The following is a 144,179-nucleotide window of genomic DNA, read 5'->3' as shown; positions in this document are numbered from 1 at the left end:
TCCTGTGCTGAGGGTCAGGGATGTCGAGGTGTAGTCAAGTCAAGTCAAGTTTATTTGTCACATACACATACGAGATGTGCTGTGAAATGAAGGTGGCAATGCTCGCGGACTTTTGTGCAAAAGACAAACAACCAAACAAACTATAAACACAATCATAACACACATATTCTTTTACATAATAAATAATGGAAGGAAAAACGTTCAGTAGAGTTAGTCCCTGGTGAGATAGGCGTTTACAGTCCGAATGGCCTCTGGGAAGAAACTCCTTCTCAACCTCTCCGTTCTCACCACGTGGCAACGGAGGCGTTTGCCTGACCGTAGCAGCTGGAACAGTCCGTTGCAGGGGTGGAAGGGGTCTCTCATGATATTGTTGGCTCTGGAGTTGCACCTCCTGATGTATAGTTCCTGCAGGGGGGCAAGTGAAGTTCCCATAGTGCGTTCGGCCGAACGCACTACTCTCTGCAGAGCCTTCTTGTCCTTGGCAGAGCAATTCCCAAACCAGATGGTAATGTTCCCAGACAAGATGCTTTCCACCGCCGCTGCGTAGAAGCACTGGAGGATCCTCGGAGACACTCTGAATTTCCTCAATTGCCTGAGGTGGTAAAGGCGCTGACTTGCCTTACTCACGAGTGCTGAGGCGTGTGATGCCCATGTCATATCCTCGGCGATGTGGACTCCCAGATATTTAAAACAGTTTACCCTATCCACAGGATCCCCATTTATCCTCAATGGAGTGTACGTCCTCGGATGATGTGCCCTCCTAAAGTCCATGATCAGCTCCTTCGTTTTTTTGATGTTCAAGAGGAGGCTGTTATCCTGGCACCAGAGTGCTAGAGTAGGGTCCAAGTCTCACCGTCTGTGGGCATTCACTGAGAAAGTCCAATATCCACCGACACAGTTGACTGCTGAGGCCAAGGTCTAGCATTTTTGTGATCAGCTTGCTGGGTATGATTGTATTAAAAGCTGAGCTGTAATCAACAAAAAGCATCCTGACATATGACCCCTTCTCCTCTAGGTGTTGTAGTGCAGCATAGAGGACAGTGTTTATGGCATCCTCTGTAGATCTATTAGCCCTATATGCATACTGGTGTGGGTCGAGTGAGGGGAGGAGAGATAATTTAAGGTGACCTAGGACCAGCCTTTCAAAGCACTTGGAGACTACAGATGTAAGAGCAACAGGCCTGTAGTCGTTGAGGGAGTTGATGATTGTCTGCTTGGGCACCGGGATGATAGTGGTGGTTTTCAGGCACGCTGGCACGGAGGAGTGTGCTAGGGAAAGGTTAAAAATGTCTGTGAATACCCCAGCGAGCTGGTGAGCACAGTCCCGGAGCACCCTGCCTGGGATCTCATCCGGGCCAGCAGTCTTACTAGCATTAACAGTTCTCAGGGCCCGCTTTACCTCCTCTAACTGGAGGGTAAGTGGCTGGTCAGCAGGGTCCAGTTGGAGAGGTTCTTTCATTCGGACCTCTCTCGAAACGGGCAAAAAAGTGGTTGAGCTCCTCTGCCAGCGATGTATTTGCAGCTGTCGGTTGGTCCCTGCTGCCCCTGAGGTTTGTTAGGTGATGTATTCCCTGTCACATGCGTGCTGTATCCCTGGAGGTGAAATGGTCCTCGATCTTCTCCTTGTAGGACATTTTAGCTGATTTAATGCCCCGCTTAAGGTTGTGTCTGGCAGCGCTGTACAGTTCTTTGTTGCCAGATTTGTGGGCCAAGTCCCGCTCCTTCAGAAGACGCTGGATCTCCGTAGTCATCCATGGTTTCCTGTTCGGAAAGACACGGATGCACTTGTTGATGGTGACACACACGGATGCACTTGTTGATGGTGACACATGGTATACTAAGATTTTATATGTATTTTATGATATTTTTAAATATGCAATGCATTTTTATGTAATGTTGCCCCTTGTCTGGACCTCGAGTCCGTAATAAAGTTTTTAAATTGGAAGGTAAAGCCAGCCAAGTCCGATCAAGGCTAGTCCCAGGGTGACAGAGAGATAACATGAGGCACAGAGATAAGGACGGGCAAGATGTGAAAACGAAACATCAAAGGGGAAGGTGTTGAGGGAAACTGGATCATTGTTACAGTTGGAGACAGTTATATTCAAGTTGAAGCGCGAGATCACGGGGCGTTCAGCTCAACGACCGTGACGTCACCCGGCAGGCCCGCGAGGCAGCCTGGGTAACCGACCTCAACAAGATGGCGGCGAAAGGAGGCCGCGCCCTCGCTTTCTAAACAGGTCGTAATTTACACATTCACACTGCAATGGATTCCCAAAGCGCGAAGGTATTTTCATTCGTTTTTTTGTTAATTAACGTGCAATTGCTGAGAAAGCGAGACCGTGTACATTGCAATTCTACTTTAAAAACTTTATTTCAGCGGTATTTTTTGTTACTCGAAGAGCTCCCGCCCACTTGATGGTTATTGGCTGCACGGGGTTTCCGGCGGTTGGGGTGTATTCTGATTGGTCGGTCCAGTTGTCAGTCAACGTCCCAGTCATTAGTTCTGGCGGGAAACTGCTGCAAAGACTCAGCTGATGAGGCGCCAACCAAAGATCCAACAGCTATGGGATCTAACTGGGCGCCGAGCAACGGAGTGGACGCCTCAAACCCGTGGCCCTTCTGCAGACTGTTTAGTTTAGTGATATGTGTCGGAAGGAACTGCAGATGTAGCAATGTTACAAAATTTTGAGATTTAAAAAATCAAGTCTGCAATTTATCTCACCAGATAAAACATCAAAATAAATTTAAATTGACACATAATTCACTTTCATATCTTCAGTATTAAAAAAGATACGGCCATTTTCATACTCTGAAATTAGCATCTTGTTCCCTATTGCTTTTCCATTGACTTAACTCAAAAACTCAAGGACAGTCAAAAGCCCATAACTTTCTTAAAAATTAAGAGAACTGAATGAAATTAAGAGAACTGATTGAAGCATTCTGAAACAAATATGAAACAATCTTACTTGGATGACCTGAAATTAAAGCATATAATTAGTTAGTTACCTAATTGTAGCTAATTACAAAATTCATTTACTAGATCTAAACATCTATCCATTTCTTAAGAAAAGGTTAACACTTTTAAATAGCCTAAGTGTCCAAATAACATTCACACAAGAATTCACAATATAACATGATTTTTAAATCTCATTGTCATAAATTTATAGGCCAAATGGAAGGAATTTAGTGTTTAATTCCCGTAAATTAATGGCCATTTAAATCATGGCGAGTGGGATTTTGTGGAATGTGATCGATTGGAACGTTGCGGTGAATTTAAACCCCATATCGGCAGGAAAAACACTGCCGGTTCGTATAATTAAATAATCATATTTTCGCTGGTGAAATTTTGATTAAAGTAATCCTAAGAAGCAAGTTTATATGTGAAATATACGACTTACCGTTGTCGTTGTTGATGGCGTTAGAAGAAACTTTTTATTTTACTCCAGCGCTTAAATTGTCCCGCGGTTTAAAAAATAAAATTCCAAAACGGCAGTCGGAAAGAATTTTCAGCGTCAGGTAGTAGCCCGAGAAAATATATGTTGGACAGGCAGGAGAAAACGGCATTTTAATCCCGCCACTCCCCTCAAAGGCGCCAAAGTCGCGCACACGGCCAGTGGCAGAACTGCAGCGCCGCTGAAGGTAAGTTTTGTAACATATCTAGCAGATGCTGGTTTAAACCGAAGATAGACACAAAAAGCTTGAGTAACTCAACGGGACAGGCAACATCTCTGGAGAGAAGAAAAAGAAGGATCTCAACCTGAAACGTCACCCATTCCTTCTCTCCAGAAATGCTGCCTGTCCCGTTGAGTTACTCCAGCTTTTTGTGTCTCTCTTTAATGTAGTGACATAGCATGGAAACAGGCCCTTATGCCCACCGAATTCACGCTGACCATGGATCACACTAAACTTTAGTGACTAACTTTAGTAACTCCAGAACCAGGGGCCACAGTTTAAGAATAAGGAGTAAGCCATTTAGAACTGAGACGAGGAAACACTTTTTCTCACAGAGAGTTGTGAGTCTGTGGAATTCTCTGCCTCAGAGAGCGGTGGAGACAGATTCTCTGGATGCTTTCAAGAGAGCTAGATAGGGCTCTAGCGGAGTTAGGGGATATGGGGAGAAGGCAGGAACGGGGTACTGATTGGGCATGATCAGCCATGATCACATTGAATGGCAGTGCTGGCTTGAAGGGCCGAATGGCCTACTCCTGCACCTATTGTCTATTGTTTATAAAGACATATAAAAATATGGAGTAACTCAGCAGGGACAGGCAGCATCTCTGGAGAAAAGGAATAGGTGATGTTTCGGATCGAGACCCTTCATCAGATAGGATATACTATAGATTGCACAAGTTCTATATTATCCCACTTCCTCATCCACTCCCGACACATGAGGGACTGTCACTGACATTTCCTGCTTTTACAACAGCCGAGGAACATAGAAAAATCAATGTGGAATGTAAAACTAGACTTAGCAATAAAGGTTAAAGAGTACTTTTAGCTATAGATTTAGAGATATAGCACGGAAACAGGCCCTTAGGCCCACTGAGTCCGCGCCAACCAGCGATCCCCGCACATCAACATTCCTACACCCACTAGGGACAATTTTTACCAAGCCAATCAACCTACAAACCTGTACGTCTTTGGAGTGTGGGAGGAAACCGAAGATCTCGGCGAAAACCCATGCAGGTCACGGGGAGAATGTACAAACTCCATATAGACCAAAGATACTAGAGGAGCCTCTAGTATCTTTGATACAGACAGCACCCGTAGTCGGGATTGAACCCAGGTCTGCATGCGCTGTACGGCAGCAACTCTACCGCTGCGCCACTGTGACCGTACCCCTGGGCTGGGATAACTCGGCATCTCTGGAGACCATGGACAGGGACATTTTGAGTCGAGAACCTTCTTCAGACTTAGTTGATGCAGTTAACCAGTTTTATTCTCCTCAACTGCTTCCATTAGCCCATCGTCCTCACATCTGTCAGCAGAAAGGTCGCAACCTGAAACATCACCTATCTTTGTTCTCCAGATATACTGCCAGACCTGCTGAGTTACTCCAGTACTTTGTGTAGTTTTATATGAACCAGCATCTGCAGTTCCTTGTGTCTTACCTTCTTTACCTATTAGATTCCAGCATCTGCAGCCTCTAATCACCTTGCGCTTTTTATATATCTCCACTCACCCCACTCCATGCCATACCACGCCATACCATGCCTGGCTCCATCTACCCTTTTTAGTTCTCCAATCAACCATCACACATTGTCTCTGAAATCCAACCCTCCCCCTTCAGGCTTCCTCGCTTTACTCACTTGGTTCCACTGATAACCTATCACCTCTGCCTCAGCCCTCCCTCTCATGTCTGAGTTGATTTTAGTTTATTGTCATGTGTACCGAGGTACAGTGGGAAGCTTCTGTTGCGTAGTAACCAGTCAGCGGAAAGACAGTACATGACTACAATTGAGCAATCCACAGTGCACAAGTCAAGTCAAGTTTATTCGTCACATACACATACGAGATGTGCAGTGAAATGAAAAGTGGCAATGCTAGCGGACTTTGTGCAAAAAGACAAACAAACAACCAAACAAACTACAAATACATGATAATGTGAATAACATTTAGTGCAAGATAAAGTCCAATCAAAGTTAGTCCGAGGGTCTCCAATGAGGTAGATAGTAGCTCAGGACTGCTTTCTAGGATGGTTCAGTTGCCTGATAACAGCTGGGAAGAAATTATCCCTGAATCTGGACGTGTTTTTCTGCATTTTCACACTTCTATATCTCTTGCCTGATGGGAGAGGGAAGAGGGAGTGATACCTTGAAACAGATGATGCCTGATCTGCTGAGTTTCTCCAGTGGTTTGTTTTATACTTTTGAAAAGCACTTTGGGCAGTTTTCATATGTTAAATGTGGTATACAATGCTCGACTGCGCAATGGTTCAATGATTCTTTTATTGTCACATGCGAAGTGCAAACACAGTGATATTCTTTTTCTTACAAACAGTCCAGTAGAGGACTGCCATACCCCCGATCCTTCATTAGCAAGTGTACCGAAATAGTCTACTGAGCCCGCGTGCAAGAGGCGCCATTTTACAAGTCCATGCTCCAGTTCTTATGAGCGCTGCCTGTTCCAGGCAAGTCCCAGGCTGTTGCGGGCCTCCAGTCATCTCTTTCCATGTACACCTCGCTCTTCTTGCCCGTCCACCTTTGTTCCCTGGGGGTGTCTCCTGCAGCACACCACAAGGGCGCAGTAGGCCGGACCTCAGTTCCCTCTCCTCTTCACTGTTGTTGCATTTCCATTTACCTTTGCTTTAGATCAGTTTAATTGTTTCATGTTTAATCTAGGTTTAAAGAAGAATGATATGTATGAATGTTGTCTACATTTGTCACTTCAGAGGATAATGTGACATTGCGATTGCAGAACATTTGAATTGAGTACAATGTAACTCATGTAATGGCATTGACAATAGATGAAGAAAGATCTAAAGGGCGGTAGATTTAAAAAAGATTTGAAGCCTGGGGAAAAGGTGCAAGAAACTTCATTAAAATGTTGTAGAAAGTGAAGATGCAGCAATTAAGCCACTGCTTTACATAGGTAAAGGAATAAAAGTCTGGAAAATGACGCTGCAATTTAATCAGAAGCACCAATCAGAAGATATTTTACTGTATTGTGAGGTTGCAAAGAAATTCTGAGATCATTTCAATATCTTTTCTCAACTGCCATATTTAATTAGAATGTAAATTAAGATAATTTTGTATTTCCTATGAATTATGGGAGGGTTGGGGGTTACATGCCAATGCAAGATCCACATTTACAATTCATAGCATATCCGAAGGCCTCAATGATAGATTCGGGCACAAAATGGATAGACAATGATTGGCCATTCAAGTGCCCATGGATGAAATACAATAATTGTTTAATCCTGATGAACCAAAATGCTGGAGGAACACAGTGGGTCAAGCAGCGTCTGGGGAGGGAATGGGCAGACGGTTTCCATTTATGGAAGAGTCTGTATTTCCCAGATGTGCCAGATCTGATGCCATAGTCTTCAAGTGGCCTTTTCCTCAATCAATCAAAGGTCGTGCTGGTGCATTGAAGGTGGTAGTGAATGTCATCACTGATACTTGCAGTGCACCATTGCAAAAACATTGATAGAAGTGTTGATACTAGTCATCCCTGAGATTGGCAATGTGTGACACCCATTGCTGGTATCATGGCTTGCATGTTGTCATACAGTAGATATAAGGTGGAGATAAATATCTATCGATGGCGAAGTTTAAGACCCTCCTGATCAAAGTCTTTGGTGTGGTTGGAAGGGGCCATGTGTAGGTGCTGTTTTTCTGTTGCTTGTCACATGGTGAAGATCCTTTCCACAATGTCTCCTTCTCATTGATCAAAGCTGTGAGTTTAGCCCCCTGCTCTGCTCTCCATATACCCATGACTGTGTAGCTGAGCACATTTGCAATTCCATCTATACATTTGCTGGCAACGCTATTGTAGTTGGTTGAATCACCAATGGTGATAAGTCAGCGTGTTGGCAGAAGATAGAACACCTGGTTGAATGGTGCTGCAACACCAACCTCTCGCTTAACATCAACAAGAACAAGGAACTGCAGATGCTGGTTTACAAAAAAAGGAACAAAGTGCTCGAATAACTCAGAGCAGCAGGTGACATCTCTGGAGAACATGGATAGGTGACAATTTGGGTCAGGCTGTTTCAGTCTGAAGATGGGTCCTGACCTGAAACATCACCGATCCATGTTCTCCAAACCAGTTGCCTGACCTTCTGTGTTACTCCAGCACATTGTATCTTTTTTTTCCAAGGAATTGATTGGCTTCAGTTTCACTCATAGAGAACAGTTTTTACTTTATTGAAATGGCAATTTCCGTCTTTTCCAATATCTAACTTTTCATTGCCATTAATACACAGGCAGGGAGGAGTAGAATTTACGCAGACAACAACAAAAACAAGTTCTCAAAAGGTTAAATGATTTTAAATATATAAAAGATACATGGTGGAATACTTGACTGTAGGTTGTAGCTTGTATTCCAAGAGAGAGAGACAAGCCCAGGTTTGTCTCAGGTTCATGTATATTGAGACAATGACCAGTGCCGTTGAAATGTGTCTACCAATTGATAAGAGGGACAATCTCAAACTCATCCTGTGGTGATGTATATCAAGTCAAGTCAAGTCAAGTTTATTCGTCACATACACATACGAGATGTGCAGTGAAATGAGAAGTGGCTGCATCTTGTGACCATGACTAACATCTTTGGAATGTGATTGTGACACACAGTATAAAACACCGTGCAAATCGCTGTTCTTTGAAGTGGTGGCGCGGGGACGTCAAGAGTCTGTTGCTTACTTAACTGGGGTATCCACGTCACTGATCAGTAAAGCTTGAGTTGGTTTACCTAACGTTTTTTGTGAGTTGTCTGTTTTTAAAGTAGTGAACCAAATCAGTTCTTTCCAGTTTAATTAATTATTTACTGAAGTAGGTGTACAGACAAAGAAGTACACATACCAGATCTTCTTTATCCATATACAAATTGTAGCTTTCCATTCTCACTATCTGATCTGGTAAAAACTGTATTCTTTCTCCCGTGCCTGCTCCAGTCTGATCTGGCCACTCCCTAAGATCACGCTGTATGTAACGTTCATCTACGCATCAATAACTCACCCCAAGTGTTCAAAATAATTATGTAAGAAATATCTAGACAATATAATAAAATATGCTAACAGTAATTAGCCTAAGCATAAATGACTCCTACCGTTACAGTTAAGGTGGCCTTTGATGGATGGTCAGTGGAACATGGATGGACTGCGCCTCTGTCTCTGACAAATTCACTCCCATTCTTGGTTCTTGTTGGTGAGGCAACAAAGTGCAGTGCAAGCTATGAAGCAATAACTCTGTGACTAAGGCTCAGTAACATTTTATTTTTAATGCAGGTTTCCATGTGGCTATCAAAGATGTTTGGAGACCAGCAAGTTCCTTCCTATGAAGTAAATCCATGGACAACGGATATTCTCTGCCGTCTAATGGAATGGAATGAAACTCGAGATCATGATGTTGAACTACTGATTGAGGATGTTAAACAAAAAACTGAGGAATACAAGTCTGACAGTGAGTTACCTGCTGAATATTACTCTTAAGTTTGATTATGGAATGTGCCTTCTTGTAGATGACTTTTGGAATTAGGTTTAGAGTTCTTTCCTCTGTTCCAACTTTTCCATTTGTCTTGTAAAATTGTTAGTGCCACCCTATATTTAGTGATATCTTGAGGTAAAATGACGCAACTCAATTGTTACCCCTCCAGCATATTGTTGTACAGTCCAAAGTAGTAGGTCCAGTCAGTCTGAAGAAGGGTCTCGACCCGAAATGTCGCCTATTGCTTCTCTCCATAGATGCAGCCTCACCCGCTGAGTTTCTTCAGAGTTTTTGGCTACCTTTTAAAGTGGTAAGTAGTGTATTTTAACCATAGAAAAACATTTTCAATGCCAACAATAGTGCTTTAAATAGAAATAGAAATTTATTTTAAATAAATAAAACAATTCTTAATCATTTTGATTAGATTGAAGTGTCTGCCATGATGAAATATGCATGATTTATTTTTAAGAATGTTTTGGGATCTTGGTGCCGTGACAATTTGGTCACTCGTGGTTCAAACCATGGATCTTGTGCTAGGATAAAGAATGGATTGTCTGTAAATAGACACACAATGCTGGCGTAACTCAGCGGGACAGGCAGCATCCCATTCCTTCTCTCCAGAGATGCTGCCTGTCCCGCTGAGTTACTCCAGCATTTTGTGTCTATCTTCGATTTAAACCAGTATCCACATGGATTGTCAATATCTAGGCTAAGGCTAACACCAATTTTAATCTGATGTGATAATATGATAATTGTTCTTGAATCTGCTAACTCCTGTCCAACATTCTCTATCTGTACAGCTAGCTACTTAGAGGATTTCCTTATGGCCAGTGTTGGACTATCTGCTTCTAGCCTTTCCAGTAATGGATCTGGCTTCCTGAAAATGTTGGTGGATAGCAGTCTTGCTTTGCAGCTGAAAGATACATCCCAAACCAGGTAATCATTTGATGTGAACAACCAGTAAATGTCTTACAGAACATTGTTTAAAAAAACTAATATAAGTTGGCACTTTCTACCTCTTACCCTTCTGAATGGAATTCTTATTATTTCATCAAAGATCACAAGGGAAAGTGGAAATGCATTAGACATGATATAACATGTGTGGTTGACATACACAAGAGTCAAGAGTGTTTTATTGTCATGTGTCCCGAAAGAGACCAATAAAATTCTTATTTGCAGCAGCACAACAGGTATGTAAACGTAATACTCAGTAGTTAGCTTAATAAACCAAAAAAAACACAAAAAGAAGTTCATTGCTTATTTCTACCCTCACTAGATTGTGGTATCAGGAGTTATCCGGAGATGACTACCCTTGTTCTGCTTTTAAATCTGCCTAAATCCCTATATTTATTTCGTCAGACAACATATTTTTCCTGTTTATGTCATTTGTGCCATCCTGGACCCAGGCAACAGGAAGGCAACACACCATCCTGAAGTCTTCAGTCTGAAGAAGGGTTTCGGCCCGAAACGTTACCTATTTCCTTCGCTCCATAGATGCTGCTGCACCCGCTGAGTTTCTCCAGCATTTTTGTGTACCATCCTGAAGTCTTGTTTGCTGTCCCAGAATCTGTTGTCCGTCCCCTTACCTAACGAGTCTCGTATCATGATGACTCAGTCTGACTTTTCCCTTCTCGTCTGTGGCTCCGAGCCACGCTTGTCACTGCTGCCATTGTTCGCCCCTGACTGGTCCTCCCCAAAAACGGTTTCCAAAGCAACATACCTGTTGTTGATGAAATGGCGCCAGGGGATTCCTGCCCTCTCTGCCTACTCTTGACTCTTGGGACCATCATTGTTCATATAAATGACTTGGATGTAAATGTGTTGGTTAGTAAGTTTGCAGACGACTGCAGAATTGGTGGCGGTACGAACAGTGAGGAAGGTTGTCCAAATAGATAATGGGATATAGTTTAATCCGAACAAGTATGAGGTGTTGCAATTAGGGATGTCGAATGAACGGGGAGAGTAAACAGTTAATGACAAGACTCTTTTTAAGAGCTTTGCTGTGCGGAGGGATCTTGTGATCCAAGTGATAAAGAAGGCGCATGGTAAGCCTGCCTTCATGGTTCAGGGCATGGAGTGTAAAAGTCAGGAAGTCATGTATTAGCCAGAAGGAGCGATTAGACAAGCTTGGGTTGTTTCATCCAGAGCATCAGAGGTTGAGGAGAGATTTGATAGAAGTGTATATAATTCTGAGAGGCATTAACAGAGAGGACAGTGAGAACCTTTTTCCCAGGGTGAAGATGTCAAAGTCCAGAGGGCATAGCTTGAAAGTGAGAGCAGCAACATTTAAAGGAGTTGTGAGGGGCAATTTTTTTTTTTTACACACAGTGATGGGTTCCTGGAACACTGCCAGGGATGATGGTGGAAGCAGATACAGTCGTGGCATTTAGGACACTTTTGTATTGCAACGTGGATATGCAGGGAATGGAGGGATATGGATCACATGCAGGCAAAGGAGATTAGTTTAACTTGGCATCATGTTTGACACTGACATTGTGGGTCAAAAGGCTTGTTCCAGTGCTGTACTGTTCTATGTCCTTTCTGCCTTTTTGAACAGAGGAGTCAATTTAGCTCTAGTTTTTCTGCAACCATGCATTATTAATCTTGGAAGTTTACTGAACTGTTAAAATTGTTTTGTGCCAGCTATGTCACATGCTGTAAAGAGGTTGAATGTGTAATCCTGCTGTAGCCATTCCCATGTGACTGCTTTTATGCGAATTCGAGAAGTAATGGAATTTATTTCATGCACTGTAAAATAGTTAAAGCGCCATCTCATGGTTGGTAGGTAGAAATGCTGGAGAAACTCAGCCAGTGAGGCAGCATCGATGGAGCAAAGGAGTAGGCGACGTTTCGGGTCGAGACCCTTCTTCAGACATCTCTTAAACATCTCATGATTGGGCTGCTTTTTCAAATTAGAATCAATGGCCAACATCTGAAGCCTGAACCATTCTAAAGAGCAAAGAATTAAAAGAAAATATGATTTGGGAAATACAGAAAACATTCATTTTAACAGACCTCTTTATAACGGATTTCAGTTACAGCGGACCAAATCTGTTGAAGACAGTTCGTTTTTTCACGGAATGAACACCGTTATCCGGATGGAGAGAATGGTGTTTTTGAACCATTATAGCTTAGTTTAGTTTGGCGACACAACGTGGCAACATCAAGTCCATGCTGACCAACGATCACCCGTGCACTAGTTCTATCATAGTTATAGTCATAGAGTGATACAGTGTGGAAACAGGTCCTTCGCCCCAACGTGTCCACACGGGCCAACAATGTCCCAGCTACACTAGTCCCACCTGCCTGCGCTTGGTCCATATCCCTCCAAACCTGTCATATCGATGTACCTGTCTAACTGATTCTCAAATGAGGAGATAGTCTCAGCCTCAATTACCTCTGGCAGCCTGTTCCATACACACACCGCCCTTTGTGTTAAAAGGTTACCCCTCAGATTCCCCTCAGGTCTCTAACTGAGACAATGACAATAAATTTGAATACAATACAATACAAAAGGTTACCAGTCAGATCTTTTCCCCTTCACCTTAAACCTATATCCCCTGGTCCTTGATTGCCCTACTCTGGGCAAGAGACTCTGTGCTTCTACCCGATCTATTCCTCTCATGATTTTGTACCCCTCTTTAAGATGACCCCTCATCCTCCTGTGCTCCATGAAATGGAGACCCAGCCTACTCAACCTCTCCCTATAGCTCACACCCACAGTCCTGGCAACATCCTAGTAAATCTTTTCTGAACCCTTTCAAGCTTGCAATATCTTTCCTATAATATGGTGCCCAGAACTGAACACAATATTCTGAATGCGGTCTCATTAATGTCTTATACAACTGCAACATGACCTCCCAACTTCTAAACTCAATGCTCTGATTGATGAAGGCCAAAGTGCCAAAAGCCTTTTTGACCACCTTATCTACCTGTGACTCGACCTTCAAGGAACCATGCACCTGCACTCCTAGATCCCTCTGCTCTATATCACTTCTCAGAGACCTACCATGTACTGTATAGGTCTTGCCCTTTTAAGACCTCCCAAAATGCAACATCTCACACTTCTCTGCATAAAATTCCATCAGCCATTCATCAGCCCACCTGGCCAATCGATCCAGATCCTGCTGCAATCGTTCACAACCATCTTCATTATCTGCAACACCACTCACTTTTGTATCATCAGCATACTTGCAAATCTTGCCCTGTATGTTCTCATCCAAATCATTGATGTAGATGACAAACAGTACGGGCCCAGCACCGAACCCTGAGGCACACCAGTCGCAGGCCTCCAGTCCAAGAAGCAACCTTCCACCATCACCCTCTGCTTCCTTCCATGGAGCCAATTTGCTATCCATTCAGCTATCTCTCCTTGGATCCCATGTGATCTAACCTTCCAGAGCAGCCTACTATACGGAATACCTTCCTGAAATCCATGTATGCAACATCCATGTACAGCTCTGCCCTCATCGACCTTTTTGGTCACGTCTTCAAAAAAATCAAATCAGATTTGTGAGACACGACCTCTCACGTACAAATCCATGCTGACTATCCCTAATCAGCCTTTGTCCATCCAAATGCGTGTATAATGTATCCCTCAGAATACTCTAGTAACTACAGATGTTAAGCTCACTGGCCTATAGTTCCCAGCATTTTCCCTGCAGCCCTTCTTGCAAAGATGCACAATATTTGCCACCCTCCAATCTTCCGGCACCTCTCCTGTATTTAAGGACAACTCGGAAATTTCTACCAGGGCTCCGGCAATTTCCTCTCTAGTTTCCCGCAGTGTCCTCGGATATATCTGATACATGTTAGGGATAATCCACTGTGAGTAGGAAAAAACTACTGCATGCCAAAGACAAAGACATTGTGAGGGCATGTTTTTTTTTTCCGGGTGTTGACATGCAAGCCTGCAGCCCAACTGGCCTCTGAACTACGCAAACTGCAGGCAAAGCCTGCAGCCCCACAGTGCTAGAGAGCCTGGCCTACCTCTTTTGAGACTGACCTGCAGTCGAGACTCTTAAGATAAGGGAAACATCCTACATCTACTTATTAATCATGTAGCGGCTTTAACTATTTCTTAAACGTCTTGTGCTTTTAATCTCTTCTCAGTGAATATCACTATGTTCTGAAAAGGTAATCTCGCATATTTATTCAAGGTCAGGTCGTAGGGAGTTCCCCCCCGCCACAGGTACCATGTAATCCTGTGCTACCTGCTCCATGGTCGGATAGTCGGCGACTAAACCGTCTCCCCCACCTGGTTTGCCAGGTGAAGAGGGGGCTGTTCACCCCCAGCAGGACCAAAAACAAGATCTGTCAAAGGGCGAGTGAGCTACTAGCGAGCCAACGGCCATCCACACTTCAGTAGAAGTTGCGATCACTGTCGTACATGACATTGTAAGAAATGATGATAAAGCACACACACCAAAATCCTATACTTCCAGCGGCGGATGTCCGCAGGAACTGGAGGACAGAGATGTGTGGTTGCTAATGTTTTTCGACGATGATGAATGAATGAATGAATTTATTCAAAGATTACTCACTAATGGTTTCTTACTCGTCCTCGTATAAAAATCTCCCCAAAAATCTCTGGTTGTCATGGTGAGTCAGCATAACTGACACAGATTTTCCACTGATCAAGTGTATCTGCTTTATGCGCAATAATATGTAGTTTTGTGTATTTAGTCATGTCCCATCTGGATTTCCATTGTAAAATATGCCATTTCCTAGTTTGTTTAGCTTGCAAGATTTACTTTAAACCAACTCAAAACTACGACAAACCACAATGGGTACTTTGGTTATAACTGCAACAGATTTAATGAACGTTATATACAGTACAAAGCAATGCTTTACACTGAATAAGTACAGTATGTTCCTCAATCCCTGTATGACATCTATACAACCTCTTTTCCCTCTGATGTATCTCATTCACTGCAGATTATTTTCCTCCTTGTCCTGCTGCCACTCACTCCCATACTTGGGACCCTCACCAATTGTTTAGAGTTCTTAACAAATGTTGCTTACTTCTCTTTGGATATTTCAACCCCATCTTTTCATCAGGATTCTGGCTCCTCTTTTCCTGTTTCAAGTACCATATTTATTTAGCACCATCTTAGTAGATTTGTGTGTGCGCCAGGCACTCTGCTTCCAACATAACACCCACAGGCTAAATTGGTCTCCTGACTCTCACATACAGCCAGTATAAAAGGTAATTCTGTTATGCCCTTCAGTTATTTTTTTACTTGACTGTTATCAGATCAGATTATACCTTTAATAATCCTTTACAGGAAATTACAGTGCCACGACAGCTTCAAGACAGACATAACACCACACATTTCCTCAAATAGCTTCCATACTTAACAAGTTAAAATACAAGTTAAAATACAAGTTAAAATACAATTAATTAAAAAAAGTGCAGTTATTTATGCGCATTATATAACCTTATAGCAGCTGGTAAACAGGACTTCCTATGTCTCTCAGTTTTGCACATTGGTGCAATCAGTCTCTGACTGAAGATGCTGCTCTTGATCACCTTCAGGGCATGGAGTGGGTGAGTGGGGTTGGTCATTATTGAACCCAGTTTGTTCAGAGTTCTGGCCTCTGCCACCTGCTGGACCGTTCGTTGCACAGCCCCGACCACTGAGCCGGCCTTCCTGATTAGCTTGTCCAGTCTGTTTTTGTCCGCTATGCGGGCGCCATCTCCCCAACAGGCCACAGCAAAAAACAGAGCACTTAATAAGTAACATAATAAGTAACTTTGTGGAGTGGAGTGCACACAATAACCTCCATCTTAACACCAAAAAAACCAAGGAGATAGTTGTGGACTTCAGGAGGGGGAGGAGGAGGACTCAAGCAACACCAATCACCATTAAGGGCACTGAGGTGGAGGTGGTCGCTAACCACAGGTACCTTGGGGTGCAGCTTGACAGTGAGCTGAACTGGAAGTGTCATATGGAGGCGGTGTACAGGAAGGGACAAAGCCGACTGTATTTTTTAAGGAGGCTGAGGTCATTTAACATCTGCCAACCCCTACTGTGCAGTGTCTACCATTCAGTGGTGACCAGTGCTCTGTTTTTTGCTGTGGCCTGTTGGGGAGATGGCGCCCGCATAGCGGACAAAAACAGACTGGACAAGCTAATCAGGAAGGCCGGCTCAGTGGTCGGGGCTGAGCAACGAACGGTCCAGCAGGTGGCAGAGGCCAGAACTCTGAACAAACTGGGTTCAATAATGACCAACCCCACTCACCCACTCCATGCCCTGAAGGTGATCAAGAGCAGCATCTTCAGTCAGAGTCTGATTGCACCAATGTGCAAAACTGAGAGACATAGGAAGTCCTGTTTACCAGCTGCTATAAGGTTATATAATGCGCATAAATAACTGCACTTTTTTTTAATTAATTGTATTTTAACTTGTATTTTAACTTGTATTTTAACTTGTTAAGTATGGAAGCCATTTGAGGAAATGTGTGGTGTTATGTCTGTCTTGAAGCTGTCGTGGCACTGTAATTTCCTGTAAAGGATTATTAAAGGTATAATCTAATCTAATCTAATCTACTTATTATGTCTCTATACTCCTCCTCATTGCCCCCTTTAATGAGGCCGACAACAGCTGTGTCATCCGAAAACTTCTGCAAAAAGCAGCTGTTGGTGTTATATTGGAGATCCGCTGTGTAGATGGTAAACAGGAACGGAGCCAGCACAGTTCCTTGTGGAGCCCCTGTGCTGCTCAAGATGGTGCCCGAGACACTGTTCTGTAGGCGCACATACTGTGGTCTGAGGGAAAGGTAATCCAAACACCACAGTACCAGTGATGGATCCACTTTCATCTTCTCCATCTTCTCCCCTAGCAGTCGGGGCTGAATTGTGTTGAAGGCGCTTGAGAAGTCAAAAAATGTAATCCTTACAGATGCATCAGTAGTGTCCAAATGTGTGTACACCCTCTGCAGCATGTAAATGAGGGCATCATCGACACTGATGTTGGGCTGATATGCAAACTGTAAAGGATCCATTTGATTTGACACACTAGTCCTGATGTAGGAAAGGACAAGTCTCTCAAATGTCTTCATTATATGTGAAGTGAGCGCTACTGGTCTGTAGTCATTGTGGAGAGTGGGATGGGTCTTCTTTGGGACAGGTACCAGGCAAGATGTTTTCCACAGCCTTGGAACCTTCTGTAGACGCAAGCTCAGGTTGAACAGGTGTGTTAGAATACCACACAGCTCTGAAGAGCAAGTCTTCAGTAGCCTTGGGCTGGTGTCATCAGGCCCCACTGCTTTCCCTGGCTTCAGTCTGTCCAGCATCACCTTGACCTGAGCAGTATGAAGAGTCATAGGTGGGGCTGCTGGTGGAGTAGGAGGTGGGAAGAGGGGACTCCGTGCAGGTGACATCTCAGGAGTGATGGAGATGATGGAGAGAGGGAGGGGAGGTGGAGAGGAAGCAGCAATGGTCAGCAGACCAGGTGGGGGAGGCTGGGGTGGTGTGGGGCAGTCAAATCTGTTGAAAAATCTGTTCAGATCATCAGCCAGACTCTGTTCACCATCAGGCAGTGTACCACCCTTCTGCTTCATGCCCGTGATCTTTCTCATTCCAGCCCATACCTGCTTCACACCATCTTGCTGCAGCTGTCGTTCTAATTTGAACCTATAAGCTTCTTTCCCCTCCTTAATCCTCACCTTCAGTTCCTTTTGAAGTTCTTTGATTTTATTCCTGTCGCCCTCCCTGAAAGCCTTTTTCTTCTCATTTAGTAAGGCCTTCAGGCTGCTGGTAATCCAAGGTTTGTTATTAGGGTAGCAACGAATTACCCTGGATGGCATGATGTCATCATAACAGAAATTGATGTAATGGGTAATGCATTCTGTTAGTCCGTCAATGTCTTCCCCATACTCCTCACAGAACGCATCCCAATCTGTTGTCTCAAAACAATACCTCAGGGTTTCATCTGCCTCAGGATACCAGTCTCTTGATGTTCTGGTGGTGACAGGCAGCCTCTTGGCAGCTGGGGTGTAGGAGGGAGAGAGATGTAGCATGTCGTGGTCTGATCGACCAAGAGGGGGCAGTGCAGTACATTTGTATGCATTTTTCACATTTGCATACAAAAGATCCAGCGTTTTATCACCTCTGGTTGTACAGTCAACAAACTGTTTAAAAGTGGGCAAAGTCTTAGAGAGACAGACATGGTTGTAATCTCCAGACACAACAATGAACGCCTCTGGGTACTTGGACTGGAGTCCCGCTGTAGTGGTGTGCAGCACGTCACACGCGACTTCCGCCTTGGCAGATGGAGGAATATAAACAACAATGGCTACCACCACAGTGAACTCCCTGGGTAGGTAATATGGTCTTAAACTAACCGCTAAAAGTTCAATGTCCTTGTTGCATATCCGTTCTTTGATAGTAGCGTGATTAGGGTTACACCACTTGTTGTTGACGAGCAGTAAAAGCCCCCCACCTTTCTGCTTACCGCTCGCTCCGGTGTCCCTGTCCGCTCGTATCGTCCTGAAGCCGGTGAAACTGATCAAAGAATCGGGCGTTTAATCGTTATGCTTTGCTTTTTAATCAGTCTCATTTTGTATTACCTTTACAATATTAATCTTAATGTTATCAACTTTGTTCCACTGCAGCAAAATAGTAAAACACTAAGGCAAATCAGTAACATTTTAAAGTAGGCTTATAATGTAGTGCGACCATAATCCCGAAATGAAGGCGAGGAGCCAAATGTTTCGGGAGGTATTTTAATCGTTGTCCTTCTCCTGACCAGACGAGTCTTCAAGAGGAAGATTGCACCTAAACCCCTGCCCTTTATCCCTTTAGCTAAGGGCCGCCTCCGGACTCATCCATTCCCGTGCCGAGAGGTTTGATAGAGGAAATGGCCCGACCCGTGGGAGCCATCACAGGATTCCCCCCCCCCCCCCAGAACCGGAGGCACGAAACGCACCGCCGGGCGTACAACACGACCAGACGGAAGTCGGCCGACCGAGGGGCTGGCGGAGGCACAGGTCGAGGGACAGGTGGAAGGACAGGTGGAGTGACAGGCAGAGGGTGTCGCGAAGGGGGGCAACCTCGCGGCCGAGGCTGGGCAACCAGCACCGGCTGGTCAATGTCCAAATGTGCCGGCTTCACCCTGTCAATCTATACGGCCTCTGGCCGGCCCCCCATGTCCAACACAAAGGTCGTCAGTCCGTGCTCCAGCACCCGGAATGGGCCTTCATACGGCCTCTGGAGCAGCGTCCGTTGGGCATCATGGCGCAGGAACACATAGGGGCAGTCCCGGAGAGCCGATGGCACGTGCGGGCGGAATGTCCCATGGCGGGACGTCAGCACGGGCTGTTTGCCTGCGGGTGATAGGCCGTGGTGTGGTGCAGCCGCACACCCAACAAGTGAGCCATGGCCGATCACAGCTCAGAGGTGAACTGTGACCCCCGGTCCTAGGAGATGTCCACCGGCACCCCAAAGCGAGCAATCCAGTGCGCGGACAACGCACGAGCGCACGTAGCCGTTGAAGTATCGGCCAGCGGTATGGTCTCCGGCCACCGCGTGAAGTGGTCCACCATCGTGAGAAGGTGGGTGATGCCCCACAATGTCCACGTGGAGATGGTCAAAACACCGGTGTGGTAGACCGAACTCCTGGAGGGGCACCCGGACATGGCGCTGGATTTTCGCGGTCTAGCACGGAATGCAGGTGCGGGCCCAGTGGCCAACATGCTTGCGCAGACCATGCCACATGAACCGAGCGGCCACTAGTGCCGTCGTCGCACGGATGGATGGGCGAGCCGGCCCATGGATCACATCCAAAACCCTCCGGCGCCAGGCGGCAGGGACGATGGGGCGCGGCTGACCGGACGACACATCGCACAGTATTGTTGCTCCTCCAGGGCTGAGAGGGACATCCTCGAGGCGAAGGCCGGAGATGCCAGGGCAGAATAGTCAATTCCGGGCGCCACCTCGAACACGGCGTCGACGGTGGGGCAGGACAATGCGTCGGCCACCCGGTTCTCTTTCCCCTCGATGTAGCGGATGGAGGTGGTGTACGGCAACTGCCGCTGCTGTCGTGCGGACCAGGGTTCGGAAACCTTTGTCAGAGCGAATGTGAGTGGCTTGTGATCTGTGTAGGCGGTGAACGGGCGGCCCTCCAGGAAATAACGGGCGTGGTGCACCGCCAGGTACAGAGCCAGGAGCTCGCTGTTATTCGTCTGGGCGTGGTTGAGGTGCCGGCTGAAGAAGACCAGCGGCCGCCAACCCCCGTCCGTCAGTTGTTCCAGCACGGCACCAACCGCCGACTCCGAGGTGTCCACTGTAAGGGCAGTCGGGGAATCTACCTGCGGGTGTACCAGCAGTGCAGCCCGAGCAAGGGCCTCCTTCTCGCCATCAAATGCCGCCACCGCCTCATGATGTGGGCCGCGGATGGCACAAAATGGTGATAAAAAGCCACCATCCCGACAAACTCCTGCAGGCCGCGCACAGTGTATGGACAGGGAAACCGGCGGATTGCTCGACCCTGTCCGGCAGGGGAACCACACCTTACGAAGTCACGCGGTGGCTGAGGAAGTCGATGGTGATCACCCCAAAACGGCACTTGGCGAGGTTGACAGCCAAACCATGCTCACTGAGCCGCTGACAGAGCTGCCGGAGGTGGGCACAATGCTCCTGCCGCGAGCGGCTGGCCACCAGGATGTCGTCGAGGTGGACAAAGCAAACTCGAGGCCGCGACACACCCCGTCCATTAACCGTTGGAATGCCTGCGCGCCGTTCTTAAGGCCGAACGGCATCCGCATGAACTCGTACAGCCCAAACGGCATAATGATTGCCGTCTTGGGCACATCCTCCGGGTGGACCGGGATCTGGTTATAACCCCGTACCAAATCCACTTTGGAGAAAATAGTAGCCCTGGCCAAATGGGCGTTGAAGTCCTGGATGTGGGGTATGGGGTATCGATCTGCGGTGGTGGCGGCATTCAGCTGCCGATAACCCTCACAAGGTCGCCAGCCCCCGCTTGCCTAAGGGCCATGTGGAGTGGGGATGCCCATGGGCTGTTTGAAGGGCGGATGATCCCCAAGGACTCCATCATGCGGAACTCCTGCCGTGCCAGACGTAGCTTATCCGGCGGCAGTCGGCGTGCTCGTGCGTGGAGAGGTGGTCCCGTAGTCTGTATGAAATGAACCACCCCGTGCCTGGGGGTCGACGACCGGAACCGTGGTGTCAGGATATCCGGGAACACGGCCAAGACCCGAGCAAAGCAGGAATCCACGGACGACAGGGGGCGTCCAACCGGCTCATCCAAACGCAGCGTAATCGGCTCCATCGTGGCAGCCTGACGTCCACCAGGAGGGAGTGAGCCCGGAGGAAGTCGGCGCCGAGCAATGGCTGCGAGACATCAGCGATGGTAAACCTCCACGAGAAATGACAGGAGCCGAACACGATCGGTACCGTGCAAACCCCATACGTACGGATGGGGCTGCCATTAGCCGCAGTGAGCTTACCGGAATTAATGTCTGCCGGCAAAGGGGGCAGGACGCTCAGCTCTGCCCCGGTATCCACAAGGAAACGGCTCCCGGAACGCCGATCCCAGGCGAAGAAGCGGTGAATCTGGCCGGCCGCCACGGAGACTATTGGCAGACGGCCCTGGCATTTCCCGGGAACGTGCATGGCTGACGGCATTGCCATGCTGGTAGCGCTTGGAGCCTGCTAGTGCTGGCCTGCAGGTGCAGTACCCGCCACGGCCGCAGGGGGCGATCGCACAGGCCTCCGGGATGCAGCTGTCACTCCTTCCACAGCTCCCCCGCCCAACCGGAGGAAATCGGGCGCTGCCAGAGTGACGGGCAGCGCGCTGACGTCATCCGGGCACACCGTCCACAGCACGTCGGCATGCCTGCCGAGGGCCCTGATATCTGCGTAGAGGCATTGGTAACTTGCAGGCGGATGTAGGCCGGCAGCAGATGCAGGTAGGTGTATTCGAACATTACGCACGGCGTGTGCCCATCCAGGAGCGCGACCATCTCATTGAGGAGGCTTGATGGCCGCCAGTCGCCTAGGCCCTCCATATGAAGGAGCCTGGCAGCACACTCCATCCTGCTGAGCCCATAAACCTGGAGCAGGAGCTCCTTAAGGCCGAGGTATTTCTCGGTGGCTGGGGGGTCTGCGAGGAACTGTTTGACCTCTCCGGCCGTGTCCTGGTCGAGGGCCCCCACCCGATAGTAGTAGCGTGCATCATCCGCTGTAATGCCCCGCAGCTGAAATTGGGCCACCACCTGCTGAAACCAGATGTGCGGCCGGGCGGTCCAGAAGGTTGGCAATTTCACGGAGACCGCGTCGAGAGACAGGGCCCGGTCGGCCTGTGAGGTGGACGGACGGGCGGCTCTGTCTTCTGCCTCCATCATGACAACAGTGGAGCGTCAGGGTCACCAATGTAGCGCGACGATAATCCCAAAATGAAGGCGAGGAGCCAGGTGTTTCGGGAGGTATTTTAATCTTTGTCCTTCTCCTGACCAAACGAGTCTGCAAGAGGAAGAATGCACCTAAACCCCTGCCCTTTATCCCTTTAGCTAAGGGCCGCCTCCGGACTCATCCATTCCCGTGCCGAGGGGTTCGATAGTGGAAATGGCCTGACCCTTGGGAGCCGCCACAATACGTTTAAAACACTTTGCTGAGAAAACCAGCCTACTAAATCTCTTCAATTTTCCAACATCTGCAGTTCCTTCTTAAACAGCCTACTAAATCTCTTCTTGTATGACAGGCACTTTCCTGTTAACAGTTGGCCCTGCTAGTGAAGGCCAGATTCTGGAAATTAATAAATATAAACAATCTCAAAATCAGTTGGATCAATCTTTTCTGCACTCCTTCCAATGGCAAGTACATTTTCCTTTAGACAAGTAGAACAAAATTGTACACATTATTCCCGGTCACACTAAGGCCCTGCTTAGCAAATTGTCTTCCACAAATTCAGTAAGGATTAATAAATAATTTTCTTTTTTTAATTGTCTGCTGCATGTACAAGTTAACTTTCACTGGCTTGTGTACAGGGACAACAGGTCCTACCGAAAATCGATATTTCCCAATCTTTCAGTATTGCAACAGAAATATCGAAGTGGTTAATTTCTACATCTGTTTTGCTTTCCTGTCCTTGCCTCTGTCCTTGAATGTCGTCTTAATGTTCAAACCTGACTGTGCACAGTATTTGAAGGCCTTTGGTATGGAGAATTACAAATATTTATATATGAATGAAGTAATTTATCCTTATTTCAACTGTAAATGGCCAAGAACTATGCTGCCATGTTGTTGTCTACTCACTGAGCTTGCCCATAACTTCTCAAAGACAATTTGCTTTCTCATCTCTACCAACATTGCCCATTATTTTCACATTCCCAATCGGACTTTCGTATAGTGGAGGAACTAACTGCAGATGCTGGTTTTCATATTAATGTTTAATTTGAAATATTGGCATGTTTAATTTCACTTATCCATTTCAATCCTATTCTTTGAATGACAGAAAAGGTCAGGAGACTTTATATAACAGTAGCAGTGGTAGGACAAATTGTTCTTTAAGGCTGCTCTGTCATTCAATAAGTCCATAGCTGATTCTTTTTATTAACACTATAGTCCTGCTTGATCTCTTTAGTATATAAAAGTATATCGATCTACACTTTGAATATAATATACGTTGCAACCCCTCAGTATTTAGAAACATAGAAAATAGGTGCAGGAGTAGGCCATTCGGCCCTTCGAGCTTGCACCGCCATTCAATATGATCATGGCTGATCATCCAACTCGGTATCCTGTACCTGCCTTCTCTCCATACCCCCTGATCCCTTTAGCCACAAGGGCCACATCTAACCCCCTCTTAAATATAGCCAATGAACTGGCCTCAACTACTTTCTGTGGCAGAGAATTCCACAGATTCCACACTCTCTGAGTGAAAAATGTTTTTCTCATCTCGGTCCCAAAAGACTTCCCCCTTATCTTTAAACTGTGTGGCCCCTTGTTCTGGACTTCCCCAACATCGGGAATAATCTTCCTGCATCTAGCCTGTCCAACCTCTTAAGAGTTTTGTAAGTTTCTATAAGATCCCCCCTCAATCTTCTAAATTCTAGCGAGTACAAGCCGAGTCTATCCAGTCTTTCTTCATATGAAAGTCCTGCCATCCCAGGAATCAGTCTGGTGAACCTTCTCTGTACTCCCTCTATGGCAAGAATGTCTTTCCTCAGATTAGGAGACCAAAACTGTACGCAATATTCCAGGTGTGGTCTCACCAAGACCCTGTACAACTGCAGTAGAACCTCGCTGCTCCTATACTCAAATCCTTTTGCTATGAATGCTAACATACCATTCGCTTTCTTCACTGCCTGCTGCACCTGCATGCCTACTTTCAATGACTGGTGTACCATGACACCCAGGTCTCGTTGCATCTCCCCTTTTCCTAATCAGCCGCAATTCAGATAATAGTCTACTTTCCTGTTCTTGCCACCAAAGTGGATAACCTCACATTTATCCACATTATACTGCATCTGCCATGCATTTGCCCACTCACCCAACCTATCCAAGTCACCTTGCAGCCTCCTAGCATCCTCCTCACAGCTAACACTGCCCCCCAGTTTCGTGTCATCCGCAAACTTGGAGATGTTGCATTCAATTCCCTCATCCAGATCATTAATATATATTGTAAATAGCTGGGGTCCCAGCACTGAGCCTTGCGGTACCCCACTAGTCACTGCCTGCCATTCTGAAAAGGACCCGTTTACTCCTACTCTTTGCTTCCTGTCTGCCAGCCAGTTCTCTATCCACATCAATACTGATCCCCAATACCGTGTGCTTTAAGTTTGCATACTAATCTCTTATGTGGGACCTTGTCGAAAGCCTTCTGAAAGTCTAGTTCATTATATAGTTCATTATATAGTGATTTGCAACAGGAAATTAACCCAAATCTGTGACTGACAAAGTGCATGAACAACTTAGTGACCAAGGGTATTTACACCGACTGCAGTGTACATTAAAATTTAACTGTGCAATAGATTTTAAATCCAAGTTCTTCAAAGATTTTTAGATGAATGTAGGGCAGGATAAGATGTCTATCTTAATGCTATTAAGTTTAGTTTATTATTGTGCGAACCAAAGTGTGCTATTTTTTCCCTGATTTTTCAATTTAAAATACAGACTGTTGGAGAGAAATGGTTCTGTCAGTATTTCAGTTTTGTACAAATTAGAATAGGAGCATCATACAGCACAGAGAAAGGCCATTCAGCCCCCTCGTATATGTGTTGACTGTTTGAAAAAACTATCCAGTTAATGGTGAGTGCTGAGGAGCTGGTTTGTTGTTGGGTATAATAGAGCAATCCAATCTATTCTCTGATTTTTTTGCTATGCACGTACATATTTCCAGCAGGATAGATTTGACTAGCATTGGTCTGAATCAGAGACTGCCTTGCATTATTTAGCTGTTTTATAACATTTTTTTTTTTTTTAAGCTTTATGCTTGCAATAGACGACTTGACATCTGACCGTTTAACATCAGAAAACAGAAGTCAAAGAGAAATTCTTAGTGAACTGTCAAAGAAACTGACTGAAAGCATCATGCTGGAAAAGTCTCTGCAGGCGTGAGTATCAAGGAGCTGATGTTTGTTTATTTCCATTGCCCTTCCCACACCCTCACTGGCCCTATGTATCACCTTCATGACAAGTGACGTTTGGCATGACACATCAATTAAAACCATGCTTCTGCAGTATAAATCATTAGCAAACCCACTGGCTTACGTTTTTTCTGATTGAAGAATGGATTGAATTGTAAAAAATGTTGCACGAATCTCACATCGTGAATAGATTTGATTTAATTGATCACTGTAAATTTGCAAAAGTGATGCTCAAAAGTAGATGTTTCCAAATATACTTTAAAAAACATTGAATATGACTTCAGTCACTATAACCTTATTTGCTGATCAACTAGTTCATTATATAGTGATTTGCAACAGTAATTTAGGAGTATATAAGAGTACACTTATTTTATATTTGCACTGTCAGGCTGTTCCAAAGCACTTCACTCAAATAATACAGTTGAAGACAGAAACGGTTGATGTCTTAGACTGATGACTTCATCAGTGAAAGGCTTCCTCTGTGGCAGACAAATCATATCATGTTGGAATTTTGTATTCAGTCTGAGTGTGACGTGGTTAAGTCTAAAACTGGGATCTCAAATTTAAACAAATTAAATTATGGCGGTGTGAAAAAGTAATCGATGGAAGTAGTTTAAAAAGATTTTCTGGACAAAAATCTGGGTAGGCTTTCATAGTTGGATCCTGAGGGACGGTGGAAGAGCAGAGGGTAAATGTTTGATTGTTTGGGATTGAGATTGTATTATTGCAATGAAAATATCTCTCCACTAGAAGTAGTGGCACCTCTTACCCCGGAACTAAGTCTCTTGCATCAATCAGACCACAGCCATTTGCAGAGCTACTGTATTCATAACACAATTGAAAGTGCCTCATCATGACCAATTAGTGTGAAGATGTTCTATTTCCCAATTATTTTATTATGTGAGTGTCTCTTGGGGATGTAGACTAAAATGCTGGAGAAACTCAGCGGGTGAGGCAGCATCTATGGAGCGAAGGAAATAGGCGACGTTTCGGGTCGAGACCCTTCTTCAGACCCTTGGGGATAGTGTTCAGTGATAGCTTAATGACAATGTTGAAATTGTCATCCTAAGCGCTTCATAGGCTTCATTTCAAATTAAAGAAAATTTAACATCGTGCTACAAATAAATATATTAAACATGACTTGGAAAAGTAGGGAAGATTTAAAGAAAAACTGATTAAAGCGAAAGTGGAGATATTTAAGTTGGACTTTGTTCACATGTCCAATCTGGGTTCCACAGAATAAAGGTCAGTGATGTTAAAGATTGTAGAACTGATGGAGGTTATAGGATGAATGAAATTGAGCCCAATGCACTAATTAAAAAAGATGAGAATTTGAAAACTGAATCAATCTACATATTACTAAAACTCTCATCTTGTCTCTGTGTGTGTGTGCGCGTGCGCGTCTCTACGATTCATGCCCTGAATTACGGAAAAACGGTGTTGTATCAAAGTTACGTTCAGATTTATGGTATGTTTTACAAGTTATTCACATTTAAAACTTTAAAATTTTAACTTTTCACTTAACTTCTCACTACAAAAAATCCAAATCCAATTGCCGCCCTACATGCTACAGTGTTGCAAATCACAGGACAATGAGTCCTGGCAACAAGCGTAATTGGATTTTTTTTCCTGGCAGCAAGTGCGATTGGATTTTCTTTTAAGTTTAAAAAGAGGGAGGGTGAATAAGGGGAAATGAGCAGTTGGGGGCTATGTTTAAGAAGGAACTGCAGATGCTGGAAAATTGAATGTAGACAAAAATGCTGGTGAAACTCAGCGGGTGAGGCAGCATCTATGGAGAGAAGGAAATAGGCAACGTTTCAGGTCGAGACCCTTTTTCAGACTGATGTGAGGGTGGGGGGGGGGGGGGGCGGGAAGAAGAAAGGAAGAGGTGGAGACAGTGGGCTGAGGGAGAGCTGAGAAGGGGAGGAGAAAGCAGGGACTACCTAAAATTAGAGAGGTCAATGTTCATACCGCTGGGGTGCAAACTGCCCAAGTGAAATATGAGGTGCTGCTCCTCCAATTTATGGTGGTCCTCACTCTGGCCATGGAGGAGGCCCAGGACAGAAAGGTCGGATTCGGAATGGGAGTGGGAGTTGAAGTGCTGAGCCACCGGGAGATCAGGTAGGTTAATGCGAACCGATCGCCAAATCTACGCTTGGTCTCACCGATGTAGAGCAGCTGACATCTAGAGCAGTGGGGGGGGGGGGGGGGGCTTTTATATATTTGAATATATATATGTAGTTGGGGGCTATGGGTGAGTGGTGGAATATTGCATTGGGGAATGGGTTCCATTGGGGGACCAGGCCTCCTGTGTGACAGGGACCCAACGGGTCCCACTTGGTCTAGTGTTTTACTAAAGCCAGTGCAGTTCAGTGAATGCAGATTACAAATGAATGGAAATGACGTGTGTTACAGTTCAGAAGGCAGTTTGCTTTCAAGATAGTATAAAGTTGGATCTATTGGAGCTTTTATATATTTGAATGTGGAGATTATAAATGTGAATGTGGATTTTAGGGGGAAGGCGACTTGAGTGGAGTTGGATGGTACTGAGGTAGATAAGAGGGAGCTGCAATTGGAGACATTCGCGACAATTAGGTTCACTCCACCAGGGGCGCCGGGGTGATGGCTGCCCTGCCGGCAGTCTGTTTGTTTTTTCATTCCTTTTGTTATTTTTTAGTGTGTTAAAAGTTTGTTTTAATGTTCTTTCCGTTTGTTTTATGTCGGGGAGGGGGGAGGGGATCGAGGGAAACTTTTTTTCAAGTTCTTACCTTGCCGGAAATGTGATTAATTTTCGGATCACATTCTCCGGGCGCTCTGCGGCCTTCCATCGATGGAGCTGGAAGTCTCCTCGGACTGACTTTGAGCCCTATCGCAGGGTGCAGACTTAACATCGGAGCTGATCCCTTGCCTGGGATCGCTCCCACCGCAGCCACCGCAGACTTTACCATCAAGCTCGCAGTCGGGAGAGGCTAGTCGGGAAGCTCCAACGTCGCAGAAGGTTCGACCAGCCCCGACGTGAGGTTCGATCGCCCGCCGCGGGGGGAGCTGACACCCCCCGATGCAGGAGCTGATCGCCTCAACGCGGAGGGCCCGGGAGTCAAGATCCTCCCGACAATGGGGGCTTGAGGCCCATGACCTAGGAAGAACTAAGGGAAGGACTTGAACTTTATTTCGCCTTCCATCACAGTGAGGAATGTGTAGGAGTCACTGTGGTGGATGTTCATGTTAAAATGTGTTTTTGAGTAATCTGTTGCTTTTAATTGTATGACTGTAAATTGTATTGTATTGTTGTATGACTGACCTGGCCAATTACATTTCTCGTATGTTGCAAAATATCTGGCGAATAAAGTGTGATTCTGATTCTGATTCTCTTTGATTGGCAAAGGAAAGTAATAAGGTTATTGATAGCACTTTCTCCAGAATTTAACTGGAGGAAATCCCTGTCCATTCAGTACTGGATCTTGGACTAGTAGCGAAACAGATCAGAAGCAGCAGGTTAAGGAGAGAGTGATGGATGTTATGTTTCAGATGTACTTGAAGGAGAGCCTGTTAATTAAAATAGTAATTAATGAGATCACTGGTGGTAAGGGAGTGGGAGGAGGAGTAATTAGAGCTACGGCTCTTGTGCTAATTGCCTAGTGAGGAATGGAATTAGGTGAATGGCAGTGCAAGAGAGACTCTGTCTCAGTCCCACACGCAAGAAGTAGTTCGGCCTCCGCCCCAAAACCAAAAGGAAGAGTGCAGTATATACCCAAGCAACCAGACCACTGTTTACTGAACCACTGGCCTGTTGTAAATTAGTCTAAAACTGTAAAATAACATGTTTTTAAGCATAAAAATCTTGTGACAATAGGCTTTGTAATTAAGTTAAAGATGTACCACTATACAGGTGCACAACCTTTTATCCGAAAGCCTTGGGACCAGACACTTTTCGTAATTCAGAATTTGTCGGTCTTCGGAATGGAAATTTTTTAGCGTAGATTTTAATGGCTGGCTCAGTGGTAGAGTGCTCGGCTCATATCCGCAAGGTCGCGAGTTTGCGCCTTGATCGCGGCAGTAAACTCGGTCGCGAGTTTGAGTCTTCAATGTAGTTTTTTCTTGCAGAATAAATGTTTGTATGAAATGCAGTGTAGGAGAGGTGTACTGACTGTGTGGGCAGAACTTTGGAAGTGATTGCCCACCAGTCTAAAAAGCCGCTGTGTCTCCCTGTCCCTGGGATAGCAGGGGGCGATCAAACAGCACAATAACCCCCCCCCCCCCCCCCCTCCAACTCCAGAGGAATCCGCTCCCCAATGGGCCGCTACGGCGACAAGTGGCAGTTTGCCCACAGCCCGAGCTGCGCCCCCTCATCCGCCACCCCAAGAACAAGACGTACCTTGCACACCATCAGCTTCTGCCCCTACGTGTTCCTCTGGAGTTGGAGCGGGGCTGGGCTGGAGTTGCTGCTGGCTGTGGGTCTCTGGGATCTCCGTGCTCGCAGTGGGCCTGGGGGTCGGTGTCCCGTTGGTCCTGACGTCTCCGGCCACCCCCCTGGACTGGAGCTGAGACTGGGAACTGTACCGCCCTTGCCCCCTCCCTCTGCAACTGCAAACAACCCCACTCTCCTGCAAGGGCGGTACAGCTCCCGGAGGATGGCAGGTGGCCGGAGACGTCAGGACCAACAGGAACCCGCTCCCCGATGGGCCCCTACGACGCCCCGAGCTGCGCCCCGTCATCCGCAACCCAGGTCCCTCTGTAGTTGGAGCGGGGCTGGGCTGGGCTGCTGTTGGCTGTGGGTCTCTGGGATCTCCGTGCTTGCAGTGGGCCTGGGGGTCGGTGTCCCGTTGGTCCTGACGTCTCCGGTGACTGGCACTGTCCTGCTGGCATCACCGACGTGAAGACAGTGCAAAGCCCCCGCGCCGGTGCAATGGGCGGGGAGCTGGAGAGGGGAGGGAAGGGGTCACACACATGGCCGGGAAGCAGATGGGTGTAGGTGGGGTGAAACTGAAGCGAGCGACAATCTGCTGCTGCCTGCCCGCTGAGTTAAAAAGTTCCCACGCAAGACTCACGAAACACTGTGTTTCGTGAGTCTACCGTGGGAACTTTTTAACTCAGCGGGCAGGCAGCAGCATATTGTCAATTATTAACCCTCCCGCACAATATACCCTCACCTTCTCTTTTATGAATGGGGATTTAGTTCCCCTTTCTTCGAGGACCGACCGGAGGTTCCGCTGTCACCTCTGCGGGCCGCCCTCGGTGAACGTTTTCAAGGACCTTTCTTCAAGGACCGAAAAAATGGCCGCTATTCGGAGGTTTTCGTTATTTGGATCTTCGGATAAAAGGTTGTGCACCTGTACTAATTTAGCATGTAGTCATAGAATTGTACAGCACAGAAACAGGCTTTTTACCCTTCTACACTGATCTAATTTGCCTACACTAGGTCTGCATCCTTTTATACGTTGTATACTCAATTGCTTGTGTAAATACTTTTTAAACGTAACAATTATATCTTGGTGCACCTCCTCCTCAGGCCAGAAAACAATGACACACTGATATTTTTCCCACAAAAAAGTTATTTTAAAGTCCCTTTAAAACTTCCTTTCACTTAAACCTATGGCCGCTTGTTTTTGATACCAAATGATGGCAAAAAGATTCTATTTATGCCTCTTAGATACACATACGATTCACCCCCTCAGCCTCCCTTTACTCCAGGGAAAATGAGCTCCACCTATCTAACCCAATGTCGGCCACATCTCAGTGAAAATCTCCTGAAATCTCTCCAGTGTAACCAAATCCTTCCTATGATGTGGCAACCAGAACGGCACAGAATACGGCATGTACGGTCTAACCAGTGTTGTGATGTTGCCACACAATGACCAACTTGTGTATCTTATGACCTGACCTTTGGAAGGCAAGCATGATATATGCCACCTTCACCTACCTACCTGCTCATGCTGCCATTTTCATGGAACTATGGACTTGGTCCCCAAAGTCCCTCTTCATCAACCTTCCTTCATGTCCTACCAAATGTATCCTCTCCCTGTTTGACAACACAAGATGCATAATTTTGCACTTGTCAGAATTAAATTAATTGCCAATGTTTTGCTCAAATTTCTATCTGATCTATATCCTGCTGTAGATTTGGAAAAGTTTCCTCGCTAACCACAACACCAATGGTCACCCTAAAGCGAACATGTGAAAAGTGTTCCTTTCATTAGAGCTGATGGGGGTGAAAGATGTAGAATTACAATCATCTTTCTTGTTTTAAGGGATTTACAGAAGATAGATCATGATGTCATGGAACAGAACACAAAGGCAGAGAATAAAAAACAGAATATGGATTTCTTTGTAAAAAAGATGAAAGAATGGAGCCAATTGAGCAAAAATTTAGAGGTTGGTGCCATAGTTTTAAGAGTGACTAGACCAAGGGGGACTTGGTCTAGTCAGTTGGACGTTGGTCTCCTCAACGTGGAGGGGGGGGGGGTGGGAGGCGGCCTTCGGTGTCACACACACACTAACCACCCCCTACACACACTAACCCCACCTTGATATTCAATTAATACTATTCATTTGCTCCTACCCCATCCCCCGCCCTATCCACTCACGCATAACCCCCAACTGCGCAGGCATGGCTAGAGAGTGGGGGGATAGAGATTGAGGGGTGGGGGGGCACGATATCACAGGTGAGGGCTGGTTCCCGAACGCAATACTCCACCACTCACCCACAGGTCCCAATATTCACCACTCCCTAGAGGGGGGGGGGTGGGGGTGGCAGGGAGGGAGGGGGGACAGAGAGGGAGGGGGGCAGAGAGGGAGGGACCCATCCGCCCTCTCCCCCCCTCTCCATCCCAACCACCCTCCACCCCCCCCCCCCCTCACTAGGGAGTGGTGAATATTGGGACCTATGGGTGAGTGGTGGAGTATTGCGTTCGGGAACCAGCCCTCACCTGTGATATCGTGCCCCCCCACCCCTCAATCTCTAATCGCCCCCACACACACACTAACTACCCCCCTTGATATTATATTAATATTATTAATTTGCTCCTTTCACCCCATAACCGCCCAATCCACTGACGCATAGCCCCCAACAAGCAGGCGCGTCTAGAGAGGGGGGGTTGGGGGGTGGAGAATGAGGGCAGAGAGAGAATGGGGAGAGAGAGAGAGGCAGAGACAGAAGGGCAAGAGACAGGAGGAGAGGAGGAGGGGATAGAGAGATGGGAGTAGAGAGAGGAGGAGAGAGAGGGGGACTGAGGGAAGGGAAGGGTGGGGGTGGGGTGGTAGGGGAGGGGGTGGAGGGAAGGGTGGAGGGGAGGGGGAAGGGGGTTTAGGGGAGGGAGGGTGGGGGAGGGCAGGGGGGTGGGTGAGAGGAAGGGGAGAGAGAGAGAAGGAGGAGGGAGTGAGGGAGGGGAGATAGAGGGAATAGAGAGAGGGAGAGGGAGAGAGGAGAAGGGGGAAAGAGAGAGGGGGGGAGAGAGAGAGAGGAGAGGGGCGGGACGGGACGGCAGCTCGGTGGAAGGACGGTGAAAAGCAGCGGGGGGACCAGCCGATCGTTGCTTCCGCTAAGGGAAGCGCACCCACCAGCGTGACAGAGCCGGGCCGGGGGGGACAGACGATCGGGCCTCCACAGAGAGAAGGTCGTCCCCTGTGACGGGTAGGGAGGAGAGGGGGGGAGGAGGTGAGAAGGTGAGGGGGGGGGGGGGGGGGGAGGGGGGCCGGGCACGGGAGTGCGCTGCGAAATGCGGAGAGACAGAAGCGGCCTCTGACTGTAAACCCACAGCTGCAATGGGGGCAGGCGTGGGAAGGGCGGGGCTTCAAGAGCTGCACAGGCAGCGTGGAGAAGTTTCAGCGCGTGAGGTGACCCTGAGATCAAAGCTCCTATAGCGGAGCTGAGCAGTAGAATCTTTGTTCTGCAGAACTTTCTTGATCTTTCTGCGCTTTTTGAAGAATGGGGGGGTGGGGGTGGGCGAACGTACCTCGTGTAAAACTGCGCATGTGCGTTGACAGCAGCTGCATTAATCCACAGCGGCGGGGCCAGGAGGCAGGTGGGCCTCGATTGGTGGGCATTGTGACGTCAGCAGCTGGCAAGCGCCGATAATTTTTTTTAAATTGAGTTTCGTGAACAACTTTATTCAAAATCTGGGGAAATAATTGAGCAAATTTAGAGAGGAGTGGATTTCTGAAATCATAAGTTAAATGCCTACAGAAAGATGAAAAAATCGCCGCGTTTTTGGGTCTGGTTTTCGAGGAGATATGTTTCACAGGCAAAATGACACACACACACTTTTTTTCAAGTGAGAAAGGGTTAATGAATCTGGGAATTTTTGCGACTCAAGAGGCCCAGAATTTTACTTCACATTAGACTGCCAATCATGCTCCAGATCCCTGCTGAAATACTCTGTTTAGAATCGGTGTAGTTTGAGTTTTATTTTCACTTCAAGAGGAAATACAAAACTTGTTTGTGTTGCATTTAAAGTGCTAAAATCAGGGAGGACAAATGTTATCAATACATTTGCTACAATGCTTTTATTCCTGAGTTTTAAAATGGAGCCTTCCCGTTGATGTATTATAGTGATGTTGGGCTGGGCCAAGGTTCTGTTGTCTTCTCCGAGTAGATATCACTATCACTATTCTGGAATAAAAAAATAACCTGGGACCTCACCAAACACATTATCAATTTTTGGATGTTTGCAGATGGTCGTCAAAAGCCACCAGGCTACGAGGGAGAGCATTAATGTCGTCCCCCACCTCTCCCTTCACGGTATATCTTTGTTGTTTCTTATGCATTAAATGGCTGAGGTTAGGATTGCAAGCAAGTAAAAAATGCTTACAGGATCCTGCGTTTCATACACAGCATAAAAGCAAAAAGGTCATGTCGATTGTTTATAAAACACTGGCTGAGCCAATTCTGCTCACTGCAGCTTTGAGACATTGTGAAAGTATACAAAAAGTGTAGCAGAATGGTCCTGGCCATGAGAGGTGTTTTTTTTCCCCCACATGTGTATCGGAATAAAGATGTCCCATCCATAAAAACCAGAACAAGTTGAACCAAGCCATTTAAAACCCATGATCTTGCTGTCAACTATGTCCATTGTGTGTTTTGTTGCTTTTTTTCAGTCATGACTGCATGGCACGAAATCTTGTTCAAACTTGTTTTGAATGATAATAAAGGAAATTCAAATTCAATTTAATTAGGATAGGTTGTCAACAATGTGACTAAGTTGTGCTAACCCATGCACAGTTCCACGACAGCCAAGAGCATTTATGAAATTGAAAATTAAATAAAATTGAGGACAATGGAACAAAGACAGAATGCAGCACTCAGCAGCTTACACAGCTTGTGTTGAAATAGAAGCAGAATTAATGTTTAAGGCCAAAGATCCTTTATTAGAGGACAGTGTAAATGGACAAAACTCTTAATGATGGAAAGTGTCTAACTATTGTCCTTAGCTACCTCATACATGTTTATTTTCCAAATTCTGTTCCACCAACACCCCTCTGAACCTTCTCATGAGATCATGATTTTTGATTATTTCATTTTTATTGGATCCAGTCTAATGAAGCAGCCCATTGCCAGCTTCAATCAAAACGTGGTCAACATTCAGGCTTGTGGTGATAAATGGCAAGCCATATTATGTCACGCAAGTGCCAGACAATGATTATCTTCAACAAGAGCGAATCAAACACAGCCTTTCAGCCGTACTGCCACGATTAATATCTTGGGAGGTCACCAGAAACAACTAAATATATTAGCTATTTGAATATAGTGACTGCTGGAGGAGGTCAGAGGCTGGCTATTCTGTGACAAGTAACTTGTGTCCTGACTTCTTAAAGTTTTACGACTACTTGCACAGCATTAGTCAGGAAAGTGATGGAATGCTGTCAATTCTTTCCAGTCAAAGCAACCTGTTTTATTGCAATACAATCATGTCATTTTAAGCATTTATCAGACAATAGACAATAGGAGTAGGAGTCGGCCATTTGCCCTCGAGCCAGCACCGCCATTCACTGTGATCATGGCTGATCATCCACAATCAGTACCCTGTTCATGCCTTCTCCTCATATACTTTGACTCCACTATCTTTAAGAACTCTATCTAACTCTCAAAGGTCAAAGGCTGATTTATTGTCACATACCCTAGATGTAGTGAAATTCCTTTTGCCAATGCAGCACATAAAAAAGAATACGAACATAACAATAATAAATAGCTTTAACATAAAAACATCCCCCCACAATGGTTCCCATTATGGGGGAAGGCACAAAGTCCAGTCCCATCCCCAATGTCCACCCATAGTCGGGCCTATTGAGGCCTCCACAGTTGCCTCTACGGAGGCCCGATGTTCCAGGCCGTCCTCGCCGGGTGATGATGTTCCGGCGTCGGGAGAGTCCTCTCAGCGGCATGGGAACCCTGGAACGGCCGCCTCCCTACTCGAGACCGTGGCTTCCGGAGCCGACAAGGCCGCGCCGAATGGAGCTCAACTGGCGATCTCGTCGCGAGATCCCAGGCTCCCGATGTAAAGTTCAGCGCCGCCGCCCGCACTCCGCAATGTTTTTAACGCTGGTCCCAGCTCACCGGAGTTCCAGCGCAGCGACCCAGGCAAGGCACCGCCCGCCCCGCAATGGCGCTCCAGCGCTGCACCGCCGTCCTCACACCCGCAGCTCCGCCGCCGATGCCGATGCCGAGGCTCCGGGCGGTCCCCTCGCTCCTCGGACCCGCAGCCGCCGCCGCCGCCGATGCTCCGGGCGGTCCCCTCAGGAAATACCGCTCCAGGCTCTTGAAAGCATCCAGAGAATTGTGTTGAAACTGTTGTATTTATTCATTGTTCCATTGTCGGTACATATGACAATTAAACACTCTTGACTCCCACTTGACTCAACAAAATGCATTGCATTTCTTCAACAGTACATCTTAAATTCAGATAAACATGACCAAGGATCTAAAAAACCTAAAAAAACTAATACGGTGCAAACAAAATCCAAAACAAAGCCTGAAGTCCTAGTACAATCAAGACAGTTCATAGTTGAGAGTTTAGTTGTAGTTTGTAGTGGTGGTTGGGAAGAAGCTGTTCCTTAACGTGGACGTTATAGGTTTCAGTCTCCTATACCTTCTTCCTGACGGCTGGAGTGAAATAAGAGCATGGCCAAGATGGTGTGGGTCCTTGATGATGCTGGCTGCCTTTCTGAGACAGCGCCTTTTATAGATCCCTTCAGTCGTGGGATGATCAGTACCCTTGATGGACCAGGCAGTGTTAATCACTTTTGGTAATTGTTACTGAGCATTTTGATTTGCTGAATCAACCAGTCACTATGCTGTACACATGGAGAAATTCAAGAAAGAAGATACAGGGTCACACCATCGTGCAATTGGGAGTAGACATTACATTTACAACCTTGATTGTGATGTCCACACCCTGTGAATAAAGTAAGAGGAAAACATCCATCAAAGCTCATCTGTTCCAAAGAAAGTAATCTCAGCTTCTCCAGTCTATCCATGTAAAAGTTATTCATCATCCTTGGAACCATTTTACCAAATCTTTGCCATTTTTCTCTCTCAATTGCAGCGGTTTTGGCAAGTAAGGTAAAAGTAAATCCGAAGGGTTTCTACCGCTATATTAATAGCAAAAAGATAACGAGGGATAAAATTGGTCCATTAGAGAGTCAGAGTGGCCAACTATCTGCAGAGCCAAAAGAGATGGGGGAGATATTGAACAGTTTCTTTTCTTCGGTATTCACCAAGGAGAAGGATATTGAATTATGTGAGGTAAGGGAAACAAGTAGAGTAGCTATGGAAACTATGAGGATCAAAGAAGAGGAAGTACTGACACTTTTGAGAAATATAAAAGTGGATAAGTCTCCAGGTCCGGACAGGATATTCCCTAGGACATTGAGGGAAGTTAGTGTAGAAATAGCAGGGGCTATGGCAGAAACATTTCAAATGTCATTAGAAACGGGAATAGGGCCGGCGGATTGGCGTACTGCGCATGTTGTTCCATTGTTTAAAAAGGGGTCTAAGAGTAAACCTAGCAATTATAGACCTGTTAGTTTGACGTCAGATTAACAGGTGGGCAAATTAATGGAAAGAATACTTAGATATAATATATATAAGCATCTGGATAAACGGTCTGATTAGGAACAGTCAACATGGATTTGTGCCTGGAAGGTCATGTTTAACTAATCTTCTTGAATTTTTTGAAGATGTTACTCGGGAAATTGATGAGGGTAAAGCAGTGGATGTTGTGTATATGGACTTCAGTAAGGCCTTTGACAAGGTTCCTCATGGAAGGTTGGTTAAGAAGGTTCAATGGTTGGGTATTAATGGTGGAATAGCAAGATGGATTCAACAGTGGCTGAATGGGAGATGCCAGAGAGTAATGGTGGATGGTTGTTTGTCAGGTTGGAGGCCAGTGACGAGTGGGGTGCCACAGGGATCTGTGTTGGGTCCACTGTTGTTTGTCATGTACATCAATGATCTGGACGATGGTGTGGTAAATTGGATTAGTAAGTATGCAGATGATACTAAGATAGGTGGGGTTGCGGGTAATGAAGTAGAGTTTCAAAGTCTACAGAGAGATTTATGCCAGTTGGAAGAGTGGGCTGAAAGATGGCAGATGGAGTTTAATGCTGATAAGTGTGAGGTGCTACATCTTGGCAGGACAAATCAAAATAGGACGTACATGGTAAATGGTAGGGAATTGAAGAATGTAGGTGAACAGAGGGATCTGGGAATAACTGTGCACAGTTCCCTGAAAGTGGAATCTCATGTAGATAGGGTGGTAAAGAAAGCTTTTGGTGTTCTGGCCTTTATAAATCAGAGCATTGAGTATAGAAGTTGGGATGTAATGTTAAAATTGTACAAGGCATTGGTGAGGCCAATTCTGGAGTATGGTGTACAATTTTGGTCGCCTAATTATAGGAAGGATGTCAACAAAATAGAGAGAGTACAGAGGAGATTTACTAGAATGTTGCCTGGGTTTCAGCAACTAAGTTACAGAGAAAGGTTGAACAAGTTAGGGCTTTATTCTTTGGAGCGCAGAAGGTTAAGGGGGGACTTGATAGAGGTTTTTAAAATGATGAGAGGGATAGACAGAGTTGACGTGGAGAAGCTTTTCCCACTGAGAGTAGGGAAGATTCAAACAAGGGGACATGACTTGAGAATTAAGGGACTGAAGTTTAGGGGTAACATGAGGGCGAACTTCTTTACTCAGAGAGTGGTAGCTGTGTGGAATGAGCTTCCAGTGAAGGTGGTGGAGGCAGGTTCGTTTTTATCATTTAAAAATAAATTGGATAGTTATATGGATGAGAAAGGAATGGAGGGTTATGGTCTGAGCGCAGGTATATGGGACTAGGGGAGATTATGTGTTCGGCACGGACTAGAAGGGTCGAGATGGCCTGTTTCCGTGTTGTAATTGTTATATGGTTATATGGTATGACAATGGCATGTATTATAACTGCTCTGGCTGATTTACATTTACTTAAGGTCAGTGTAACCTGTTGACTTCTCAACTCCAAATTAGAGCCCATGGTCCTGTAAGTTTTTTGAGCAGTTGATTAATACGTTGTATTATCATCAAAGATTTATGCACAAATACCTCCATATTTTTCTCTTCTTGCTTTCCTCTAACATTGTAATAACCCTGGAACCATTTTTTGCAATTGTTTCTGGAGGCTGCAGAAAGTGGTGACGTTGCCTGGACCATTACGGTATTGACCTCACCGTCGAAGGGATCTACAGGAGGAGCTGCCTCAAAATGGTGGCTAATATCATCAAATACCCACATCACCAGGCGTTGCTCTTATCTCTCTGCCATTATCAGGAAGAAAGTAGAGGAACCTGACAACTGGCCTCCAGATTCAAGAAGAGCTTTTTGACCCCGCCCGTGCCACAGACCATTCCTTGTGGCTATCAAACTGTACAACTCCTCCCCCTTCTGTCATGGGGTAGACTAAAACAGACTCCCCTCCCCAATCTTTGCACATCCCCAATCCTTTCCACTCGTCACTTTAATTTCATGTATTTTGTGTTTTAGGGCTGTTGGTAGATCAATTTCCCTCCTGGGATAAATAAAGTTCTATCGTATCGTATATTTATTCCATTTGGATAAGTATATGGTACTTTCAACTCTGCAGTCCTGAATTTTCACGTTATTTATTGTTTCCCCCCACTACCCATGCAGTTTTTTTGTTTTTATTGCCAGTGATTCCTGGAACTTATTTTGAATTATTACTTCTCTTCAGTTTTGAATTCTTCATTTTCTTTTAACAGAATGAGCTGAAGAAGGTTGGGTTTGACCCAAGTTTGAATCATCGATCATTGGTGGAACTCTCTGAGGTAGGTATAAGAATGTACATAATTTGAAATAATTAAATGTGACCTGTGTAGGTTTTATAGTTATGGTGTAATTCAGCAAGGAAGCAGGCTCACTATGTCAGCTATCAAGAACCTACCTATTTTAATTCCATTTCCCAGCAATTGACTTCTATTGCTTGCAATAGGATTAAAATAGACAGATGAAGTAATTTTACCATGGTATTGTGGCCCGTGAGGAATCATTTGTTTTCTGTGTATTGAACTTAGGGACCAGGAGCTGTATTTCAGCTAAATGATTTTATGATAAAGAATTAAGAATTCAACCAGTTGTTTGTCCATCTTTTTCTTGGACCTTTAGTGTGTTGGCTGGCAGTAAGATGGTTGAAACCTAAAAGGACACAAAGTGCTGGAGTAACTCAGCTGGTCAGGATGCATCTCTGGAGAACATGGACAGCTGATGTTTCTAGTTGAAACCTATTTGGAACTAAATTTGCTGGATGTCCATGGTGCATGATAAGTCAGTGCTGAGGAAACTTCAGATTGGTTTCTGTCCCAAACATTGATAGGAAATGGGTTTCTAATGTAAAAGAAGCTTAGATCGAACTGTTAGCGAGTGAAAGCCTTTGAAACTGATTGTTCAGTGTTTTCTTTATAGAAACTGGAAAATGTAAAGAAGGAAGTGGCATCTTTAAATGCAAAACTGAAATCCTACCTTGATCTGACACCTGTAAGTGCCTTGGATTGTACCTGTATTTGTTTCTGCCTGCAAGATAAGGAATGCAGTTGACATTTTTTCATCAATACATCTCTTGATCTGCTTTTGTACTCTTTGATGAAATCTCAGTTCTAACGGGGGTTTGTGTAATTTGTTATTTTGCAGAATCTTTATGCTGCCAAAGTGAAAGTTGAAGAAACAAAATTGGAGCTGGTGAGTGGTTATCTTATCTAAAACTTAAATTAGAAATCAATCTGAAAAATGTTCTTCAGGTCAGGCAGCATCTGTGGAGAGGGAAACAATGTTGCAGGGCAGAATACTTTCATTAGAACCAAAAGCTATGAAAGTAATTTATTTTATGACACGAAAGAAAGAGAAAGAATAAAGCACATGTTTCTTTTAATCGAATAACGGGTAAATGCTAAAAGATATGGCACTTGGCAAGATAAAGCCATATTGCAACAAATAAATAAATGTGATAAGTATAGAGAGAACTATTAAAACCAATGTACTAGGTTTAATGAAGCTAGCAGCCAAGATAGTTTAACCAAACATGGAATAGATAGGGTAAATGTTCGAAGAGTCTTTTACCCAGACAGGGAGATTCAAGAATCAGAGGAAATAGGTTTGTGAGTGGGAAAAGATGTAATAGGAACCTGAGGAGAAACTTTTTCCACACAAAGGGTGGTGGTATATGTAACGAGCAGCCAGAGGAGGTAGTTGAGGCAGGTACTATAACAACATTTAAAATACATTTGGAGAGGTACATGGATAGGAAAGGTTTAGAGGGATATGGGGCAAATGTGAGCAGTTGGACCCAACGTAGATGGGTAATTTTGGTCATTGTGTGCTTGTTGAGCCAAAAAGCCTGTTTTCATGCTGAATGACTGAGAACGCATGCCTCGAGTGAAAGGGAAGGAAAAGCAGATAAGTAAGTGTAAGGTAATTAATAGAGAATCAGGAATTATATTCATGCCCATTTGAAAGTTACCCAGTTGGTTCTGTTTCATTGCTCTTCACGCAGATATAGGTTTTTTTGCCCCCTATCTAAATACTTAATCAGATTTCTCCTCTCAATTGTTATTGAATTCCACCACCCTTCATTAGCGAACCCAAGGTACTCTTGTTGTGAAGCAATGGCATTAACCCCAGCAAATCGTACAATATTTATCCATCCAACCTAAATCAGTGTAACAGATTATCAGAACATTTTAGCTTGATATTTGTGGGAGCGTAGTGTCTGTAAATTTGCTATCATTTGTCCAATGTTGCACTACACTTCAAAAGTATTTCAATGGCCATAAAGTGATTTGAGATATCCTGAAGTTCTGAAAGGCATTTAATATATATGAAAGTTTGGATTTCACCTTTCAGTGCATTCTAAACCTCAACAACTTGCATGTAACTTTTTTGTTCTTCCACCTAGTGCCTCTGGTCCTTTTGACCAATCATACATTCTGGTTGTCAACCCTTCTGCCACTAGAAACACTTTCTCCTTATAAATTATGGCAAATCCCACTTGGCTTCAAACATCTCTATGATATATCCCCAAACTTTTGTTTTGATCTATACCAAACAATTTCAACCTCGCAAGGACCATGTCCAAATTTACTTACAATTGCCTCTTTGCTGCTCAATACCAATAAATACTTTGCACTGGTTTGAAAACAGTCCATTCTGACTTGTGAATGGTCATTCATTGTTCCTGGGTTTAAATCCTGGAACTCTTTACCCAGGACTACTGTCAGAGAACCTTCAGAATCAGAATTGTTTATTTTCATTTGAACATTTAATTTCAAACGAAATTGCGTTCCTGCAGTCATCATCAAACAAAAAAAACAAAACACACAATTAACACGATTCCACACAAAACATCCATCACAGTGAATCCCGAGCTCCGAAGTCGGGTTGCAGCCGCGCGCCACCTCAGCGCTCCGCACTCCGAAGTCGGCCAGCTCCACGATGGTGAGTCTGCAGGCTCCGCGACTGGAGCCCCAGGTCGATTCCGGTTGGAGGCCGCCGGCTCCACGATGTTAGGCCCACAATGTTAGGCTCACCTCCAGTTTAAATTCCATTTGGAATATTTTGGAGGACCAAGAAACCAATAAACTAAGACAATGGCAACGGAGACTCAACAAGGAAAAAGTCGGGTCCCTGTACAGGGAGGAGATTAAAAAGTTTCCCCCCCCTCCCTCACTCCCGCCCCCCACATATACTTAGCTACAAATAATATAAAAACTAAAACCAAAACATCCACTTAACAGGACAAAAAGAAAAAAAAGACAGACAGACTGCAGAGGCCGCTGCCGACAGGCACCGCCATCCTTCTTCACTTGAAGGATTGCAACAGTTTAAGAAAGTAACTCTCTATCACCTCGAAAACAATTGGAAATGCACAATAATTGTTTGCTAGCAATGCCTGCATCCTGAAAATTACATAAAAAACAAAATAAATTGCACCATTGGAAACCAGAGGTTAAACTGTTTGATTACTGACTTGACTGACAAAATACTTGATTACTGACAAAATAACATTGAATAATTTTATAATGTTGAATTATTTTTTAGAAAAAAATTGATCTTCTTCTTGCTGAGAAGATGGAGAATCTGGAAAGTTTGATGTCCGAAGGGAATTTATTCAAATGAAGTGTTAACTGGCAACGTAACAAGAGGCATCTCTGACTTCACACTATAAGCCTATAACTTTGCTGAGAAGACTAAAACAGTGGAGTTTATCTATTTTTTTAATGCAATGTTGATTTGTCTCATTGGGTTGATTAGGTTTATATCAAGGTTAACAAGAATTGTCTATTTGTAAGTGGACATTGTGGATGACATTTAAGTGTGCCATAGCTTCTTAAATAGCTCATCAACTGCTGACTCTTGTGAAAATGTCATTGTTATACCAGCCAACAATGAACCCTCGGTCGTGTCATGAGGTTTGTGCAATTAGTTAATTCCTTGTTTGATCCATAGTACTGCATGTGAGTTACAATGACTGTTGATGCCAATAACATTTCAGAAATTTAACTTTTTTGTAGAGTTATTGTTTTGCATTATTGACTCTAAATAAAGTATATTTTTTCTTACCCATATCCCCACGTCATTTATCTGTTGGATTTTTTTCCCTTGCGTTGGGTATCGTCCCTATGTATCATTTATGAATTTATACTGTGTGTTTTCTTCAAAAGGGAGAAAGGATGTCAACCAAGTTATGTTATGATTTCATACATATTTCTCCCAGCAGCAATTACTATCTAAAATGTGGGGAAATCATTTTTATATCTCCAGAGAGTATTATCATTAACCTTGGCTTAGGTCAGCTGACTTGGCATGTTAACTGAATTTGGCACCTTCCTGCTGCATTGTGCTGCTACCGGTAGGGCTATTGGACAAATGTGTCTTAATGTCATGTCTATATTACATTATTTTTTCTCTTCTGAACATTGGTATGAATGATTCCTTGTTTTCTAACATGCTAATGGAATGGTGTCTACTGCATTGTCCAAAAGCAAATAATATTACTCCACGTGTAAATGCATAATAACAGAGTTTGAATAAATATTTTGTATATTTTGGAGCCGTGTCTTCATTAAAGCATGTGAATGGGAAAATATCATTTGATCTGTTGTAGTTCATCATTTGTAGCTCATCTGAACTATTCCAATTTGCTTTGTTCCATACATTTTGAACAAAGCTTTCCTTCCTACTCACTGTTTCAACCAACATAGAAAAATAGATCAAGGATCTGTAGATGTTTGAATCTTGAGCAAAACACAAAGTACTGGGGTAACTAGCAGGTTAGGCGGCACCTGTGGAAGGAATGAACAGGTGATGTTTCAGGTCAAGAACCTTCATCAGGCTCAAGCAAAAAAAAAAATGTTTGAACCTACCAAATGTGTCCGGAGCTTCAGTTGCCTGTTGGGACTAGGCTGCCTTTATAATTAGATTTAAATTAATTTAAACAAATGTAAAATGCTGAAATTGTTCATCAGGTTGAGCAACAGTGTGACACATGAAACACAGTTATGTTTCGGGCTAATCAGTCTCCAGAGATGCTGCCTCATCTGCTTCATTGTGCCCTATTTCACCAATTTAGGGCCAATTACAAACTTACTAACCAACCAATGTTTGGGTCACTATAAGTGATCCAATTGTTAGTTGAGGAATCAATTTACTGAAACAACTAAATTGTCTGTTGATGTGAATGCTGAAAATATTTTCCATTAGTTATTTCTAATCGATGGCAAAAACTCACCAAATTAGCCAGGAATGTAAAGTGCATACATACATATCTTACTAGACTAAGTGGGACCCGTTGGGTCCCAGCATCACACGGGAGGGCTGGTCACCAACGCAATATTCCACCTCTCCACCAATTCCAATACTGCTCGCCGGGGGGGGGGGGGGGGGGGGGGGGGGCTGTCTGTTGCGCTAGTATGGGTGTTGCGGGCTGAAGGTACTGGTTTCCAGAGGGCTAGTATAGACATTGTGGGCCGTATGGATGCTTGGGCAGGCATCCAACTATTGCAACGATTTTAAAAGCCAAGCCAAGGCAAACAATTGGGCTGCAGCCACCCGACAACCAAAATTCATTTTGTGAACACAAACTTGTTAAAAAGGCGAGGCAAACAATTGGGCTGCAGACACCCGACAACCAAAATTCATTTTGTGAACACAAACTTGTTAAAAATGGCGAGGCAAACAATTGGGCTGCAGACACCCGACAATCAAAATTCATTTTGTGAACACAAACTTGTTAAAAAAGGCGAGGCAAACAATTGGGCTGCAGACACCCGACAATCCAAAATTCATTTTGTGAACATTTTGTTAAAAAGGGCTGCAGCCACTTTACAGCCGCATCGAGGGGACTCACCGTGGAGTAGACGTGCGTTCAGTGTTATTCGCAGCTCAGAGAGTCGTGACCCTCTCGCTTCCTGGTCTGGCAGAGACTGAGTGAGGCACGACACTTCCTGGTTTTATAGTCCCTCCCCCTGCCGCCAGCGGGGGCAGCAGAGAGAATGGGGAATTTTGTAAAAACATTAATATCTCTCATTTTTCATCGACAGAAAAAATCCTCCACACTCATACGGCGGAGCGAGGCTCTGAGCGAGGTGGATAAAAATGACGGCCGTAGGTGGCGGCGTTCTCTCGGAAATCGCAGCACAGTCGGCCAAAAGTGGTCAAGATCAGAGATTTAGTAATATACTAGACCAAGTGCAGACCCGTTGGGTCTGTTCCCCCAACGTGCGGTTGTGGGGGGGGGAGGCGGCATTCAGCGTCACACACACTAACTATCCCCCCCCCCCGCACTCACGCTAATTACCCCCCTTGATATATTAATATTATTAATTTGCTCCTTTTACCCCATAACCACCCTATCTACTGACACATAGCCCCCAACTTGCAGTCACATCTAGAGAGGGGGGGGGGGGTTAGAGAGAGAGGGCAGAGAGAGAAGGGGCAGAGACAGAGAGAGGGGAGGAGAGAGAGAGGGTAAGTGAGGGGGTGCTGAGAGAGGGGTGGGGAGCAGGGAGGGGGAGGGAAGAGGGTAGGAGGTGTGATGGGGAGGGAGGGGGGGGGAGGGGATGGAGGGGACAGAGAGAGGGGGGAGGGGGAGGTGTGGCTGAGGGGAGGGGAGCAGGGAGGGAAGGGGGTAGGGTGTGTGGAAGGGAGGGGGGTTTAGGGGAGGGACGGTGGGGAAGGGGATGGAGGGGGAGAAAAAGAGGAGAGAGGCGGGGAGGGGGGGGGGAGAGGAGAGAGGGGGGCAGGAGGAGAGGAGGGGGAGGAGAGGAGAGGGGGGGAGAGGGGGTGAGAGGAGAGGGGGAGGGGGGAGAGGAGAGGGGGGGAGAGGAGTGGGGGGGAGAGGAGAGGGGGGGGGAGAGGAAAGTGTGCCTTTTTACTTCAATCCAAACCCCCAAACAACCAAACAGTGCTTTTTTCCTTCAAATTAACCATAACCATATTTTCATTTTCAAACCAAATTAAGGGTACTTACTCACAGCTGTGTAGACATTTGTTCAGTCATTCACAGCTCAGACCTCCATCTTGTAGAGACTGATTGGGGCACACCACTTCCTGGTGTTATAGTCCCTCCCCCTCCCACCAGCAGGAGCAGCAGAGAGAATGGGGAATTTTGTAAAAACATTAATATCTCTGTCATTTTTCATCGACGGGAAAAATCCTCGGCACACATAAGGCGGAGGGGGCCTCTGAGCGAGGTGGCCAAAAATGACGGCCGTAGGTGGCGGTGCTCTCTCGGAAATCGCAGCACAGATGGCCAAAACCGGTCAAGAACAGACTTAGTAATATATAGATAGAAGATAGATAGATAGATGCATGCAAGTATTATCTACAGGGTTAAGTATCACCACTATAATCTTAACTTGCCTTGTGAAATAGGAACTGCTGGTGTTAGCAGGATTAATGCATAAATGAATAATATAGTGCTGCACAGTATTTGTAACACTACCATGAATCTGAACGTTTATGTTAATGTAGTTGAAATCTGATGATAAACATGGTTCTCCTGTGACGTGCAATATTTTGCAAAGGGTTAATAATATTGGGCATTTGGGTGCCTGACAAAATGGAGGATTTCTGCTTTTGTAAAGCCTGCTTGACATCTTTTGCCAAAGCTGCAAAGACCATGAGGATCATGGCTCCAGAGTGTCTGTGGCCTGGGAAGATGTTGAATACAGGTTAATGTCCAGATGACCTTTAATTGTTAATATGTATGAGGGTTTTGCAGAGGGAGCTAGGTCCTGCTGCAAATGCATGCTCAGGATTGTTTGGGAGATGATGGGTTATAATAATGTTGATAACTATGTTGCATGGTCTTCGCGCCGTTACTCGTGATTGGTCAAGGAGAGGGTCCTTGCCCAAATTGTTTACTTTACCTGGTAGAATGTTTCTTTACTTAATGGAACTGTTTCCCACTAAATGCTTTCTATCGAAAATGTTATGTGATATTTTGTGATTGGGTTAGGGAACTGCCAATTAATGTATTTTGTAACCCTTATTGATGATTGGCTTGTAGGGGTTGCCCCCACCACATGTATTTTGCGCCAAGGGTCCGTGAAGGTATAAAAGAGGAGAGAGCACATGAGAGTGTGCCGATCTTCTGGGATAGCACATGGGACTGTGCTGATCTGCTGGAGTTGTTCTATTCGCACGAGGCTGAAGGGCTTGAATGAGTAGAGACAAGGATCGGACCCGCGGTGTTGGACTAGGTATCGTATTGGTGTTGGATACCAAAGAGAGTTGATTACCAGTGCTTGTATTCGGTGTTTGACTGAACCGGTTGAAGGGGGTAAGATTAGGACCAGAATTACATTGGGGGCTCGTCCGGGATCTCAACGGTGTGCCAAACATAAATTTGCAGTCAGCGAATTGAGTCGTTTCAGATTGCGAGAGGTGAAATTGGCGCCACGGTGCGACTTTTGCATCGGTTTTCCCCGCTCCGCTGATCGAGGACGAATCGATCCTTCGCGTGCTTGTGTTTGGATTCCTGGCGAGATCAATAAGAGTAGTAGTCTGGCGTGCACTGAGGGCGAGGGTTTGAGTCCGTAGAGAGTTGAAGTCCCCACCTGGGAGAAGTGGTTGGTGGGAGTTGGGCTCACAAGGCTTTTCTCTAGTGGATCTATTTGAGTCCCCGCACTTTTGTTAGACAACAGATGTTGCATTCAGGTATCATTGAGTTGGCCCGCTATATTTGTGGGTTTATAAATCCTGGGGTTTGAGGCTCCGCTCAGACTGCGATACAAATTTCGAGGTGTCTTCATAGACAGGACTGATCGGAGACAGTACTAAGAGGGGGAAGTACTGTAAACGGTGCTGGGAGTGCGATTGGAAAGAGACATTTAAAAAATCAGCATCGAAGACCAGCACGAAGCGGAGACGTGCTGAGGACCAGTATTTAGCAGGTGGAACGGAGTTGCCAAGGGGTTTGAGGCCCCGCCTGTGTGTGGTTTAAGAACTTCAGAACAGGTTTAAGAACTTCGGAACAGTACTGGGGACTCAGTGTTGGAGTATAGATTAACTGAAAAATATCTTAAAGCAACACTGAGAGGGATTGGGAGACGGGTCTATTATCTGGAACAATGATTTAAATTCTAAATTTTCCAATTCAAATTTCACCAAATTCAGAGCTTCATATTGAAGGACACTGCTTATTGTATAGAGATCCATTTTGATCTATTCTGGGCTTTCATATTTAGGGCATTGGCTATTGTATATTAATAAAATTGTAAAATAAATTTGTAAATAACAGTATAAATAGATAATATATTGTTAATTTAGATAGTGTTTGCGTGTTAGATACTGCCGTTGTAATCGTATGTGGACCCGCAAGTGTGGGCAGAAGACGCAACTCATGTAGGATGTGTTCGCATTGATCCCATCCAGGTAGCTATCCAGAAAGGGGTAACACTACCTTCGATACAACAGTACCCATTAAAACAACAGGCAATTCCTGGTATAGACAAGCTGATTCGGGGATTGCTGGAACAAGACATCTTAGTGAAGTGCCTGTCTGTTTGCAACACAGCAATCCTTGCAGTGCCCAAGGCAGGGAAAGAGGGCCAGTACAGGCTGGTCCAGGACATAAGATCTGTCAATGTAGTATTAGAACCGCTGCATGCCTTGATGCCAAACCCACCTCATATTCTAGCTTTGATTCCAGCGGAAGCTAAGATTTTTTCAATTGTACACCTGCAACATGCCTTCTTCTCATTACCTCTACACAAGAACAGCCAGTTTCTATTTGCCTTTACTTACAGGGGACAACAATATACGCGGACAAGATTACCTCAATGATTCATTAATTTGCCCACCTTGTTTTCTCGATGTCTTCAAGAACAAGTAAACACTTTGAGTTTGAAAAGGAAATCCACTTTAGTACAGTATGTGGACGACTTGTTGGTGGCTAGTATAGATGAGCAGAGCAATCGTGAGGGCACTGCTCAATTATTGAATCAGCTGGCAAATTTAGGATATGTGGCCTCAGTCCAAAGTATTGATGGCTCAACAAAAAGTAAAGTTTCTGGGAGTAATAATTTCAGCTACAGAAAGAAGTTTAGAAAAGAGCAGACTGGAACCAATTTACGAATTTCCTATTCCAAAAGAGGCGACACAGATGATACAGTGGCTTGATATGGTTAACTACTGCCGACCCCGGATCCCTAATATTGCACTAGACACCAAGGAATTGACTCCTTATACTAGCCGAGAGGGTGAATTTCAGTTGTCCAAAGAAGCTCAGGGAGCTTTCGAGAATTTGAAGAGATCTTTAATGCAGGCCCCAGCACTAGGAAGGCCACTCTACGATAGACCCTTCCAACTTTACTGTACCATCCTTTCAGAGTGCTCAATTGCAGTCCTCACCCAAAAACACGGGTATAAGTGGCTTATTATTCATCAAAGCTCGACCCAATAGCAAGGGGACACCCACTGTGCACCCAGATCCTAACAGCAATCCTAATAGTCAACAGTCTGCTGCAAACCTGACCTTACAGCAGGAAATAGTGGTGTACAGTTCCCATTCAGTGGCAGGCTTTTTGGACAACTTCAAACTCAGCATCTGTCAATGGCTCGTCAAAACAAATATGAATTTTATCTATTGAACAATCCAAAACTCCAATTTAGACACTGTACTAATATTAATCCAGCATCTTTCCTCATTTCACCTCCAGAGGAACAGTCAGAAGCAGGACATGTCTGAAGAAGGGTTTCGGCCCGAAATGTTGCCTTTTTCCTTCGCTCCATAGATGCTGCTGCATCCGCTGAGTTTCTCCAGCTTTTTTGTGTACCCAGGACATGACTGTTTGTTCATAATTGAAGAAAAAACATCTGTAAGGGCGGATCTAAAAGACGCTCCTATAGAAGACCCTGACATGACGCTATAGGTAGACGGGAGTGTATCCATTGGGCCCCAGGGAGAGAAATGTTCTGGGTATGCTATAGTAGATCTGGATGGGAACAGTGTAGAGGCTGCTGCCTTTGAATCAACCTTTTCAGCACAACAGGCTGAACTGTTTGCTTTGATTAGACCTTGTATTGTTGGAAAAGATTTAAGGGTGAACATATATACAGATTCTAGATATGCATTCGGAGTGGTACATGACTTTGAACAACTATGGAGGAATAGAGAATTCCTAACCTCGGCAGGAACTCAAATATCTCATAAGCAATTAGTGACTGATTTATTAAAGGCTCTGATGCTACCTAGGCAAATTTGCTACCTAGTGCTGAAGTATAGCGCTCACACAAGGGGACAGACCCCGATGGACAAAGGTAATCGTTTTGCTGACCAAGCAGCAAAGGAAGTATCTCGGGAACGCAAGGTGGTGGTGCCAAGAATGATGAGGCAGATAAAAAGTTCAGGTAACAATTCTCCCTCGGAAAAGCCAATGCCAACCATCCAGGAAATTATTCAGTTGCAGGAAGAAGCTTCTGAAGGGGATATAAGATTATGGAAACAGCTTGGATGGACAATAGATTGCATGTCGGGATTGTGGGTTACTCCGGCAGGTCAGACTTGTATGACAGATCCTCTTGCAGTTTGGGTTGTGGAGTGTATGCATTTTGCAACTCACTGTGGTGCGAGAGCAATTGGTGATGCTCTTTCGGCCACTTGGTGGCATCAAGATACAAACTTTGGCCCAGAAAGTGAGTAGCTGTTGTATTATTTGCCAGAAGTATAATCCTAGGAAAGGAGTAGGTTGTAAAGATGGGAAAACACCTTTGCCCATGGGTCCTTTTGAAACACTTTAAATGGATTATATCGAGCTAGAGAAATGCCAGGGATATAGATATGTACTTGTGATTGTTGATGTATTCAGCAGATGGATCGAGGCCTATGCAACACTTGATAACAAAGCGGCTCCTGTTGTCAAGGTGCTTATGTGAGAAATTATCCCTAGATTCGGTATCCCAATTCGGCTTGGTTCTGACAATGGTCCTCATTTTATCGGCCAAATTAATAAAGAATTCTGCGAACAGCTGGTTATCCAACAGCAACTGCACTGTGCTTATCGACCACAGGCTGCTGGACTTGTCGAAAGGGCAAACCAGACCCTGAAAACTAACTTAGCTAAATTGAAGGCGGAGATAGGAGTTGGTTGGATCAAATTAATCCCTATAGCTTTGTTTCAGAGGCGTGTCACGCCTGCAGGGAAATCTAGACTGAACCCAGCTGAAATTGTTTATGGACAACCTTGAAAACCCCTTGAAACCGAAATGCCATAAAAGTCGTAAGCTTCCATCACATGACTACGGAGATGACCGATTACGTTCTGGCATTGACTCTGACACTAAGGGATTTGCATTCTATGGTGTGAGCAGCATATAGTGAATTACCTCTTTTGGTTTTTCCATTAAAGTCAAACCTGGTGATTATGCACTGGTGAAAAATTGGGTAAGGAAAGGTTTGGAGGTTCAGTGGGAGGGACCTTACCAGGTTCCCCCCTGACAATTCCAACAGCGGTTCAGGTAGAAGGAAAGAATGCGTGGGTTCATCTTCGCCATTGTAAGCAAAGATCTTATAGCAGAGCTCCTCTATAATCTTTGATTGTAAGTATTAGTGGGAGAATAGGCTGCTAATTTTTTTTCGTCAAGGAATTTCTTAGGTAACATCGTACCCATCGAGAGTCAAGAGTATGTTCAGCTAACGAGATGGACAAAGAGGATTCGTGCCCATGCAAACTCGGGAGATGGAGACTCGTCAGTCAGAAATTGTGAAACTATGCCCTCGGGAAGTTACTTAGAGTTCTGATAAATTACATCGCCATTGTTGTTAAGTTGTATAACAGGAACCGTGTCATATTATTATTATTTGTTATCATGTATGATAAAAGAGGGGAATGATAATATTGGGCATTTTGGGTGCCTAGAAAATGGAGGATTTCTGCTTTTGTAATAGGCTGTGGGCCGAGCATCAAAAATATGTCTAGAAATCAGTTTTCGTGACCCAAGTCACCAAACTACATGAAATTTTCCACAGATTTAGATGAAATATAATTGAGAAGGAAGTCATAACTCGTCATTGCCGAAAGATGCACATTAATTAATTAAACTAATTAGAAAATGAGATCGGGAAAGTAAGCGCCATCTAGTGGCCAATGCCCATATTACACGATGGGCAGCCTATTTCCGTATTGCAGTCCATTTAAACTATATATCATTATACCTATATATATTCCAGATAGTAATATGGGTATAATAATATAATATATTATTATACCTATATATATTCCAGATTTTAATTGAGACCCGGCTTCACTATGTTAAATCGGAGCACCTTTTCCCGGTAAGTTAATAATAATAATAATGGATGGGATTTATATAGCGCCTTTCTAATACTCAAGGCGCTTTACATCGCATTATTCATTCACTCCTCAGTCACACTCGGTGGTGGTAAGCTACTTCTATAGCCACAGCTGCCCTGGGGCAGACTGACGGAAGCGTGGCTGCCAATCTGCGCCTACGGCCCCTCCGACCACCACCAATCACTCACATACATTCACACACAGGCAAAGGTGGGTGAAGTGTCTTGCCCAAGGACACAACGACAGTATGCACTCCAAGCGGGATTCGAACCGGCTACCTTCCGGTTGCCAGCCGAACACTTACCCCATTGCGCCATCTGTCGTCCAAGTTATTGCAGGCAGCTCCGAGATTAGATGATTAAGACATTACTCTACAACAAGCTGGCATTAGTGAAAATGTTTAATTTACCTTGTTATTGATACATATAGCTTAGGCCCTCAACTTCATGAATGAATGAATGAATGAGTGAATGAATGAGTGAATGAATGAGTGAGTGAGTGAATGAGTGAGTGAGTGAATGAATGAATGAAGGAATGAATGAGTGAGTGAATGAATGAAGGAATGAATGAGTGAGTGAATGAATGAGTGAATGTACAGCCTCCAAATCTCATTTTTTCACATTATAAAGGGTGCAATTAAATTAATTAAAGTTCATACAGATTAATTTTCATAAATTCAGACTTTAGATCTTACCTTTCAGTTTGAGTTGATTCACAAAGTTTCACAACTTTGTGCTCAGCAGGGACTTTGCTTCCAAGACTTTCTTCCACTTCTATCCACTTAGCTGCACATTTTTCAGACTTCTTAATACTTTTCTTACTAAATTCAATTATCCTGCTGCAAGTTTCCACGACAAAGAACCTTCATCGGAATCTTCAGTAAAACAGGCATCAGTGAAGCCCTCTCAGCTGTGATCTGTGCTAGCCTGAAACAAAACGCGTGATTGGCCAACTGGTAGACAACTCAATGTTAAACGTGCTTTGGACTAAAAATACCTGAAATATTTCCGGTTTTTCTCTAATTTAATAAAAATGTGCAAGTCATGTTCATGACGAGTTTCAGGGGTGATTTATATAATTTTTTTACACAATATGTGGAAATTACATGTAGTTCTGTGACTAGGGTCACGAAACACTGGAATAAAGCTCCTCGGCCCACAGCCTATAAAGCCTGCTTGACATATTTTGCAAAAGCTGCAAAGACCATGAGGATCATGGCTCCAGAGTGTCTGTGGCCTGGGAAGAGGTTGAATACAGGTTGATGTCCAGATGTCCTTTAATTGTTAATATGTATGAGTGTTTTGCAGAGGGAGCTGGGTCCTGCTGCAAATGCATGCTCAGGATTGTTTGGGAGATGATGGGTTATAATAATGTTGATAACTATGTTGCATGGTCTTCGCCCCGTTACTTGTGATTGGTCAAGGAGAGGGGCCTTGCTCAAATTCGTTACTTTACCTGGTAGAATGTTTCTTTGCTTAATGGAACTGTTTCCCACTATGTGCTTTCTATCGAAAATGTTATGTAATTGGGTTAGGGAATTGTCAATTAATGTATTTTGTAACCCTTATTGATGATTGGCTTGTAGGGGTTGCCACCCCCCCACCACCACCCCCACCCACACCCCCACCCCCACCCCCACCACAACCCCCACCCCCACCCCCACCACAACCCCCACCCCCACCACAACCACAATAATGTATTTCGTGCTAAGGGCCCATGAAGGTATAAAAGGGGTGAGCACATGAGAGTGTGTTGATCTTCTGGGATAGCACATGGGACTGTGCTGATCTGCTGGAGTTGCTCTATTCGCACAAGGCTGAAGGGCTTGAACGAGTAGAGACAAGGATCGGACCTGTGGTGTTGGATTAGGTATTGTGTTGGATAATAAAGAGAGTTGATTATCAGTGCTTGTATTTGGTGTTTGACTGAGGGGGTAAGATTAGGACCGGAATTACAGGGTCTGGGATTTCTGTAACGCACTTGATGAAAATAAAAGGTTCCAAATCTTGGGAGATAAGGCAGCATCTATGGAGGTAAAGGAATGGTCAAAGATTCGCCTTGAAAATCAGTCTCTTGCCTTTCCAAATCATGGTGCTTGCAGTCTGTTTCCAGCAACTATTGTCTGTACCCACGAGATGTTTGGATGAATTTTATGAGGGATCAGTTTTTCCTAAGGCACAAAAACTGGAAAGAAGCATTAATCTAAAGAAAGAATTGACCCTGGAAAAGTCACAAGAGTTGGAATTCGTTAAGATGTGCAGTTGAAATGGGGCTGGAGGCTAGCTGTGGTTGCACGTCCATTACCATTGTAGATCAAAACAGCTGCGGTCCTTCGAACAGCGTGTCCTGTTATTTTATCATTAAGTTGCACTGTATGCTCTTTCCACCATGATTTTAAAAACATGTGGTGGGGATGTTTATTGGGCTGTTGCTACGTATACAGTGGAAATTAGTTCTTATGTTTTGGCCCAAATACTTTACAGAACAATGTTAATTAAAGTGTAGAGGAGGGAACTTCAGATACTGGTTTATACCGAAGACTGACACAACATGCTGGAGTAACTCAGCGGGACCAGGCAGCATCTCCGGTGTGTAGAAGGGTCTCGACCTGAAATGTCACCCATTCCATCTCTCCAGAGATGCTGCCTGTCCCGCTGAGTTACTCCAGCTTGTTGTGTCTGTCTTCAGTATTAAATGTCACCCATTCCATCTCTCCAGAGATGCTGCCTGTCCCGCTGAGTTACTCCAGTATTTTGTGTCGACCTTTAATTAAAGTGCTTGTCCTAAAATGGAGGCTGCACCTGAAGAGGCCTGAGCTAGACGGTGACTATGGCAACGCAGGCAGGCAGTGAAGGAAGGAGGAAACGCTTCCGGGTCGCGGGCGGCTGACCTTTCCAGCGGAGAAGCCGGTGCAGCGTCTGCCATTTTGTGAGGAGCCGCAGCCGCAGCCGCTGCCCAGAACCATGTTGCCGCTTCGCCCGCCAGCGGCCTTCACGCGAACTCTGTTCGGACATCGCGCTCCAGCAAGCAAAGCCGAGAATTGAAATCGCAGGTTGGAAGGAACTAGGGTACGGTTTTAAATGCTGTGCTTGCCGCCATTTTGGGAAGCGCGGCTGCTTGGGGGGGGGGGGGGGGGGGGGGGGGGGGGGGGAAGCGGCGTGCGAAGTGACTTTGTTTGCAAAAACCGGGTTAGGTGGGAGTGGTGGCTGATCCGATCCCGTCGGTGGCAAGTCCGCCCTCCTCCTCGCAATGGGCGGCCGCGCAGCAGCCCGGTGAAGCCGGAGTGCGCAGGAGTGGAAGTGGGGGAGGGAGGGAGGGAGGTTGTGAGGTTGTTTTGGGAGACGCGGACACAGAGGTCGAGACGGTAAGAAACCGGGGGAAGCGACGGTGAGTAGCAGTCGGGGAAAGCAGAGGGTGCGGGAGTTGGAGAGGAGGAAGGTCTGGGCAGGCGGGGGAAACGAAGGCTGGTGGTGTTGGGGCTACCGTGGCCCACTTACTTAGGTTGTGAATTCCAATGATCCACCTCCCTCTGGCGATGGAGGGAAACTGACAAGTGAGCAGACGTCGTGAGGCGGAGAAGAAGCATTGGGAAAGGAGAGGGAATACAGAGGAAAGGAGAGGGTGTTCTGAGGGAGACGTGGAAAGGAAGATGGGGATAACGAAGGGAGGAAGATCAACACGGGAATTTCAACGTCACGGGGCACGACTAGGCTAATGGAAACTAAAAGCAGCGACTTGCGGACAAATGCACGTACAAAAGTAGTTTTTTAAAAAAAGTTCCTATAAGGGTGAAAGGGAAGAACAACAGTTTCGGGGGACACCTGGATGTCACGAGTGTAAGCGGGAGGAGAACTGGTATTTACGAAATAAAGTAGGAGGATAAAATGTTCTCTTTAGAGCAGAGAGGGGGAGAGGAAAGGAAAGGAAAGGAGAGGTGTTGCGTGTATAAAGTTGAGAGGCATAAACCGGGTAGGCAGTAGTAAACATTTGTCCTTAGCACAGTTGTCTATAAACAGAGAGCATTGGTTTAAAGGGGACAGAAGGAATTTTTTTCCATCCAGAGGCAGGTTGGAGTTTGGAATGCATTTGTTGACTCGATGGTGGAAGTTGAGATTGCCATGACATTTAATTATCTAGATGAACATTTTAATGGACAAGTAATCTTAAACGCGATGAGAAAATATGTGCTTTTTAAGGTCGGGATGGGCTAAAATATATTTTTCCTCTATGTATGTAACAATAAACTAAATTTTGCTTCTTGTGCTGTGGAGTTAGATCAGGCTAGGTTTTGTGCCTTGGCACCACTCTCCATGCTTTCCTGTGTTCCTTGATTCCCGTATTATCTATTAATCACGACCTTAAATATAGTCAGTGATTGAGCTTCTTTGGCTCACTTAGATTGTGAATTCCAATTATGAATTTCAAACAAGGGGACATGACTTGAGAATTAAGGGACTGAAGTTTAGGGGTAACATGAGGGGGAACTTCTTTACTCAGAGAGTGGTAGCTGTGTGGAATGAGCTTCCAGTGAAGGTGGTGGAGGCATCTTTCATCTTTCTCGAGCCACTTTCATTTTATGTGTAGGTCACTGAATGCTTGTGTTCGGGCGAGTCTTTTCACTTGCTTGGCTGTTTCCATTCAGTTGAAGTACTAGCATATACCTGATAAAGCACAAGGAGAAAATTGCCTGGATATATCCTGTCCATGATAAGCATATATGTAATATGGTCATTTATCCATCCTTAAGTGCAGTGGTGGAAGATAATTTTAGTGATATTATTTGACATTTAATTATCAATTGACAATGTGACCATTATTCAGTTTAATTTCTTAGTTATTCATTTTCCAGAAGTCTCATCTCTGCTTATAAAGCCAACATTTGTTGCCCATTCTTAGAAGCCCTTCTGACTGTGGTGGTGAGCTGATACTCTGAATCACTGCAGTCCTTCTGTTAAAGGTAATTTTGGCTCACCAACGCAGGATTGTTGGTTAGGAAATTCCACAATCTAGGGACAAAGGAAGACTGACCATATATTTCCAAACCTGGATGGATATGTGTATCAATCTGAGTTTGGCATATGCATAATTACGGTGAGGTACAAGCACAATGAAACACTTGCAGCAGCATCACAGGCACAGACTCAAACATCACACAAAAATATACAGGACACCTACAGAACCTGCAGTCATTGTCCTTGTTAATAGAAGTTATAGCTCTTGAGTGTACTGTTTAAAAAAAGGTTCTGGTGAATTTTGGCGATTCACTAGGCTTATTCCTGGGGTGACAGGTTATCATGTCAATATTGGCTAGAGTTTTGGTCTGTATTTCTTAGAGTTCAGAAGAATGTGACGTGATCTTATTGAAATAAGATCCATGGGGATTGACAAGGTAGATGTTGAGAAGTTTTCACAAGTGGGAAAGTCACAACAATGGTAAATAGAGGGCAATCTTTTGAGACTGCTTTAGAATTTCTTCTCGGAATCTGCAGAATTCTCAGTCCCAGGTGGTGATGGAGACTAGATTATTTAACGTGATAAATATGTGAAAGATTGAGTAATTACAGGCAACTGGGAACTGGGACAAAAGAGAAGTTAAAGGCCATCAATATAATCATGGCTGACTTGATTATGCTGGGGCAGACTTGAGCAGTCTGGTCTCCTTTTACTATTTTCTTGTGTGATCAGTGCACCAGCTTTGTTCATAATGAACTTCATCATGAACTTTGGAATAAATGAATGTTTAAGATGGTGATTGGAGTACAAGTCAAGTCGGCGGCTTTATCCTGCATGGTTTCAACATGTTGGGTGTTGTTGGAGTTGCACTCATCCAGGCAAGTGAGGCATCCTTCACCTTCAAGGATCTGCAGCCACCATACGCATCATCCCCTCCTTTTAGCATTCAGAAATTTCTATTCACTTCCATTTCCATTGCACTCGCTTCCCTTCTAAAAGCACCTTCCCAGCAACCATGGGAGATGTCGTGCTTAGCTTATGCGACTTCTCATCCCCACATTGAGGAGCTAGAACCTACGTTTTAGGTGAAAGAGCGATTCCCTTGCCCTTCAAACATGCTTGTGATGTTTGAGAAACTAAATGCAGATTGGGTGATTGCTTTGCAGAACCGTTAAGCAAGTTGTCTACCATTTTAATTCTCCATCCCACTTCCATTCTGATCTGTTTATTCGGCCTCTTGCATTGAAGAGTGCAGTACCGGAATAGACCCTCTAGCCGATACTGTCTGTGCTCCACATGATGCCAAGTTGAGGTTATCCCTTCTATGCTTGCACGTGAATTATGTCCCTCTATTCCCTCCATTATCATATCCCTGTCTAAAAGCCTCTTAAACTCTATCGGGTCCTGGACCATGAGATCCCTCTGTATGTCGATGTTGTTAAATATCCTGTCATTAACTGTATACATTTGATCTGCAAAACTGCAACATGTCACTCTTGCATGCTTGAGGCACAGCATTTCATTTGTCACTTAGGAATGTTATAGTCCTTGCATTAAATTCAACAAGTTCAGAATACCAGTTTGTCCTGTTTGTATCAGAACTCGCCTGTTACAGTGAGACTAGGGAATATTGGGAGTGGGTTGTGTGGCATCTCTGGGGAAAGGGATGATTGGTATTTTGGGGTGATAACTTTTTATGGTGGGAGGTAGACACAAAATACTGGAATAACTCAGCGAGACAGGCAGCATCTCTGGAGAGAAAGAATGGGTGACATTTTGGGTCGAGATCCTTCTTCAGTCTGATGTCAGGGGAGTGGGCTGGACAGAGATAGAACGTAGTCGGAGACAGTAAGACTGGTGGGAGAACTGGGAAGAGAGAGAGAAAGCAAGGGCTATTTGAAGTTAGAGAAGTCAATGTTCATACCGCTAGGGTGTAAGCTACCCTGAGGTAATACGAGGTGCTATTTCTCCAATTTGGAAAGAAAGGTCAGATTGGGAATGGGAGGGGGAGTTAAAGTGCTGAGCAACTGGGAGATAGGTCAAGGCGACTGAGCAGAGGTGTTCAGCGAAACCATCGCCGAGCATGCGTTATACAGGAGTTGACACCTGGAACAGTGGATACAGATGATGAGGTTGGAGGAGGTGCAAGTGAACCTCTGCCTCACCTAAAAAGACTGTTGGGGTCCTAGGATGGGGCCGAGGGTGGAGGTAAAGGGACAGGTGTTGCATCTCCTGTGGCTACAGGGGAAAGTACATGGAGAGGGGGTGGTTTGCGTGGGAAGGGACGAGTTGACCAGGGAGTTGTAGATGCAATGGTGTCTGAAGAAAGCAGAAAGGGGTGGAAATGCATTTCGTTGTCTCTGTACTGTACACTGACAATGACAATTAAAATTGAATCTGAATCTGAATCTGAATGGGAAGATGTGTCCGGTAGTGGGATCCCGTTGGAAGTGACAAAAATGTTGGAGGATTATATGTTGTATGCGACGGCAGATGGGGTGGAAGGTGAGGACAAGGGGGACTCTGTCCTTGTTAAGAATGGGGGAGCAAGAGCGGAGCTGCGGGATATCGAGTACACCCCAGTGAGAGCCTTATTTATAATGGAAGAGGGGAACCCCCTTTCCCTAAAGAATGAGGACATCTCCGATGACCTGGTATGGAAAACGTCATCCAGGGTGCAGATGTGGCGTGGAAGGAGGGATTGGGAGTAGGAGTGGGCTTGTAATGGGTCAGTCAATAGTCTGTATCCTGTGATGGTGAAGGTGAGATCTAGAAACGGTAGGGAGACGTCGAAGATGGTCCAAGTGAATTTGAGTGCTGAAGTGAATTTAGTCATGAAGTTGATTAAGTAATTGAGTTCTGCATGAGTGCAGGAGGTAGCACCGATGCAGTCATCAATGTAGTGGAGATAGACTTTGAGGTTAGGGCCCATGTACTCCTGGAACAGTGGTTGTTCAACATCGAAAATAGGTGCAGGAGTAGGCCATTCGGCCCTTCGAGCCTGCACCGCCATTCAATATGATCATGGCTGATCATCCAACTCGATATCCTGTACCTGCCTTTTCTCCATAACCCCTGATCCCTTTAGCCACAAGGGCCACATCTAACATGCCCTATAAAGAGGCAGGCATAGCTGGGTCCCATGCTCGTGCCCAAAGCTACACCTTGGATTTGGAGGGAGTCAAAGGAGAAGTTATTAAGGGTAAGGACCAGCTCTGCTAGGCAGAGGTTAGTGTTAGTAGAGGGAAATTGGCTGGTTCTGTGGGCGAGGACGAAACTTAAGACCTTTCTGGTGGGGGATGGAGGTGCAGACTGGACATCCATGTCTGGAGACAGTAAAGACGAGGGAGTGGGGTCCTGGAAAACAAAAATAATTGAAGAGCGTGTGAGGTGGCTTGGACCTAGGTAGGGATGGATTGAACCGGGGGGGGATAGGATGGAGTCGAGGTCTGTTGAAATTAATTCAGTGATTTAGCACGGAATGAGAGCTGTTGTGAAAAATGGCAGATCGACTGTCAGAACCTATAGTCCGGGTTGGGTCCGAACTGGGAGGAACATGTCTGGAACCGGAGCTGGAATCCACGAGGTGAAAGATGGAGGCACTGGCAAGACCTGAGAAAATACAAATGGCTAGTCAAGTCAAGTTTATTTGTCACATACACATACGAGATGTGCAGTGAAATGAAAGGGCAATGCTCGTGGACTTTTGTGCAAAAAGACAAACAACCAAACAAACTATAAACACAGTCATAACACACATAAACCTTTACATAATAAATAATGGAAGGAAAAACGTTCAGTAGAGTTAGTCCCTGGTGAGATAGGCGTTTACAGTCCGAATGGCCTCTGGGAAGAAACTCCTTCTCAACCCCTTCTCAACCTGTGGTAATGGGTCTGGGTTAAGATGGAAGGTTGTTGGCTTGGGCCATTAGCTCTGCTTTTGTTTCTCTCTGCCAGCACTGCTCAAGTGTTTTCTGTTTTGGTTTCAAATTTTCTGCATTTGCTGATGTGTGTTATTTGCTTTAAAATCCCTGCCAGCCCTGATGTAATTCAATTTTGTCTCCACCAATGCTGCATGACCTGCTTGGCTTTCCCAGTGATTACTTTATTTCAGGTATCCAGCAGTTCTCAGTTCCAACATGTTTTTTTATTGTTTCTCCAATGTTCTGTCTCTATTTGTAGCACCTCCACACAAATTAGATGCTATTACCAAACTTCTCTCCTCTCAGTGTACACCATTCGATATTGCCATCCATTTCCTCTTGGTCTCTATCCTATCACACAATTTCCTTTGTTTCAATTACTGAAGTATTCTTATTTCTTTTGCCACATATGGTCCTGGACCTGCTGAGTATTTCCACAGTTCACTTCAAATTTATGGCATCTGCAGTTTTATTTTGCTTTTCTTATTCCACCTCACTCTTGACGTGTGGGTTATAGCTGGTTGAAAGACAAATGAGAGCGCAGATACTGGAATCTTGAACAAGAAATAGAATGCTGGACGAATTCAGTCGAACATACATCATCTATGAAGGGAAAAGGTGCAAGTCAAAGTATTTGAGTTTGGACCCTGCATTAGAACTGAGGAAAGAATTTGGAATGTCAGACAGTGAGGCATTTGCTGCAGAATACCTAGCCACTGACCTGCTCTGATAGCTACAGTATTTATATGGCAAGCTCAATTGAGTACCAGGTCAATGGTGACCAACTGGGTGTTAATTCACGGAATTCAGCAATGGTAATGCAAATGAATTTCAACAGTAGGTGGTTAGTCTCTCGTTTTGGAGAAGGTCATTTCTTGGTACTTTGAAAGTAACCCTTGTTACTTGTCACTTATTAGACATGCCTGAATGTTGTCTAGGTCTTGCTGCACACTTGGACTGCTTCATGTCCTGAGGAGCTATAAATGGAATTGAACATTGTGCAATTATCAGTTGGCAATCTCGCTTCTCACTTGATGGAAGGAAGGTCATTGATAAAGCAGCTGAACATTGTTGGGGGGAGAAAACTGCTCTGAGGAATTTCTGCATTGATGACCCAATGCTGGAATTAATTGCCTCCAACAGCTGCAAGCATATTTGTGTTTGAGTTATGATGACTCTTATGGGAGCGTTTCCCTTTTGCTGCCTATTCATTTAGTTTTACCAGGGATCCAAGATCTCACAGAGGCTCGCATGCTCATATGGTATCAGTGGTAGTAGTTGCTCTCGCTTGTCTCTGGAATTTACTTATTTGCTTAGACCAAGTTGGTAGTGTCTAGGGGTTGAGATGCCATGATAAAACCTTAACTGAACAGCATTGAACAAGTTATTGGTGTGTAGATTCTTCTGGAGAGCACAATGAACAACACTTGCCATCATGATTTAGAGTAGACTGTTTTCGATGGTCATGAATAGAAATAAGATTTGGCTTGTGTTTTGAATAAGATATAACAGGCATTTTTCCATATTGTCGCATTGATACCGGTGTTGTCACTGTACTGGAATATTTTGAACAGTTGTGTCGTTAGATTTGGAATTTAGCTCTTCTGTATTAAAGCCAATATGTTGCCTTGTTCAATACTCTTGGCTATTTTCAATCCTCTCAGCTGTTTCTTTGTCAAATGGAATGATTCCAGTTGGCTGAGGACAGATTTTAGCAATAGGAGAGAGTGCAGATCTTCTACATGGCAGGTCCAGCTGAATGTGATTGTGACTGCTTCAGCCTTCAGCATGTAGGTCTTGCCCATTGTTGAGAATGGAGATGCCACATAGTCATAATCAAACAGCATGAAACCAGGCCTTTCATCCCACCATGCTCATGTTGACCGTCAAGTACCTATCAATGGTAAACCTATACCTCCGCACTTGGTTTATACCCTAGTGTACTTCCACCATCTTCTAAGGTAATGTTCTTCAGATTCCAATCACTCTGAGTGAAAAGTATCATTGGATACCATCTAAACAACTTACTCCTTCCCCCAAATCTGTGGTTTCTAGAAAAAAATCATGCGATTTACCCTTTTGACACCTCTTAATTTTATTTAACTCTGCTATCATATCGTCTCTCAGATGCCTCTACTGCAAGGAAAACAAATGCAGCTTAGAGTCTCTGCTCATAACTGAAACACTCCATCCCAGGAAACATGAATCTTCCCAGGAAGATGAATTTCCTTTATCTTTGTCGGCACTGTTGCATCTTTCCTATAGTGTGCACAGTACTCTGGCTATCAATGGATCATAATTCCCTGCTTTTGTATAAATTGCTCTGACTAATGAAAGCCTTATCTATGCTGTCACCTTCAAGGATCTATGGTCTTGCTCTCTAAGGCCTCTCCATTCCTCAATGATCCCCAGGGCCCTACCATTCATGGTATCTGTCCATGTTTCATTAGTGCCACCAAATGCTTTTTACTCACACTTGATTAACTTGAATCTGTTATTGCCCTACCCAGTGTACCATTTGAATGACTGCTCTCCTCACTTTCAACAGCCTCATCAATGTTCTTGGAACCAGCTTCTGTCAGATGTTTAATTGGCCGTCAACTGTAGAGATTTGGCCAGATTTGCTCTGAAGGTAGACAAAAAATGCCGGAGAAACTCAGCGGGTGAGGCAGCATCTGGCGAGAAGGAATAGGTGATGTTTCGGGTCGAGACCATTCGAAGGGTCTCGACCCGAAACATTGCCTATTCCTTCTCTCCATAACTGCTGCCTCACCCACTGAGTTTCTCCAGCATTTTTTGTCCACCTTCGATTTTTCCAGCATCTGCAGTTCTTTCTTAAAGATTTGCTCTGAGATCGCTTGATTCTGCCTGTTGTATGCTGTTCTTGTTGAGCAGGTGTAGTCATGTAGAACAGCTGCACCTATTCGGCATCTCATTTTTAGGCATGCCTGATGCTGCTGTCAGCATGCCTTTTTGCACATTGGGCCAGTGTTGATCCCCTGTCTTGGTTCTATGGGTAGAATGAGGGATATGCCAGGTTGTGGGATTACTAATTGCACCGGGATTGCTGCTTTTTGTCTACAGCACTGTCTCGATACTACGCACCAGGGGTAATTTTACAGAAGACAATTAAGACACCACAGAAGACACCACAACTTCTAAGTTCTGTTCTTAATCTTATTGCAGACAGACTTGGAAATGTACAGGTGTTCTCTCACAACCTTCTCCCCACCCTCCTCACCTAAAGCACCCTCAGGGATAGGTACAGAAATAATGTCTGAAATGTTAAACACGTGGATGTATTTATGAACCAGGAGTAGGCCCAGTTAGACCTCATGAATTTGCGCAGCCATACAGTGAGATCGTGTCTGATCGGATTATAATTTAAACTTAATCCCACCCCAAACATGATAACCCTGCTATCAAGAATCTCTATATTTCTACCTTAAAAAATACATGAATCTGTTTCCATCGTATTGGAGGAGGACAGTTTCAAAGACGTGTGACTCCTTATTTTATTAGTCAGAACTCCTTATTTTATTAAATGGTGATTCCTGGATTTTGTTTTTTCTCGTTAAATGAAAAGCCCTTTCTGCATCCCCCTTGTCAAGACGCCTCAGTCACACAGAGGGTGGTGAATATGTGAAATTCTTTGTCACAGAAGGCTGTGGAGGCCAGTCAATGGATATTTTAAAGGCAGAGGTAGAGATTCTTGATTTAAGCGGGTGTCGGGGATTATGGGGAGAAGGCGGGAGAATGGGGTTAGGAGGGAGAGATAGATCAGCCATGTTAGACACAAAATGCTGGAGTAACTCAGCGGGTGGGGCAACATCTCTGGAGAGAAGGAATTGGCGACGTTTTGGGTCAAGACCCGAAACTTCGCCCATTCCTTCTCTACAGAGCCCATTCCTTCAATATAGAGATGCTGCCTCACCCGCTGAGTTACTCCAGCATTTTGTGTCTACCTTTGATTTAAACCAGCATCTGCAGTTCTTTCTTACACGATAGATCCGCCAAGATTGAATGGTGGAATAGCTAGACGGGCCGAATTACCTAGTTCTGCTCCTATTACTTATGATCTTATGACCTTATTCATTACGGCTTTGTGGACAGGTATTGAAAAAAGGAGAATGAACAAAGAAAATAAATGCATTTAATTTATTTTGCAGACTTTATGTGTCCAACAGAATTTCATAGCAAATTAGGTAATTTTGAAGTTACTGTTTCAATATGGGGTAAATGCACCAGACAATTTATGCCCATCAAATCCCATAAATAGTAATGAGATAATGAGCAGATAGTGATTCTATCCTTTGTGACCACCTAAAAGGACAGATGAGGCCATAGTTTAATATTTCTTTGAAAGTTGACACCTCTGACATAGCTGCAGTTACTCGGCATTGCTTGGTTGTGTTGGCCTAGACAATGTTCTTAAATTTCTGGAATGTGACGGTGGTTTGCTTTCTGAAAAGGTGATGAGCATGTTATCACTTGACCATGACTCGAGGAACAGAAATAAACCATGTTTCCAAGGTCAGGGACAAAGAAGCAGAGAAGAAGTGAACGTGGCTTGAAGAAAGTTAGTCACAGGCAGATGAACAAAAAAGTTGCAGGAAAGAAAGTTGTCTGCTGTGGAGAAACAAAGAAGTTGTTCCCTGATTCTTGATGAAATGTGAGGAAGAGGTATGTATAAGAAGGATCTGCAGATGCTGGTTTAAACCGAAAAACTGGAGTAACTCAGCGGGACAGGCAACATCTCTGGAGAGAAGGAATGGGTGACATTTTGGGTCGACTCTTTTTCAAAGGTATGCCTGAGGATTGCGAATACCACTCTGATACGTTGGTACTAGCAAAAGGAAGAAAACCACCTAATGGGTGCATAGACTCATAGGGCAAGATAGCCAAAGGGAGCCCGTCATTTGCTTCGACCCTTCGTCAACACGCACCAAGTATCTTTGCCCCGCAATACAGCCGTCGCCGACACAAAACGTCACGTTCCTTTTCTCCACTTGGTTAATTGTAAGGGAATGGCAGCATGGCAAATTTTCTAATTGTTTTGAAGTTTTTTGATGAAAAGATGGTAAATCGGAAATGCTTTTGTTGTGGTTTGAACTTGATTTCCAGAAGGCATTTAAGGAGGTCCATTTCTTGGTTTAGCTTGAAGCTATGGAATAAAAGTGACTAAGTAATAGGAAACAGAGTGGTAGTGAAGGATTGTTATTTGGACTGAGGGGAGTGGAGTAGCCCAGCTGTAGTACAAGGACTAAGGTTTTATTCAGTAAAAAATAGTGACTTTGGCATGGGTATAAGGGGCATGTTTTCCAAATTTTCAGATGGCACAAAACCTGAAGCTGTGAACAGTGAGGAAAATAGTAAAACAAGGTGGGTTGATTGGTGTCAGATGAAACTTAATGTTGAGAAATGTGAAGTGCTACACCTTGATGGGAGAGAATGAATGAGAAGCGGTAGTATAAATAAATCACAGGTCACATTGTAAAGTTGTTCGGAGAGCAGAAGGATTTGAGGCCATATGTAAGCATAGTTCAGGGTGGCAGTGAAAATTTAGAAAATGGTGTAAATATCATTCAGGATTTTTAGTTTTATAAACAGAGTACTACAGCAAAGAAGTCATGATGAACCTTTAAGACACCAGTTTAGCCTCAGCTAAAGGGAGTATTTGGTCCAGGTCAGAGCATCACATGACTTTAGTTATAAAGCATAGATTGGGGAAGCTGATGTTTTTCTCTTTGGACCAAGCAGGCTGTGAAGGGATCTGATCAAGGTACTTAAAATCATGAAGTGTAGATAAGAGATACATTGTTCTGTTGGCTGAGAGTTAGGAGACATAGAATGAAAGTAATTGTCAGATGAAACTAAATTGATGTGAGCAGTTTTTTATTATGTGGCAGGCCATACAGGGTTAGGAATGCACAGTTAAGGGAAGTAATGGAGGCGGTTTTAATTTTGCTGTTGACAAAGGAGTTGAGTATGTATATGAAAGGAGAGAATTTGGAAGCCAATGCAGACTGGCAGGATGAGCGGGACTGACTGGATTCCTCTAGCGTAGACTCGGATGAACTAAAATAAATTTGTATTCGGCGAGAAATAGTATTGGGTGGACTGATGGGACTAAAGGCTGATAAATCCCAAGGGCCTGATGGTCTGCATCCCAGGGTACTCTAGGAAATGACTCTAGAAATCGTGGACGCATTGGTGATTATTTTCCAATGTTCTTTAGATTCAAGATCAGTTCCTGTGGATTGGAGGGTAGCTAATGTTATCCCACTTTTCAAGAAAGGAGCGAGAGAGATTAAGGGGAATTATAGACCAGTTAGCCTGACATCAATGATAGGGAAGATGCTGGAGTCAATTATTAAAGAAGTAATAACGGCGCATTTGGATATCAGTTAAAGGGATTGGTCCAAATCAGCATGGATTTATGAAGGCTGTTTGACTAATCTGGAATTTTTTGAGAATGTGACAAGTAAAATGGATGAAGGGGGGAGTGGGGGATAGAGGGAGAGGAGGGGGGAGTGGGATAGGGAGTGAAGAGGAGGAGGGGGTAGTGATGGGTGAGAGGGAGGGTGTGACTGAGGGTAGGGGAAAGGAGGTGGGGGAGGGGAGGAGGAGAGAGGAATGAAGAGGGAGGGTGAAGAGGAGGGGGAGGGAGTGCTGGGGATGTGGGGGAATGGAGGAGGATAGGGGTCAGAAGAGGGATGGCGAGGTAATGGAGGAGGGGAGTATTAAAGATAAAGGACTTCATTGGGGAAGGATAAGGAATGCTGTTGCACTGATCATTCTATAAGCTGATTATAGTTACTCTGGTAGAATAATCATTCTATAAAAAGACAAAGTGCTGGAGTAATTCAAGACATCAGAGATGTCAAGACATCTCTGGAGAACATGGATGCGTGATGTTTCGGATCAGGACCTTTCTTCAGACTGATTGGGTGGAGGGAGAAAGCTGGAAGAGTGGTGTGAGTAGGACAAAGTCTGACAAGTGCATAGATCTTTGTCCTATCCCTATCTCTCTTCCGGCTTTACACTGACATGCACAAACACCTCAAAATGTCACCGTTTCATGTTCACCAGAGATGCTGCCTGACCCGCTGAGTTAGTACACCACTTTCACCCTTTGCAAATCATGGGCTAAACTGTTTCTATGACCTCACTTCAACAGTCTGCTCATAATGGTTGATATGATTTATAGTCTTGTGAATTGCTTAACTAAAGTGGCGATGTTGATTGCAACTATGACGGCTTTATTTTGTAGGGCTCCTGATATGTATTTAATTAAGTCTTTGGTAATCTGGGAAATGTCTATAAACCTGGCTCAAAGATGCAACATAGGAAATACAAATGGCAGGTTTATACTCCTGTGTTATAAGAAACATGTTTAAACAGAGCAATATGCTTTGATGTAAGCTGGCTTCAATAGCAGAAATTATTGTGATCAGGGTTGGTGATTGGTTGAATTGATTCCAAGAAGGGAATGTTCTCTAAAGTTATTCCTTAAGGAGTTCCCCATACCCCAGGAAAAGTTATTCCTTAGTGTTCCCCAGCAATCTGTAGAGGTTACCTTGATGGAATAGATCAAGAAACAGAAAATTGTTTATCTACAATATATCTGTTTACTCCGGAAACACAAGTTCTGGCCATGGAAGATAAAGAAATGGCCATGAATGGGACAATGTAGTAACATTCAATTTTGGGAAAATCTGAAGACAACCAGTTTGGCTTTGGCAAAAGGAAAAATTGGAGTATTTTTGTGAGTTGTATATTTTGCATAGAAATCACTGAAAGCTGGAGCACCAAAAAATCTAAATTCCTTATAGAATGATAGCATTCATCTCAAGATAGTTCAGTTTAGGGGATCGACTTGTTTGGATGTTTTGGAATGGAAGTAGAAGTAGTAGTCATCTGAATGATATTAGGGCTTGTGAGAAGAGCAAATTTGATATAAAACATCAACACTGAGTCAAATAAGTGAGGTGAAATGGTATCTTCAAAATGTGTGCTGCCTCTGAACAGACTGCATAGCATTCTGATCACCACAATGTAAATACAGCTACTGTACTGAAAACGTTTGGAAGTGAATAAGCAGAATAAATGAATTTTGGAGGATTAATAGTGTTTATGATTTATATATGTTGGGTGAAACTGTAAAGTGGTTGAGAGGTGATTTAAAAATATATTTAAACAATCTTAATTCAGGGAATACTTTGCAGTAAATGCAGATCAAGGAAACACTTCTTAGAGCTTGGAGTGAAAGCCAGGTAGTGCAGGGAGAGCTAATATTTGCCTTTTAGAATTTTAAATTATGGTGATTTTAGATGTTTGACTATGAATAATCAAATTTGCAAAATAAGTTGCATTATTACTGAAATTACCTGTTTATTGCATTTATACATGAAGACCATAATTTTTAATATTTATCTACACTGTCAGTCTCTATATTTTACAACAGCTTGTAGATATGTGTCATTTAAAAAAAGTGGTGGTGAGAGTAATTACACTCTTATCTAACATACAACTCCATCCGCTTTGACGTTACAAAACATGTAAGTAATTAATTGCCGCAATAATATTACTGGCTGAGCCTATTGTGAAAGTCTGGGTGTGATGGTTAGAAAATTGCTGGGACATGCCCAAACATTTTTTCAGAGTTTGAATAACAGTGACATTTGTGCCCTTAGCACCATAACTTTACAAATTTGTTTTAAAATTAGAGTGGTTTTTGTCTTTGAAATTGGGGTCTTTGAAAATAACATCTGAGTTCTATAATATACTAAGTTGAAAGACTATGCTTCAATGCTTATGTCTTGTACGAGATCTCACTTGCTTTCAGAAGACCCCATATGAATAATTTCCATTGCAGAGAGTAAGACAACTTTTACTGCCAGTTATAACATGCTGTAACATGGTATTTCTGAATTTTTGTATGCTCTTAATGGCCGATAATGATTTGCACTTTGGAATACTGATTCAGAATGAAAGTTCTAACAATGTTAAAGTGAGTGGCAAATTTTATAAACCAGATTGTTGAAACTATTTCAGAACGTTAAATTCAAAGCATTTGGCTAGTTTTAATCTATTTTTTAGGTAATCCCACAAACTTGCTTCAACCTCGTTCGAGTTCTGAAGTGGCTGCTTAGGCGAGGGTGGGTTTGTCAGTATATGACACTGGTGGTGCAGAAGGTGCTTGAATAGGGTTTGTGAGACCCATGTTGTTTCCACTGGTTGTCTGTGTACTCAAAGTGAATGAACGAAACTCAATACCAAACCACAATGCTGCTTCTGCAATTTGAGTAGTCGTGCAATAAGAGCTCAATTGATTGGGGGGGGGTGTTTTTATATTTTATATTTTTACAAGGAGGATTTCAAATCATCCATCAAGCCATCTGCTTGGTCCCATCCACACTAAAGTCGGAAGTTTAAAGTTGTTTTGGGTCGAGACTATTTTTCAGAATGTTCTGGTCTGTGCATTCCCTTCCCGCAGATGCTGCGTTACCTACTGAGTTCCTCCAGCACTTTGTGAATTAAGGAGATCGGTTTTCCGTCTGACATTTGCATGGAGCCCATCCTCACAAGAAGCAGTTGAGGCAAAGCCGGGTTAGCTCCATTCCCAAGAGCGGAATAGATCGGGTAAATGCACAGTCTCTTGCCAAGAGTATGGGTATCGAGGACCAAAAGACAGGTTTAAGGTGAAGGGGGAAGGATTTAATAGGAATCTGAGTGGTAACTTTTTCACAGGTAGGGTGGTAGGCGTATGGATGAGCTGCTAAAGGAGGTAGTTGAGGCAGGGACAATCGCAACGTTTAAGAAACAGTTAGACAGACAGGTACATGGATAGGACAGTTTGGAGGGATAAGGGCTAAATGCAGGCAGATGGGACTAGTGTAGATGGGACAAGTTGGGCCAAAGGGGCTGTTTCCATGCTGTATGGCTCTATGACTCTATGACTATTACTATCTGCTAATTTCTTAATTGAACTGAGGTCATTATAGTGTGTGCAGGAAAGAACTGCAGATGCTGGTTCAAATTGAAGGTAGACACAAATTGCTGGAGTTCGTTCGCTCGTATGTCAGCCGACATATAGCTCGCTGTTGGCTTCTGTCATCGTCCAACATGTTGACAGAATTAGTCACCCAACGCGTCACAGAGTGCATCGTGCCGTCTTTTCCGTGGATCGCCACGAGGACATGCTGGAGTAACTCAGCGGGACAGGCAGCATCTCTGAATGGAAGGAATGGGTGACGTTTCGGATCAAGACCCTTCTGACTCAAATTATAGAGTCATTATCGAGTGTCAGTTTCGATTACTGTGTCTATATCTTTTTATTTGGGAACAATGTAATAAGATGTTGGCCTGAGTAATGTTTACTGACCTTTCCTGTGGACCTTTCCTGTGTTGCGAGTATCTCAGTAAAATGAGACGCCTGCTTTAGGTAGTCCATGTCTTTGAAGTATGCAAGTAAGTGGGATCTTTGCTGCCCAATATACTCGGAGCTCTCTGCTGTGTTGGAGGTTCACACTTTGTTTCATCAGGTCAGGTCATGGATTGTTGAAGGTCACTGTTTTATTGGTGGGCGTGTGGGGGGAGGCGGAGACATATTTTGCAGATTGTCTTTGTAAAACTCAATTTCTGTGCTGTAGCAAATAACTTAAAGACTTGGGGCATATATTCTGAACATGTACATGCATTGTTTGCCTGTTGCATGTCAGACTGAAGCTGTTTGAACAGTTTCCCATTTGTCTTGTGGATTAGTTCCACACCAGCAGGAAGGTTGTTGGAGGTGTGGTGCAGTTTGCATTGAAGTGAGAAACATTGAGAAGTTTTAAAGCAATGACACAGTTTGCTTTGCATGCCAGTCTGAAGTGAGATTGGATTCTCTGCAGACCTGTTGGTTTTGAGATCATATACCAAAGGTAAATGAGGAGATTTTATGCACAATTGAAAAGGATTGTCCATCTCAATTAATAGAGTTAAAGGTTTTTGTGATTCATAAATGGCAATGAGGGAGAAGATGAAATCAGAAATGATAGTATTACTGCTGATTGAAGGTAACTATAGAGGCACAAGGGAGGAACTGGCTAAAGTTGATGGAAAGGGACACAAGCAGGAATGACAGTGGAGCAGCAATGGCAAGAGTTTCTGGTTGACAAGGGAAGTCAAAGAGAGCATAAAACTAAAAGAAAAGGCATGTAATATTGCAATGGTTAGCTGGAAGCTTGAGTATTGGGAAGCTTATAAAATACAACAGAAGGCAGCTAAAAAGGCAATGAGGAGAAAATTAATTATGACAGGAACCTAGTCGGTAAATTAAGAGGTTACCAAAAGTTTCTTCAGATTTCAAGTGCAGCGTAGGTTTACAAGGTTAATTCCCGGGATGGAGGGAATGTCATATGCTGAGAGAATGGAGCGGCTGGGCTTGTATACTCTGGAATTTAGAAGGCTGAGAGGGGATCTTATTGAAGCATATAAGATTATTAAGGGTTTGGACACGCTAAAGGCAGGAAACATGTTCATGATGTTGGGGGAGTTCAGAACCAGGGGCCACTGTTTAAGAATAAGTGGTAAGCCATTTAGAACAGAGAGGAGGAAACACTTTCACACAGAGTTGTGAGTCTGTGGAATTCTCTGCCTCAGAGGGTGGTGGAGGCCGGTTCTCTGGATACTTTCAAGAGAGAGCCAGATAGTGCTCTTAAAGATAGCGGAGTCAGGGGATATGGGGAGAAGGCAGGAACGAGGTACTGATTGGGGATGATCAGCCATGATTACATTGAATGGTGATGCTGGCTCGAAGGGCCGAATGACCTACTCCTTCACCTATTGTCTATTGGGGTCAAACATGGGAATGACCTACACAGTGAATGGTAGGGCTCTGGGGAGTGTTGTAGAGCAGAGGGATCTAGGAGTGCAGGTGCATGGTTCCTTGAAGGTCGAGTCATGGGTAGATAAGGTGTTCAAAAAGGCTTTTGGTACATTGGCCTTCCATCAGTCAGAGTATTGAGTATAGAAGTTGGGATGTCATGTTGCAGTGGTATGACCAACGTCTTATAAGGTCTACGTGAGTCCGCATTTAGAGTAGTGTGTTGAGTTCTGGGCACCAAGTAAAAGGAAAGATGTTGTCAAGCTGGAAAGGGTCCAGGGAAGATTTACGAGGATTTTGCCAGGACTAGAGGGTCTGACCAATATGAGAGGTTGAGTAGGCTGGGACTCAACTCCCTGGTGTGCAGGAGGATGAGGGGTGATCTTATAGAGGTGTTTAAAATCAGGAGAGGGATAGATCGGGTGAGCACAGAGTAAACTAAACGGACACTGAAACTGTGGGCCTGTATTCGCTAACACTGAAACTTGGCCTGTATTCGCTGAAGTTTAGTAGGATGCGAGGGGGTGGGGTCTAATTGAAACACTGAATAGTGAAAGGCCTGATTAGAGTGGATGTGGAGAGGGTGTTTCCACTAATGGGAGAGCCTCGGAACAGAGGGCATAGCCTCAGAATAAAAGAACGTATCTTTAGAATGGAGATGAGGAGGAATTTCTTTAGTCAAGAGTGGTGAATCTGTGGAATTCATTGCCACGGATGTCTGTGGCGGCAGGTCGTTGTTTTAAAAAAAAAATCATTATCATTCTTTATAAGCCAAGTATGTTTTGAAACATACGAGGAATTTGGAGATTTTGACAGGTTCTTGATTAGTAAGGGTGTCAAATGTTACAGTGAGGTGGCAGAAGAATGAGGTTGAGAGGAAAAGATATATCAGCCATGATGGAATGGCGGAGTAGACTCGATGGGCTGAATGGTTTAATTCTGTTCCCATGATTTATGGACGTGGATTGATTCTGTTCCCTGAATTTCTTGTGAATAACAAAGTGTATTGAACTGTGAATCCCATGTGTGGTTTGAATCGGTGAAAAAGAGTACAGTAAATCTGGGGTAATCTGGCATTTTTAGGACTTCGGCACTGAGCTGGCAGATTGTTGGGACAATTAGATGTTAACCCTATTAATACCTCGGCCCACTTTTAATTCACTTTGTTTAAGATGTTACAAAGACATATAAATGTTCCACTCTGATATTAAAAGGGGTGTGGGTTCCTGTATCTGGTTAGTTTAAAGGTCATGCGGAAACCATGGCCCCAGTCATTTGAACATGGGAACCAGAAACTGGTGAGTTTCAATGAAACGAGGCTGACATCATCTGATGGGCCAGGTGCTGAATCATCAGAAAGAGGATTATTGGTGTTTTACCATAGTCTGCACATTTTCTGAATGTAGCTGAGCTGAATGACTATTACTTCTTTCATAGTTTTAAGTATGTCACTCAGTAGCACATCAATAACATATTGATTTCCTAAAAAATAATTTATGACAACCTACTAAGATATCTTGTTTAATTCCAACATGGTTACCAGTTATCAGGATCGCTGGGTTTATATTTGGAGTTTCTGCTCATTAATGCGATACACTCAGAAAACCTTTTAAAAAGTGTATTATAAATAGACTCCCAAAGAATTTTTCCTGCAATGCAGTACTACTTACAGGAATGAAGTCTGAGACAATTGGTGTTAAAGGGAGCTGATGAATCGAGTTCATTTATATACAGTTTGCAATGAGTAATCAGGCCCCCCCCCCCTCCTCCCCAGCCAAGGGGGTTGAGAGGAGTCTGTAAATTGATGCCTCTTGTAATGCAGTAATTTAGCTGCAAGTGCAATTGCTTTCAAATTGAGGTCTTGTTATCTTGAGGAATCTAGGAATCTGTCCTGCTAATGCTATTATTCCAGACTGCCCTTGCCGATCTTGGACTTAAATTTTACCCGTAGATTTTTTTTTTGGTTTACTGCAAATACAGTTTAATAATTTAAATGCTGAACATTAGAATTTATTTGAAGTCGGTTTACAATTTGGGAAGTCTGCCAAATGCTAAATCAACCACTCCTCCAGCAAACCTGCTAACATGGAACTAAGCACAGTACAAATGAGAAACTGTTCAACTTGCATTGCCTCCGTTCCAGAAGCAAATTCACCCAACCATTAGTCTTTGACCAGCAGCAGGCAATCAATACATGTACATATTAGACACAAAGCTGGAGTAACTCAGCGGGACAGGTAGCATCTCTTCTCTCCAGAGATATGCTGTTTAAACCAGCATCTGCAATTCCTTCTTATACATGTACAAGTTCATTTGTAGCTGATTTCATTTACCATCCAAATACATGAGAACTGTCTCACGGGGCCAGTGACCAGAATTTGATTCTGACCTCGGCTGCTGTTTGTGTGGAACAGCTTTGTGTGACCTTGTGGGTTTTCTTGAGTTTAGCAGTCCTGTAAACAAATAACACGCAGATAAAGATGTAATGATCCAAAATATAAGTTAAATATTGTAATACGATAATAGTGCAAAAACCAAAGTAAATTGTGCAACCAAAGGCATTCCATTGAAGATCCTGGTTACTGAAATTAGTATGTTGTGTGCAAGCACCTGGTCTTGAACCCAGTCACCATGGTTTTTAGGCTCCTGTACCACCTTCCCAATGGTAAAAATGAAATAAGAGCCTAGCCAAGGTGGTGTGGGTCTTTGATGTTAGCTGTGTTCTTGAAGCAGTAATTCCTATGGATCCCCTCAATGGTGCAGAGGTCAGTACCATTGCAGTAACAGATTGCAATGTCTACCAATCACTGGTCCTGCACCTTCATTCATATTTTTGCAATTTCCCAAGGGAAGTTTTTATGATAGTCCAGCTTTATAGTTAGAGAATTGTATGTTAATATACATTACTAATTGAGTTTTGACGCAGGTCATTATTGATTTTGGAAATTAATCAAATGGATTTAATGTTTAACTTTATGCAACAAAATTGCTGTCGTTCTGCTTCAAATCAAAAGAAAAATCCCAATTAGTTTGGTTTAATTATGTAGGTAAGTTCTCTAGATCTACGTAGAGTCTTGCATCTATATTTATGTGATGTCATCCAAGTTTAGAATTATTTTGATATTGCATTGTACTCCCAAGTGTTCACAGTGCAGGGTTCCCTGGAGCCATGGTGTTAAGCTATTTGGCTATTTGGAGTAAGGTACAACTACATTGTGAGTAATTATTTTAAATATTTGTATTGTGTATATACTCTGGTGCATTCAGAATTTCATAGTGCAGTCATATTGTACAGCACTTAAACGGACCCTTCAATCCGTCACTTCTCCCATTTCCATGTCGACCTTTTTGCTCATTCCAGTTAACTGTATTAAGTTCACATTCTTCAATGCCGTGCCAATTTAAGTACCTTCTATCTGACCAACAACATGCTGTAGCCATACATATTCTTCTCAACACCACCAACCTCGGTGCACTCTACTAATCAATCAAAAGAGTTGCAAACTTTTTCCTCCAGTCAATTTTATGTTACAAGTGGAGATATATCAAGATTATTGCTTCCATGGATGCGCAGCCTATACGTGCAGGAATTCTGATTGTAAAATATTATTTACTTTAGTAAAGTATTAGAAATGATAAAAGTATGTTTGTTCAAATATCCGTAGAAAAGAAAGCCTTGTCAGTTTTCAAAGCAAATCTTTGAAGTGAACTGCCGTGTACTGTCAGTCTGTGATCATTGTCCTGAGGTGTCTCTATCCTTTGAGCTATTCTATTTAATCCTTGATATCAATTAATTCAAGGTATTTGTTCAGAAGATACACCTGTTCCAGTTTTAGTTTTGGTTTGTTTTTAGTTTCTTACAGTCAAGGACTTCAGAATGTAGAATTTATTTGCGTTCTTGCATTTATTACATATGATTTTTTTTTATGGCATTGAGCCAAGCCAAGCGTTATCTCAGCCGTACCAAAATATAGCAATCCCTACAAAAAATAATATGATCACTGGATCATACTTGATTGTCCTTTTCCTGTACTTGCATGAAGTTGCATCAAAACAGAATTGGTGCTGAAAGCCAGCATGGCTCCCCTCTTCTGAACCTGTTACATTGATAACTGCAGAATCTGTATATTGGTGATCGTTTGATTGGTGAAAGTCTGCTATCTGAAATATATTGCTGACCTCAGTTCAGATATTATGCCCAGCAGGCAAAAGTGGAGGCCGAGAAGGAACTTTGTTGAAATATTAAATTTGATATTTATCCATCAACAATATACATTTAACCCTGAGCTTTATATTGTTCATTGTAAAATAGTTGACATCACTCAAAATTGTCTTTGTTTTAGGTTTGTTGGTCCATGGTTCCTGCATTCTCACCTCGTTGGAACTCAAAATAAGAATGATCTTGGACTGTACCATGGGTCTGCAGTGTGCTTCATTCCTAGTGGGTAGATTCCTGTTCACTTTAGATTACTGAAGTACATTTTTGGATTTAGCACCTATGTCAATGATCTTTAAAAAAATATATATATATATTATATTAGGATTTGAATATTGGTTAACTTGGCCATAAATATACTAAAGTACTTTGAGGTTACTGCTTCTTTGAGGTTGGGCAAATGTTTAGAAACTGCTTTCAGTTTTGCTATGCTGGTAATCCAGGGTGTCAACTAATTACTTGAAGGAAGTCGTATTCCATTATTACAGTGTGAGAGTTAGATTTAAAAAAAATATGGTATTGGTAAATTATCTTACAGTGGCTCTTTAAGGAAGGGATTTACGTTTAATGAATGATCTCTGCTGATCTTCCCTGGTTTGGTCTATGCGTAACTCCAACCTCAAATGAACATAATTGACTCTTAGGTAGACAAAAATGTTGGAGAAACTCAGCGGGTGAGGCAGCATCTATGGAGCGAAGGAAACAGGCAATGTTTCGGGTCGAAACCCTTCTACCCGAAAAGCCTATTTCCTTCGCTCCAAAGATGCTGCCTCACCCGCTGAGTTTCTCCAGCATTTTTGTCTGCCTTCGATTTTCCAGTATCTGCAGTTCCTTCTTAAACATAATTGACTCTTAACTGTCTTTTTTGGAGTGATTGAAGATGTAAACCTGCCATCACTATAGTTTAGAGAACTATAGTTAAGTGCAAGCTTGCCACCCATTCCCATATCGCAAGAATGAATAAAAAAATATGACAGTTTTGACCAAATTACTACAAATGTTCGTCTTTATTCAAGTGGTGACCTTTAGTCATCTATGGTGCTGGAAACTAATCTCTGAGTTTTGAAAAAGGTTAGAATGAACCCCCTACATTTGGAGTTGAAATATTGGCATTCACACCTGCTGAATTTTTTTTACAAACAAGCTTATGTGGAATTCTCTTTGTGGTTACAGATTTTATGGTGAATATCTCCATGTTGAGAACAGTGACCTAAAGCAATAGTTCTGCTCTCAATTTCTTCCAGTTTAAAAAAAACCAAAAAAAACTTCTATTATATCTTACACAATTGCAGACAATGCTATGTTCAAGACACCTCAGACACTCTCCGTCGTCTCCGGGCATTCCATTCTCTAGGCCCCCATCCCGTCATCTTCACCATGGACGTCCAGTCACTCTACACCTCCATCCCCCACCAGGATGGTCTCAAAGCCTTCCGGTTCTTCCTCGACTGGAGAATCAACCTATACCCGTCCACTGATACTCTCCTCTGCGGAGTTGGTCCTTACCCTCAATAACTTCTCGTTTGACTGCTCCCATTTCCTCCAAACACAAGGCATAGCTATGGGCACACGCATGGGCCCCAGCTACGCCTGCCTCTTTGTCGGGTACATCGAACAATCCTTGTTCGAGGCGTACCAGGGCCCCATCCCCGACCTCTACCTCCGCTACATCGACAATTGCTTTGGTGCTACCTCCTGCACCCACACACAACTGACTGACTTCATCCGCTTCACCACTAACTTTCATCCAGCACTCAAATACACCTGGACCATTTCCGACACTTCCCTACCATTTCTTGACCTCACTATCTCCATTGCAGGTGATAGACTTCTGACCGACATCCACTATAAACCCACTGACTCCCATGGCTATCTGGACTACTCTTCTTTCCACCCTGCTACCTATAAGGACTCCATCCCCTACTCCCAATTCCTCTGTCTACGCCGCATCTGCTCCCAGGATGAGGTGTTTCACACCAGGGCATCCGAAATGTCCTCATTCTTCAGGGAACGGGGGTTCCCCTCCCCTACTATAGATGAGGCTCTCACCAGGGTCTCTTCCATACCCTGTAACACTGCTCTCTCTCCCCATCCCCCCCACTTGTAACAAGGGCAGAGTCCCCCTAGTCCTCACCTTTCACCCCACTAGCCGTCACATACAACAAATAGTCCTCCGTCAGTTTCGCCACCTCCAACGTGACCCCACCACTCGCCACATCTTCCCATCTCCCCCCTTGTCTGCCTTCCGCAAAGACCGCTCCCTCCATAACTCCCTGGTCAATTCTTCCCTTTCCTCCCGCACCACCCTCCCCGGGCACTTGCCCTTGCAACCGCAAGAGATGCTACACTTGTCGCTTTACCTCCCCCCTCGACTCCATTCAAGGACCCAAGCAGTCGATCCAGGTGCGACAGAGGTTCACCTGCAACTCCTCTAACCTCATCTATTGCATCCGCTGCTCTAGATGTCAGCTGATCTACATCGGTGAGACCAAGCGAAGGCTTGGCGATCGTTTCGCCGAACACCTCCGCTCGGTCCGCATTAATCAACCTGACGTCCCGGCCAGCACTTCAACTCCCCCTCCCATTCCGAATCCGACCCCTCTGTCCTGGGCCTCCTCCATGGCCAGAGTGAGCACCACCGTAAATTGGAGGAGCAGCACCTCATATGCAGACTTGGGCAGTCTGCACCCTATCGGCATAAACATTGAATTCTCCAATTTCCCGTAGCCCTTGCTGTCTCCTCCCCTTCTCAGCCCCCGGGCTCCTCCTCTTCCTTTTTCCTTGTTGTTCCCCCCCCCCCCCCCGCCCCAACCCTACATCAGTCTGAAGAAGGGTTTTGGGCCGAAACGTTGCCTATTTCCTTCGCTCCATAGATGCTGGTGCCACCCGCTGAGTTTCTCCAGCACTTTTGTCTACCTTACACAATTGTAGTTTCTCAAACAAAATTATATGCTGCGATTTTTGCATTTAAACAATTTCTTCAATTTGTTTTTCTTCAAGGAAAAACAGCAAAGCATTAGTTAACCTTTCTTTTCCAAAATAACCAATAGTTGATGAAGTAAATGTATGCATTATCGCTATATATGATAGCTTCAGATATTTAAACTGTAGTTCATCTCTACCTGTATTTGGTGTTGAGCAAAATTGAATCTGCAAAATAAAGTAGAAAACTGACACCCAGTTTAAGGAACATGAACATTGAATTCTCCCAATTTTGTTAGCCCTTGCTGTCTCCTCCCCTTCCTGAGCCCTCGTGCTGTCTCCTCCCAGCCCTCGGGCTCCTCCTCCTCCTTTTTCCTTCCTTCTCCCCGCCACCCCCTATCAGTCTGAAGAAGGGTTTTGGCCCGAAACGTTACCCATTTCCTTCGCTCCATAGATGCTGCTGCACCCGCTGAGTTTCTCCAGCATTTTTGTGTACCTCCCAGTTTAAGGACCAGGGTTGGAAATCCTAATTTAAAAACCAGTGCAAAATTGATTCTTCGAGACCAATACTGGGCAAGCAAACTATTTCTGTGTGTATTTCTTCAATTTGATGCAGATTGCCAAATTAAAATCCATATTCTGCCACGAATAAGAGTTGTGCTTAGTTTGGATAAATGGAAGGCTATAATTGTAATTTAACTAAACATGTCCAATAATTTTTCTCCCTTCTTTAGGTTTCTCCCATCTATTAAATCTTTAGCTGAGCACACGTCTTTAGACCTGGTGCTGTATGGTGTTTTGCAGCAAGTGCTTAAGAACTAACTTGACATGAAGATGGAAGCAGCGGAGAAGGCAGATTTCTCTTCCCAGGATGGTCTGCAGGAAACTGAGGCTTCTTCAAAAGGTGTTGATATAAAATCTGGTGAAACCTGCAAGGAAGATGATGGTTCATTTCCAAAAGAGACAGCAGCCAAATTGACAAAAGAGAACAGTGAACATCCATTGAAAACAAGTGGACAGTCTGTTGAACCTTGCTTGTTAATGGAACTTGGGCAAGACTCATCTGAATCTCAGCTTCCATCTGCTGAGAGCGATAAACAAACACCCGGCCGCACTTATGACAGCGATTCTTCCAATCAGTGCATGGTTTCCCCGTCTTCCAGTGGTCATTTGGCAGATTCTGACACACTCTCATCTGCAGAGGAGAATGAGGCACCCCAGGCAAATGTAGCTGTGGAAGAGGACCCCACAGGAGGATCTGGTCCTTCAGTAGGCAGAAAATCACGACGATCCAGGTCTGAGAGTGAAACATCAACCATGGCTCCCAAAAAGAACCGTTCTTCAAACGACAAGCAGAATGGCCGTGTGTCAAAGGTTAGAACGCAGAAACAAAAGGAACGGATACGTTTGCTACGGCAGAAACGCGAAGCGGCAGCTCGGAAGAAATATACATTGCTGCAGGACAGCAGTACGAGTGATAGCGACTTGACATGTGATTCCAGCACAAGCTCATCAGACGACGAAGTTTCTGGAAATGGCAAGAGGACGATTAATTCAGAGATCCCAGGTATTTACAAACATTCTTTGTCAGGGATTATAAATTAATGAAATTAAAGAAATATTATCTTGATAGCCTGTCTAGTTTCCTCCTGATTACTTTGGAAATGAAACATCTTGTACAAATCAATAGTACATTTGTTTATATTAAATAATTCCATTTATCATCCAGCCACCAATACATAGAACATAGGTCTGGAATTAGATAAAGCTGCTCGTGCCCACTCCTTCACTATTAGTGCTCTGTCATAATTTGTTAATCAGCGCTATTGTCTTTAGATTCCCTGTTTCAAGGTGCATTGTTTTTCTCTAATACTACTTTGGGAAAGATTTTGTGGCTCAAGCCTCTATCTTGGTTTAACATGTTTGTATTTTGATATATAATACTACTAGTATTTAAACAACACATTCAGCTTTGAAAGTGAGCTTTTTTTTGTGTGATCTGTTTTACCTTACTGCCATTACATTCCTTTGTTCCATTGGAATGAAGATCTAGTTTCAAAAGAATAAAACCCTCAGTTGGATGGAAAATGAACAAAGAAGCGTGATAGCTTTTATGTTTCTGTCACACATTACAATGCAGTAAAAATAACCTGTGCTGCATACGTTGGAAAGCCTAGGTACTGGGGTCCTTATGGTTGACTTGAGCATGTCCTTGGTAAATTCTATTTCAAACATTTAATTGCCCTCTAGAATAGTGGTTAGATTTGATTAAAAATAACCTGCATGATAAACAATTGCTTGGTTACTGGGATTTGATCTGGCATCCCAAGCAGTAATTTGGTGTGTCGTATAACTCTAATTTAAGACTGACTTTGGGAAGAAGGAGACTGAATGGAATACCTGTAAGAATATTTGCATCACTGAGTTTCATTATAAACTGCTATTGTCAATTTAAATCCTTTGTAAATCAAATACCTCAATGTTCATATTTGTGAATGGGTACACTGCAAACCTGATGATGTCAGGTTAGTGCTGAAAGAAATAATAATAATAATAATAATAATAATAATCTTTATTGTCATTGTACAAGACAACGAAATTTTGTTGGAGCAGTCCTCCAGCTGCACAGGAATATGAGTATAAAAATATGTTTAAAAAAGAACTATTAAAAAATTAGACTATAAACATATAGGAGTATGGGCGGGTGTGTGCGAGAGAGGGGGGGGAATCAGTGTGGGAGGGGGATAGAGTTCAGTAGTGTCACAGCTCTATGGTAGAAGCTGTTTTTTAGTCTTGTCGTGCGGGCGCTCAGTGTCCTGTATCGTCTTCCTGAGGGCAGGGGGGTGAAGAGGCAGTGTCCAGGGTGCAAATAGTGCAAATCAATGTGTAATCTATAATTTTACATCTACATTTACACTCACGATGAATGGCAGAACAAAGCAAATGTTTTTTGTTTCCACAAAGTGGCAAGTAAAATTGGGACGGGTTCTTAAATGATATGCCTATTACTCAGATTATACTTAGTTGAACTTTTGTATTGTCAGTGGCACCTGTACAGCTGTATATTTGAAAGGATGTTCTTTCAAAGAGGTAATTTAAAGGAAATTGTTAAAAAAATATAGGGTAATGTTTCTTGCATCCCTAGCTCTATGGAGATACTTGGTATCGATTGGTAGGCTTCCATAATCATTTTTGGTTGTTAATAAACCAAGCATTTCTGTAATGTAAATAAAAAAAAATTTCCTTTGCATTGTATTTGGCATTCGTTCAGCCAAGCAAGGTGCTCCCAATCCCACAGGGTGAATCCACCACCATTGGCTGGGAAGTGGTGCGTTAGCAAACATTATTTAGCTTGCATAGCAACCTGAGGCGTTCATCTGCTGACATCTAGCAAAACCAGCTGGATGACTGAAGATTCCTCCAATATTTCTTGACCGACTTTTGAGTTGTTAGGTCAAAGCTGCAGACTTTGGACATTGCAGCCACTGGGATAGATTGGATAAGATGAGATGAGGATGACAGCCAATGAGAGAATGTGGTGCATAACCTTGGAGAGGCGAATGCCAGTGGCGGGGAAATGGCTTTGGTCTGGAGGAAATGAAGTGACTAGCAGCTGGAGATAGAATGGAGTGCAGTTGGGTGGGAGAAAGAATGTGGGTTGGGGATGGGTGGAAAATTGTTAGTTTGAAAATAAAATTAAAAAGAAGGAGCTGAGAGGGAGAGAGTGTGAGAGTAAAACTGGCAGTTAGGAAACTGGGAGACGGAGGGAGGGTGATATCGAACCAGGGGCGATTAGAGTCAGAATGAGAAAAAAGGCATAGGCAGGATTGTTTACACAAAAATGCTGGAGAAACGCAGCAGCATCTATGGAGCGAAGGAAATAGGTAACGTTTCAGGCCGAAACCCTTCTTCAGACTGATAGGGGGTGGCGGGGAGAAGGAAGGAAAAAGGAGGAGGAGGAGCCCGAGGGCTGGGGGATGGGAGGAGACAGCTCGAGGGCTAAGGAAGGGGAGGAGACAGCAAGGGCTAACAAAATTGGGAGAATTCAATGTTCATGCCCGCCGGATGCAGGCTCCCCAAGTGGAATATGAGGTGCTGTTCCACCAATTTCCGGTGTTGCTCACTCCGGCAATGGAGGAGACCCAGGACAGAGAGGTCGGATTGGGAATGGGAGGGGGAGTTGAAGTGCTGAGCCACCGGGAGGTCAGGTAGGTTCTTGCGGACCGAGCGGAGGTGTTCGGCGAAACGATCGCCCAACCTCCGCCTAGTCTCACCGATGTAGATCAGCTGACATCTAGAGCAGCGGATGGCAGGATTGTTTATGTGGAGTCACAGTTCTTCTTGCGTAATCTGAGAGTAGGGGTGTCTCTTGTTTTTCATTGGCCCTGACCACTTGGCCAATAGACTAACTCCTTACTTTGTCAAATCCATGGCATAGCTTGGGCAATGGCCACCTTCCCTTTAAAAAAAAATTCATACAAAGGCATCTTCTATTCCTCAGAACTGAGTGGAAGCAAGTCGTCCTTGGACCCAAGGGATTAATGAAGAATGAGATATGTACGACTTATACAGATATGTACTACTTACTCTTACCATACCTTACTGTATGGTATAAAGTTTAGGTTAATTATTGGTCTGCCATTGTTTTAGTTTCAGTATATTTTGTCCGTGTTTATTGCAGCAAGATTTTAGTCATTGAATTGTGCCTCTACTACTCATTAGGTAAGTCTCCAGAATAGATGGATAATTAATTGGAATGTAACTATAGTTCATTCAGCTATTAGCTAGATTACATAAACCACTGATGGCTTGTTTGATCTAAAATCTATACCGAGTTAGCTGTTCTCAGATAGGTTGAATGATTTGTTGTAATAGTCCTCAATCAACATTGTTTGAAGAGGGAATATTGTCTGATCTGATTGCATCTGATGAAGCTTAGATTTTATTTATGATCGGGTTATCTATTAATGTGAATATTGTAACGTAATAGATGGCCTTAAAAAATAAGTTGAAGAAAGAAATTACAGGGATGTTGAAAAATGTACCCAGCATTATTGAGTGTGCATTTTAAAGTATCTTGGAAATGTTGTTATTGTGTGTATGGAATAATAGGAGCATTGAATTGTTTCCCGCAATGATTTGCCCTGACACTTCAAGATACATAGCAGATATCTGAGAAAGCACATGTTGTCCAAAATATAACATATTGTTTTTGGAATATGTGCTGGAGGAGGAGGAGGAGGGGGAGGAAGAATGAGACCTGGAGTAGATCTGCCATGATCATCTTGAATGGGAGGGGAGGCCTGAGGGGACATGTGGACCTGTTTTCTTGTGCTCTGGACTATTTCTCCAAAAAGCTGTAAGTTGTAATATAGGCCATTTATATAAATAAATAAATAAAAATCCTGATCATTGGTGTGGCTATCACTTTGCTTTCCTGAAACTGACTTTAGCTATCTTGAAAGTATCTGATGAGATTGTTTTCAAGGAAATGGCAAATACTCAGCAATATGCACAAGGAGAGATTTTCTTTCTCCACAGATGCTGCCCGACTTGAACATTTTCAACAATTTTTATTTCCCGTGTCTGACATTTGCTTTTTATTTTTGCTTTTTCAATACTATTTGTAGATAATGCAATTTGATTTTTCTTCTTCACTTTTATGTATCTGTGGTACTGCAGAAAAGTGATGTTCTATTATTTAATGCATCTTTTATAATCAACTTCTAGATACTAGATCTTTTGAGGTAGTGAATAGCTGTTTATTTCCTCTGGGGAAATTCACAGTCTTTTCCCTGTAGGTCAAATATTATGATGACCTCTTTTTAGTATATATTGAGGGCATTCTTTCATACATATATTAAAGAGTGAGGATGTTAGACTTGAGAAGAACTTAGACTGGTGAGTTTAGACACAAAGAACTCTGGCAATATATGTACAGATATCTTGTAATTTAATAAAAGGTGAAAAGACTGTTAAAAAATGAATTGCAAAAGTAAGGAAGTTATTCTTAACATTAGCTAGAACACTGTGTCCATCCTTTGGCATGGCACAACAGGAAGTTGCCGTGAGTCACAGTGAGGAGGTGCTTGGTGAACTCACTGTGGTGGATGTTAATTTGTGTTTATTGTATGTTTTGTTATTTATTATTATTGTGTATGACTGGAGGGAGAGGGAGATGGTGAGGGGGAGGAGAGAGGGGTGGGGTACGGGAGGAGAGGGATGTGGGAGGGAGAGGAGGAGGGAGATGGGGTAGGGGAAGGAGGGGGAAAGAGTGTGGAGGGAGGGGGAGAGAGAGGGAGATCGTTTGGCAGGTGGGTGGGTTGGTCTTGTTTTCCTCTGGCCCGAGTGTGCCAGGGGGTCGGGCGCTCTGTGGGGGGTGGGCTTGGCTTCCGTGGGGGGTGGGGGAGAGAGGGATGGGGGTGGGAGGAGGAGAGGGAGATGGAGAGGGGAGGAGAGGGGGGAGAGAGGTGTGGGGGAGATGGGGTACCACCTCCAGTTTAAATTCCATTTGGAATATTTTGGAGGACCAAGAAACCAAGAAGAAGAGCCTCCGCTCTAAAAGAGGATGGATTGGAGATGTACAGTTTGTCTTCTGACTGATGCATTTTTTGTTTAGTTTAGAGATACAGTGTGGAAATGGGCCCTTCGGCCCATAGAGTCTGCGCTGACCAGCGATCCCTGCACATTAACACTTCTTCACACACTGGGGACAATTTTCAATTGTACCAAGCCAATTACGTATCAGGTCACCGAAAACGTTGTGGCGGTGACGTGGCATGATGACATATTGTCGCGTGGTGTCTGCTCGAGTGTCGCAAATTTTTGTTTGTTGCTGCTGGATTTTGAAATGTTCAAAATCTTTCTGTGACACTGATACGTCAGTCAATGACGCCGGCAGTCACCGAAAAATATCGCCAACTGGGACAGGCCCTTTACATTCTCCCAGCTAAATTACTTGACCACACCACTCAATGCTACCAAATTTGTAGGATATGGTAACAGGACAGATATGTTCACTCTCCAGTGAGAAGGCATAATCAATCAGGACTTGTTGTGGTTTATTTTTAAATGGGATATCGTTTAAATCAAAAAGCACCATTCTGTGCTTTTATTTTTTTTCAACTTTCTTCTTTCTTCCAATTTGAACTCTTGGTCCTTGATCTCATCAAAACATTTCTACTGAAGAGTAGCAATTTATCTTTCCATTAGCTACTTTATAATCTTCCAAATTTAATTTGGTGGTTTGTGTTGATCATTTCTGCCTTTCTCAGCTCAAATGTCCAATATTCACTAGACATTCATTCTGTGATGTCAGATAATTATTCTGCATTTACACCACCTGCAAATTACCTGTGTTCCCCATTGCCATCCACGTTCGTTCAGATAATGTCAGATAATCATTCCGTATTAAAATCTTCTGCAGGCTACTTGTTGTTCCCTATCACCATCACTTTTCATCTTCTATTACCATCCATATTGTCAGCTTAATCTCTCCGTCCTTCAATAGAGTGTGTTGCAAATTAGGAAGTAACAAACACTTTAGTCTAGAGTGCTTTATTATCATTAAACAGAACAATGGAATTCTTATGTGAACCTAGTAATCAGTCAATACCATAAACGATATGTGAACCTAGTAATCAGTCAATACCATAATAAACAGCAAAAACGAAGTTTGGTTTGTAAAAATATATTAAAAATATTGTGTCAAGACAAAAACAATGCCCCCAAGTCCATATCGTTCAGAGCTTAGTTGGCGGTTGAAGTGTTTTTAATAGCTTGATGATTGTTGGGAAGAAGTTGCTCCAACAACGTTAGTTTTCAAGCTCCTATACCACCTTTCCGATGGCAGGAGTGAAATTAGATTGTGGCCAAGGTGGGATGGATGTATTAAACTTGCCCATTAAGGAAGTAACCTGATGTCTTGGGTTCAAAGTGGATAAGTATTTCTCCTTAAAATTCATCTATATGATGTGTCTCTATGCAGTCTATCCTTTTTTCACTCTACATCTTTACTTTGCTTGCTATTATTTATAGCTCGGATCTTTGTTTATTAGTGCTGGCATACAATTATTACCCATTCTAATGTATTTCAACCATCAAGAATAAACTTCCAGCTGAAATTATCCCAGATATTAGAGGAAGTTGGTCAAAAATATGCCTTCACGGTTTTTGTATTTTGTTTCTGGTCTTTGCAACTGATTTTAGATGGAAGAAGTAGATAAAGTTGTATAAAATATCCTCATGGATATATAATCCAAAGATGGAAGGGCAGATCTGAAGTTGACCATGAGAAATTTCGGAATGCATCGCATATTTAATTTTTGCTAATTGGTGGCTGAAAAGAAGGAGCCACAGTGTCCTCCATAATGGTTGGGACAAAGAACCATCATTTATTTATTTGCCTCTGTACTCCACAATTTGAGATTTGTAATAGGAATAAAAAAATAAAAAATCACATGTGGTTAAAGTGCACATTGTCAAGTTTTAATAGAGGCCATTTTTAAACATTTTGGTTTCACCATGTAGAAATCACAGTGGTGTTTATACATAGTCCCCCCCCCATTTCAGGGCACCATAATGTTTGGGACACAGCAATGTCATGTCAATGAAAGTAGTCAAGTTTAGTATTTTGTTGCATATCCTTTGCATGAAATTACTGCTTGAAGCCTGCGATTCATGGACATCGCCAGCTGCTGATGGCTTCTCTGGTGATATTCTGCCAGGCTTGTATCGCAGCCATCTTTAGCTTATGTGTGTTTTGGGGACTAGCCCCCTTCAGTTTTCTCTTCAGCATATAAAAGGCAAGCTCATTTGGGTTCAGATCGGGTGATTGATGTGGCCACTCAAGAATTGATCATTTTTTAGCTTTGATTACAAAAACAATTAAGTTTCTTTGCAATTATGGAATAAGAATGAGACCTCGTCTATGTGCAGTTATGGCATCCATAACTAAGGAATGAAATCTTGCTGTGGAATGAACCGTCGGCCAATGGGTTTTGAGGCATTTGTTTGAACTTGAGCAGACAGAATGTGTCTATACTCTTCAGAATTCATTATGCTACTACCATCAGCAGTTGTATCACCAATGAAGATAAGTGAGCCAGTACCTTCAGCAGCCATACATGCCCAGGCTGTAACAATCCCACCACCATGTTTCACAGATGAGGTGGTATGCTTTGGATCTAGGGCAGTTCCTTCTCTCCTCCATACTTTGCTCTTGCTATCACTCTGATATAAGTTAATCTTCATCTCATCTGTCCACAGGACCTTTTTCCAGAACAGTGGTTGCTCTTTTAAGTACTTCTTGGCAAACTGTAACCTGGCCATCTATTTTTGCAGCTAACCGGTGCTTAGCCTGTGTATTTCTGTTCATGAAGTCTTCTGCGGACAGTGGTCATTGACAAATCCACACCTGAAGAGTGTTTCTGATCTGTCGGAAGGTGTATGGGGATTTTTCTTTATTATAGAGAGAATTCTTCTGTCATTAGCTGTGGAGGTCTTCCTTGGCCTGCCAGTCCCTTTGCGATCAGTACGCTCACCAGTGCTCCCTTCTTAATTATGTTCCAGACAGTTGATTTTGGTCAGCCTAAGGTTTGGTCGTTGTCTCTAACAGTTTTATTCTTGTTTCTCAGTCTCATAATGGCTTCTTTGACTTTCATTGGCACAACTTTGGTCTTCATGTTGATAAACAGCAATAAAAATGTCCAAAGGTGATGGAAAGACAGGAGGAAAGACTAGGTGCTGAGAGCTCTCTTATACCTGCATTAAGGAGACAATTAAACACACCTGAGCAATTACAAACACCTGTGAAGCCATGTGTCCCAAACATTATGATGCCCTGAAATGGGGGGACTACGTATAAACACAGCTGTAATTTCTACATGGTGATACCAAAATGTATAAAAATACCCTTTAATGTGCACTTTAACCACATGTGAATTTTTATTTTTTTTTCTATTACAAATCTCAAATTGTGGCGTACAGAGGCAAATAAATGAATGATGGGTCTTTGTCCCAAACATTTTGGAGGGCACTGTACTTTCATTTGTTTTCACTCCAGGCTCTCATCCTTAAAAATATACTTACTCCACAAAGATCGGCAGAGTTGGGTAATTGAGCAAATTGATTAGTTGGCTGACATTGTGTTTTGCCTTTTTTTTTTGCATGTCCCATCCAACATTAGACAAGGACAATCAAATTCATCATTTTCCTTTTGGGATGCTCTGAAATGTAAATAAAAAGTTGTTTAAAAATGCAATAAAAGTGGAATATTGGAACACCGCAGATCTGGAAGCATCTGAAAATAAATATCAAGTTAATATTTATGGTATTGAGGATAAATACCGTATGCAAACTTAGAGGTAGTTTTAAGTAGGGCTGAATAGTCAGTCTCCTTAGAGATAAGACTTGTGTTTTTTGAAGTGTAGCATTCCTGGCTTTCTGCAATGAAATGCCTCATAGATTTTCATTTTAGTTTTTCTGAAAACAGCAGACCAAAAATGTCTGAAGCCAATTAATATCACATGTGAGGTAGGTGGGATTTTCATGGTCTTGATAATTTGTAAAATAATGTGTTGCCTTTGAATAGACTCAAAATGCTCTAAAGTCTGCAGAATGGTAAGCATTAAAAGATTAAATATGACAAACATCTTAACTTACGAAACACAGAAAAGTATCTTAATTTCTGGGATTTTTAATTTTAAAAAATCCTTATTTTCATGTCACTTTTTAGTAGCAAAATGGACAGAAACATGCAGCAGGTACACAAAATTGCTGGGGAAACTCAGCGGGTGCAGCAGCATCTATGGAGCGAAGGAAATAGGCGACGTTTCGGGCCGAAACCCAGAAACATGCAGCAATTTGGATTGTCAGATTATATGTCCTTCAGAGATACAAAGACAGTTATTTCCACCTTTATTGACGAATACTTCCTCAGTTCTGATGTAATTTCCCCTTTGCTTTGTCTTTATTTCCTACTGATTTTCTTGGCACACCATTGTACATTGTATTTACACTTACTATGTCTTGGGGAAGCTTAATTTAATTTTACTATCTTCATGTCTATAATGTTGATGTTATAGTAATGAAATGGAAATTATTCTATATTTATCAGTGTGTATTGGTGAGAATTTGCTATAAATGAGTGATCTGACGGGTTTATGAATGGAGGTTGGAGAGCAGGACATGCTAACTAAATGAGCAATATTGAAGGCAAAGGAAAATATAAAAAAGAGGACAGTGCTGGAGTAACTCAACATGTCAGGCAGCATCAGTCCCAACCCAAAACGTCACGTATCCACTTTCTCCAGAGATGTTTCGTTTATTATTGTCATGTGTACCGAAGTACAGCAAAAAACTTTGTTGTTATATGCTATCCAGGCATTGGAAAGACTATGCATGATTACAATCAAGCCATTGTAGTTTTTAGAGGCTACGGTGCATTCCGAAAGTATTCAGACCCCTTCAATTTTTTCCACGTTTTGTTACCTTACAGCCTTATTCTAAAATGGATTAAATTCATTCTTTTTATCATCAGTCTACCCCATAATTTAAAAAAGCAAAAACAGGTGTTTAGAAATTTATACAAAGTAATTAAAAATAAATAACTAAAATATCACATCTACATAAGTATTCAGACCCTTTACTCAGTACTTTGAGTCACCTTTGGCAGTGATTACAGCCTCAAGTCTTCTTGGGTATGACGCTACAAGCTTGGCACACCTGTATTTGGGTAATTTCTCTCATTCTTCTCTGCAGATCCTCTTAAGCTCTGTCAGGTTGGATGGGGAGCGTCGATGCACAGCTACTGTTAGGTCCCTCCAGAGATGTTCGATCGGGTTAAAGTCCGGGTTCTGGCCGGGTGACTCAAGGACCTTCACAGACTTGTAACAAAGCCACTCCTGCGTTGTCTTGGCTGTGTGCTTGGCTGTCTCCCAGTTCTGCCGCTGAAAAACATCCCCACAGCATGATGCTGCCACCATCATGCCTCACCGTAGGTATGGTATTGGCCCGGTGATGAGTGGTGCCTGGTTTCCTTCAGACGTGACGCTTGGCATTCAGTCCAAAGAGTTCAATCTTGGTTTCATCAAGATTCAAGATTCAAAACTTTATTGTCATTGTGGAATGTAAAAGTACAGAGACCACAAAATGCAGTTAGCATCTCACCCAGAAGTGCAAACACAGAATAATGGAACAGTAAATATATATCTGCAGAGACGGGGGGGGTGACTGGCAATCACCAAGGCGTAGAGTTAAGTAGGGTATCAGAGAATCATGTTTCGCATGGTCTGTGAGTCCTTTAGGTGCCTTTTGGCGAACTCCAAGCTGGCTGTCATGGCCTTTTTCTGAGGAGTAGCTTCTGTCTGGCCACTCTACCATAAAGGCCTGATTGGTGGAGTGTTGCAGATATAGTTGTCCTTCTGCAAGTTTCTCCCATCGCCACAGAGGAACTCTGGAGCTCTGTCAGAGGGCCATAGGGTTCTTGGTCACCTCGCTGCCCAAGGTTCTTCTCCCCCGATTGCTCAGTTTGGCTGGACGGCCAGCTTTATGAAGAGTCTTGGTGGTTCCAAAGTTCTTCCATTTAAGAATGACCGAGGCCGCTGTGCTCTTCGGGACCTGCAATGCTGCAGAAATTGTTTTATACTCTTCCCCAGATCTGTCTCGACACAATCCAGTCTCGGAGGTCTACAGACAATTCCTTTGGCATCATGGCTTGATATTTGCTCTGAAATGCACTGTCAACTGTGGGACCTTATATAGACAGGTGTGTGCCTTTCCAAATCAAGTCCAATCAATTTAATTTGCCACTGGTGGACTCCAAGTTGTAGAAACATCAAGGATAATCAATGGAAACAGGATGAACCCAAGCTCAATTTTGAGTGTCGTAGCAAAGGGTCTGAATAATTATGTAAATTATATTTCAGTTATTTTGTTTTAGTTACTTTGCAAAAATTTCTAAACACCTGTTTTCTTTTCGCTTCTTCATTCTGGGGTATTGTGTGTAGATTGATGATTTAAAAAAAAAAAGAATTTGATCCATTTTAAAATAAGGCTGTAACGTAACAAATGTGGAAAAGGTGAAGGGGTCTGAATACTTTCTGAATGCACTGTCTTGAGTATAATGTTTAGTGTAAGGTAAAGTCTGATTAAAGATAGTTTGAAGCTCTCCAGTGAGGTAAATTGGAGATCAAGATCTAGTTGGTGAGAGGGCAGTTCATTTGCCTGATAACAGCAGGGAAGAAACTGTCCCTGAATGTGGAAGTATTCACTTTCAAACCTCTGTACTTCTTGCCTGATGGGGAGAGGGGAGAAGAGGGAGTGCATGGGGTGAGACTGTTCCTTGATTATGCTGGTGGCCTTGCAGAGGTAGCGTGACGTGTAGATGGAGTTACTCCTGCACTTTGTGTCCCTGTTTTGTAAACCAGCATTTGGATTTCTTTATTGCGACAAAGGAAAATATAAGTCTGATTAATGGAAGATGGGGTTTTCAATAAAATTGGGAAGAAGCACAAAGCCTTTGAGCCTTTGTAGAGCATTGGGCCTACCTCGTGGATACTAAGGAATTAGGGAATGAAGTGTGATGTATTGGTACATATCCACATTACAACAGAGTAGTGGCAGTCTTGAGGCATATTAAGGTGGATATATCTCTGTGGGTGAGTATATCAGAATATTGTTGGAAAATAGGGGGGAAATGCAGGGAGCCTTGAGAGACATACTTACGCAATCTTAGCCACTAGTGAGGTACTTTATGACTAAAGGATGGCTGTTGTTGTGCCTTTATTTAAGAAGGACTGCAACAAGATGCCAGGGAACTACAGGTCAGTGAGCTAATATCTGTGGTAGGAAAGCTACTGGAAAGGATTCTGATTAGGGATAATTAGCATGGCTTTGTGCTTGGGAAATCATGTCTTACAAATTTGATTTGAAGTTTTTGAAGAGCTAACAAAGAAGGGTGACCATGGCAGGGAGGAGACATTCTCAATGATTTGGACGACAGTTGTTAACTGGAAATGGTTAGAAATCTGCGGATGAGACCAACATTGGTGCTGTAGTAGACAGTACAGAATGTTATTTAAGATTACCACATGATCTGGATGGACTGGGAAAGTGGGCAAAGGAGTTGGATTGAATTTAAACTCGAACAAGTGTGAGGTGCTGCATTTCGGAAAGTTAAACCAGGGCTGGATTTGCACAATAAATCGCAGGGCTCTGGAGAATTGTAGAACAGTGAGACCGAAGAGAATGGGTAAATAGCTCCCTGAAAGTGGCAACACAGGTAGAGTGGTGAAGGTGGCATTTGGCATGCTTGGTCTGGACACAGTACAGGAATTCGTCCCGTCAACGGGGGGCTCGAGGCCCCCGACCAAGGAAGAGCAAAAAGGGATGGACTTGAATTTTATTTCGCCTTCCATCACAGTGAGGAATGTGTAGGAGTCACTGTGATGGATGTTTATGTTAAAATGTGTGTTTTTGAGTCTGTTGCTTTTTTAAATTGTATGACCGACCTGGCCAGTGAAATTTCACTACACCAATTGGTGTATGTGACAATAAATGAACCTTACGAATCCTTATGAACCCTTATGAATTCGAAGGTCCTGTTGCAAGTGTACAAGTCATTGTTAAGACTACACTTTAGGTATTATGTGCAATTCTGCCTGTCCAGAAATAGGAAGGATATAACGTTGGAAAGGGTGCAGAAAAGATGCACAAGTCTGTCACTAAAACTGGAAGGCTCGAGTTCAATGGAGAAACTGGAAAGGCTGGGTCATAGGCCATGGACTGAAGCACAACGATCTCTGATCTCCATCTATAATTTGGTATGGCATTGTGAATTTGATGGACACAGGTTAAAAAAACCCATCATTAGCATTTGTGTTGAGATTTTGTAAGGAAACGGGACATCTGGTTTAGCGAGGGATTACTAAAACCTCTGCTGTGATGGGTGTGGTGAACTAAGTGAGGAATGTTGGTTTTCAGCAAATGTGATAGAACTGGAAGAATTTGCAGGGCCAGGATGTGGGTTAAACCCATGATAAATATCTAAAAGCATTACTATTCACAGTTGAGCAAAAAGGCAAGAGGCTAGATTATGACAATTTAATGCGGCTGGGGGAAATATTGAAACGATTACAACGAGTGGGAGCATCAGGTGCACAGTATGTTTGTCCTATCAGTAAGTTACTGATTTTGCACCCAGGATGATGCTGTAAGATTGTCTGATATTTCTCCCTCTATGTGTACTCTTTTGCTAGCGAATACGCAGGTGTCGGTCTTCAAACACTGTTTCTTTGGAAAGGATTGCTGACTAATGAGTGAGATAATGAGGAGTTTTTGAATGGCTATCGATATCTAGCAGTTTCATACATAGCAAGACAAGAAAGAACAAATAAATCAATAATTGTTATTTGAATCTTGTGGTCTCCTGGGCCTGCATGTGATCCCTATCCCTCCATTCCCTGCATATCAATGTGCCTCCCAAAAAGTGTCCTAAACGGTACTTTTGTATCCACTTCCACTATTGCCTCTGGCAGCACGGTCCAAGCACACACTGTAGAAAGAGAAAGTAGAAGCATTGTAGAACCTTCATAGGTTCAATGTGGTTGGTCTAGACCAGATTGTCAGTGATATTTACGTCGAGAAACTTAAAGCCCTCAACCATTTCCACTCTGGCATCATTGATATTCACTTGGGTGTTTACACCCCTTTGCTTCACTGGTATTTCCTCTAACTGCATGTACTGCATTCAATGCTTTCATTGTGGTCTCCTTAACATCAGCATAGACTTGGCCACCATTTCGCTGAACACCTGCGCTCCATCGCCTAGGCTGCTGGATCACCCGGTTGCTAACCATTTTTACTCCCCTTCCCATTCCCATACCAGGTTTCTGTCTCTGGACCTTCTCCATTGCCAGAGTGAGGCCACACACAAATTGGCGGAACAGCACATCATATTCTGCTTACAGCCCCTTTCACTGAGATCCCTTACTCTGGTTTCACATTTCACTCCTACTCTCCTTAACTTGCATCTACTTCAGCCCATCCTCTGGCTTCACATTTTACTCTTCTCTCCTTATCTTGCATCTTTTTTTATCTCTGGCCTTTATCCATCCATCTGCCAAATCCCCCTCCTCGTGTAGGAAAGACTGTAGATGCTGGTTTAAATGAGTCTGAAGAAGGGTCTCAACCCGAAACTTCACCCATTCCTTCTCTCCAGAGATGCTGCCTGTCCCGCTGATTTACTCCAGCATTTTGTGTCTACCCCCTCTTGTATAAACCTATCAATTTAGTTTAGTTTATTGTCGCGTGGATAGCTCTTTTTGTTGTATGCTATCCAGTCAGTGGAAATATATGATTTGATAATATTTAGTGCAGGATAATATCCAATTAAAGATAGTCTGAGGGTCTCCAATGAGGTAGATGGCAGGTCAGGATCGCTCTCTAGTTGGTGACAGGATGGTTTAGTTGCCCGATAACAGTTGGGAACTGTCCTGAAGAAGGATCCCAACCTGAAACGGCACCTATCCATAACCTACAGAGCAATTGCCGATGCTGGTTTAAACTGAAGATAGACACAAAATGCTGGAGTATCTCAGCGGGACAGGCAGCATCTCTGGAGAGAAGAAATGGGTGACATTCAGAGGCTGAGGGGAGGCCTGAGAAAAGTATATAAAATTGTGAGGCATGGATTGGATAAATGGTCAGGACGTTTTTCACGGGGGAAAAGGCAAAGACCAGAGCGCATAGCTTAATGGTCTGAGCAGGAGAGTTTTAAAGAGGTGCTAAGCAGGTTTTATTTTACATAGGTGGTTGCCTGGTATGCTCTGCCAAGGGGTGGTGGTGGAGGTACATATTGTAGCATTTAAGAAACTTTTAGATAGGCTATGCAGAAAATGGTGGGAAACAGATCATGTGCAGGCAGATATTAACTAGGCATTATATTCAGCATATTGTGGACAAAGGACCTGTTCCTGTGTTGTACTGTTCTGTGTAGATAGTCCCCCTTTTCATGAAGAGAGACAAGAGTGTACTACTGTGCTGAATGCTATGGTGAATTTCATTAATGTATATTAGATGGTATAACATGGTACAACTCGAATCAAATGTAAAGCAAGATGTTTTGAAATTTCTTGAAATGGTTGTACTAAGGGGCAAGTCATTCACTACCAGTCTAACATACTTTAATCGTTTGTTCTTCAAACAGGTTAACTTTAAAAGTCACAAAGTGCTGGGTTAACTCAGTGAGTCAGGCAGCATCTCATGAGAACATGAATAGGTGCTGTTTCGAGTCAGGACCCATTTTCAGACTGATTGGGGGGGGGAGGAGGGAGAGATATAGATCCATTTGGGCTTGCCAGACCAAGCGTACGTGTCCGGCGAAACCAAAATCTACACTTGGTCTCGCTGATGTACAGGACGCCACATCGAGAACACTGGATGCAGTACGTGAGGAGGAGGTGCATGCAAACTTCTGTCTGAGCTGGATGGACCTGTAGTTCCTGGTTGGAGGTGAGAGAGGAGGTAAGGGACATGTGTTCCATCTCCTGTGGTTGCCGGGCCACAACATTTTCGGAGTTGTGGAGGGAGCGGTCTCTGCGAAAAAGGGGAAAGGGGTGGGGTGGGAAGATATGACTGGTGGTGGGATCACGTAGGAGATGATGGAAATGTCAGAGGATGCTGTGTTGGATGCAGAGACCGGTGGGGTGAAATGTGAGGTCCAGGGGAGCTCTGGTTAACTTTAAATTTTGAAGATGCCAAGTAATGGTATCGTCTAGAGTCGGTTTCATTGGCAGAAATTTAATGTGCCTGTGTGACATTTCAAACATATTTAGATTATTGAATAGATATATTTAAAAAATACATTGCTCGAATGTTTTTCTCTATCTTTCCAGCTCTTAACGTAAAAGTAATATTTTTATACCTGTAGAGAAAAAAAGAGTCTCTGGATATGTAAAAGAAAGAGATGCTGTGGAAAAATAAGACCTCACAATGGCAGGTTTATGATGGGAAAGGAAATCAGTATTTGAATTGCATCCAATAATTGATGCTAACAATAAAGTAAATTGCAAAATGGCAGGTTGCTGTTGACAGGATTGATGGTCTGCTGAATTCTAGTACAAAGAAAAAAATTCCAGACAGGAACTGGCAACTTAATTTAGTTCAATTTAGTTTAATGTCACTTGTACTGAGACAGTGAAAAGCTTTTTGTTGCGTGCTATCCAGTCAGCAGAAAGACAATACATGATTACAATCAAGCCATTTACAGTGTATAGATACATTATAAGGGAATAACGTTTAGTGCAAGGTGATGCCAGCAAAGTCCAATCAAGTATCGTCCGAGGTCATCAAAGAGGTAAATAGTAGTTCAGCACTGCTCTCTGGTTGTGGTCGGACGATTCAGTTGCCTGAAAACAGCTGGCAAGAAACTGTCCCTGAATCTGGAGGTGTGTGTTTTCACACGTATACCTTTTGCCAGAGGGGAGAAGAGGGAGTGGTCAGGGTGCGGCTCATCCTTGATTATCTGCTGACTTTGCTGAGGCAGCGTGAGGTAAAATGCAGTAAATAGAAGGGAGGTTGGTTTGTGTGATGGTCTGGGCTGTGTCTACAATTCGCTGCAATTTCTTGTGGTCTTGGATGGAACTGTTCCCAAACCAAGCTGTGATGGGATGCTAGTTGTCGTGTTTTAAAGATGATATTCCTCTCAAGCGCAGGTTTGCGACCTTTTCAACATACATGAACGATTGGTCCACCAAGGCTTCCAGGATCTCCCAATTGCTAACCATTTAAACTCATCTTCCCAGTCACATACTGACCTTTCTGTCCATTGTCGGTGAAGCTACAGGCAGAATGGAGGAACAACAACTCGTATACCTCTTTGGTAGTTTCTAACCCAACGGTATGAATATTGAATTCTCCAATTGTAGGTAACTGCAATCTCTACCCCTCTTTTCATCTCTGGCTTTTGTGCACCATCTGCCTACCAAAACCTTCCTCGCCGGTATCAAACTGTTACCTACTAGGCTTTGTCTCACCCCATCTCTCACACTTTCTATCCCCGACCACCCTCAAAATGAGTCAGAAGAAGGGTCCCGACCGGGACGTCACTTATCCATGTTCTCTAGAGATGCTGGGATACTCCAGCACTTCATCTTTATTTCTGCAGTTCTTGTGCCAATTTCTTAATTTTGATTGTTTTGTTTTAAAGTGCTTTGGTTATGTTTTTCAAAAAATGTCTATAACATTTGTACCTTCAAATTTTTTTTTAAAGCACTATATGTTTCCCTTGCCTTACAGTGACAGGGACAACATAGTCCTTTGAATTTGTTTTCCATTCAGTGTTGGGATTTGCCAAATTTACTGGGTATTTAAAGAAATCGGAAGGTTATCGACATGACAAAAATGTAGTAACTTAAGTCACTTATTTTTATTCTCATTTCATAGATCATTTAAATTTGTAAAGTATAAGGTTGATTAGTTTAACAAAACAGTACTGTTACGTACTGTTAACATTCAATGTCAAAATTCAGCTGTGTTAAAACCGATTTGTTTTTCCACTGCAATTTAATTATTTAAAGTTTTTTTTAATAAAGTAATCTTTTTAATTTCAAGAAGCTAAAATTATTACATTTGTATTTTTGTTTCTGGTGTTGGTTATAGTTTTAGTCATACCTTGCATACAAAAATGACGGTGTTTTGAGACCCTAAATAAGGGAGGTTTAGTACAGTGGAAGTGGTTTCCCTTCCCTTCAAGAGGCTTCGTGAGAATGGCCACAACATTTTTTTCTATTGTAGACATTTCCAATATATTTTGATTATTGCAAAATTTGCTTAACAGGCATGCATCAATTATATCTGAATTGTAATTATTCAAGTCTGTTATTTTAGAATGCTTTTTGATAAGGCTGACTGAAAGGGATCCTGTCTCTTTAAAAGGTAAAATGGGTGTGTTGTAATCGCTCTTATCAAATGGCCTCAATGTCTTTCAAGCTGCCAACACTCGTGCAGAGGGGTCTGCAGGCACTGCCACCCAAATGGCCGGACTTCTGGACGGTGGGATCTCATGGGAGCGGAACTGTATCGGCAATGTCCTGGAGGAAGCAATGAACTGTTTTGCAGAGATGCAACGACAGACAGAGGAGAGATTTCGGATGTGGATGGAAAAGTTGACACGCTTGGACACGGATGAAGACGTAAAGCAGCAACCGAATCGACAGGAGCCTAAAATGCCAACAAGTGGCATGCCAGTGCTGCCTCCTAATCAACCCAGCACATTTATGCACCTATCTAGCAATCATTCAAATCTACAACAGTCACTTAACCCTTATACGAATAACCAGCCAAATGTCGACTGTACTCCAGCTTATCAAATGTCCTTTAACAACAATTCTGCAACTGCTTTTCAGGAGAATGGAAACTCCTCTGGTCATGATATCAATCACTCAAATGTTTGAAATAATCAGATATAAAATATATACACTTAAACTCTCAGCCAAACAAGTATTTGAGGGGAGATCTTTTGAATAAGATTTCTTAATATCATACACGAGCAGCAATGCAATTTTTATATATAGTATCGGAACTTCAGTGGCCAGGTTGTTAATCTCAATGACTGCTTGAAATAGAATTTTAAAGCCAAAAGTCACCATGATAACTATAGCAACCTACCTCTGATTGTACCTTTGACATTGCTGGGCAGATAACCTTTTCTAATCAGTAGTGTTTAATTGGCATATTGATTTCATTAACTTTAACAATTACAAATTATCATTTAAAAATAGGAAAAAGTATTTTTACAATTTCAAGTAACTTGTTAATAATCACACGTTTCAGGTTGATATACCCGCACGTTTGTGGATCGGAGGCTATCCTAATTTGCAGCCAATGACTAAATAAACCCCAATAATTATATGTCTGGGAAATATGCGAAGGAATGTTTGCCAAAAGATGCTTTATCTTTGCCGGTGTCAAAATGTCTCCATTCTTCTGTACCTCTTCCTCTTCACTTAATCTAACAGATACTCCCTTCAATTTCCCATCCTTTCTCTTTGGTCCTGTCCATTGCCTATCCCCGATGCAAACAAAAATGACTAGTCTTTTTGTAAATTAATACCAAAAATCATTTAATACTTTAGAACCTGTTTTGCATCTGTTAGGATAAGAATTGTTTATGCACATGTTTAAGCATGTTTATAATAACAGCAAAGTGGAGCCTATGAAGCTCCCATCAATGGCACCAGCTTCCCATTTGCTTTCCATCTCTTCTGCATTTTACATTTATTTCATTGCTCATTACTGATCTATTATAGAAAATTTGTTTTTTAGTAGTGGGGCAGTGGAAATCCATCAGAGTGAAAAAACTGTACTTTTGTTGCTTGCACTAAATACTTGCATGTAAAAGCAATTATGCATTGTAATCTGTAAACGTTCAGTTCAGCTGGAATTGTATTGCAGTAGTAGAGTTTGATGCTTAGCTAGAAATACATGTTCAGTGCAAGCAACATAGGGGAAGGTTCTACCCCAATATCTATTCTGACTTCATACTCTTGCTGTTACCAACAGAAATAACTGATTGCTCAGTTCAGAATCTTAAATATTTTGGCTTGTGACATCTGAAATGATCAATTCTAAGATGACTGAAATAAGGGTAATAATTAATTTGTCTAATCCTACTACACCAGGTTGCTGTGCAAGTAGCAGAAACTAACATAATCGCATGACTCTGGTTTAGAACACACTGACCCAGTCAGCAACGTGCTGATGTAATCCCACCCTCCATTCTTTCCCACATCATCATTCATGCCCTGAATCTGTTAGTAAAACAGTCGACCAAATTGAGATCTTTTTATGTCTTACTACCTGGACTTGAATGTCTATGTGTACACAGTGATTAAAATCAACCCGGCCAGGCAAGAAATGTTATGACTCAATTGGAACAGCTTTTATTTGCCCAAATATTTCAACATCTTCATTTTTAAATCATTCAAAAACGCAATAGAAATTGATCTGGTGATAATTCATAGTGCACGGACAAATAAGGCTTTGTGGCTAAAGAAGTGAGACCCTACATATACTGAGCAATGTATCTTTTAGTGGGCTGATTATGTCATTGAATTATAAATTTTAGATTATATGGAGGGAGGTTTAGATAAAACTTATCTAAATGTATAATTGCTTGATAAAAAAGATCTGGAATATCCAGGATTATCTCCTTTACATCAGGATAAACAAAACTCTCAGTTACCCCAATAAATGTGTTATTTGTCTGGCGTGATATTGACTAGCAAGATTTTGAACTTGATCCCTAGTCTGTACCGAGATATCTTCCACTCTGATTGGACTAGCAGGTAAGAATTTTAAGCACAAACATTTAAATCATTTAAGTGACAGGTAGAAACTCCAGGAGGTTTTTCTACATGGATGGATTACAGTTGATCAAATGACTATTATTATCTGCTTTTATCTTGCGATCTCAGTTTAGATGGTAACATAGTATTGCAATTGGTACTTTAATGCTCCCAGACTAAGGAGCATGAATAGTCAGCTAAGGCTCTAGCTCGAGTGTTGTTGATTGATTTCCCCTTAAACTCACAGGAATTGTCAAGTAAACACAGGATTAGGATTAACTATGTTTTTCAAGATTGCCTCGATTGGCTGCCGAAATATTGCAAGTAAAGGATTCCCCAGTGGATGAGGTCTAAAAGTGATGTCCCAAGCTTATAATTTATTTCAAAGAGCAACCAAAAGAAACTAGGGGGAAAAAATCTCTTAATTGGTGCAAGGATAACAATTTTAAAGCACCTTAAATTATGTATATTCTGCAGTATAGACAAGTTGAAAGTAATTTAGGCCAGTACCTGCTGCTGTTCAACCCCCCCCCCCCCCCCCACCAAACCATGAAATGACCATATAATTGTTGTAGATTTGCATTAATATCATTGGTATAATGAAATGCATATGTGAATTTTGCCCTTTTATTTGGAGACCTGCGGTGAATGTGTGCCATTCAGTTAAACAATTATAGTTTTAAATAACGAAAGATTAGGATTTGTTACCACGATGAGAGCATGAAGCTTCCATATCTATGACATTTAAAAAAAAAAAAAGGATCTAAGGCATGTTCTTTCATTTTCAAATGCACTCACTGAAGTAACTTGAAGTTTAGAATTTCTGTTTATATAAAATGACCATACATCAAACTACTTTAGTTTATCCATTGCACGTGCTGATAAACCAAAGCTGAGACTGCAAAAAAAACTTCCTTTTTTGACAATTTCTTGGTTTAACATTTTTTGAAAACATTACAACCAACACGTGAACTATTACGCATGCGTGTTTAATGTTCACTCGGGTATTGAAAGATCAGTGCTGATATATCTCTGCAATGTAATGTGGCTTGGAATCACAGCCTTGAGCACTGTATCGGCTATTTACAACATACTATTTGGTATTAGGATTTGGAGAGAATATTTGGTGCTTGTCTGTTATGTGCTGGAAATGTCCCATGACAGATCTTGGGTGAGTAACTTGAGTAAGGTTTATTATGGAAGAATGTGTCACTGACAAAAATTTGGAAAGATGGGGATGAAGGGAAAATTCTACTGGAAAACGGATAACAACAGGTACCTGAAATAGAAACAGAAAATGCTGAAATACTCAATAGGGTCAGCCACCACCTGGAGAATGAGGATCAGGTCTGATGAAAGATCACCGACCTGAAATATTAACTTTCCCTCATAATGTTTTGCCTGACCAGAGCATTTTCAGCATTCTTTGTTTTCGCTTCTGGAAACAGTTGTGCTCCTATTTTTCAGAATTTGAGTTTTGTGCTATTAATGACCTTCCAAAATTTAACTACTGATGTATGATTGTATTGAATATCTGACAGTTGCATGTCTTTAGGTCTTTGTGATCGCATTGCTGTTTATGCTTGGAAGTGCTATTTGATCAAAAATCCTTTGGGTATTAACTAAGGTGTCACTGCAAACATATGTCTTATGTTCTGATCATGTTTTCCATCACCAAAAATCCAAGTCTTTTTTCCCCCTTCCTACAGTATTTAGGAGGGTTAAACTTAACAGCATATTTATGGTAACTGTTCAAATTAAACCTCAAGTTTTCCCCCACGCTGAAATAAATGGAAAATGACCCAAAATATGTTGAATTATTTCACTTCTTGCAGCTTATCACGTTTATATATAGGCTGATTTTTTTTGTGCTGGAATTAGAAAGCAATTTTCATATAAACAGGCACAATTTGGTCTGAAATTTCAGAAATAAGTTGAATGTGTGAATTTTGGTCAGGGAAGGAACTAGCTACTTTTGTGTGAGAGCTGTGCAACAAAATTAAATTCAAAAGTGACAGGGAATGTATTCCTTATTGGTGTATTGGAGTGAATTTTAACTCTTGAACAAACTTAGTTTTCATTGTTTGGGACAGCTTAATTGATAGACAACCAGAGCTCTTCATTGTTTTGCTATGCCACAGTTTAATGCATTTTGAAAACTGGTCTACTTTTAACGTTCTTCGTAATTTTAACAACGTTTACATTTCCACTTTGTCAGCCATCCAAACGGTTCATGACAAAGATGCAGATAGGTTCATGGGTTTGTTATTTTATTGCCAACTTTAAAGATGTTGGAGAATGGGATGGGGGGAGAAAAGGAAGTGATTTTTGTGCATTACCTCAATATAATCAGTGAATACTATTGGTTCCCCTTACCACAATTTGAAGGTCTTGACTTGGACTAATTTTTAACCTGGAATTTATTATTCTGTGTGAGATGAGCATGTCTTATCCCAGACAAGTGAGAGAGGTTTTGGCAGTTTTTATTATCCCCTTTCCTCTTCCACACCTAAGTACATTTAGAATGTTGCAGAATAACAGCTTAGTTTTGTAGAATTCTGTGCTATAGTTGACAATGCTATGATTTGGAGAGTGCCACTCGTATTAAGTTTTGTGATTCATGAAGTCCAACATTGACTAGTATGCATAGATTGAGATCCATTCTCCTTCATATGCCACTTTTCTCCAAGAATTGTTTTAAATTTCATGAATTTTTCTTGATTTTGAAGATGTACTGGTCTGTGAGCGATTATAACACTCATTAAACTGTGGCTCACTAACGGTGAATGTAAGGTATCTCCAAAGCTGAAATTCTCCAGCAGTTTTGGATAAAGCAGCTTAAATAGATCCATGGAAGTGCGGTTTCATTACTTCTGTTATTAAAGATGCTCTTTGCACTGTAACAGTGAGTTATTAGTATTAAGCAACATCTGTGGACACCAGTTGTGACATTATTTACAGTATATTTATTTTCAAAAAACTACTAGAGGTGGGCACAAGTAGCACAGTCTGTGATGTGATACGTTTTGAACTGGTGATTATAAAGCTTTGAAATTTTGTTTATCGCAAAAATGTCAAAATGGAGACAAAGGCACATGTTTATCAACAGAATTTGTTTCCCCCCCAGTCATTTATATAGCTCTGAATGGGGACTGATAACAACATCTGCCCATCACTGCAATTTCATCATAGATTGAATTTGATCAGTTTTGGTATCCCATCGTTTCCTGGAGCATTAATAGAAGCTGGAATTGACCAAGTATGCGTTTCAATTCAGTAAGAACTTCCGCATCTAAACTAAGAGTAAATTTTTGAAGACGTAACAATATTGGATTATTACTTTACATTAAATCTTAACATAAATAGGGTCTGAAATAATCCCTTTTGAGGCTGCTCCTTCAAAAGGATCTGTGCAGATTCCCCACCTCAAGCCAACCTTAAGTGATCTGCAAATTACTTGATTGCATTGCTCCTCATTAAATGTGAATTGCAAGACTGACTTTAATCAATCTGAGGCACAGTGAGACATGCTAGTGCATGACTGACAATGTTTCGCCTCAAACTTCACTTTCAGTGATAATGGCTGTAAACTTTTAAGTTGAAAATAGAGGGGGAAAAATCACACATTGCAGATAGTTTTGGTTTTTTTGTGCCACTGACTCCGTGGTTAAAGGAAATGGTTATGCACAGAGTTTCTTGCCCAGAGGACATAGGTTTAAGGTGAAGGGGAAAATATTTAATAGGAATCTGAGGGTGTATGGAACAAGCTGACAGAGGAGTTAATTGAGGCTTGGACTATCCCAATGTTTAAGAAGCCATTGGACAGGTACATGGATGGGACAGATTGGAGGGATATAGACCAAATGCAGGCCGGTGGGACAAGTGTAGTCAAGTCAAGTTTATTCATCACGTACACATACGAGATGTGCAGTGAAATGAAAAGTGGCAATGCTCGCGGACTTTGTGCAAAAAGACAAACAAACAACCAAACAAACTACAAACAGAATGGAACAGAATCACATATTCTTTTACATATTAAATATTGTGGGCGGAAGGAAAAAGGGAATAAAAAAATAAAAAAAAGCAGTAGAGCGGTACAGTAAAGTTAGTCCCTGGTGAGATAGGAGTTTACAGTCCTAATGGCCTCTGGGAAGAAACTCCTTCTCAACCTCTCCGTTCTCACAGCATGGCAACGGAGGCATTTGCCTGACCGTAGCAGCTGGAATTGTGTGCAAGCACCATTTCTTGTGCAGTATTAACATGACTACAAATAGGCTCTTTAACTTATTGTTCAAGTCATACAGTGCGGAAGCAGGCCCTTCGGCTCAACTTGCCCAGGTCGGCCAATGTGCCCCATCTAATCTACACTAGTCCCACCTGTCTGCATTCTGCCCATATCCTTCAAAAACCTACCCTATCCATTTCCATCCTATCCAACTTATTGTTCTTGTATACACTCCCATTCTAGATAATAAATAGGACACTGGCAAATTTTCTTTAGTTTTAGCGATAAAGCATGGACACAGGCCCACTGACTCCACACTGCATATTGATCACCTGTTCACACTAGTTTGATGCCACTTTTGCATCTAATCCTTACACATATGGGGCAATTTACAGAGGCCATTAACCTACAAACTTGCCCATTTATGGTGTGTGGGAGGAAACCAGAGCACCCAGAGGGAACTTATGTGATTACAGGGAGAATATGCTAACTACACACAGGCACCTCCCGAAGTCAGGATCAAACCCATGTTTGTGGCGTTTTGTGGCAGCAGTTTAACGAGCTGTTCCACTTTGCCGCCAGTTTTACATGAGCTAATCACTTTTGGTTTCATTATTCTCTGGTTAAATTCACTGAAGCTTTTGTGTTTATGGACTTTCGGGGTTAGATGGGGAGTGATGATTGCCGATGAAAAAATAGTGATTTTGTTTAGGCTATTGAATTGTCAGCAATTAACTGGAGCATTAGCGATACAAGCTTAAGCAATTGGTTGTCTTAGAAAAGTGTAGAAATATCTTTATATTTAAAGAAACAGGGTTTTTGTGAATTAGATTATGTATTCAGAATGTCATAATTCAGTTTTAGTGTATGCTTATTAATTGGCTTCTATTTGAGCAATGGAGTGTGAAGCAACTTTTTTTTCCTTGTGCTTTTGGTATATTTTGAATCGCCTATCAAATTATTTCATAGATCTGATTATAAATAAAGGATCAAACATGTGCCAGTCACTTGTGCAAGAAGGAACTGCAGATGCTGGTTTAAACCGAAGGTAGACACAAAAAGCTGGAGTAACTCAGCGGGACAGGCAGCATCTCTGGAGAGAAGGAATGGGTGACGTTTTTGGTTGGGACCCTTCGTCAGACTTGTCAGGGATAAGGAAAACGAGAGATATAGACAGTGATGTGGGAGATGAACAATGAATGAAAGATATGCAAAAAAGTAACAATGATAAAGGAAACAGGCCATTAAGCTGTATGAAGGGTGAAAATGAGAAGCTAGTGTGACTTGTGTGGAGGAGGGAGAGAGAGAGAGGGAATGCCGATGCTACCTGAAGTGAGAAAAATCAATATTCATACCACTGGGCTGTAAACTGCCCAAGCAAAAAACAAAAAATGCTGTTCCTCCAATTTGTGTTTAGCCTCACTCTGACAATGGAGGAGCCCAAGGACAGAGATGTATGTGTAGGAATGGGAAGGAGCATTAAAGTGTCCAGCAACCGGGAGATCAGGTTGGTTCATGAGGGCTGAGCGAAGGTGTTCTGCGAAACAATAGCCTAGTCCGCGTTTGGTCTGGCTGATGTATAAGAGACCACATCTTGAACAGTGGATACAGTAGATGAGGTTGGAGGAGGTGCTAGTGAAGCTCTGCCTAACCTGAATGGATCCCTGGGGGTCCCTGGACAGAGTTGAGGGAGGAGGTATAGCGACAGGTGTGGTTGCAGGGGAAGGTACCTGGGGAGGGGGTGGTTTGGGTGGGAAGGGATGTTAACTAGGGAGTTGTGGAGAGATCAGTCTCTACGGACGGTGGATGGGATCGAGAATGGAAAATGTGGTTAGTGGTGGGATCCCGTTGGCGGTGCCGGAAATTTCCACGGATTATGCGTTGTATGCCACGACTGATGGGTGGAAGGTAAGGACTCGGGAAGGGAGAGCAAGGGCAGAGCTGCGGGGTATGAGGAGACACGAGTGAGGGCCTCATTTATGATGGGAGAGGGAAACCCCCATTCCCTAAAGAATGAGGACATCTCACACAGGAAGCAGGGTGGGAAGAAGTGTAGTCGAGATAGTTGTGGGAGTCAGTGGGTTTGTAATAGACGTCAGTCATTAATCTATTTCTTGTGATGGAGACTGTGAGATTTCGAAATGGGAGGGAGGTGTCTGAGATGGTCCCAGTAAATTTGAGTGCAGGATGAAAATTGGTGATGAAGTCCATGAGTTCTTCATGGATGCAGGAGGTAGCACCGGTGTTAGTATGTAACGGAGATATAGGGGATAGGGCCAGTGTACGCCTGGAACAGGGATTGTTCAATGTACCCAACAAAGAGGCAGGCATAGCTGGGGCCCACGTGGGTGCCCATAGCTACGCCTTGGACTTGGAGGAAGTGGGAGGAGTCAAAGGAGAAGTTGTTGAGAACCAGCGGAGCAGTTACTTATGGTTACTCTAGAATTGGGCACTGAGTTCCACCTGTGGCTAAACCAATGTTGTAAGGATTCATCACAACTTCCTTACTCTTGCCTTAATTTCTAAAATAAGGAATCCAGTGTGCTTTTTTGAAAATCGGGTCCAATTTTTCCCTACCTGCTTGCTCAAGAATAGACCTGATGCAGGGTCCACAGATGCTGAGTTTTTCCAGCAGTTTGTTTATTGGTAATTATGTTTCATTGACAAGAATGCCCATATCCCTCTTGACATCAATGTTTAATAGTTTCTCAACAACTGATATTTTCTATTTCTCTTCCTGAAATTAATAACTAAACTTCCCATATATTCATCACCTGCCATCTTGTCTGTCCTTTTTGCACACACTTGGGGCCTTCCTCACAGCTAAGTTTCCAGCATTGCTTTATGCTAGCAGATTTGGAGATGTTATCAATTTATTCATCAATACTTTGATAGAGATATATTTGCCACCATCTAACTATTTTTGCATTTTCTTTTTTAAATTAGTGTCTTTTGATTGTAGACTTTCAAACTGTTGGATAACGATACATAATGAATATAATGAACCCTCAACTTTCTAAGTTGTAGTGGAACATATTTTAATTTCTCAAAGCTTGCTTTCTAACTAATTCTTTCCCTCCTAGCACTGTGCAAATGATACCATATTCTATTGGTCTTTCTATAATGTATCTAAAATTGTACAAATTTATCTTAATTGTCATGTAACATCATGAGCATGCTCCCTTTAAATAAGCATTTGTTTTTCTATGCCTCGGCATGTCAATTCTGATGATTCATTTTGTCTTGTCTTTGAACTGCCCCTATTGTATTTCTTTATAGAAAATTCAGTAGTGTTTTTTTTTAAGTCTCTTTAAAAATGCGTAATTATCCAATGTTGTTATAATATGAATCACAGCAGATATTTACCTAACCCAAGTGCAGAAGTTTGAAATAAAGGCTCAAGCCAATTACTGAAAGAAAGAAGTTGCCCCCAAATTTTAAATTTGTTTTCAATTGTACAATCTCTACTCTTTAAGAAGATTTTGCATATTGGAGTCGGAGTTCTACAGCATGGAAGCAGCCCCTTAGGCCCACCTTAGCCATGTTGACCAAGTTGGCATAAGGGTGTAATCCTACATGTCTCTATTTGGCTCCTAGCTCTCTAAACTCTTCCTATCTAAATATCTGTCCATATGTCTTTATAAAAGTCAAAATTGTATTCACTTCTATAGCTTCCTGCCAGCTCATTCCAGATACAGATCACCATTTGAGTGAAAAAATTGCCCATGATGCCATCTTGTACCTCTTCTGTCCCACGATAAATCTCTGCCCTCTAGTTTTATAATATTCTACCATGAGAAGACTGATCGTTCACGTTATCCATGCCCTTCATGATCTTGTACATTTCAGTCGGGTCACCCTCAGCTGCCTCCGCTCCGAAGAATAAAGTCCCAGTTTATCCAACCTCTCCCTAGACCTCAAACCCTGGTAACCTTTTTGGTGAATCTCTTCTGCATCCTTTCCAGCTTAATGACATCCTTACTATAGCTGGGTGACTAGAAATGCACACGGCACAAGTGGTCTCGACAACGACTTGCGTAGCTGTAACATGATGTCCCAACTTTTGTACTCGATATCTTTCCCTTCATAGCAAAATGATTTGAGTATAGGAGCAGGGAGGTTCTACTGAAGTTGTACAGGGTCTTGGTGAGACCACACCTGGAGTATTGCGTACAGTTTTGTTCTCCTAATCTGAGGAAAGACATTCTTGCCGTAGAGGGAGTACAGAGAAGATTCACCAGACTGATTCCTGGGATGTCAAGACTTTCATATGAAGAAAGACTGGATAGACTTGGTTTGTACTCACTAGAATTTAGAAGATTGAGGGGGGATCTTATAGAAATTTACAAAATTCTTAAGGGGTTGGACAGGCTAGATGCAGGAAGATTGTTCCCGATGTTGGGGAAGTCCAGAACAAGGAGTCGCAGTTTAAGGGTAAGGGGGAAATCTTTTAGGACCGAGATGAGGAAAACATTTTTCACACAGAGAGTGGTGAATCTCTGGAATTCTCTGCCACAGAAGGTAGTTGAGGCCAGTTCATTGGCTATATTTAAGAGGGAGTTAGATGTGGCCCTTGTGGCTAAAGGGATCAGGGGGTATGGAGAGAAGGCAGGTATAGGATACTGAGTTGGATGATCAGTCATGATCATATTGAATGGCGGTGCAGGCTCGAAGGGCCGAATGGCCTACTCCTGCACCTATTTTCTATGTTTCTATGAAGGCAAGCATGTCACACACATTCACCACAATGTCCATATAATTTACACTTTCAGGGAACCATGCACCTGTACTTCAGCCACATTTCAGCTCTTTTCTGCAACATTCTCCAGGGCCCTACCATTTACTGTGCAAGCCCTTCCCTGGTTTTGCATACCACAGTTCAACATCTTGCTTGCCTGAGTTAAATATCATTTGCTGTTCCCTGGCCACCTTCCCATCGATCTAGATTCTGATGTAAACTTGGACATCCTTCCTTCCTGTCCACCATTCAACAAATTTTAGTATCATCTGCAAATTTACTAACAATGTTACATGCATTGTCATCTAAATCATTAATGTAGATACCAAACAGTGGGCCCAACCCCCACAGCACTCCACTGGTCACAGGCCTCCAGTCATAAAAACAAGCTAACCTTCTAATACAATATTCCCCCATATTCTTTAGTCTTGAGAATTTGTTTTGTAAATAGAATCAGAATAGTACTTTATTTACCAAGTATGTTTTGCAACATACAAGGAATTTTTACATACTAGCTGTATGTGCTTTTTTAAGATAAGTACTTAGTTAATTTTCAATTAGACGATGATATCTTGCTCAGACTAATTATCAGTGTTTAACAGAGTCATACAGCATGAGAACAGGCCCTTCACCCCAACTTGCCCATGCTGACCAAGATGCCCCATCTATACTAGTCTCACCTGCTCAGGCCTATATCCCTCTAAACTTTTCCTATTTACTTACCTAAATCCCTTTTAAATGTTATTTAGTACCTGCCTCAACTACCTTCTCTGGCAGCTTGTTTTATATACCTACCACCCTGTGTATGGAAAAAGTTATCCCTTGGGTTCCTATTAAAATTTTCCCCTCTCATCTTAAACCTCTTGATTCCTTGATTCCCCGACTCTGGGTAAAAGAGTTCACCCTATCTGGAGAGACAGTGGACAGCTCGGAAAGACGGCAACTGGGGCGGGTTGGCAGCCCAAACCGCATCCTCTGAGAGGAGGAGACCCATATCACGCTACAGAAAAACACATGGAAAAATACCCCCAGGGGTGCCCGAGAGGGGGGGGAGGATGAGCACCTCAATTGGACGGACCAAAGGTTAACGACTAATGGCAATGGACAACCGACTATGAGTATCAAATGCAGATGTGGTAAGGTTTGCAAGAACAGCCGAGGCCTGAAGATTCACCAGACCCGGATGAAGTGTTTGGAGGGACAGGGAGTGTCACAACGCACAGGTATTTTACCTGGTGAGACGCAGGAGGAGCCGGGCCCGGAATCACCCCATGGAGCCCGAAGCTTCCAAGTGGCGCAACTAGTCCCTCGGAACAGTTCTCCGGAGAAGGTTCGAGTCAAATGGCCTCAGGCCTGCAAGACGGCAGTCTGGCATCAGTTCGACGAGGACGTCGACAAGGTGCTAGAAGCAACTGCGAAGGGAGATGTGGACTGAAGGCTGCGGACGATGACGACATTCATCATCAGCCTAGCAGTGGAAAGGTTTGGAGAAGTGGAGAAGAAGCCGGCCAGAACACCTTTCACCATGAACCCACGAGCAACGAAGATCCACAAGATCCGGCAGGAGCTGAAGTCCCTCAAGAAGCAGTATAAAGAGGCCAGGGAAGAGCAACGTCCCCCCTTGGCTGAGCTGCGAACCATCCTGAGGAAGAAGCTGATGACCCTCCGTAGAGCTGAGTGGTACCGAAGACGCCGGAAGGAAAGAGCCAGGAAGCGAGCATCCTTCATAGCCAACCCCTTCGGCTTCACCAAACAACTACTCGGGCAGAAGCGCATTGGGAGTTTGGCTTGCTCTAAGGAGGAGATCGACCGGCACATCCAGATGACCTACAGTGACCCCGTCAGGCAGCAGGAGCTGGGCCAGTGCAACATCCTGATAAAACCACCTCCACCCATCAAGGAGTTTGATAATAGAGAGCTACTCCTGAAAGAGGTCCAGGGCGTTGTGAAGAGAGCAAGATGTGGCTCAGCCCCTGGCCCGAGCGGAGTCCCCTACAGGGTCTACAAGAACTGCCCCTTGTTACTGAAACGGCTGTGGAAGATCCTGAAAGTCATCTGGAGGAGAGGAAAAGTGGCGCAGCAGTGGCGATTCGCTGAAGGAGTCTGGATCCCAAAGGAGGAAGATTCCAAGAAGATCGATCAGTTCAGAATCATCTCCTTGCTAAGCGTTGAAGGCAAGATTTTCTTCAGCATAATGGTGAGGCGGCTGGCCAACTCCCTCTCCAGCAATGGCTACATCGACAGCTCAGTGCAAAAGGGAGGCTTATCTGGAGTGCCGGGGTGTCTAGAGCACACGGAAGTGGTGACCCAGCTCATCAGAGAAGCCAGGGAGAACAAGGGTGACCTGATAGTCCTCTGGCTTGACCTGGCCAACGCCTACGGCTCCATCCCGCACAAGCTGATCCAGACAGTCATGGCCAAGCATCATGTGCCGGGCCAAGTGGCAGATCTCATCCTGGACTATTACAACCAGTTCAGCATGAGAGTCTCATCAGGGTCAGTAACATCAGAGTGGCACAGACTGGAGGTTGGGATCATCACAGGCTGCACCATCTCTGTGATCCTTTTTGCCTTGGCGATGAACATGATTGTCAAGTCTGCTGAGCCAGAGTGCCGGGGCCCTCGGACCAAGTCAGGAATGCGCCAACCACCAATCAGAGCCTTCATGGACGACCTGACTGTCACCACTGAGTCAGTGCCAGGAGGCAGGTGGATCCTGCAGGGGTTGGAGAAACTGATTGGATGGGCAAGGATGAGGTTTAAGCCAGGTAAATCAAGGTCACTGGGGCTAAAGAAGGGCAAAGTCATGGACAGGTTCCGCTTCAGCATCGAAGGGACACCAATCCCAACTGTCTCCGAAAGGCCAGTGAAGAGTCTTGGCAAGGTGTTTAACAGCAGCCTGAAGGATACAGCATCTGTCCAGGCAACCTGTCAGGAGCTGGAGAGCTGGTTGAGAGCAGTGGACCGGTCGGGGCTTCCCGGCAAGTTCAAGGCATGGATTTACCAGCATGGTATCCTGCCAAGGATACTCTGGCCACTGCTTGTCTACGAAGTCCCAATATCCATCGTAGAGAGATTGGAGAGGAAAGTCAGCAGCTTTCTCAGAAGGTGGCTGGGACTGCCCAGGAGCCTTAGCAGCATCGCCCTTTAAGGAAATAACACCAAGCTCCAGCTGCCCCTTAAGTCCCTGGAGGAGGAGTTCAAGGTGACTCGGGCCAGAGAGGTGATGCTGTACAGGGACTCCAGCGACCCCAAGGTGGCTCAAGCAGGGGTGGAGGTGAAAGCTGGGAGGAAGTGGAGAGCCGGTGAAGCCGTGCTGAAAGCAGAGTCCCGGATACGCCACAGAGTCCTGGTGGGAGCAGTGACTCGGGGAAGAGCAGGCCTGGGAATCTTCCCATCTCCCCAGTTTGACAAGGCCAAGGGGAAGGAGAGGCGCAGACTGGTCCAGGAGGAAGTGAGGGCAGTGGTGGAGGAGGAGAGGTCTACCAGAGCAGTTGGATTGAGGCAGCAGGGAGCCTGGACAAGGTGGGAGCAGGCCATGGACCGAAAAGTCACATGGACTGAGCTCTGGCAGGCTGAACCACAGCGCATCAAGTTCCTGGTCCAGGCAGTGTACGATGTCCTGCCCAGCCCATCGAACACTTTCATCTGGGGCAAAGTGGAATCTCTAGATTGCCCGCAATGCTCAGGCAAGGGGACGTTGGAACACATCCTGAGCTGTTGCCCAAAGGCTCTTGGGCAGGGCCAGTACACATGGCGTCACGACCAGGTTCTCAAACCCATTGCAGAAGCCATCAGCATGGGAATCAGCAGCTGCAGACGAGAACGCCCCACCACCCAGATGATCACCTTCGTGAAGGCCGGAGTGCAGCTGCCAAGAACCACAGCAGCCAGGAATCCATCAGGAATCCTGGCGACTGCGCAGGACTGGCAGCTTTCCGTAGACCTGGTGAAACAGCTGAAGTTCCCACAGCACATTGCTACGACCACTCTGAGGCCAGATATCCTCCTGGTCTCAGAGGCGACCAAAAACATCGTCTTGTTGGAACTGACAGTGCCGTGGGAGGACCGTCTGGAGGAGGCCCACGAGAGGAAGATGGCCAAATATGAAGAACTAGTCATAGACTGCCGCAAGCAGGGCTGGAAGGCAAGGTGTATGCCCATCGAGGTTGGCTGCAGAGGTTTTGCAGGGCAATCGCTCTACTGAGCCTTGAGTGCACTGGGCATCAACGGAGTGGCAAGGAGAAGGGTCATCAAGAACACCAGAGGCAGCGGAGAAGGCCTCGAGATGGCTCTGGATCAGGAGAGGAGGTCCGTGGGGAGGAGCGAATGCCACCTGAACACAAGTCGTGGACTGATCAACCACGGCTGGGTCGCCTGGGTGAGGGTGTTTGATGTTGAAAGACCCGAAACACCCAATGAGCCCAGGTTACATCACTGATGATGTGTTCAGGAGCATCTATCGATGTATTTGTATCAATATTCCTCTCATCGCCTTATTCCTCATGATAAAATGACACCTCATCCTCCTGTGCTCCAAGAAGTAAAGTCCTAGCCTGCCCAACTTCTCGATAGCTCACTCTGTCAAATTCTGGCACCACCTCGTAAATCTTATCCGCACTCTTTCCAGCTTAATAACATCCTTCCTATGCCAAGCCAGGGGAGCCATGGTCCATACCGTTCGACAGAGATTGTCTTACTGGCGCATCATTTAACGTGTATTTTTGCAATGTGGGTTAACTATATTGTAAGTGAAGTAAAACCGTGATTATGAAAATAAATTTAAAAAATAGATAAATCAACAATTAAAACAGCGCAATATAAAACTACAAAATACCGCAACAAGACGTAGACCTGAGCCAACTATTTACCTAAGCAGATAAAACAATGAATCGTTCATAAAAAATTGTAGAATATTAATAGTTCCATCACAAACATGGCATCTAGGATTCTCTGTCGAGGAATCTCTGCTTGGTGTGAATATGGTGGCTCCGAGGGCTCTGGACTTTGAACGGATCACGAATCTTGTTGTGCAGGAAAATCCTTGGGTTCTTCATGGACAAACATCTCCTAGAGATGTGTCCAAGGGTTTCCATGGCCACACCATATTTCCTACACGTTCTATTAAGAGATTAATAGTACAGGGCCAGCGTATTCTGTACTGGGTATGTGTTTGAACACAACAGGAGAGGTTATATGCTTTGTCTCATGGAGGATTACCCCCTGAGCCAACTATTTGCTTTCAGATCATTCTTGAAATATGAGACACCAATCCCTTGGTGCCCCTCATTACACTGGGCCTCAAATTCCTAGTTTCTAGTTCCCTCTAGTTGTTTTGTGTATCCCTAATAGTATTCCTGTTATAGTTATCTCTCGCCATATCCTCAGGATAGCTTATTACCGCAAAACGACTCGGCTCCCAAATTAAAAAAATCTGTCCAAATTTATTTCTGCAAACTCGAAATTCAATCCCACCATCAGATCACTAGCAATCTTAAAATCAGAGTACTTTATCACGATGAATAGTGAGATCAGCGTCTCGAGTTTGCATATCGTAAGGTCTTCATCCCTTCCCGTGGCATACAAAATGCCATTAGTTGTGGAATTGGGTAGATGTAGGAACTTTTTAATGATATGTCTGTCTGAATTGTCTAGACTGAATAATGTATTCTGGGAGTATTCAAGGGAGTAGCAAAATCAAGGACTGAAATGGGTTTTAAAAAGCTTAACTTTCTTGTGCAGCTTAAGTCTTGCCCTCTGAATGCCATTTTTCCCATTCCTTGATTTTTACCACTCCAGGCCCCTGTAGAGTAACCATCCCAGGGGCCTTTCAAGGCGCCCGGATAATCCTCAGTCACCCGGATTGAGAAACTTATGTTTATTTAAAGATCACTTAACGGCAGTGTTAAAAATGAAACACTTGTTTTACAACATCATGTACAAGGCGGCAGTTTCATTGAGAACCTCAAGGCCAGTCCTGCCGCAGAAGTTTTCTAGGACGTCGAGATCTTTTGACGTGCCTTTGAGAGAGTCACTCATGGCAATGTTATCGTGGTGCAGAATGTATCTCCTATACCAAAGTGAAACACCAAGCCATCCTTCTCCAATGTGCTGGAGTACATCCATTACGATGCCAAAACGGATTAGGGAAAGCAAGTCTCCCTGCTTTACCTTCTTCTGCACATGGTTGGACTCGATTATCACATTGCTGCTCTAAATAAAAATGTTGGTATTGGGGTACTAGTCCTTGATGATGTTCACTAAATAGGTGTCAATCCCGATACGGTCCAAAGCTTTAATAATAAGCTTATGGCCGATGGAGTCCAAGGCTTTCACTAAATCAATAAATATTATCGCCTGGTCTTTATGATTCCTCTTGATGTCTTTTGTCATATTATTTAATAAAGTAATATTTTGGTTGCATCAGAGGGTGGCTTGACAAATCGCTTCTGTCGCTCATTGAGGGTGATTGAATTGGACAATTGTGGAGCAAATAATTTAGTATAGATCCTCAGCATAATCCACCTGATCGTGATTGGCTGCCAATTATCAACCAATTTCAATTTCCCTGCATCAACAAATGTAGGAGTGAGGACTGCCTGGATGCTCTCAAACTTGAACACACTACTCCAAATGCAGCCTCACCAACGACTTGTACGACTATAACATCAGTTCCCTATTATTGTACTCAATACCCTGACTGATGAAGGCAAATGTATCGATAGCTTCTTGACCACCCTATCTATCTGTGATGCCACTTTCAAGGAATTACGTACGTGCCGTCCTAATAACCCTCTGTTCTACAACACTCTCCAAAACCCTGCCATTCACTGTGAATGCTCTGTCCTGGCTTGGATTCCCAAAATGCAATAGCTCGCACTTATCTGCATTAAACTCCATTAACCATTCCTCAACCCACTTGCCCAACTGAGCAAGGTTACATCTCACCAAGATTGAAATAGGATCGCAGTTGGTTGTTAATTTTCATTATTTAAGTGGGAGTAAAATTGGAAAGTCAAATGTTTTTGCACATTTTAATGAGTGTATTGGTTTAGATTAATATTCACCAGTGGAAAATATTAACAATAATACTGCGTTTAAGGTGTTTTTCTTATTAATTATTTACAAAGCATTAAATGGATTAAACCAGTCACAATTTTGTTAAACTGAGGGTAAAGGATTCTTTGCAAGATCACAGGCATTGCAGTGATTTGCAGTACCAGTCATCCCGTGTTGTTGCTTGTGCCCACCTTTTTTTAAGGATTTGCTTTTGCAATGCCTTACTTATCTTGTGTATCTATATTGTTTGCTAAGAACTGTATTGCCCAAATCCCTGTAAAATCAATAAATGTAAAATAACTGCAATATTAATTAAAATAAATTGTTCAGAGTAAAGATTCCTTTTGGCTTTGTCTTTTCAAGTTTTCAGAATACATTGATGGTTTGGCTGGTTTAAAAACTGTTCATCTCACTTTCCACCTTAAGATTTGTTTGCTTGAATATTGTCATGGAATTACTTACATTTAATTGTTTTTCTTTGTCAGAGGTGGTGCAGCTACATTGTCATTAAATAATTTAAAAGGCTATTTTGGCTAAAGGTACCAACATGACCCTCAATGTTCAAGGACATAAGTTTTCAAAAATTAACGGGGAATCGATTCCCCTTGGCTCTGACAAATGAAGCTTTTAAATTGGATGGTTAAAAATACACAGGTGGTTAGTAAACCATGAATGTTGCTGTAATCATTCACATAAGTTTTAATATTTTGTAAAGCTGTATGCATTTTACACCCTCCATTTCAGTAGGCAATTTTGCCTCAATCCTGAAGGGAAAGCACTGACTACAGGCAAAGGTGTACTAAGCTTTAAATCTGTTGGCTCTTGTTTCTAGTTAACCCACTAAAGAATTGAATATAAATTCAACCCCCCGTAGTTTCTCTATTTATTACCCAGAGTTACCTAATTTGCAGCAGTTAAAACATAGACGTTATTTGTTTCCCCCCCCCCCCCCTTATTTTTAATATTTTTATCAATCCTTCCATTGCCATTAGTAAATGGGAGGAATAAGTGAGCTGAGTTTGACTTGATAGCCACTGTGATAGCCAGTCACTCCTGTTGAGTTTCTTACATTCCTTGTGTAGTCTTAATGCATTTAATCAGTGAGGTTTAGGATTATTGCTCGTAACCTTATTACTCCCTGTAAAATGTTGAGACTTTGTTGTATGGAAAGGGACTAAATCAGGTTAACAATGTAATTTATACCAGTCCAGAACTAATTTAAGGAAAGATTTGTGACTCAGTGATATGAGAAGATTACAGGGTATTATTACAATGGAGGTCTTAAAACTAATTTGACAAATTATACCACCTCCCACAGATGCAATAAATTGATGTATCAGTGCAAGAGGCGGTCATTGAAGTATTTTTCAGAAAATATCATTTTAACTATTGACGTTACACAGCTTTTCCATTGTTATAACCAACTAAGTTACAGTAAAAATGTGAATCAAGGATAAATACTAAAATGAGCATCATAGCAAATTTATTCAAACAGCTACTATTCCATTTTATATACATCATTTGTAAAAAATAATCACTCGTTTAATGGCCATCTTACCCTCAACAAGATGTGTACATTGAGGCCTTCATGAAATTTAATGTCAAAATTGTAGTTTTTTTCCATTTTATTATTACACTGATTGATATTCAGAAGGAAGCCTGTTTATTCTTCAGTTTTGGAATTTATTACTCCTTATCCTGTGAAAGCACTTGTATAAATTGCACTTGTATAAGCTATTGAAAATACCATGAAAATTGGATCAATATGTTTTGCCATTATGTTTATAAAGTATCTACACCTTGCACAATCTTTTAAACCAAAACTTTACTTTAAATTTCACAAAGAACAATAGAGATTGACAATTATGAACATTGTTTTTATTTACAAGGAGTTTTGTAGCACAGGAAAGGCTTTTAGAGATGTTGGTTAAATCACAGTGCAATTTAGTTTGGTAAAAGCTATTGGATCTGAATGGCTGTTTAGTTTTTGACAATATTCTTAATGAAAAATACTTTGCAAACTGCACTACCAAGCCCATATCAGGATAAACAATTATCCTCCATACCATCATCCCTGGATAAAAGCATTTTAATCCCTCTTATGCTGTCTCAGAATACCGTGGTCCTTTCCCTTGTAGTGATCTGCACTAAAGCAGTACGTTTCTTAAGCTTGACGACGTGTTGTTTGGTAACATGAAGATGCAGGACCACTGCTACAGAAATAACCGGATGTGCCTGTACTTTCTGAATCTGAAGAATGGAAATGATTCCCAAACATGTTTTAAAGGGGTAGGTGCTAAGCTATTTATATTTGCATGTACGTACTACCAATAAATGTTGCATGTTATTAAGTGTTTGTTCCATATTAATTGTCATTGTATAAATATTGACTGGGAGAAAGTCTCTGAAGCTTGGTCAGTCAGTGTTAATTTGCTTAGTTCTGCACCAAGAGATGTGATTATTTGATGGACTACATAATCTTATATTTTATAATGAGTAACACATTTTCTGTTATTTTTCTAAAATTCTAATAACAGCTCAAACAAGCAGGTTGATTCAGTTAAGTGTATAACGTTCCTCAGAAAATGTGTACATGTTTGGTACTTTTTTTTGCAGTAAAAATGAAAGGAAATACTATGTGACATTATGGTTGAATCAGTTTTACTTTCTTGTTTGAGTATGATATACAATTTTTTTTCCCCCTCAAAATTATATTTTTGAATGCAATATACTTTTGGTCAGGAATTTATTACATTGAAAATACTGAATTACATTTCAAAAATGAAAAAAATTGGGTACTTTCAAAAGAGTTTTGTTGTAAAGCCGACATTAGGCATGAATATTTTTAGGATCTGTTGTGCTATCCACACACAATTGAATAGCCTGCTTGTACCAACTGCTTAGGGTTGTAGATGGAGAATGGCCACTGAGGTGAGTATTAAAGAGCTGTTTATGTCCTTAAAACTAACTTAGGTGTCACTTGTCTAATTGGATGAAATTGGGGAAGCTATTTCTACCAGCATGTATTCATAGCTTTATGCATCATTGTTCTTCAAAGCACGCCATAATAATGTTTCTATTCCGATCATATTTCAGTTTCAGTACTGGAATCAAATTGCATGTTTGTATTTGTGGTTTGTAGTTTTTGGAGATCCACCTGTGAATATGTATGTATTATGTGAACCTGTACCATTGCTGGAATCTTTCGTAAAATCAATTCCATTCTATTAATTTCGTGTAATTCTTGTTCGGTGTGAAAAACCCATCTTCACCAGATAGTTTCCTTTTCTGGGGGAATTGCAGCAAAGGTGAGAAAAGTTGAGAAAAGTATATCCATATAATTTAAAATAAGCCTCTTGTAATTAGGTCTAAACTGTACATTCATGAAAAGCGGCCGTTCATATATCATTGTTTACTTTTGAATGACTAATTGGCAAAAAGATAGGAAGCAAGTGTGCAATTGAATAAATGTGGACAGTACTGTATGTGCCATCGATTTTGTGATTTGATGGGACTAGACGTGGTAGTTGTAACATCCATCAGAATCATTTTCTGGTTCACTGGGTTTTGCCTGAGTCTTCTCTGTACTCTTTTTGGAAAAGTTTTACTTTTCTGTGGAATTTAGTGTGTTTACTGTGGAATTTTTAACCTAATTTGTTTCAGTCTAATTTAGATGGTTATTTTAAGAAAAACTGATGTAATGGGTCAATAACAAGCCTGTACCATACTCTTTTAATTCAATGTTGCATTATTTCTAACTTTGAGCTCCTTTTGAAGCAATGTTGTTGGAGTGCAAATTGTTGACAGCTTTGCTCTCTTAATATTCCAATACATTATTGTCGACATAATCTGTTAATTCCAGATTGTTTATGTGTTGTCTTTCTGCGACAAAAACCTTAAATTGGTGTTTTCTTTGTCAATTTATTAATGCGTTGAACATTATTTGTTTAAGCTTCCACTCGTTTATTTCCAGCAAATTTATGGCTGCACTTCAGTTTTGATGATAGCATTTGACCATCCTGTACATTTATGTTGTCCAGGCTGTGTTTTTAATCCTTTTGCATTTTAGTTTTTATCTTACATGCCCACATCATGCAACAAAAGCATGCAAACTGCAGGTTCATATAAGACTATTTGAATGCAAATGTGTATTAAATACCAGAAAAGCTTTATAAACTTTGTTTACTTTTAAAGACAATAGACAATAGGTGCAGGAGGAGGCCATTCGGCCCTTCGAGTCAGCACCGCCATTCAATGTGATCATGGCTGATCATCCCCAATTAGTACCCCGTTTCTGCTCTGAACGGGGCAGTGAACGGGTCCTGCTCCTGAAGTTTGCTCTGCTTTTTAACTAGATGTCTTTGTTTTCATCCTCCACCCCTATATCTCTTGGTGTGCATGCTACCATTGTTCAGGTAGGATATCTACCCTGAACCAATCTCACTTTGAAGCTCTTTAATAAGTAGAGTATGATGACAATTCATGAAACACTCTGCCTGTGGTTTCTTTCCCATTTTCCACAATGTATACTGAATTTAATAAATCCAGAGGAGGGGGAAGGGGGGGGGGGAGATGTTCTGATATTGAAACATCTTACTGCTTCAGCACATTGCAATGTCAAATTTTCCAGTAAAAATTCTGATTGAAAACAAAATGATTAGTAAAGTGTGATTCGGTGGCACAGCGGTCGAGTTGCTGCCTAACCGTGCTAGAGACCAGGGTTTGATCCTGACTATAGGTGCTGACTGTACGGAGTTTGAATGTTTGTGTGGGTTTTCCCCGGTTGCTCCTGCTCCTCCCATACTCTAAAGATGGATAGGTTTAGAGGGTAATTATCTTTGGTAAAGATTGTAAGTTTCCAGTGTGTAGGGTAGTTGTAGTGTACGGTGATTGGTGGTCAGCGCAGACTCGGTGGGCCGAACGGCCTGTTTCCACGCTGTATCTCTAAAAATTAAAAATAAAGGTAAAATCGCTCTGTATACCAAGATTAGTTTCACAGTAGAATTAAAACACTCGGCTGTTACTTTGTCAAGGTTTAGTTCCTCATTGTTATGAATGCACAAAGTCAAAGGAATATTGCGTATGTAGTTGTAATATTGATATATTTTAGAACCATGAATTATTTTATACATCATTTAGCAATGCTGAATTAAATGGAGAGTGACTCATGCCCCCAAAACATTTCAAGTCAGAATTTACAATCTGATTCAGTTTACTGAATAGACTGCTGGATTAAAATGTATGCTTTTTGATGTATTGTCTAAGCTGCAAGTGATTTTAATTACTCTTCCTGAAAGGCACTTACAGGCATCTGTGTTTGTCTCTTGGGATAATTTGTATTGTCCTTTGTTTGTAAGTGGTGGATATCTGGATATTAGCTAATGCTCTCTTTATTGTTTCATACACAATTGTACCCCATCTGAAGAAATGGTTTGCAGTGCTTTTGAGTTAGATTCTGTAACCCCCAAATAATTATCAGTCAAATATAGGCTGCTAAATATTGGACCTGTCTGAGCCTTGTCCCACAGTGTCCTCCATAATGTTTGGGACAAAGACCCACCATTTATTTATTTGTCTCTGTACAACACAATTTAAGATTTGTAATAAAAAAAATCTCATGTGGTTAAAGTGCACATTGTCAGATTTTAATAAAGACCATTTTTATACATTTTGGTTTTACCATGTAGAAATCACAGCAGTGTTTATACATAGTTCTCTCCCTCCCCCCCCCCCCCCCCCCCCCCCCCCCCCATTTCAGGGCACCATAATGTTTGGGACACAGCAATGTCATGTGAATGAAAGTAGTTATGTTTAGTATTTTGTTGCATATCCTTTGCATGCAATGACTGCTTGAAGTCTGCGATTCATGGACATCACCAGTTGCTTCTCTGGTGATGCTCTGTTGCAGCCATCTTTAGCTTATGCTTGTTTTGGGGGCTAGTCCCCTTCCGTTTTCTCTTCAGCATATAAAAGGCATGCTCAATTGGGTTCAGATTGGGTGATTGACTCGACCACTCAAGAATTGACCATTTTTTAACTTTGAAAAACTCCTTTGTTGCTTTAGCAGTATGTTTGGGATCATTGTCTTGCTGTGCCAAATGAGTTTTGAGGCATTAGTTTGAACTTGAGCAGATAGGATATGTCTATCCTATCTTCAGAATTGATTGTCCTATTACCATCAGCAGTTGTATCATCAATGAAGATAAGTGAGTCAGTACTTTCAACAGCCATACATGCCCAGGCCATAACACCCCCACCACTGTTTCATAGATGAGGTGGTATGCTTTGGATCTAGGGCAGTTCCTCTCCTCCATACTTTGCTCTTGCCATCACTCTGATATAAGTTAATCTGCGTCTCATCAGTCCACAGGACCTTTTTCCAGAATTGCGGTTGCTCTTTTAAGTACTTCTTGGCAAACTGTAACCTGGGCATCCTATTTATGCAGCTAACCAGTGGTTTGCATCTTGCAGTGTAGCCTCTGTATTTCTGTTCATGAAGTCTTCAGCGAACAGTATCATTGACAAATGCACACCTGACTCCTGAAGAGTGTTTCTGATTAAGCTCACCAGTGCTCTCTTTCTTCTTCTTGATGTTCCAAACAGTTGATTTTGGTCAGCCTAAGGTTTGGCTTGTGTCTCTAACAGTTTTATTCTTGTTTCTCAGTCTCATAATGGCTTCTTTGACTTTGGCACAACTTTGGTCCTCATGTTGATAAACAGCAATAAAAGTTTCCAAAGGTAATGGAAAGACTGGAGGAAAGACTGTGCTGAGAGCTCTCTGACACCTGCATTAAGGAGGCAATAAAACACACCTGAGCAATTACAGACGCCTGTGAAGCCATGTGTCCCAAACATTATGGTGCCTGAAATGGGGGGTACTATGTAAAAACACAGCTGTAATTTATACATGGTGAAACCAAAATGTATAAAAATACCCTTAAATAAAATCTGACTGTGCACTTTAACCACATGTGATTTTTGGGGTTTTTTCTAGTACAATTCTGAAATTGTGGTGTACAGAAATAAATAAATAAATTTGTCCCAAACATTATGGAGAGCACTGTATCTCCTCCACCTTGAACCAACTTTGTGGCTGTATTAACTGCTTGATTCTTACTAATCTGGAGATCCTTGATGCAGATGAGCATTGGCCGTGAGCAGTTCGACCTTGGGCTGTGCCGATCGGGACCGGTTCATGAATGTCCTGGTAGCCTGCTGACAATAAACTAAACTAAGTGAACCATAAATAAGTTCATAAGTTCAGAGCAGAATATGCCCTTCAAGTCTACTCTGCCATTCAATCTTTCACTCTCAACAACATTCTCCTGTTTTTGCCCCATAACCCTTACTAATCAAGAATCTTTCAACCTCCGCCTTAAAGATATTCATTGACTTGGCCTCCACAGCTGGTGGTGGCCATTTGGCTCTGTTTGAAGGGATATGGACCAAAAGGGATATGTTTGAAGGGATATGGACCAAAAGCAGGTAGTGTAATGGGAACATGTTGGCGGGTGTGGGCAAGTTGCACCGAAGGGCCTGTTGTGACTACATTATACCTCCACCATGCATGAATGCTTCAAAATCGAGTTTTATTGCCGTATATTCAAGTATAGAAACATAGAAAATAGGTGCAGGAATAGGCCATTCGGCCCTTCGTGCCAGCAGTGCCATTCAATATGATCATGGATGTTCATCTATAATCAGTACCTCTTTCTTGTTTTTCCCCCATATCTCTTGGTTTAGCTGGCCCCAAGAGCTAAATGTAACTCTCTCTTGAAAACATCCAGTGAATTGGCCTCCACTGCCTTCTGTGGCAGAGAATTCCACAGATTCACAACTCTCTGCATGAAGAAAGTCTGTTCTCATCTCAGTCCTAACTGGCCCCCCCTTTATTCTTAAACTGTGACCCCTGGTTCTGAACTCCGCCAACATCGGGAACATTTTCCCTGCAGTTACAGTAAGTGTAAATCTAGCAGGCAAGCAGGATGCTTTCTCCAACCACCCCCATTTGAAGTCCACTATCTTACACCGTTTATACCCAGTGCTTGGTACTTACTTCCAGCAGCCACTGGTTGTCCTCCAGGAATCACCGAGCCGCAGCCTGATCCATGCTGGTCACCAGGGTGAATTCGGCACGGAGACTCTCATGGAGCAGCGCACAACGCTTCTGACCCCTCCTACGGCCCAGGACTCTTGCACTGAGGCTGCTCCATGGCTGGAGCTGCAGCGAGCGACTCGCCAGCCCAGCAAACACTCGCCAGTCCCGGCTCCCCGTCCGCATCTGTCCTTGCCACTGTGTCTGTTTCCATCCCTCCCTCAGCCCCGGCTCTCTAACACCCGCGACCCATGCAGTTGATATGAGTTTTGACATTTTTGTTGATCACAGAATTTCTCTCGACGGAACGTGAGAAATTTGTGATCAGCGTGAGAGCGTGAGAATTTGGCGAAATGCGTGATTCTCACGCTCAATGCGTGAGAATTGGCAGCCCTGCCTCTGGCACCTATCCTGTATTTAAGGACAACTCATAAATTTCAACCAGGGCTCCCACAATTTCCTCTATGGTTTCCCGCAATGTCCTCGGATATATCTGGTCAGGCCCCTGAGATTTATCTACCTTCAAATGCGACAGTACCTTCAGTACTTCCTCGATAGTAACCCTGACTGCTCTCATGACACTTCCAGTGACTGCTCCAATTTCCTCCGTCCTACTGTCTTTCTCCTCGGTAAATACAGAGGAGAAATACACATTGAGGACCTTGCCCATCTCCCGTGGCTCCACACAGAGGTGACCGCTTTGATTCCTGTGAGGTCCCACACTCTCTCTAGTTACCCTTTTCCCCCTTATCTATCTACCCATCTAACTATCTTCTATACTTAACTACAACTCTCATCTTGTTATCTTCCGGTTTGCGTTGTTTTTACATTTGCGCAAAAATGGTACGCAATAGTGCTACGATATTTTGCCACCTTACTCACCGTTGTCCTGAGCTGCAAATGCACCAAGTTTTGTTCCGATCAGTAGTATAGTTTAAACGTTATTAAGGTTTAAAAATCTTAAACTGCTTATGCCGGGGATCCCGAAGGACTGGGCGCTGAGCCTGGCGCTGAGGGCGCCGACGACTGATGCTCCTCTGGGGCGTGCAAGAAGGGAGAGGAGGGGCAACCTCGAGATCCTGGGGAGAGGAGGAGGGAGAGTGGGGGAATTGGGAGGGAGAAGGGAGGGGAAAGTGGGGGAGTGGGGGGTTGAGGGAGAGGAGGGAGGTAGGGAAGGGAGTGACTGAGGGTATGGGAAAGGAGAGGTGAGGGAGGGATTGGGGGAGGGTAGGAAGAGGGGAAAGAAGAGGGAGGGGGAATAAAGGGAGAGGAGTGGGGAATAGAGGGAAAGGAGGGCAGTGGGGGAGGTGAGGAGGGATAGTGGGGGGATTGGGGAGGTGGGGGTACAGGGATAGGAAGGGGAAGGGGAGATGAGTTATGGAGGGAGTGACTGAGGGTAGAGGAAAGGAGAGGGAGGGAAGGATTGGGGAGGAGAAGGAGAGCGGAAAGAGGTGGGGGATGGAGTGTTGGGGGATATGGGGAAATGAGCCGCGCCTGCGCAGTTGGGGGCTACGGGTGAGTGGTGGAATATTGTGTTGGAACGGATTGCGTTGGTGTGTGAAAGTCCCCAGCGCACACAGGATAAGTGGAGACCCACAGCCATCAGTTCAATGCCACACACACGCTCCTTCAATGTGATGTGACCAGTTGTACTGACCGCTGTCACTCTCTCTGCAGTCCCTGTCCGCCCGAACAGTCAAAAAGCCATCCACACTCACACTAGACTCCTCCTCATGGAGCGATGTTCCCGCAAACTCTGAGATCACTGCACTCAAGGCACTCCCACCGAGTCCTCACCAGTGCAGGCAGCACGTCCATTTTGTTTTTTCAGTGACCTCACATTCCCCACTGTGACGGAAGGCAAATAACATAACCTTCTTTCCTCCTATTCTCCCGCGGTCGGGGCGATCGAAGTTCCCTCATTGGGGTGATCGAGGCTCCCGCAATTGGAGCTCCTGAAGTCGATCCCTAACAAAGGGACAGCCAACTCCACGATGTTAAGGCCGCAGTGCGGACAGAGATATGATACAGAAAAAGTCACATCTCTGTCGATGGAAGAGATAAAAAAAGTTTCCCCCATCCCCACCCCCACATAATACAAAAACTAAAAGTACACTAAAACCTACATGTAAAAACAGACTGAAAACAACAAAAGAAGAAAGGGACTAGACAGGCTGTTGGCGAGGCTGCCATGTACGGCGCCAGCTGGCGGTACTTAATTGCCTTCATTCCACATGCTTAAGTCCTCTCCTAATTTGTTCATTCTTATTACAACAGAAGGAGGTAGTTCTGCCTATCAAGCCTATGCCAGCTTTCGGCAGAGCTATTCCAATCTCTCCCTTCTCCCCTGTAGCCCTGCAACTTATTCCAGCTCATGTGCCCATCATCCTGCCCACCACCACCTTTGTGTTGGTAAGTTGCACAAAGGATCATAGGTAATTTACAGCAGCCAATAAATCGACCAGTTTATTTTGGGGAAGTGGCACGTTGGCACAGCAGTAGAGTTGCTGCCTTACAGTGCCAGGGACCTGGGTTTGATCCTGACTACGGGTGCTTGTCTGTACGGAGTTGTGGATATTCTCCCCGTGATCTGCGTGGGTTTTCTCCGGGATCTCCGGTTTCCTCCAACACTCAGGAAGTACAGATTTATAGGTTAATTGGCTTGGTATAATTGTAAATTGTCCCTAATATGCAGGATAGTGTTAGTGTGCGGGGATCGCTGGTCAGCCCGGCTCGATGGTCCGAAGGGCTTGTATCTGCGTGTCTCTCTAAACTAAACTAAATTAAACTAAAACTAAACTGAAGAACTCCGCAGAAAGCCTCAAAGTATTAATTGATTAAGAAGGAACTGCAGATGCTGGTAAATCGAAGGTAGACAAAAATGCTGGAGAAACTCAGCAGGTGAGGCAGCATCTCTGGGGCGAAGGAAATGGCAGCGTTTTGACTTCAGACTGATGTGGGATGGGATGGGGGGGGGGGGGCGGGAAGAAGAAAGGAAGATGCAGAGACATTGGGCTGTGGGAGAGCTGTGAAGGGGAGGGGAAAGAAGGTGAAAGCAGGGACTACCTAAAATTGGAGAACATTTTAATTGAGGTTATAATTAAACTGAATCCCTGGCGCTGCGAGGCAGTGGTGTAATTGTCATGCCGTTAAATTGCCCAGGTGTGCAAATAATAGCAACAGATATGTTATGATATCTAAAGGAAAAACTGCATGACCTAATGGCACAACAATTAGCACTGCTGCCTCACAAAATATTTTAAATATTCCAGGCACTCTCACACCAAGAAGAGGTTTTTCCCTCCTCGTGGCTATATTTCATTTTCTAATTCAATAAGCGAGTTCGGTATTCCGACTGCGCATGCCCAGTTCGTGGGTCACTCGTGATAGACATTCTCGGCGGCTGTGCTGCTGCGTAGGTGCAGACCTGCGTTTCATCCAAGGTCGTGATCGGGGCCCTGCTCTCCGGCGCTGTTGAGTTGCTGTTGGGCCGTCCCCTCCCGGGTGTCCTGCCCCTGTCTGGGAGCGGGCGGGTTGACCATTTTCTATTTTGGGTCATACAGCACATTTTATATTTTGGGTAATACAGAATAGACATAAAATGTAATACAATGCAAATTATTTTAAAGATTTGAATTGGAGCAAAGTGATGGGGGGGCGGGGGGGATGTAATTTCCCAGTGTTACAGTGACTTTGGAACTTGCGCCAAAACATGCCAATATAACTTGGCCTCCTTTTGAAGAGGCTTTCTCAAAACTGGAAGCGATTTAAAATGTGCTGCAGCTGTATAAAGTGCAGAATTTTGACCTTGTGTATCATGAATTTTTCAATACCAGTTAATCTTCTATAATGAAGAGTTACTGAGCAGAAGCTATATAGTTTTGTAGCCTGTATTTGCCTGGTCATCATGTAACACTTGGTCGAATGATGGGTCTTTGTGTAGCATTAGTGGCGATGGTAGGGGAATGGGTGTTTTGAAATGGTAGAATGGCTAGAACGAAGGATGACTGCAAAATAAAATTGCCACTTATGTGCTCACACACTTACAGGTTTATAGAGTCAGTAACTGTAGACTAGTTGAATACAATTTTAACTGTCAGTGTTGATTTATTCCTTATACTTTTCATTTTTGGGCTGTTAAGTTATGCCAAGGGTAGCTAAATATTCAACCCTGGCACAAAATGCTTATCTAAAAATGATAAGTCCTTAAACTATCTGTGTTCTACTTTCTGAATGCCATCAGGTTGCCCATTTGCTTAATTGGACAGCATAATCTAATACTTTACACTGTTGTATGTCTCTCTGTGATGCAGGATAGTTAAATCTTGCCTTACTTTCTTTGTTCTGTCCTTTATTATAAGGACTATATTGATTTAGAAGTTGGTTAGGCTTGCTTCAGTTCAAGGTTGCACTTTGATATGAATGCCTCACTTGGGAGCACTAGTTAGAGCCACCCTCATTGGCATTGGATGTTGTTGAAGCAAATGTGTTGTCAAAATGTGTGCCAGCACCTACAGAAGTATGATGAGTACGCTAAGCAGTCACAACAAAATGTGCTTTGTCTTTGCTTTATTGCCCTGCAATAAAACAAAAGTAACCCAGACTGGATAACATGAAATTAAGAAAAGCTACGAGGACTATATTGACTTTATGTTTTTGGCACTTTTGTGAAGAAACTTCCAAAATAGAATTGTATATATTCTAATTTTTCAATTACTTAAACAAATATCTGGGTAGTGAATAGTACCCTGATATTTGTTTGTTTATACAGTTAGTTCTAGGAAATTGGGTATGTGGCTTGTTCTGACCATTTAGGGTTTTTTTTAATGGTAGAGCATGTGTATTTGTGGCTCGTAGTCAGACAATGCCTACAGTGCTGTCCACATTTATTGCTTTGTTTTCAGATTGTCTCCAACACATTCAGGAGTTAGGGCAGACTTTATAGAGCACATTGAAAAGATGGAAGGTTGGCATCTTTTGTTTTTCTCCCATTCCTGCATTTTCATGGGCGAAATGCCAGGATTATTTCTATGCGCGTGCTCGAGATTGCACTGCGTTTAACAAGGCATCAGGTGCAGGAGGAATGCTAGAGGCTAATCACCGTAGAAAGTGAAAGGAATTCTGTACCTTTAGTTTGATTTTTGTTATCTGCTTGGTTATCAGAAATGTTTTAACTTTGCGCTCATCTACTTTTACTTGTATATGTGAATAAACTCATCCGTGGTGTTGTGTGTCCCCAGATGGCCCTCCAGTGACAGCACATTACGATATTTCTGACACTAACTCCGACCCAAGCGTGCTGAATGTGGATAATCTTCTTGCAGCTGCCGCCGCTCAGGAACAATTCTCCTTTGGACATCATGAGTTTAAAGTGAACACAATAAGGAATCAGGGACTACTGGAACAACGTGTTACAGGTTAGTTAATGAAAAATATTTACCTTTTTTCTTTTACCTACAAATTGTGTGCAATAGCTTTAATCTGTACCTATGAGAAATGTTAAGCCACTGCACCAGTGTTTTTCTTACTCTTAATGTGGAACCAACGTAAACACATGTTTCAAATCTGGAAGCCAAAGATGTAGCTAAAGAGGACCTATTCTGACCTTGATAAAATCATGGTCTCGTATCAAAGGAAGATCAATTGATTCTCCTTGGTGACTTCAAAGCTAGGGTTAGAAAAGGCTCAATAAACATGATTGGCATGGAGGAAGTTGAAGATTATTGCAGAGGAGGTGTGATGTTGTTGCCTATCCTTACTGATTATGGTCTATGGGCCAGGAAGCCTCAGATCGAGTTGCAGAAGGTGTACCTTGTCCGAAATCCCAGAGTTGAGAGATCAGTTTGGTTGGAATTATGATGTTGAAGACAGAACTGTGGTGAATAAATAAGAGTCTGATATAAGTATCCTTGATATCCAAGTTTTTCCAGAGACGAGTGTGTAGCCAGGGTGATGGTGTTTGCCATCGACCTGTGGCAGCAGTAGGAGAATTACTATGGATCAAGGCTGTCTTGGGGGCTGGAGTTAATGTGCACAGAGATCCGGGTTCGATCCTGACTATGGGTGACGTCTGTACAGAGTTTGTACGTTCTCCCTGTGACCGTGTGGGTTTTCTCCAGACACTGGCATTCTCTTGTGTGCCAAAGACATGCAGGTTTGTAGGTTGATTGACGTCAGTAAATTGTCTCGAGTGTGTAGGATAGAACTAATGTATGGGTGATTTTTGGACTCGGTGGGCCGAAAGGCCTGTATCCACGCTGTATCTCTGAACTAAACTAAACTAAAACCAAACGTACAAAAGTGTTCCACGAGCAGTGCATTTGCTCAATTTCCTGCAGAACTGCTCTCACTTTCCCTTTCCCCATGCAGAATGGAGATGAAGTTCCCCTGGGCCTGGCTTTTCACTCCATTGGCCTTCTCATCCAGTCTGTCATCCTTCATCACCTCCACCACCTCCAATGGGATCACCCAACCAGACGCACTCTCCCCTTCCCACTCTCCCCCCCCCCCCCCCCCCCCCCTCCCTCCCCTCCCCTGCAGGGACCACTTTCTCTGTGACTCGCATGTCTGCCCATTCCTTCCCACCCACCCCTCTCCTACCCCACCTGCCTCCAGATCCAACACATTCTCTGACATTACCTTCACCTTCAACGTGATCACACTACCAATCACATCTTCCCCATCCCACCCGTTTGTGCTATCCCGCGACACCACTCGCATCTCTCCTTGTTTCGTTCATCCCTCCACACCTAACCCACCACCTCCCTCGACACTTTAACCCTGCAACCACAGCAGATGTAACATCTGTCCATGCACCTCCCTGGCTGTGGGAGGGGACTGATTTCTTCTCCTCCACCCCCATGGCTGTTGAGAGGGGGGGCTGGGGTAAGAGGCCCAATCCCCCTGGCCATTGGTGGGCCGGAGGGAGGAATTATCCCACCTGGCCCCTTGTGGCCGCCTGAAAAATGGGGACCTGGCTGTTGGGGGGAGGCCATGGAACCACCTCTTTCAGACCCACCTCTTATAATGAAGGATTCTGATTTATAGCATGGACTACAGGAAGACGTTAGGGTGGGGGATAACCAGAAACTGAGGGAAGAGTTGAGATGCTGAAAATAAGAGCATTTGCAGGCCGATTATGAGTTCACAAGAGATTTTGATTACATTTGATACATTTGAAATGCTAATGATTTTTCACCATTGACCTTTTCCTTATCTGATGTTTGCTTCTGGTTTATTGCAGGACGCGGAGACGAAAACTTCATAGCGGCCGATGGCTCCACAGGCTTCTTTGTACCGGATAAGGAAGAAATCCAGATTGCCTCCTCAGATAGTGAGGTTGAAATAGTTGGAGTCCAAGAAGATTCAAGGTACAATCACTCCACAACATGAAGTACTGCACAGCACATTGCAATGACAGCACTTGCAGATCTCCTTGCAAGCCAATAAGGGTCATTCCAGAGTTCCATTGCTTATTAATGGTTTAATGTTAAATTTAAAATAGGAATGGCTTTGATATTTGCACACGTGTAAAACACAGTTAAAAACTAGGGTTTAAAATTACTAACATACAGATTAGAACATTTAGCTTTTTAAAATGAGTATATTTGTTTTTGGGTGCATTGAATACCATTTTTAAAAAAAATTACCATTACTGTTCTGTCATCTCCTGCAGTTTAGATTCAGATTACATTTTTTTAAATTAGTTTAGATTACATTTCTGCAACTTAATTTTCTTTATCACCTGGCTCGCTTTAGTATTTATTGTCTGGAAGAACTTTACATTGGGACAATAGAACCTTCAAAAAACAAAGGTTTTCATCTAAAAAATAATTTGGATTAAATGAATCGATTTGATATCTAAAAAAAAGAGATACTATCTATTTTCAGATACTATCTAATTGATAGTATATTTAAAAAAACAAAACCAACCACAGTAAACGTCCCAAGAAACTCATGCCACCAGCCTTTTTTCTGTTATGCTGTAGCTTGGATTTTTTAAAACAAATCTGCAAATGGGACAGTAATCGATGGAATGTGTTCATTTTTGCATCTGTCTCTGTGTTGCTTAATGCCTACTACTTCCATATGAGTCCAGCAAGTGAATTGGCTGATTCCTCCTCCCCTTCGTTGACTCTATCTACAATTCCTGCTGTCTCAGCCAAAATAGTCAAGGACCCCCTCCCACCCTGGTCATACTCTCTTCTCCCCTCTCCCATCGAGAAGGAACATCCTAGCAGACTCACGGACAGCTTTTTTTTCACCCTGCTATTATCAGACTCTTGAATGATTCTCTCACAAACTGAGATGAATTCTTGATCTTCCAGCCTATCTCGTTGCAGCCCTTGCACTTTTCATCTGCATTTTCCCTGTAGCTGGAACACCACTTACTACAGTTTTTTTTCACTTTTGCGCTACCTTGATGTATGTACTTATGGTACAATCTGCCTGCATGGATTGCAAAACACAATTCTTCACTTTAGCGTGACAATAATTCTAAACCTAATCAAACATAAACGAAATCACCTCAGGATAGTTTGGTCGTATTTTCTTTGGTTTGTTCTGAGATGGCTAATTCCAATTTAGTTGAATGCGCTACAGAAATGTAAAGAGAGATGAAAGATTGGTAAGACTGTACGCTCCTCTGGAGAGTATATGTTTATGGGCCTGAGATAGGCCAAAGTTGGACTCTGCTGTGCTGCCATCTCTGCAAATAATCTCTTGATGCTCAAGTTTGCGCATGACGAACAACCGAGTGGAAAAGATACTCTAAAGGCTACTTGTATTAATGGGGTTAATACCCAGCAGGAGTTACTGCCCAAGCAATGGAGGGTAGTTGGAAATGTGGAATTACAAGCTTCACCATGCTTGGGTGCAGTCATGCAAATTGGAGGTAAAATGTATCGCTGCAGGGAAAATGCTCAGAATTTAGCATACGGATGAGTTGGGCCGAAGGTCTTGTTTTTGTCCTCTATGACAGAAATGATGGAGCAGATTCTACAAAGGAACTGTTGCCCTTAAAAAAACAACTTGAATTCAAACAAAAAAAGAAAGGGTTTTGAAGACAGATTGTTCACTTTTGTTTTAAACAGGTGCGCTCAGAGCAGACCTGGCGTCATTCAGCGATGTTCAGCATGGAAGCAGAGTCCTCACTCGTACTGCCTCGGCAGCAGGGAGCAACAACAACAAATGCATTCATGGCCTGCCATTTCCCAGCCAACCTGGAGCGGGCCACCGGAGGTTGTTGACCTTACCCTGGATGAAGATGCGAGACGCAGATACTTACTGTGATGGAAATCGTGTGCTTTCTTTGTTTTGTTGCAAGAAGAGGAAAAACAAAAAAAAGCTTGACAACACCTGTCTATCGTTCACAAAGATTTGTAAAGTTATTTCATTTTTGTTCTCTGTTTGGAATTGCTGAAGTTTCCAACATTTAGTATCGCTCAAAAAGATTTGTTTCCTATTTGTCCTAAAATGGCAATACACCAGTATTGTGGGATCCATGCGGGAAGAGTGTTTATAAATTTAATTAGTATTTTACAATGTGCCAGGTGTTTCCGTAGATTATTGGATTCACATTGCATGTACTTGAACTAGAGTTGAAGAGTTATCTGCGCTAAACCTGGCCTTTAAATGGTGTGACCAGACTGGAGCTAGGCACACTATAAAATGTAGTTGACTTCAAATGTTTCTCTTTTGTTTTGCAGATTTAAGGCTGATTCAGGATAACTGAATTTATTTAAGGCTAGCATCACAACCGTTTGATTTTAACCTCTTGCATGTACCGTGATAATGTATCTTAATTACAACGTGCCGGTGTTAGACTGCACGAGCATCCTTTGTGCCATGGCATTGATTGGGTGCCCTGGGTGCCACAAAAGACTAAATGGGAAATTTCAAGTTATTCATGATATTATCTGGCAGTACAGCAATTTGGTTAATTCATTAATATGGAGATGGGCCAGTTGCTGAGTAAAATGTTGAATCCAGTGGTTCCTTCTGTCATTCACATTGACTTTCAGCAGCTAGTCATATCAACCTTTATGTTTGCAGTTGGTTTCTCTGCAGTTAGCTGTAAAATCCTATAGTTGCAAATGAGAATATATTGGAATGAGAAATAACCCACTGAAGGAATGGTTTTCCTTTGTATCCCATTAGACTCAATCCAATAAAAAAAAAAATTGTTGGACTATATCATTGAGGTCCTTGTGTAAACCACCAAAGTGGACAGAAATACATTAATACATTTAATTAGAGAGAGGTTTAACGTCACAAATAATACCAAAAGGGATGTTTTTTTAATTTGATAGTTGAAGTTGAATATCAAATAGTTGGTTTAAAATCTCAGTTTGAGCTATTGCTGCAGCCGGAGCACAACTGTAAATACATTTAGTCTATTCAAGAATGAAAAGTTGCTGTTTTGATGCTCTCTCCCCCCCGCATCACTTCATTTCAGGAACGTTCAGCAAAGCACTAATCTGAAAAGTGCCCTGCCACCACATTTGTGACACACGAGAATTTTATCCATTGACAGTGAGACTGCGGGAAACTTTTGCAGCGTGCATTATTCCCTCAGGCATAATTTTTATTTTCAAGCTTGAAGGTAAATTGTGGTCACTTTTGATTTGCTGCCTGTTGCAAGTGGTGGTTTAAAATAGAACGTGTCCCAGTGCCCTCCATAATGTTTGGGACAAAGTCCCATCATTTATTTATTTGCCTCTGTACTTCACAATTTGATATTTGTAATAGGTAAAAAAATCATATGTGGTTAAAGTGCACATTGTCAGATTTTATTAAAGGCCATTTTTATACATTTTGGTTTTACCATGGAGAAATTACAGCAGTGTTTATATATATATAGTCTCCCCCCATTTCAGGGCACCATAATGTTTGGGACACAGCAATGTCATGTAAATGAGAGTAGTCATGTTTAACATCTTGTTGCATATCCTTTGCATGCAATGACTACTTGAAGTCTGCGATTCATGGACATCACCAGTTGTTGGGTGTTTTCTCTGGTGATGCTCTGCCAGGCTAACCTATTTTTGCGGCTAACCCGTGGTTTGCATCTTGCAGTGTAGCCTCTGTATTTCTGTTCATGAATCTTCTGCGAACAGTGGTCATTGACAAATCCACACACCTGAAGAGTGTTTCTGATCTGTCGGACAGGTGTTTGGGGATTTATGTATAAACACAGCTGTGAAACCAAAATGTATAAAAATGACCTTTAATAAAATCTGACAATGTGCACTTAACCACATGTGGAGTACAGAGGCAAATAAATAAATGATGGGTCTTTGTCCCAAACATTATGTAGGGCACTATAAATCATTCTGGAAGCTCATGTGCCACGCACATCATAGTTGTCTAACCACTTGTCCTCACTGGACACTTGGTTTACGATATATTCTTTGTTTTATTAGCTGAAATGCATCAAAGTGACTTAATTGGCTATGGACATCAAATGTTCTGTGCTCGTTTCTAAATTTGAGGAGATTTTAACAGTTTGGTTGTTGGGGTTAGGAGGTGAAGGTGGTACAACTTTTTTTTATTATCCCTCCAATCTTTGCTAGAATGTTGAACCTGCATTTCAGATTACGTTTGGTTGGAATTGATTGTGAGGCTTTCTATAATTGGGGAGGCTGTAATGCCTATAAATCACAGAATCATCCAGTGGAAAGGGAAGTCCTCTCTAATTAGTAACCCCTCGCCCCTGCCCCTGCCCCATTGCCCTGTTCGTTGCTTGATTCTGATGAAGAGTGTAATTGAACAAAGTATTGGATGGAAACCAATATCTGGGTGCTGCAACATCTGGGCAAATTGTGTTCATTGTTTTGTGATTGATTTCAAATTTCTGCTTTGTGGATCTGTTCGCTTCCTATTATTTTGAAGGATTGCTATTTTAAAGTCAAAGCTCCAAAGACAACTGGGTCATTTATCCCATGTTGTTTATTGTAGTGTTGTGGTAAATGACAGTTTTCATTTATTCATAAAACTGCTGATAATGAGATCAGTGTATTATATTTTTAGCCACCTTCAATCACAAACCTCAGAATCTTTTTTTGACCAGCATTAAAGTTTTCAGATAAGTTAGCATTTCACTGCATTTTAATTAACAACTGTCGAAATAATTGAAGGAAGCATTAGTCAGCAATAGGGTTGCCAACTTTCTCACTCCCAAATAAGGGACAAAAAGGTCGAAATAAGGGACAAATTCCCGACGGCAATTCGTTGACCGACTCGGCCATGGCTGGGTGAATGATGAGTTGACCTGGGTGCTCGACTGCACACAAAGCCCAGCCAGCAGGCCAGCTGCAGAGTTTTGGCCCTGGTCCAAAGTCCGGCACCCCATCCAATTCATGAACCGATGAGAAGGAATGGTGGTGGTGTCGGCGGTAAGCGAAGGTCCAAAGGTCGGACAACTGGCCGGGCTGCACTCCATGGGCTGCACTACGTCGGGACAGGTGAGGCAGGACTGGACGCGGCGCTCCGACCTGACTGTCCACTCGACCCGAGTAGTAGCAGTCAAATACGGGACAAAGCAATTTAGCCCAATATACAGGATGTCCCGGCTGATATGGGACAGTTGGCAACCCGAGTCTGCAATTAATCTTTTTAGTCGCAAGTGGAAATTATCTTCCCAAGAAGTTGCTAAACACTAATGTGTGCGATAATAGAATTTACGTTTTATTTTAGTCCTTTGTTTTTATTCAACGTTTTTTTGCATTCAAATATTAGTACTTATTTGTTCAACGAAAGTATGATTAACCATGGATTTCTCTTTTCACATCAAACCCCAGCTAACTTCCCCAACTTCAACTTTTCTTAAACTAGTCTCCATCTTTATTCAACATTGATTGCTTGCATTAGCTGTGAAACAAGTGCTCAGAATTAGGTGCTGGATATAAATATCAGAAGCGGGAGCAAAGGAAGGCCGAACTACCTCCTAGGCCTGCTACACCATTCATTCATTCATTCATGTCTTAGCTGATCCATTCTTGGCCTCAACTCCATGTTCTTTCACTCTCTCCATACCCCTCACTGGCTTATAATGAAAAGGCGCTCACTTGAATACATTCACTGACTGCATCTCCATAGCTCTCTGGATACTAATGAAAACAATCAGTTTCCACAGAGTAGTTTGAGGCTTTGATCTTGATTATTAGGCTAAGAGTATCAGCTCATTGCCTGTGACTTTAAGGACTGTGAGTATCAGCTTCCTGTGTGGTATATAGTCAAACATGTCAAACTAAAAGTGAAAGAATGCCATTCAATCCAAAAGTATGATGGTGTGCTTTAGAAGACAAAACATGGGATATCATCTACAAGCTTATCACATAACATCAAGATAAATCGCTTGGATGTGCTTAGCATCTGGTGGGTTTTCCAGCTGGGTAGATCTTCCTTTGGTGTACAATGTGTGTGTGTGTGTGTGTGTATTGCTCTGAAATTATTTGTTTTAATTTGAACTTAAAGTTTAGTGCACTATTCAAACCAATCGGGCTACTTTGTGACAGCCAGGATTTATATTATGGTTGTACATTTCAGCAATAATGGATACTATGCTCTCCAGTTTTGTGTACTGTGAAATACTAGAAATGTCCATCTCAAAATGTCTTTCCTCTTTTGCTGCTCTCGTGCTTCTGCATTTAAGGATGATAGTTGTGTTTAATAATTATTCTGTAAGTTAAAGGCTCTCAGAATTGGTATGTGACAGGTGAAGATTCCCAATGGCGCTCTGTTCCTCTTACCCTGTGGGAGTAATGTCTCAGAGTGTTACTGGAAGAAGAGAGACGTTGGACGTTGCCGTCTAATTCCATGTGAACTTTAAACTGTTTAGTTGCAAGATGCATGCTAAATTTTTTTTTTTTTAAAGAATGTTAAATTTACTGATAGCCCTCACTGTAACTTTCTAAGCCAACTCACTGAAACTTTCTGAGTAATGGCTGCAGCAGTCAGGATGAAAAATTGTGAGTAGCCCATACCTGACAAACACGCATGATGAAATGAACAATATAAATCCCTCACTAACATGTTCATCCGGAATTCTTCTCTAACTTTAAGATTTAGTAATAGTAAGAAAACTAAGCAGTGGATTAAATAAAGGCACATATTATTCTTGTTACAGATGTGTCCATTCAGGGTTGGGGTTTGAGACTTAAATAGTTTGTTAATTAGCTTGATCGTTTTTATCTTTTTCCATTGAGGCACAAAGGGGCAGCTACTTAGAACTCAATAGACAAATTGATACTTTGATGCTATACATGAGGTAATGTTCAGATTTGACCTTGGCCTCTCCTTAATTTGATGTGAGCTTAGTTAAAGCATCACATCTAACCTAAGTTATTGTAGCTAATGAATTGAAACAAGTAAAGTTAGCATTATCATATCTAGGTCATTACTCATCAATCTCATTTGAGGAGTACACAGACAGATACCAAGTTAAAACTCTTCTAGGATAAATTATAAAGTCACTTTGTTGAAGTAGTTTTGACCACTACCAATCCCTATATCGCTACCAATATCCTTTGACCTCTGTTCTACCATGTATCTATTTCCTGGAGGAGTAAGGATGGGAGCAAAGGATGAGTTGAGTAAATCCTCTTTGCTTGACACAGTTGCATACAGTGGGAGACTTCCCACAGTATATTACACTTTCTGTTATACAGCCTAGAACTTCTGATGTTCTACCTAAATCATAAGGAACCATTCAAGGCAAGGTAATGTAGAAACTATACACAGATACAATCTAAATGACATGCCCACTAACAAGTAGTAGGATATCTGCGCATCAGCTACTTCAGGGAATTTAGTACAGAGTTTCACCTAAATCAAAAAAGTACCTCTTTATAAAATGCTGAGCCACTACTACAAACAAAAATGTAAAAAAATATTTTGTATCTGGATACTTTGTACTGGTTGATCTCGGCAGATCAGGCAACATCTGTGGATGGAATGGACAGATTGTAACCCTTCCTCATACTGTCCCACCATATATCCATTTCCTGGAGGAAACGAAGAATGAGCTGAAGAGTAAATCCTCTGGAGGAGGATTTTCTTTGGCTGATACAGTTGCATTGATGGGAGTCTGAAGAAAAGTCCCAACACAAAACACCGTCTGTCCATTCCTCCACAGGTGCTGAGATCCGCAGCATCTGCAGTTTCTTCTGACTCTTTGGTGTGGTTATTTCTTTTCCTTCAGAACCAGCTTGATGGTTTATTTAATTTTTTGTGTCAAATTCTTCAATGAGATAAAATTTGCTGTTATTTTCTTCTGAAAATAGCTACACTGGATAGTATCAGCCAGAGCTAAAATAATTGAGGTATGGATGCTTGTAAGTAGGTTTTATTGAAGCATAAAAAATGTATAGAATTATTACAAGAGTTTTATGCGCAGTTTAAAGAAGCAATTCTAAATAATCTTCGATATGTAAAATGAAGATGTGATGAGATTGCACTAATTATGGATTTTGTGGTCCCCCCGCCCCCCCCTCTTTCAGAATATGTAAATACTTTATGCTGCCTTTTCTGAAGTTCTGGTGGCAGTGTATACAATTTTAACTGTTATGCAGTGATTATCAAAAAAATAGAAAAATTGAGAAAGGAGAATAAAAAAATTACTTTTAAACATCGACGGTTCACTTTTTTATTAAAGAACCTCTTAATTGCTTCGGGTAATTGTTAAGCATTCACAAGTTTAAAGTTTTGTTTGAATTTTTACCGAGGTACAGTGAAAAAGCTTCTTTGCAAGCTATCCAAACAGATCAGATGTACCAAAACATAAATACAATCAAGTCAAACTCAAGTACATAGAGCAACGGTGAAGATAGAGTGCTGAATGTAGTCTCAGCATTTTAGCGCTTTAGTTCCATAGACAAAGTCCAATGTCAGAATCAGAATCAGATTTTATTCGCCAAGTATGTTTTGCAACATACGAGGAATTTCACTGGCCAGGTCAGTCATACAATTAAAAGCAACAGACTCACATTTTATATGAACATCCACCACAGTGACTCCTACACATTCCTCACTGTGATGGAAGGCGAAACGAAGTTCAAGTCTCTTCCTTTGTTCTTCCTCGGTCGGGGGCCTCGAGCCCTCCGTTGACGGGACGGTCTTAACTGCCGTAGCCGGCGGTGTTCGGGCCCTCTGCGTCGAGGCGTTCAGCTCCCGCATCGGGGGGTTGTCAGCTCCCCTGCGCCAGGCGATCGAACCTCGCGTCGGGGCTGGTCGAACCTTCCACGACGTTGGAGCTTCCAACTCGGCCTCTCCCGAGACTGCGAGCCCTTGATGGTAAGTTCGCAGGCCGCGGTGGGAGCGATCCCAGGCAAGGGATCCGCTCCGATGTTAAGTGGGGCTCACGACAGTCCGAGGCGGCTCCCAGTTCCAGCGATGGTAGACCGCAGAGCCCGGTGAATGTGATCCGAAAAATGATCACATCTCCGGGAAGGTAAGGACTTGGAAAAAAAAGGTTTCCCCCGATCCCCCCCCCCCCCCACATAAAACAAACCGAAGAACATAAAAGTGAACTTTAAACAGACGCTAAAAATAACAAAAAGGTGAAAAAACGAGCAGACTGCCGGCAGGGCTGGCCATCTCCCCGGCGCCCCTGGTGGTACAGAGGGATAGAGGTCGAACACTGCAGAATCGAACACTCCTCACGCTTATAGAAGGATAGTTCAGAAGCATGATAACCGAAGGGAAAACGTTGTTCCTGAGTCTGGTTAGCTGCTTTTCAGAGTCA

The 144,179-nt window shown here is 43.0% G+C and overlaps 2 protein-coding genes across 11 annotated transcripts; both read left to right on the top strand.

The window, feature by feature from the left end:
* Nucleotides 1-2,168: 2,168 nt before the first annotated feature.
* Nucleotides 2,169-44,377, top strand: haus1 (HAUS augmin like complex subunit 1). The gene is made up of 9 exons (XM_033034335.1): nucleotides 2,169-2,284; nucleotides 8,948-9,122; nucleotides 9,947-10,082; nucleotides 25,600-25,728; nucleotides 32,010-32,133; nucleotides 40,001-40,066; nucleotides 40,701-40,772; nucleotides 40,926-40,973; nucleotides 43,329-44,377. Exons 1-9 carry the CDS (start codon nucleotides 2,264-2,266, stop codon nucleotides 43,404-43,406), a joined length of 849 nt encoding a protein of 282 aa, XP_032890226.1. The 5' UTR covers nucleotides 2,169-2,263; the 3' UTR covers nucleotides 43,407-44,377.
* An 11,612-nt stretch (nucleotides 44,378-55,989) lies between these two features.
* Nucleotides 55,990-137,841, top strand: c1h18orf25 (chromosome 1 C18orf25 homolog). Of its 10 annotated transcripts, none has more exons than XM_033034265.1 (6): nucleotides 55,990-56,138; nucleotides 78,178-78,275; nucleotides 81,707-82,539; nucleotides 132,676-132,852; nucleotides 134,679-134,805; nucleotides 136,528-137,841. In XM_033034265.1, the coding sequence occupies exons 3-6, from the start codon at nucleotides 81,801-81,803 to the stop codon at nucleotides 136,724-136,726; spliced, it is 1,242 nt and encodes a 413-aa protein (XP_032890156.1). In that variant the 5' UTR covers nucleotides 55,990-56,138; nucleotides 78,178-78,275; nucleotides 81,707-81,800; the 3' UTR covers nucleotides 136,727-137,841. The 10 variants fall into 10 exon arrangements, with proteins under 10 accessions (XP_032890156.1, XP_032890136.1, XP_032890188.1 ...); XM_033034245.1 differs by having other exon boundaries at nucleotides 55,990-56,154; XM_033034256.1 differs by lacking the exon at nucleotides 55,990-56,138 and adding an exon at nucleotides 56,282-56,450.
* The last annotated feature ends 6,338 nt before the right edge of the window (nucleotides 137,842-144,179 follow it).

The sequence above is a fragment of the Amblyraja radiata genome, chromosome 1 (genome assembly GCF_010909765.2).
Source record: "Amblyraja radiata isolate CabotCenter1 chromosome 1, sAmbRad1.1.pri, whole genome shotgun sequence".
Taxonomy (NCBI): Eukaryota; Metazoa; Chordata; class Chondrichthyes; order Rajiformes; family Rajidae; genus Amblyraja; species Amblyraja radiata.
The sequence above is the reverse complement of the archived record's forward strand: the minus strand, read 5'-3'. Positions and strand labels throughout refer to the sequence as shown.

Excerpts from the sequence above, each read along its gene's own strand:
- haus1 (XM_033034335.1), top strand. The coding sequence starts at position 2,264 with ATGGATTCCCAAAGCGCGAAG. Across the intron at positions 9,123-9,946 it reads TGAGGAATACAAGTCTGACA|CTAGCTACTTAGAGGATTTC; the intron begins GTGAGTTACCTG and ends CTATCTGTACAG. Across the intron at positions 40,067-40,700 it reads CATTGGTGGAACTCTCTGAG|AAACTGGAAAATGTAAAGAA; the intron begins GTAGGTATAAGA and ends TTTTCTTTATAG.
- c1h18orf25 (XM_033034297.1), top strand. The coding sequence starts at position 81,801 with ATGAAGATGGAAGCAGCGGAGAAGGCAGATTTCTCTTCCCAGGATGGT. Across the intron at positions 82,540-132,675 it reads GATTAATTCAGAGATCCCAG|ATGGCCCTCCAGTGACAGCA; the intron begins GTATTTACAAAC and ends GTGTGTCCCCAG. Across the intron at positions 134,806-136,527 it reads GGAGTCCAAGAAGATTCAAG|GTGCGCTCAGAGCAGACCTG; the intron begins GTACAATCACTC and ends TGTTTTAAACAG.